This window comes from Oryza sativa, chromosome 5 (assembly GCF_034140825.1).
Source record: "Oryza sativa Japonica Group chromosome 5, ASM3414082v1".
NCBI lineage: Eukaryota > Viridiplantae > Streptophyta > Magnoliopsida > Poales > Poaceae > Oryza > Oryza sativa.
Window position 1 is genome coordinate 13742354 of NC_089039.1, and position 108316 is coordinate 13850669.

Consider the following 108316-nt stretch of genomic DNA (forward strand, 5'->3'; position numbering starts at 1 on the left):
GAAAAAAATGTAGACCCTACTCTGTGACTTATATCTGGGCTCCATAGATTCTTTTGAAATTTTTTAAACATCTAATGATATATGGGTCCCATTTAGATTTATTTTTCTTAAAGTTTTTTTGGCTGACTTTAATTCCACGTAAACATCAAGTAGAATGAAGATTAGTTCAATATGCCACATAAATGCTGCGTCAGCAATATTCACCGTTAATATTGTCGAGAGAGAATTTTATTCTCCACGTAAGAGAGAGAGAGGACTTTAATATAGAGTCATTATAACCAATTTTACGGTTGAGGACTGAGGATACGAATCATATTCAAATCAAACTTTTTTTTCCCAAGTTAAAAGAACTGGGCGGCTTGGGGTGTTGCTGCGCGTAGGAAAAGAAGGCTCCGCGGGCCAGATTATAAATTAATAATGGAAGTCGGTGTTGAGGCCCAAGGTCTCTTTTCCTCATTTTATAGTTTTCTTTTGAGCGTCAGGGATTCCATCCGTCGCTCCGCCGCCGCGCATCTGATCTTCCCTGAACCCCGCTCATCATCGCCTAGCCCTAGCCCTAGTGCCGCGAGCTTCTCCTTCTCCTCTCCTATAGTTCTAGGCTGGGAACGGTGAGGATGGCCCCGCCCAGGATTCGGGGGAAGCTGAAACGCATCAGCCAGTTCAATTCTGCAAAAACTGGGAGGAAGAAGAAGATTTCCAAGAAGCGACCTGCGCAGCAAGGTGTTTAATTCCTTCTTCTCTTGAATGAAGATTGTTTGCTTCCTTTTTGACGGATTTGCAGACCTATGCAATTACCCCTCTTGAGTATTTTTTTTCTTCCTGGGGCTGGGATGCCCAATTTCAGCACTTATTTTGGTTTTCTAGATATGAGTATTCAGTACTTTTATCTATCAAAGGAACGTGCAGTGAGTGTGCATCATGTGCATTCTGCCATCAGCATGTCTTTAGTTTTTGCAAGTTAGCATCTGCCCCTCTAATTGTTTAAATCTAGTTTGTTTTTAATTTTGGCTGTTTAGTTTATGCATGCATCTTTGAAGTTCCCAAACCCAAATCATACCACTTAGTTTTTGTTCCGTTAGTTGTTATTTCAGTGGGAAACTGCTTGTGAACCATGCAGAAAGCAATTCCATATTTGATGTAGTAGATAGGCAACACCAAGTAACCAACAACGCTACCAGAGTATGCAACAGAGTATGAAGCAATCAGAGTATACAAAGACTGAAATTTCCAGTGAGCAGAAACTTGATAGATGAGCAGAAACATAAAACTACTCGTTGCACATACTAGCAAGACATTTTAATTGTGGACAACTGCACAAGGTAATTAATTTCCTTTTAACATGTGTCCACAAGTCTAACGCATATATTTTCTTGCTGACATTAACAGAGCCAGAACGGAGGCTTGGCATGATCCGATTCAGAATCATGGCCTGCGCAAAGTCCCCAGAGCAAGACATCTGCTACATCTGCGGAGACGACGATCACATGGAGCACTTCTGCCCTTACAACTACATGTTCGGGCGATACTTCAGCGACACCTGCAGAGGAGAGTGCCCTCCCCAGGAGCACAGGATCACCTCCAGGGATCATCGAGAGTTCCTGCGGCGTTTCGTGCGCGTGACGAACCTGCCGCCGGGGTTCGGGGTGTGGGATCTCGAGGACCTCTTCAGCCCGTTCGGAGCTCTGCTCATGTGGAATGTTCCCAAGTTCAGGAACTACCTGTGTGGATGCACGACTGGAATCCACATGAGCTTCGGCTTCGTCGTCTTCAAGAGACGCGAGGATGGGGAGAGGGCCGTCGACGAGCTCAATGGCTATCAGGCCGGTGACCGGAGGCTGCGAGTTGATTGGGTTTACCCTTCTTGTGTGTAGCTCAAAGATCAAACTTTCTATTTACCCTTCTTGTCTGTAGCTCAAAGATCAAAACTTTCCATTACCCTTCTTGTTCCATTTACCCTTCTTGTGTGTAGCTAAATATCAAACTTTCCATTTACCATTCTTGTGTAGCTCAAAAATCAAACTTCCCATTTACCCTTCTTGTGTGTAGCTAAACATCAAACTTTCCACACGCACTAGCAGAGACTAAAGACTAGAGAGACATTTGCATTTTCTGTTCTCCCATATGTATAGGGGTGGCAACAGGGCAGAGCGGGGTTGGGTTGGATTGCCCCAGCCCCCGACCCCACAAAGGAAGTCGGGTGAAAAACATCACCTGTTGCAGCCCCCACAGGGGACCCGGTGGGTGACCGGGGCCCCGCATCACCCGCATACATGTATCATTTTGATTCACTCTATTGTTTATCCAGACTCTTTTAATAGCCAATATGTTTTTTTATGATGTAGCATATCCTTGTGCAAGAAAGCTTGTTGCTTTCACTATATAAGATGTTATGAGTGTGTGAGTTTGTCTTGCGTATCTGTTTGTCTCGTAACGCTGTCAGATGGGATCAACTTGTGAGTTTGTTCTTTTGAGACTGTTGCTTATTATAACTTTTTTTTATTAAAAGACAAGTTATTTCCTTGATATCCCTTGTTTATATAGTTTTAAAAAATAAGTGAACGCATAGGTTTGCAATTTTTTTCAAAGTGAAAACGGAGCTTATGAAAAGGACCAGAATGCATACATCAATAAAGTTGGACCAGAATAGTGCATACAAGCAAGAAGATATAGAAAACTTGTATGCCTCACTTCGATACTGTTCCTCATACGACAACACTGGGTCGTTTCAACTAGGAATGTATCTGGCGTACCTGGTACCGCACAAATTTACAAATGATTTTATCGTGGCTATATCGCAGTTCAGCAATGGAAAGGACAAACAATGTGGGACGGATAGAGCTCGATACAAGATAGATGCCCGTTGTGTTTTTGGCTTGATTAGGATGCTGGGCATTTATATTTTATCTAATGTATGTAACTACCCAAAATCATACTAGAGTTTCACGCAATGGGAAGACGGAATTATTGGTCTAACCAAATGCAAGGGATTTCTTTGCCAAGATTTTCATTCCTATGGTGACTTTCATATGGTGCCTCTGAATTGAAACAATTCAGCCAAAACTCCTAAGCTGTACCAAGTCAAGGCAAAACTCATACTCGTAGTTATCAAGTGAGAATGAGCCTGCACTCAACTCACTGCACCCATTCGTAATTCCACACTGAACCATTTACCAAAACCCATCACTAATTGAACTTTCAACATAGAAAAAAAAATCCAGATCATTCTACTACTACTATTTCTTAGACCTTTTTGAAGGAAACATCATTTTTGTTTTTTCGATTTTGACTGAATCGGTCGGAACATAGACGAGCGAGCAGAGCCATCAGTTTAGACAAGGGTAAGCCCAATCGACTCGCAGCTTGCGGCCACCGAATTCCCAGCAGTTGAGCGCCTCCACGGCCTCCTCCGCGTGCCGATGTCGCTGGAACACGACGCAGCCGAATCCCTTGCATGTCCCCCCGGAGCCTCGCGTCGGGACGTACCACATCCACAGCGGCCCGAACCGGCCGAACAGCTCAACGAGCTGCTCCGGTGGGCACAACTCCGACAGGTTGTTCACGCGGACGAGGCACCGCAGGAACCCGAGACGCCTCGCGTTCGCTTCGTCGTGCATCGGGGGCTCGCTTTGCTCTTCCTCTCTGTGCCGCGAGCACTTGTAACGGAGCGTGGTTGTGTAGTTGCCCCAGAGAGCGAGCCGCGCTCTGCATGGGAAGTACGCAGCCGGGGAAAGATAGTTGTAGGGGCACATCAGCTCCAGATGGTTTCCCTTGTCGTCTCCACAGATGTTGCAGAACTCAGTATCCGGATCCCTCCAAAAGCGTGTAGTGGAGCCTGCATCCAGAGATCATCTCAGTGTCCCATGCATATTTTCACAGGGCAGTATAAAACAACTATCTATTGCTCTCTCTAATCACAAACCTATCACTAAGGGAAAGAACATGGACAAACATAGTGATCTCTGACCAATATAATACTTTTGAGAATTTTGATTGTCACACAAAAATAGCATGGGGCAGAAATAGTTCACAATATTGTTCTTCATCTAAATTATTGCGTTACCTGCAGCTATATTATGTGTTAGTATCACAAGTTCACAACTAATTTGTTGCATGAGGTAGCAATAACTCGGTAATTAGTGGCGAAGCCAGGATCTGATCACAAGGGGGGCCAACCTAGATATGTGAGAAAAAATAGAGAAAAATATACACAAATTTGAAGGTTCCCATAAACAATATTTATATCATATCAACAATTCAAAAGATAGGCATATAGCTATAATGCATATATTTATTTATTTTAATTTGGCTTTATGAGTAGACATATCATAAGCAGTGATAATGGTCGAGCTAAAAGTCTAAATAAAAAGGAAAATACAATAAAGCTAGATTATGGTAAAATGAGTGATCAACTATCTACCTTTTGCAATTATTAACTACTCCCTCCATTCTAAAATATAAGACATAACCACTACTAATATAAATATCAAGAAAAAAATATTATTAACCCTTTGTTTGAATTATCCCAATAAATACGATGTATGAACCCAATAGAATTAGAGATCTTGAGAGTTAGGAACTAAAAAGAAAAACTATTTTAGAGATGGAAGATGATAATTAACTGCATGCATGCTTGCGTGCCTTGTATTGTAAAGCATTCAAGAAAAATATTTGCGCCCTATATTTTGAAATGGAGGGTGCATTTTAGAAATTGAAAGTAAAAATGTTAGCCATATGTAAACAATACATACGATTATTACATAGTCTAAAAGGAAAAATATGACTGTATGACTACGATAAAGACCTTTGGTGCTTTTGATTAAGGATTGGTGTAGCATTTTTGCTAAACATCTGTACGTACGTGCCCATGCCAGGATAATACGGTGTCATCTGAAACTAACCTACCTAATCTAATGGCAGATTATTTGGGGCGTTCGGTGGGGTGGGGGTCAGTGGCTGTTGGGGGAGGCCAGGCCTCCTCCCGCCCCTGTCGTTAATCCTGCACTCTTGCTTCCTTGAATCTAAAAAAGTGTTTTAGATATGGGTCTACTAGGCTATGTAGCTCTACTTGCCTTCCGCGCAATGGAGTCAGTCCTATAATCAGTAGTTCAGTATGAAGAGGTCGACGAACACACCTTCCTGCCTTTTTACAAAAATGGACTGAACAACAGATGTATACGGTCAGAATGACAAATCTTTGTCCAATTCCATTCAATGCGTATTTTCAGGCTCAGTCAGCAACTTAGGCCACTAAACAAAACTTTTTTTATAGAAATATGCACGCATAAACCATTGTGAGATAATTGTGCACATGTTGATATACTAGCTGCCTATTATTTACCCCAACTTTATGGTATATATAGAATCAGTATTCCGAACGATGACCATATGGCATCAGCACCCGAAAAAGAAGCTAATCTCCAGTATGTTTCTGTCACAGTATCACTGGTGTGAACATCAATCAAACAGCGGTATCTACCACGTCTAGAGTAGATGGCCATATGGCATGGCACCAAGGGATTGGCATACTGAATGAGAGCCGTATAATAACATTGAAATGAAATAACGAGAGAGATTTAAGTGAGAGCAAGTAGAAGATAGTACTTTCTTCTTCCCCGCTTAATATGTACTCACAAACTCTATCTCAGCCCATCTATGCGCCCAAGCCCAAGCATGCTCTAGGGTCCATGTGTTAGTATGGTAAGATCGATGGCAAGCGGTCACATGGTATATGCACCATGATCATTGCCACGACCGTGCAAGATTATGATACCTCTTCATCGACACCTGGATGCCTCAGCAGATAATGCAATGAATATTGAATCTGTTTCATCACACTTCTGTGGCAGCAGATAGCTACCTTGATTGCTGTTTTCTTCCACTGAGGTCATTGTTTCAGGCAGTTTTAGGAAGGGTTTTAAAAGGAAACAAAACCATGACTAGCGAAAACAAGTTGTGTTAGCATGAGCAAGCTGAGAACAGATTCAAAGACAAAAGAACTTGTGCATCACTTGTCTGAACTGCATTGTTTTCAATTCATACGTTTTCACCCTAACAGCCCAACACAGAGACTACATAAATAAGTATTTCAAATAATTAAACACAACAAAATCAATTGCTGTGTGGTCAGAGTTGAACACAACAACATTCGTTTCTACTTCCTAGGCTAGTTGCAGTGCGACCAGTTTTATGGTTACAATGTTTTATGTAACTTACTCTATTTTTAGACATGAAAATGAAAAGCGAGCACGCAATTAAGTTACTTACATTCCTCCTCTTCTGAGAACAATTCTACCTCCTCCTGTTGTTGCTCCCATTTACTCTTTCTTCGACGCAGAAAGAGCATCTCTTGGAGAGTAAAGAGCCTCATAAACTTGTGGAACTTGAAGAGTTGAGGTACAACCAAAGGCTGATTTACACCTCCTGAAATCAACACAGGCACAACTGATGTGTACTGTTAACTGGAAATTTTAGTCTTTGCATACTCTATATATGCAGAAAGCCATTCTATCAAATGTAGAGTTGCTTTCTGTAGGGTTCACAAGGAGAACTAAAATAATAACAAATGGAAAAAAAAAAGTGGAGTGATATGATTTAGGTTTACTTCAAAGATGCATACATAAATTAGACAACCAAAATTAAAAACAAAATAAATTGGAGTAGATTTAAAGAAACTAAACGAACGGGGCCATACTAGACATACTGATGTCAGAATGCACATGTTGCATTTGCACATTCGCTGCAAATAGGATTACTGAAGATGGGCACGCAAAGAAGAGTGCTGAATACTCATATGCAGAAAACCAAAATTAAGTGCTGAATTGAAGCTGGGCATCCAGGGAAAAGAAAAAAAAATTGCTGCAGAGGGGTAAGTGGGGAAGTCCGCAGATCCGCGAGAACAGTAGAAAGGAAAGCACCTTGCTGCGCAGATTGCTTCTTCGAAATCTTCTTCCTCCACGTTTTATTACAGCTGTTCTTGCCGATGCCTTCGTCTCCCCTTATCCGGGCAGGGGCCATCCTCGCTGTTCCAGCCCTCCACCCCCTCGCGGCGTAGCAAAGCAGGAGAGAGAGAAGTGGGCGACGAAGTCAGCGGCCCTAGGGCTAGGCGATGATCAGCGGGGTACAGGGAAGATCGGAAGCAAGCAAGGGCGGGATGCGGCGGCAGAGCGACGGATGGGATCCCTGATGCTCAAGAGAAAAAGAAAAAAAAAATCCACGGAGGAGGTGAGGCCGTGAGGGTCGAGAGGGAGAGAGAGAGAATAGCTTGGGCCGCCGGACTGTATGACTTCCATTATGATCGGACCCGCTGAAATTTTGATCATTTTATACCTTTTACAGCCCGAAAAACTTATTGCTCTCCGAGTTGCATCGTTTTGATAAAGACACGGAGGTGAGTAGAGATCGGGCGTCTGATCGGGGGAAAAAAAAAATCTGGCGTCCGTGCCAGCCATCTGATCGGGAAGAAAAAAATCAGAGGCCCCACAGCTACTATATGCATGCACATAAATACTATAATCTGTAGTCACTGCATGCACAGAACATGCAGCCATGCATGTGTCAAGTTTTTTAAATAAAATTTAAACTATTTTTTCTCTCAAATTACTTATCCAATTCACGATCCGATTGCACTATTGAATTTGTTGCAATTAAATCTTTAAAACAAGACCACACATTGATATAATCCGATGAAAAAAATTTAGCTTATTATTGAATTATTTTTAAATATTGCACGTTGTTCCACCAAGTATATAGGAATTGTTTCACTAAGTAGATAGTAATTATTTCACTAAGCAGATCGAAAATGTTTCAATCGTTTAAAAAGCTGAAACACAACCAAATTACCTCATGAAATATTTTGCTACAACGTTTGAAACAATGGTTTCTCAAAAAATTGAGCGTTGTTTCACCTTATATAAAAACAATATTTCAGCAAATAGCGAAAGAATGTTTAGTCACTGCAACATTTGATTCATGCACAGTGAAACATCACGGGTACACTAGGTGAAACATTTTGGTGGAACAAAAAATGAAACAGATTCCCTTAATAGAGGGTTTTCGTAATATGTGGGTGATTTGTTGCAAAAGAATATTTCAATTCAACGCAACATTAGATATATACATAGTGAAACATTGTGAGTATATTATGTAAAACATTTTTTGTGGAAAAAAAATGAAACGGATTCTCTTAATAGAGGGTTTCCGTAGTATGTGGGTAATTTGTTGTAACGGAGTATACGTAGGGACACGTGACTAGGGCGGTATGGGATAGGTGGCGGGGCGGTGCGCGCGCGTACGGTGGGAGGCGCCAGGGCGCGGGCGCCCGGCGCCCAATTTTTTGCAGCCGCGCCGGGCGCCTAACGTGGAGGATTTTCGTAAAGATACAACCTTAAAAAAAAGATAAATTTGACCACCATATTTTATTGTAATCTATATAGATATATCAACAGATATATAATTTTTATTAAAATACGTATTAATATTAATCGGCAAATATTTTCAACGTTATTTATAGTCAAAGCTTGTAATGTTTAACCATGTCCAAAACGATAGGTACTATTAGTCCGGAAAGAGTATAAGAATAAGGGTAATTTTACCATTGGTACCTCTAGATAGCAAAAATTTTAGTTCAGAATTTAAGTAGTTCAAGGTACTTTCTCAAGAACTGAAAATTCCTGTAAGAATAAACACTAAACACTGCTAATAATTTTGGGGGGTTTGGGGATTCAGAGTGGTAGCCTAGCTTGGGGAGGGGGGGGGGAGGGGGTTATGTACAATATTACCGTCACACTGTGATGCGAAGGTGGATGAATGCAAAATTATTGCTTATGTGAAGCGTCACGTCTACGGTCAGGTCTAGTAAAACAAGCTTTGGACATACTATGGTTCACTAAATCAACATCATGTATCTGAACATATAATTTTCAACTTGAGAGACCTAAGCAATAGCTCTGCTCAAGTTTAAGGATTGGTCATATATTTGTCGACGTTTGATGTCGCGATTCCGATATTTGCATAGTATGGGGATCGTTGGTACTAGGATATATGCGAGATTGAGGTAAAATAGATGGGGACGAAGATTTTTATACAGGTTCAGGCCCCTGAATTGTCAGGTAATAACCCTACTCCTATTGGCCGAAGCCGGTAGTTGCTCTTATTCACCATAATCACACCAGTACAATATTTGGGGTAGTCTATCTATCTGTTGTCGACTTGGAGGCCATAAAACCATCCCGTAGTCGACAATAGAATAGTCTTCCTCCTCGAATCCGTGTCCGGCGAGATCTCTCCTGACAGTATCCGTAGACACCGTAGGGGACTAGCCATGCTTATCTCTCAAGTCGATATCTGACGTCTTGTCTTGGCGTATGTTGGCTTGTATGTTGATCTTGTGTCTTGATCTATTGTTCCGTATCCCCTCTCCTACTAGGGGGCCTTGTATTTATACCCACAGGTGTCCCCTTGTCCAAGTAGAACTAAGGAAACCAATATGGATACAATCCGAATAGTCCTTGTCGTTTCCATGTAGAACTCTAAACTCTTCCTATATCCGAAGGTTGTTTCCATATAAGACATGGTATGTGGTGGGTCCTGCCGAGATTTAGTCAACTACTATTAGGTATGTGGTATCTATAACACTGACAGTAGCCCCCGACTTCAATGCAAATGAACGAGTTCATATTCTCAATCCGAAGACCTCGGAATAACTGTTATCGAGCTCACGTGACCGTTCTCGGTGAGTTCAGAGATAACGTTAGACTTCCCTTATCAGCCTCATGCGGGCACCTTATAGGGTTTGTCTGAGTCAATCTCCGACGTCAACCAAGAAAGTACAGAGCATACGACTAAGTCTCTCGTCTTGCTGTAATCGAGAATTTGGATTGAAGTCAAGAAATTTTATCTCGGCGAGTACACCATCTCTTCATTCCGTATTCCTTGTTGAGATCCACCAACTGTTCTCGAGTGATCGAGAAGGCGCAGAGTCTGCGACGGAGCCTTGTCAATATTTGTCGTACTCGCCTTAGTCGATCTTGGTATAGAACCATAGAGACATGGAGTCTTCGACAATGTCGAATAGAATTTTCCTGAAATCAATACTTAGAAAAGAATATTAGATAGAAATAGCCCCCGAGCGAACACTCAAAGGGTGACATGTTATAATATGTATGGAAAACTGAAAATAAACTAAATTTACAGACCAATGTTTTGTGTACGGGCGTCTTCTCTTTTACCGACTTCGATCAGTCAACTTGTTGAGTCATACACTCTCCCTTGCCCCTAGCCTTGTCGTCGGAGAATCGTTCTCGGAGGATAAGGCTCTTGGACCCTTGACCTGCCTTGGTTGAAAAAGCGCTTACCCTAGCCCCCAGCCGTGAAGTTGGAAAACCCAATTTCCGATTACACGGCTTGGTTAATACGCACGGCGAGAACTCTTACATGACCAGGTCTTACATGGTCGTTTGTCTCTACATGATCCGACAAGGCCTTATCCGCTCTGGGCATCCCCAGCCAAAGTTCCCTTAGGTTCCTCAGAGGCCTTGTCAGGACGGCGTAAAGAGACATGAGGATAGGTTTCAAATCTAGGTGTCGTCGTGGTAAGGGATCTCTGGGTAAAACACTTGGCGATATTGTGTACCTGATATCAATTTTGCTGGAGTAGAGGTAATGGGAGGATCGCTACACTGCTGATCGAAAATCAGTTGTAGCCCCAACTTGACCACTTGAAGTAAAGGTAGTGGGAGAATCGCTACACCATTGGTCGAGGACCATGTAGTAGTCATAACTCAACCACTGGAAGTGGATGTAGTGGGAAGAATTGCTACACCACTGGTGGAGAACCAGGTGTAGCCTTAACTCGACCACGAGAAGTAAAGCTAGCAGGAGTGTCGCTACACCGCTGGTCGAAAACCAGGTGTAGCTTTAACTCAACCACGAGAAGTAAAGCTAGTGGGAGTATCGCTACACCGCTGGTCGAAAACCAGGTGTAACCTTAACTCAACCATGAAAAGTAAAGCTAGTGGAAGTATCGGTACACCGCTGGTCGAAAATCAGGTGTAGCCTTAACTCGACCACGCGAAGTAGAGGTGCGAGAGATCGCTACAGCTTACTGGTCCGAGAACCAGGAGTAGCCTCATCTCTCGGCCGATTGATGTCGAGGTACGAGAGATCGCTACGGCCTACTGGTCCGAGAACCAGGAGTAGCCTTATCTCTCGCCTGATTGAAGTCGTGGTGCGAAGACCACTACACTGTTGGTTGAAGACCAGCCGTAGTCCTACCTCGACCATCTGAAGTCGTGGTGCGAGGACCGCTACGCTATTGCCGTAGTCGTACCTCGACCATCTGAAGTTAAGGCGCGAGAGATTGCTACGATTTACTGGTTCGAGAACCAGCGAGTAGAATTATCTCTCGAACGGCAATGGAAGTTACGGTGCGAGAAATTGCTACGATTTACTGGTTCGAGAACCAGCGAGTAGAATTATCTCTCGAACACCAATGGAAGTTGCGGTGTGAGAGATTGCTACGATTTACTGGTTCGAGAACCAGCGAGTAGAATTATCCCTCGAACACCAATGGAAGTTGCGGTGCGAGAGATTGCTACGATTTACTGGTTCGAGAACCAGCGAGTAGAATTATCTCTCGAACACCAATGGAAGTTGCGGTGCGAGAGATTGCTACGATTTACTGGTTCGAGAACCAGCGAGTAGAAGTATCCCTCGAACACCAATGGAAGTTGCGGTGCGAGAGATTGCTACGATTTACTGGTTCGAGAACCAGCGAGTAGAACTATCCCTCGAACACCAATGGAAGTTGCGGTGCGAGAGATTGCTACGATTTACTGGTTCGAGAACCAGCGAGTAGAATTATCCCTCAAACACCAATGGAAGTTACTAAAGTTGGTTTATTACATGTGCATCTTATGTGGCCAGGATGACTCACATACCCAACTTGTAGCATATCCGGATGTCCGTTCGCAATCATGTCAGGTGATCAAGCCGACATCGTTCGCGAGCAATTATCCGTTAACAACCCTTTTCTCAAATAGCCCAGCCATAGCCGGTGCTATGAGATAGGTCGTCGGTCTTCGTTGGTAGGTTGGGTGCGACAACTCTGCATTTGTCGAGAATGTTCTCGATAATGGGGTGTACTCGACCACAACCTACTCGAGTGCTCAATTGTCCCTGAAAAATATTTTTCTAGAAGGCAAGGCATATAGCAGAGCATATCGAGTATGTAATCAAAAAACTGCATATATCTTCTAGTATTATCAGGATATAACGAGCAGATTAAATATGAGGGATTATGTAAACCGTAAACAAGCATGATTTATACAGAATAAAATAGATCAAGCCCCCAGCGTTAGACTGTAGTTGGCCTAACATAGGAAGCACTCGCACAATAGATATTGTATTAAAAACATGCTCTAGGTAAACATAATAAATTATTGATCTGACAATATTGTATGATCTGAAAAGTATAGGTACGATAAATTGCCTATAAAATATCACGTATCTCTACGAAATTAGTAGATTAATTAAAAATCGATCTTGCTAATTACCTTGGTCTACCTGTCTCGTATAAGAATTTTGGAGGCAAGCAGATAGTTGCTTTTGGTGCTATGGGCATCCCGATGATCATATAGTGCATGTCCAGAGCAAGGCTATCCAGTTGCATGTAGCTATGCCGGCTGGTCGCATGTCCGAGTAGGTGGGAAAGGTCCAACTAGTCAGAACTTGCAGGCGCGCATTGTCCGAGTAGGACTCGTAGTATATGCAAAGAAAGGTACATATTACTCTATTACTCCCTCCATTCCAAATTGATCTATTATATATTTCATAGGTACACCAAGACCAAAAAAAGCTAATAACTCTCTCATACTATATTTACTCTAGCAACAAACTCAATGCATGTACCATCCCCACTATTTTCTAGCCAATAGCAAATCAAGGTATTGCATGTGGGTTATAAATACATATGTGCATGGATGCATGCATCAATGTCCATTTACTCCAATGCACAAATAACGAATAGACCTAATAAATGAACACAAATATGTAGATCATTTAGGAATAACCTCAAAAATACTATATGTAGATCAATTTGGAATGGAGGGAGTATTACCGATCTACAGTAAACAAGAATAATCTATTCACAGAAATTTGGGACGACGAACCTGATGTCATTGTAGATCAGTAGCGCGTTTTGTCGTGGTCGGCCGATTTGATCCGGTTAGAATTCTGGTGGTGGAAGTCCGCTCAGAGGTTGTAGGACAATCCATCTCTTGAACCCATCTCGTCGGAACCTTGAAGCACCAAAAATCCCCTATCTGACGCACCACTGTCGACGTTTGATGTCGCGATTCCAGTATTTGCATAGTATGGGGATCGTTGGTACTAGGATATATGCGAGATTGAGGTAAAAGAGATGGGGACGAGGATTTTTATACAGGTTCGGGCCCCTGAATTGTCATGTAATAACCCTACTCCTGTTGGCCGAAGCCGGTAGTTGCTCTTATTCACCATAATCACACCAGTACAATATTTGGGGTAGCCTATCTATCTGTTGTCAACTTGGTGGCCATAAAATCATCCCGTAGTCGACAACAGAGTAGTCTTTCTCCTCGAATCCGTGTCCGGCGATATCAGAGACAACGCTATGTCTCTCCTGACAGTATCCTTAGACACCGTAGGGGACTAGCCATACTTATCTCTGATGTCGATACCCGGCGTCTTGTCTTGGCGTATGTTGGCTTGTATGTTGATCTTGTGTCTTATCTATTGTTCCGTGTCCCCTCTCCTACTAGGGGGCCTTGAATTTATACCTACAAGTGTCTCCTTGTCCAAGTAGAACTAGGGAAACCAATATGGATACAATCCGAATAGTCCTTGTCGTTTTCATGTAGAACTCTATTCATCCTTTCTTATGCGGAACTCCTCCTATATCCGAAGGTTGTTTCCGTATAAGACATGGTATGTGGTGGGTCCTGCCGAGATTTAGTCAACTACTATTAGGTATGTGGTATCCATAACCCTGACAGTATTTTACTTTAATTATATTATAAGATGAAATTACAGTATTATATGTGTTGTGATATGTATAGGACTATGATAATTTTGGTTAGGTTCGCTATGTCCCAATGGAAAAAAGGAACATCTCCGTATGAGTAGACATGATTGGAAAATTCGTATCATCTTTTACTATAATTTGTGATAGTTTTGGCACATACGGTGAGTGCGGTGACACTAATAAAAAACCCTCATAGGGATCGGCTTATAAGTGCTGGTTTATTTAAAACCGGCACCTATAGACAATTTCCCACCTCCCTATGATGGAAAAATACAAAACCGATACCTTTAAACACTATAGGTGTCGGTTCTAGCGAAAAAACCGGTACATATACTATTGGTGTCGGTTTTTTAAAAGAATCGGCACCTATAATATATTATAGGTGTCGGTTAATTAAAAAACCGACACCTATAATATATTATAGGTGCCAGTTTTTTGAAAGAACCGGCACCTATAGCTTAAGCCGAGCCATCAGCGGCTCAGCAGCACCACATGGTCCACACCCACCAAACGTCCTTATCTAGTCGTCCACACCACACGGTCCTTATCTACATCGATCACATCCCTTCTCGCGTCTCTCTCCCTCCCTCTCTCTCGCGTCGCTCCCCTCCCATGGCCGGGCGCTGGCGGGCAGAGGTGGCGGCAGCGACGAGCACCCCTCCCTTGGCCAGTGGCTGGCTGGCAGAGGTGGCGGCGGCGGCTGGCTGGCAGTGGGGAGGCAGTGGGGAGGTAGTGGGAAGGCAGCGGGCTCCCCTCCCATGGTCGGCGGCTGGCTGGCAGAGGTGGTGGCGGCGGCGGTGGCCGCACTCTCCCCTCCGCCAGATCCGGCGAGAGGGGAGGCGGCGAGCTCCCCTCCGCTAGATCCGACGCCAGGGGAGCTAGTGGGGAGGTGGCGGGCTCCTGCCTGGCAGAGGCGGCGGCGGCGCAACTAGGCGGCGGCAGCGGCCGCACCCTCCCCATGCGGCGACGACGGCGAGCGTGGAGGACGGCGGTGGCGCGGGCGATGTGGCGGCCGGCGACATGTGCTCCCTTTTGAAACCCCTGTGGCATGTGTTCTTGAGTTTCTCTTTTTGATTTCTTGTTGAGTTCTAGTCCCAAACTTGAGTTCTTAATGATTTGTACTATTCGCTAGTTCTTGGTGAGCTAGTTCTTGATGAATATACTAGTTTGTTGTTGAGTTTATCTCGGATCCAAGAGGCGGTGACGAAGGGGAGTAGGGATGGGCTCGAGGGAGGAACGGCTGTGGAATGTGGATGGTGAGTTCGGCTCAATTCGAGCCAGCTCGCTCTTTTTTTTTTTGGCTCGAGCAAAGTTAAAGGTGCCGGTTCTATTTTGGCATGGGTGTCGGCTTTTCTTATTGGTGCCGACCAATAGGTAGCCGATTTCCAACCGGCACCAATGGCGGTCTCTGTACTAGTGTGAACATGCTCAAATCTGAATCCTTTTGTTGTTATGCATGAGAAAAGAGCAGATCACATCAAGTGCTACATAGCAGTATTATTTTTAATCATGTTGCTTCGAGTTTCTTTAGTTATGATTCTAAGAAACATATTGATTGCGAAATGAGTGTAGCTCAAGTGATTAGATTTATTATGGTAGAACCCACCCATTCAAGTTTAAGTTCTACACTTGATGTGGGTGTTCACATTTACGGATATATATATTCTTTCAGTGATCGTCGGTAGTGAGAAGCAAGATGAGCGTTTGTATTGTGTTTGTAAAAAGAAAAAGAAACATGTTGATTTTAAAGAATGTGAGCAATCGGATCAATCGATGTTGTCACCATACACCAAGGTAGTTGTGCCATATGAGTTCTTTCTAAAGAGGAGTAAGATGAACGTTTGTATTGTGTTTGTAAAAAAGAAAAGAAAAATGTTGATTTTAAAAATACGGGAGTGCTGGGACCAACGTTGTTGCGCTATATGAGTGTTCTTTCTAAAGAGGAGAAGCAAGAGGAACAAACAAATCCAATATCCATATCCTTTAATTTGCCGCGCATCCTAATGTTAGGTACTTGTTTCATTGGAAGATAAATTTATTTGCTAACGAAATAATGATATAGTTACATGATGGAAGTGTATTGTGTTCTTCTACACAGTTCAAATTTATGACCAAAATCATGCACTATTTGAGGTGCTACACATTTTTTTTAGATAAAGGATTATCAAACACGGCCTCTACACCTTTGTGGGGTGTACACAGCCAAAAATCCGAACACGAGTACATAAGACTCTCCATAATAAAAGGGTACAAAATGCATCAACTGACCTCTCCCATTACATAAGAGATGACAGCACAAAGGTTTTAAGAACAACAAATGAAGAAAAGACTAGGCTTCCAATCTTCTTCTCAGGTTCCAGCCATACACGGAGAAGAATTCCACCACACGCTTTCTCCAGCACTTTGCAATAGTTCTTAACTATTTCTTCATCGGTTCCCTTAAGAAGCAAAGACCAAGTCCTTGCCCAATGTGTTCCCATGAAAATGACCTGCAAGAAAGATGTAGGATTGGAGCCATTAAAGACCACAACATTCCTATATAACCAAATTGCCCAAAGAAATGCAGCTATGCCCACAAACAATATTCTCTTGAGCCTAAATTCAACACAATTCAGCCAATTCCCAAACATTTGAGACATGCTACACGGTTGCCTAATCCCAAATGTAAAAAGGAGCGCACTCCAAATATACCTAGCCATTGAGCAATCAAAGAAAAGATGTTGTATTGTTTCCTTAGAGTTACAAAAACAGCAACTTAGGCTACCCTTCCACCTTCTCTTTGCTAGATTATCCTTAGTGAGAATTACCCCTTCCTTGAGGTACCACAAGAAAATTTTGATTTTAAGTGGAATTTTGAGCTTCCAAATGAAATTCTTCCTAGGTACCAGCCCTTCATACATGAGCAACTTGTACATAGATTTTACTGTGAAAATGTCTTCTTTATTGTTTTTCCAAAAGAAGCGATCTTTCTGATCTGTCAATACAGTGTAAACAACTTTCGACACTAGCTCATACCAGGCTTCCAAGTTTCTTCCCACTATTGATCTTCTGAAAGACACATTTAATGGTATTCCACTCATTACCTTGGCCACCACCTCATTTTTATTTCTAACTAGATTGTAGAGGTTAGGATACTCCTTCTCAAAGGATTGAACTCCTATCCAACAATCCTCCCAAAATCTTATTTGTGAGCCATCTTGTAATAAGAAGGAACCAAACCTTTGAAAAGACTCTTTGGCTAACATGAGACTAGCCCAAAAATGTGAGTCCCCTAGTCTTTTTTGGACTTGCAAAATGGTTTTCTTTGTCAAATATTTTTTCCTAAGCAAACTTTGCCAAATTCCGTCTTCATTGATCAACCTGAAAATCCATTTACTAAGCATACACTTGTTCTGCATTTCTAGGTTTTGGATCCCCAACCCCCCACATTCCTTAGGTCTGCACAACACATTCCATTTAGCTAACCTATACTTCTTTTTGTGCTCATCACATTGCCAAAAAAATCTGGATCTGTAAAAATCCAGCTTCTTTAAAATTCCTTTAGGGATTTCAAAGAAAGAAAGCATGAATGTTGACAGACTACTCAACACTGAATTAATGAGCACCAGCCTTCCTCCTGACGACAAAAACTTGCCTTTCCAACAACTGGGTTTCTTCTGGAATTTATCTTCTAGATCCTTCTAATCTTTGTTTGACAATCTTTTGAAATGCATAGGAAGGCCTAGGTATCTGAATGGAAAAGTACCCATCTTACAACCAAACAAAGTGGTGTAATCCTTTTCCACCTCCTTAGCTTTCCCAAAACAAAACATCTCACTTTTATGAAAATTAATTTTCAAGCCCAATAACTTTTCAAAGGCAGCTAGTACCAATTTTAGGTTCTTGGCTTTAACCAAATCATGGTCCATAAACAAGATGGTATCATCTGCATATTGCAAGATTGAGAGACCATTGTCTACCAAGTGAGGAATTACTCCATTTAGAGTCTCAAGGTCTCGAGCCCTATTGATGAGAATGGCAAGCATATCCGCTACCAAATTAAATAAAATTGGTGAGAGGGGATCCCCCTGTCTCAAACCCTTTTTCGTCTGGAAAATGTGGCCTATCTCATCGTTAACCTTCACAGCTACACTACCCCCCGACACAACTTGATCAATCCACTTGCACCAAATGTCCGAGAAACCTTTCATTCTCAACGCTTGTTGAAGAAAATTCCAATTTACCTTATCATAAGCTTTCTCGAAATCGAGTTTCAGAATAACTCCATTTGACTTTTTCTTATGCATCTCATGCAATGTCTCATGCAGAATTATGGCCCCTTCCATAATATTTCTACCTTTTAAAAAAGCAGTTTGCGAAGGTCTTATGACTTTCTGTGCTACTAGAGCAATTCTGTTTGCCATGACCTTTGTGAATACTTGAAGCTTACATTAAGTAAGCAAATGGGCCTGTATTGTTGGATCTATTTTGCCTCTTTATTCTTCGGAAGCAAGGTAATGATACCAAAATTCAGTCTATGTAGGGGTAACTCGCCACTATGAAAATCTCTAAAGACGGACATTAAGTCTTCTTTAATTACTTCCCAGAACACTTGATAGAACTCCGCTGGGAAACCATCAGGCCCCGGAGCTTTGTTATGTTCCATTTGAAAAACAACATGTTTCACTTCTTCTTCTGTAAATTCTTTTGTTAAGAAAGTATTTTCCTCCATTGACACTTGAGGGATATCATCCTTTTGGGATTCACACATGGAGAAACAATTTCTATCCGGAGCTCCAAAAAGACCCCTATAATAATTGGTGACATATTTCTTGAGTTGTGCATCTCCCTTAATCACCCCTTCTTCTTGTTCTAATTGAAAAATCTTTGTCTTTCTGTGTTTTCCATTCGCGATCATATGGTAGTACTTGGTGTTCCTATCTCCTTCTACTATTCTTTTTGTTTTTGCTCTTTGATACCATTTAACTTCTTCTTCTCTTAACAACTGGGCTAAGGCATTTTTATAGGAATTTTTTAGAATCAGTTCTTGACTAGTCAAGATCCTGGTCTCAGCTAATTTGTCCAACTCATCTGCCTTTGCTATAAGTCGAGCTTTCTCTTTTTTATACACACCACTTAAATTCTTCGCCCATACTCTCAGGAATTGACGAAGCCTGCGTATCTTATTTTGCCATCTTTCTATATTTGTTGCCCCTTGAATATCCTTTTGAATATCCTTTGACCAAATTTCTACCAAAAGATTTTGAAAGTCATCCCTTAATAACCATCCCAATTCAAATTTAAACAAAGGTTGAGAATTTCTATGTGTCCCTTTTCCTGTGTCTAGCACCAAGGGTGTGTGATCCGAAAGGTCTCTACAAAGAGCATGAACTGTCACTAACGGATTTTTTGTTTCCCACTCGGTACTCACCAAAACTCTATCCAACTTTTCATAAGTTGGGTTCGGCATAGAGTTGGCCCAAGTAAATTTGCGTCCTGAGAGCAAGATCTCCCTCAAATTAAGACTGTCTATGACAGCATTAAATAAGAAGGGCCATCTATCATTGTATCGCTCGTTGTTCTTTTCCATTGGATTTCTAATAATATTAAAATCTCCACCAATTACCATTGGTAAAGCTTCCTTACTACAAGAATTGACCAGCTCTAAAAGGAAATCTTGCTTAAATTCATCTTGTGCAGCCCCATAAACTGCCACCAGGTTCCATAGGAACGCATCTTCTTTATTTCTTAAGTGAAACTTAATATAGAACTCTCCTTCATCGATACTAGCGACATCAAAGAGTTCTAAATTTATCCCAAGTAAGATACCTCCACTTCTCCCTTTTGGTCTAGTCCAATGCCAAAGAAAATATTTCCCTCCACAGATGTTATTTAACCATGAATCAGCAAACTTATCTTTACCTGTTTCTAGGAGAGCAATAAAGTCTAGCTTTTGCTCTTTAGATAACTCAGAAAGAAACCTATGACATGCTAAAGAACGAAGAATGATGTGAACGTTGCAATTGTAGATGGAACTCGCCCCCACATCATATATATTAGATAACAATCATGAAGCTCATATAATTATCTTTCTATATGTACTGTATATCATGCAACTATTAGAACTACGTGTTATTATACATATCAAATATTAGACTTGTGGTCGTAAAAAAAATTACTATCTCAACATCCGGGGCCCGTCCCTGATGTGTTGTCTCATATAGTTAAATCAACTAATTTTGCTCCGAGTTGAGAATGGAATACCCGATAAGCTTGGCATCACCACCATCGTGTTCCATGCCGTCCATCTGAACAGGGCTTTCCTGGTACAGCGTGAGACGCAAACGGTTATCCAGGTAAAACGCCGCGTCGCAGCTGCGGCTCTCGTCGTCTGACATGGAGGCCACCCTGTGGAGCACGGCCGCTTCCGGGTCGTAAACATGCGCCTCATGAGCCGTCGTCGCCAGCAGGACGGCCTTCCTACGCTGCCCCCCAGTTGAGGCGGGATCACCACCGACGTAAGCTAGCGGCATGACAAGCCATGGCGTGACAAGTCGCTCTGCGGCCCTGTACCCTCGGGGTAGGTCTATCCGGTAGTCCAGCGACCACTCCCCGGTCTCGTAGGTCCCGAGCTTCCATATCTCGAACATGGTGGTCTCGTTCAAGTCCATGTTGCGGCGGTGGCGGAGGTCCCGCACCATGCACAGGCAGCCGTCGAGCTCGGCCAGGACCGTGCCGGCCGGCGCAAAGATTTCCTTGTTCTTTGGAAGCAACTTGCTCGGCCGAACATGCTCAAGGTACACATTTGTCGCAACGCAGACGCTGCTGCTACACACGTCTAAGTCAGCCGATGCGAATGGTGGCAAGGGGACCGTCACGAAGGATTCGTCACCGATCGAGAATGCGAGGATGCCCTGAGGTGTGTCACACACCAGGAACTTTGGGGTGAGCGTCCAGTGGAGGCGCCCGTTCGCGAAAACCGGGTCGACATCGGCGATGCAGCCTCCTTCTTTAGCGTGGTCCTCCTGGAGGATTGTGCAGGCCTCGCCCAAGGGCTCCCGCCAGCCCAAAGGGTCGTCGCCAACGGTGAGCACACGGCATTGTGTCCCCACTACTTTCGGGGAACTTGGATCTACGAGCTGCACCACCTTGTACTTCCCGGTCGCCGAGTCGAAGCCGATCCCCGCGCTGCTCATGTACCACTCTGAGTGACACGGGGGAAGGTGTAGCACGCCGCCGGTGGAAGGGTTGCACACGGAGTAGGTCAAGGCGCACGGGCGGCAGAAGAGGACGAGTCCGCGGCACGGCCTCGCGCCAATGATCCTAGGGCAGTCTCTGCAGCACATGGGGGCGTGGAAGCTCCTGGCATGTCGTTTTGACAGGGGCGTGAGCACCAACTTAGCGGGGGCGCTGTGCCGAGCCGCCGCATTTTGCAGGTAGCGATCGACGAAGCCACCCGAGGAGATGAGCTCGTTCCAAGACCGGCAGGTGCACCGGAGCCTGGCAAGCGACCTGGACGGGAGCCACATGAGGATCTCCTCGACGAGGTCGATGGGCAGTGAGAACAATCCGGAAGATGTCGTCTCGACCGTCTTCATCTTCTTGGAGTGCCTCGTGTTGTCGCCCGAAGTCGGTGGTACATTACAGTTACTAGCCGTCAACCCGTGCCTTGCACGGGTTATTGGTATTGGTAGTATAAAGATCAAAATTTTAACCATACGTTCACTACGTTGGCCATATTCGAATTGTAGCATGTTAGATTGAAATAATAGTTAACTACTCCCTTCGTCCCAGAATATAAGCATTTTTAGAGTTAGACAACGGTTATTAAGAAAGTTGGTACAATTAAATAGGGGAGTATTGTGGCTGAAGGAGAAGTGGAGATAACTGGAAAAATTAAATGGTGGAGGATTATGATTCGTTAAGAAGAGAATGTTGGTGGTAAATTGTTATACTTTGGGACAAATTCTAAAGGCTAGAAGTTGTTATATTTTGGTACAGAATGAATACTACTTGTTAATTATTAATTTTGAATCAAACAAATGCTAAATTTGTGATACATCCAACTTTTTTATTTGATATTGTGGAATTCTGGAATTAATTAAGTATTTAGTTGTGTCTGTGGTCGAGTTTAAATTTAAGTACACCCTGTAATTTAATAATTTTTACATTAAAAAAAATAGTTATACTCAGTATGGACCCTAGAAGATATAAGATATATGTAATTAGCTTTTTTGTTTTATCATTCCCAAAACTCATAATAATAATTAGTGATCTATAGTCTCTTGTCTATTTGTACCGGTTAAGTACAAATTAAAGAGTCCACGATATTGCCAATTGCATGTTTTATTTTTTCACAAACCCTAAATAAAACCTAATGTTGTGATTTTGCGATTTTGCCACGATACATGCTATTTAACGTGAATTTGGTCACGTCTATCAGATCAAGCCTAGATTGTTTACTCTTGCTGCAAGTAATACTCATATGAACCTACGTAGTACATGATAAATATTTGTTTACATGCATGATTATTCGCTTAGTAGGTTTCTAGCTAGTTCAAATGGATAAACCGTGTGTATGATTAATTCTGAATTTCGTTCTCTTTACGTCGCATGATTTATTATCGAGAAGAATATTTATCCCAAAGAGTCAGGATTACTAAAATTATGGGGGTCTTAGTTTCAGTCACGTCATGTATCCTATATGATACTCTAGTAAGTATGCTTCTCTCTCTCTCTCATTTCCTCTTCCAAGTAGATAATAATTAAATTAATTTTACTCCTAATTTTTATAAACTGTGTACTAAAAAACAAAAGGTAAATATTAAAACTTATAATGTAATTATAGTTTATGTTTTGAAATTTAGCGTGTAATTAACTACAATGCAAGTGTATGCAATATATTGTAGTTACCCTTCGGTTTTCATAAAAGAAAATGTATCTCCAAATTAGGCTGCTAAATTATACTTGTAAATGAAGCTCTATATATTAACTGAAATACTTGTTAGGAAAAATTGATATAAGGACTAACCCAAACGAATGAACATGAACACTGAACAGTAAGCTGCAAACTACATGTACATATGCATTGCATACGGGATATACCGGGCATATGGAAAATTAAATATAGTTGATTGCATTCAGAGAATTATAGATCAATATATTTTTATCTGCTTCTACTGTCATTAAACAACTTGTCAAAATCAGAATTGACAACTTAGAACTTGCAAGTTTAATGGAATAAAAAAACACATTCAATATGTAAAAGATGATCAGCAAATAGTTGATCATCCCAATCAAAACCATAAATTGAGTGCGTCCTAATTAAATAAACTGCTAAATATGTATTGCAAATTGAACATGCAAACCATGCAAATTCAAAGGAATACGTATATATGTATATTGTAGATGCAGCAATAGATCTGTAGCAGATGCAGTGACGGATGTGCAAGTAATTTTTTATTTTGTAGCAAACTTTTTTCTCCCAAAATTCATTTGGTTAAATTTCGTTTCAGGTTAAAATTTATTCAATCTTTATGGAGTAAAAACAGTACGTCAAACCAGAGACTTAACAGGGATGAATGATACCTCTGGAGCGATCACTGATTCACTGGAAACTTTTAACTTCTCCTCATGATTGAGGCAAATTGTCGCTGATCGGGACCACAGTCTGGGATCAAGGTCGACTGCAGCCTATGCATATCTCGTCGCCCTCGCTCACGTTCTTCTCGATCGCGTTCGCCGTTTCTTTATCGCTTCTTAATTTCCAATCTGATTTCTTACGATGGAACTTGGAGATAAATTAGATGGGTTCTGTCCTTCCATCGATAACTGGATAGATAGGATTTGCAAGGAGCCCACTGAGTTTAAGATTGATTGGCTCACGATGTTAAAGTATTGCAGGATCTACGGTGTAGATTAAACGACTTATCTAATTGACGCTCAGATCTTTCTGGTTAACGTGAGAGCTCCAAAAAAGTGCCCGATTAGTATAGGTATAGATTATTGCGTTTCGCCATTAGGCTAGGATTAATAGTTTCTTTGGAAAGAAAATCGTATGGGCACTCTTCATATATATGATAGATATGACGATCGGCTGATCTCTCGACGTAAACAAGTCCAATCCTACATAGACGGGAGATATTAAATCCGATCCAACGAAGAGCGCATGCAGTTATCTATAGACATTGCCGAAGCATATTCAGATACTGATCCCATCAAATGGATGGCCCTAATCCGGTTCGGACAGGAAAAATCAGGGATCTCTTAAAACCTAAAGGGTCAAACAATTTCCAAACCAAATCTCTACCTCTACTATTATAAAAATTGAAGATGTTTTTACCGGTATTTTGATACGTCATCCGTATATGAGTCGGATTTTAAATTCGCTTGCTTTTGGAAATACATATCCGTATTTAAGTCGGTTTTAAGATCGTTCACTTTTGGTAATACATAAGGAATCATATAAGAAATCTGTTTAAAAGAAACTCACATGCTAACTTGAGACGATCGGACTCCTAACTGCAGCTCATGATTTCATCTTAACTAAATCATATAACAATAATAAGATTAAAATAAATTTTACCCGTTATAACACACGGACATTTTTTCTAGTTTAATTTAAAAATAAAGTAGTGCAAATCTAGTGGTATCTACCTATATCTCTATCTTTATCTCTACTGTTAACAAAATTAAAAATATTATTTCTGCCGAAATTTTGATACGCGTCTAGTTAAGTTCGATGCCTTTGAGCTCTACGCGTGCTTTGTTTCAAGGCATAGCCCAGACGAGGCTCACCACCAGTGTCTGAGTGTCTTCCCCCAAACCGATCACACTGCTAGATATCCATCTCGATCGGTTTCCATCTAGCCAAAATTTAAGGGAGACGACTGCGCGTCGGGTGCCCCATGGGGAGGTGGAAAACTCGTGCGCTGACATCAGCATGACGTATGCGTGCAAAACCACTTTAAACTATTTTTTTTTAATTATTTATCTAAATCATGATCCGATTGCACCATTAAATTCGCTCCAATTAAATCTTTAAAACGAGACCACACATGGATATATTCCGACGAATTTTTTTTAGCTTATTATTGAATTATTTTTAAATGTTGCACGATGTTACACTAAGTATATTGGAATTGTTTCACTAAATAGATCGAAAATGTTATTTCGTAAATAGACCCCTGAAAAAAATTGGATTTTTCACAATTTAGTCTTTTTGAAAAAATTATTTCGTAAATAGACCCCTAGAAAATCCGGGGAGTAAATAGAACCCTGAGTTCCACTCGACACTCAAGGCTGTTGTTTGGTCTGATCTTTCGGTGAGTTCAGATAACTATGATTTGGGATAAACGTTGACGACTCAACTACAACTGTACAAGACGTTATGTTGCGCCTTAGCGATCGATGCACCTCTCCGTGGGTTGTTGATCTTGCCATTGCAGATCAACTCTATTCCTGCAAGCAAATCGAAGAAACAAGTAAGAACAAGATAAAAACAATATCTAAATTGCAAATAGGAATGAATACACAAGATAAGTTGGGGATCCGAAGAACAAGCAGACGGACGGTCTAGCCGACACGCGTGCTGCAAGCAAGTAGCAATGGCTAAACTTAATATAACAAAACCCAAGAAACCATGAAGGGATACATAGCTATTTAAGGAGGTCAGAGGACGATCTAGGGGTGCCTAGGGTCGTGCTCAAACTGGTTGGGGTGCACCCCACATGGGCCCTATTTGGGCCGGAGTCCCAGACGAAGTTACAAGCCCATTGGCCCATTACAGGTGACGCATCACCTTGTTTTTGCAATTGCTGTCGACTGTGATAGAATTTTGGAACAAGGCTAGATCCGTTGGAAAGAGGACTTCGTGAGCTTTCTATCAAGTACTCATGGACCCAAAATGGAGCTCGTATGCTCATTTGGCGGCCATTTGAATTTAGCACAGTAGCAGGTGGCCGAATTGGATTCCAGAATTTGGACGGCTTGATCTTGAAGTGTTCTTCTTGATCCATGATGTGAGCAATGGTTGGTTGTATCTAAGGTAGCCATGGTCACATCACAGTCGTTAGCACCTACACCTCCCTTCACCTGAATATAGGCACATTTTGATCTGGATTGGGGGTATGGTGGTAGGTTTTGGTACTAATTAAATAGGTTTCAAATTCCTTTATTTTATTTTTTTCTAAAAAACAACAAAGATGTTATACAGTGTTAAGAATCAACGGAGCGGCTATATATTGCATGTGTACTCTCCTGGAATGCATATGTGCATTATCACCAAGGCAATTTCAGAACTTTCATTGTCTTCTTGTTGAATAATTATCGCAGCTAAAATTTGAATTTTAAAATTAGTTAAATTTTAAGTTATTCTGAAGTTTTTTCATCATAGTTCTTCTACCCATAGTTTTGAATCTCTAGTAACACGTACAAAAATTGGGATTTGCTATATCTATAAATTATTTTTTGTTTGTTTCGTTCCAGGCTTATTAGCCTATAACTGAATCTTTCGATTCCGAAAGTATGCTGAAATATGGTGCAAATGGCCATGCATTTTATGATATTACTTATTTTAGGAGATCGGTAGAATATATTCCCTCCGTTTTTAACGGATGGCGCCATTGATTCGTCTTGTCCAAATATTTTATGCAAATGTATAAGATATAAATCATGCTTAAAAATACTTTGAGTGATAAAACAACTTACAAAAAATATATTAATTTTTTTGAATAATACAAATAGTCAAACGTGTGACAAAAAATCAACGGCGTTATCTACAGAAAAACAGAGGCGATCGCAGCGGTGATGGTCCAGACCGGCGGATCCCTTGACGGAGACGAGGAGGGGAAGCAGAGTTCTCCAGTGAGGATCCGCACTACCGCCGCCCGCTCTCACCCCACGAATTTGTCGACCGGCACATCCTCCACCAGTCCACCCGCGCCTATCGACCGACGAAGGATCCAGCCCTAGTAGTGCCTTCGGATGCGGCCGACGATGAGTGCCCTCTAGCCGGTGGGCGGCACATAGATCAAGCTCCATTGACTTCGTCGTCTTCCCCTACTGCAAACAATGACCGGTTGAGATGGTGGTGGGACTGCCACACGCGCGCGCTGGGCTGGGCGTGGCTTGCGTTGCTGCTGCTCTCTCTAACTATATGCAATGGACGAGAATTAAAGGAATTGATTCGGTTGTTAAAGGATGAACGTTTCAATACTGATTTGATGAATCGTATTGATTTGGGCGTTAATCCTCAAATGGAAAGAATCCAACTCTGACTTGATTTTTCCAGAACATTACTCTCTCACGCACAATATAAATGGCACCACCAGGGGTAGACAGAGACACACCACTCTGCTCTGTTCTCCTCTCACTGTTCTTCTTCCTTGGTAGTCTCTGTTCTTCTATTATATTTTAGCACTAGCCTTTGCTTCCTCGGTTCTGAGCACCTGGTTGTTAAAGGATGAACATTCTAATACCGATTTGATGAATCATATTGATTCGGGTGTTAATCCTCTAACGGGAAAAATTCAACTCTGACTTGATTTCTTCGGAACGTTACTCTCTCGCGCACTATATAAACTTCACCACTAGGGATAGACAGAGATACACCACTCTGCTATGTTGTCCTCTCGCAGTTCTTTTTTCTTGGTAGTCTATGTTCTTCTGTTTCTGTGCCAGCCTCTGCTTCCCCGGTTCTGAGCGTGCATGGGTGCTCGGGACAAGCAGGCCTCCAGAACTCCATCCACATGTGTACCTGCATAAGTCGGCAGGCGATCAAGTTTTTGGGGAGCGCTCACTAGTGCGATTGCTCTACAACGTCTTCTTCCTCGGCATCGGTTCTACACTGCGTCATCTACTTCCACTACATCGTGATGTCTTCCACCAGCACCGGCGATACTGGAACAGGAGGGAATGACGGCACTACTGGAAAAGGAGGGAACTATGGCACTGGAGGAGGCGGAACCGAGAATGTCAACATCAACGGAGGCAATACCAATGCCTCATCATCTACTAGAGCGTTCTCTGGGTATTTTACTACTCTAATCTTGGTGTTAAACATGTTGCTAGATGCTTTTGTTCATGTTAGCATATTCATGTTTATCACCATGCTAGGATCACTGCCATTTGCAAATGTCATGTTTATTACATTAATTTTCTGGATTAAAATATACCAAATTATGACCATATTTTCAACAAATTATAGACCAAAAGGACTCTAAGGCTGTGTTCGTTTAGGATGGCTTGGAACCAAACTCCTCCGCACGAAAAACAGAGCAATCCATTAGCACGTGATTAATTAAGTATTAGCTTATTTTTTTCAAAAATGGAACAATATGATTTTTTAAACAACTTTCGTATAGAAACTTTTTGCAAAAAACGCACCAAAATAGCAGTTTGAAAAGCGTGCGCACGAAAAACGAGAAAGAGGAGTTGGGAACAGGGGGAGTGTAAGAAGATACAGAGGAACATACATTAATTTGACTCGAAATTGAATCATTTTCTACTCACTGTGAAACTTTCTGCATAAAATAATTGAAGTTTTCTACTTCTGACGAATTCTGCACAAAATAGTATGCATGTTATCCTCCGCACCTGCACTTGGAGAAGCTATGGGGACCTGTTGAAGACCAAATTTGGTAGATCATGCATCAAATTCGAAGCTGAGATCGAAGTGGATTTGGTGGAGGAAACAGAGTAAGCATTGGCTACGGAAGGCATCGGCTAGCGATTACATCGGCTGATATTGGATTGGATAGAAAATAGCCGATGTAATCGATTTCGCTAAGGTGGTTCTAAAATCATCTTCGGGATTGATCAACGTGCTGCATAAGTATTGCCATGATTAGGATAAGCTCAAGGATAGGCAATTGTATCTATTAATTAGGATATTTTGAATAAGCTCAAGGATAGGCAATTGTATCTATTAATTAGGATATTTTGAATAGTTTCCTTAGAGATATTTATCGGCAAGAGTTCGCCTAAAAGACTTGTTCGTATCTTAACGGTTGTAACAGATTTAGAGTCGTGTCCGGCAAGGATACATTATGTATTTTGGGTATAAATATGACCCAAGACCATGTATAACACTTTCGGCGCATCGCCACCTTTTCCTACTTTCATTGTTTGGACGAGTTCTTGCTTTCGAGTTGGGCTGCATCGGGTTAATTCGATCTCCGACAAGAGGTAAAACTTGTCATGACGGCTTGTGTTCTCAGGATTAGTGCTTACATCTTCATGACACTCTAATCTTGTTTATGTGAATCGTCGAGTTATCGTATGTGCTATATAATCTTTATCAATATTTCTATCTAACCTTAGATCGGTCAACATCTATCATTGGAGGATAGCTGATAGGGCTAAATATCAACGTTGATCTAGATTATATAGTATATTTACCATCTCATAGAGGTTTTCATCAATTTGCTTAGATCTTATGTTTCTCTTTATGCTTAATGCTGCATCAGTTGAGTTCGATCTATTAAGTAATATCTAGAACTATAATATCTAGCTTGTTTTGTGATTATCGATAGAGATAGCATCGGAATTTAGTTATCTGGGGGTGCCTAGTTCGTGCAGACGTGCAAGGAGGAGAAGTAGCGCACACTTTTTCCGTCTCGACTCCCCAGTGCTCAGGCACACCCACGAATTAAGTAATTAGCATTAATTGCCATCATTAGCACTATTTTAAAGAAAAACCATATATACATAATTTAGTTACAACTTTTAAAATAGTTTAGTTACAACTTTTAAAATAGTTGAAAGTTCTAAATTTGTAGTGGAAGGATTTCGAAATTTGAGTAAAAAGTTTCCAATTCAAAATTCAAGTTGAAAATTTTGAATTTTGATATGAAATTTTCCAATTTGAGATGAAAATTTTCAATTTTGAGTTGAAAGTTTTGAAATTTGATATGAAAGTTTTCAGTTTTGATATGAAAATTTTGAACTGTGAGTTGAATGTTTTTCAAATTTGAGTAGAAAGTTTTCAAAATCGAGTAGAAAGTTTTCAAAATCGAGTAGAAAGTTTTCAAATACGAGTTGAAAGTTTTTAAATCTCGAGTTGAAAGTTTTCAAATCCGAGTTGAAAGTTTTCAAATCTCAAGTTGAGAGTTTTCAAATCCGAGTTGAAAATTTTCAAGTCCGAGATGATAAGTTGAAAGTTTTCAAATTTTGACTTCAAAAAAATTCAAATTTCGAGTTGAAAGTTTTCAAATCTAGGTTGAAATTTTTCAGAATTTGACTTCACGTATAAATTTATTTTCAATCTACTACTTAAAAAAATCTTGAAAAAAACAAATCTTATCTTAATTATCATCATTATCTTGATGGATTAGTTACTCTACGTTCGTGTGCACGTGATTAAAAAAATTCACGCTGAGAAAAAAATTGTGAAAAAAAAAATCATGCGCGTGTGATTGAGAAATCCATGGAAAAAAAGTCAAAACACGTCCCGCTAGTTGCATGGGCCTTACGTAGTCACGTGGGCTTGTCGGAAGAGTGCGCACCGGCAACACGTACGCGCCAATTAGCAAAAGTGTCGTTATCTCGTTCTCTATACATTACTTTATATGCTAAATCTGCCCTCTATATTAAGATCTTAGTGCATTGTTCTCTATACATTACTTTATATCCTAAATCTGCCCTCTATATTAAGCTTATTGTTTGGTATATCTTACTTGTTTTAATATCTTAATATAGAGTAGTATCGGAGTACTAGCCGATACATATTAGATTTACTTCATCGGCTATGCTATGAATATATATAATCTTTGTCTTAACGCATCTTTGAACATAAGTGATTTATACTGTCTCGGCTTACTGTCCGATCTATCCGAATCACTTGGTTTAAGGATATTTTTAAAAATAGATTATATATCATTGATGTCTACAGCTGATCGAGTAGACCTTACTTTGTCACGCTTCACACCACATTGCCGATCTAATGTAAATACCATCAGCTTAATGATTAACGATATGTCATCGGCCCTTAGCCGATCGGCTATCGTTTATGGATTTAACTTTGTTTTCTTGTTTTCCTTCTTGTTGATTGCAGGATCAAATCAACTGGTACACCTTTAAGCCCGAAAGTAAGATTTAAGACTTACACTAGAGCTAAGCAGATCTCCCAGGCCAGTGTGTGTTTTTCACATCAACAGGACCATGACTTGCACTTGGCTACCTCCCTCCGCGACCTCGCCACTGCACTTGGTGATGAGGAATGTTAGGTCCCGATCTTCCGATAGGTATTGATAAATAGTCGATTCGGGCGGAGTCTCGACACAACTCGATCCGGCTTCTGAACGAACACGCTACTGAGCTCCGCAATCGCAGCACCACATCTCGTCTGGTTATCAACTGTGCCGAAACCTGGTTGACCTCACCGAGAAGGCTAATCCCTGCATGCGAATCAAAGAACAGAAGCAAGAACAAGATAGATTGCAACACAATTGCATATGAATGATTAAGCACTCGAATTTGGGGTTCCACAAACCGATCTAGCGGCGAAACTGTTCTTAACATATTGATCTAAGCAGAACCCGATTCTAAACGATGACGGCTACTGATTAAGTATGATTAGGGACGTCCTAGGGTTGCCCTAGGGCGCACACCCCCTTAGGCTAAGCCCACGACACAACTACAAGGCCCAAAACACAAATCAAATTCGGACTGGATGAGATACGTGGATTGTTTTGCAGATTCCAGACAGCTCGGTAGGAATTTTTACGTGGGACCAAAACCATCTGTAAGTAGACTCCATAAGCTTTCTAACAAGTATGTTGATGCTATCAGGATGCCCGAATCCGAATCCAAAACGTGTAGAACTTTCTCTATTGTCTTTTATGGATCAAAAGTAACGTAGTGAGGTAGAAGTAGACTTGGAGAAAGGTCTTGATTTGGTCCCCAATCAACTTCTTTAATCATCCATGCATACCTTACGCTCGGTCTCTTTTCTTTCGCCCAAGCAAGTACCTCTGCAAACGAAAACACACGAAACTCATTGTGTAGCAACATTTGTTCAAATATATAACAAGTAAATCTAATATAGAACATATGCACCTTTGGTTGATTAATGCATAAGATAGTTATGATTATATCCGAGCTAGTTGTGTCCTCATCACTTGGTACCCTTCCATCGTGTGCCTCACCGCACTTCGTCGCCTAACGTCCAATCCCTAGCTGATTTGGGGATTATTGGGGATTTGGGCTGCTACAGTGATACAAAGGGCCAGGGAATATGTAATAGTGCGAAACGTTGTGATGTATAGGGGGCGGGCGCAAAAATGCTACCTATGATGGCACGCCATGTTGGCGGTAAGCCACGGCAAGGGCCAATTGAACTGCCAGAGGTGCATTAAACTAGGTTTATGGACGTAAACGTGCATTTTTTAAGTTCACGGATCTGAGTGACACCACACTATAAATTTAAGGATAGACCACGTATTTTACTCATTAAATAAATAGATGAAATATTTTGACATGCCAATAGTTCTGATTTAGTTGTGCACGTTTGATGATATGATATTCATTCGCTTAGCCTGGGACGGCTTGTTTACTTTTATTCATACAAATACCCAATAATAGCAAATAGTGTACTAGATCAGTAGATGTAGGGATAAACATCGTCTGTGTTGTTGCAGAATCCTTCATGCCCTCTGATCACTTGAATTAATTTGCCATATCCACCACGAGGGATGTGTCTCCTTTGTCCACGGTGAACGTCTTGAGAGTCTTCCCCGCCGCCGTCGTCACCTGCACGACGTACGTGCCGTGGTAGCCCCTGAACCTGAAATTGCCGTCGCCGTCGACGGTCCCGCGCGCGTCCGACATCCACTCCCTCCGGAGATCAACCAGCCTCTGGCCGGCCTCGTTGATGGTGCCGTCGGCGTCGACGAGGGACGCGTCCTGGCGCCACATGCGGCCCTGCATGAAACCCCAGAGCACGACGCCGGCCACGGCCGGGTGCGCGTACGCCTCGCGGAGCACCACCTCCAGGTCGTCGGCGCGGAGGGACACGTCGGGCTCGCCCACGTCCAGCTCGGTGATCCAGACGGGAAGCCCCGTCGTGGCGAGCTTGTCGAGCGCGTCGCAGATGACCTCGCCGGATGGGTTGGAGACGTGCCCCTGGATGCCGATGCCGCCCACCGCCGCGCCGCCGCGCCGTAGCGCGTCGACCAGCTCGACGTACTTCTCGGGCGTCGCGTTGGGGTCGTTGGCGCACTCGATGTTGTAGTCGTTGACAAAGAGCTGCGCGCCCGGGTCCAGCCGCGCGGCCTCGCGGAACATGAGCGCTGCGGCGTCGTCGCCGAGCCGGTCGCGGTAGAAGCGGCCGTGCAGCATCTCGTTGTTGACGTCGTAGTGCGGGAAGCGGCCGGCGTAGCGGGACAGGAGGCCGTTCAGGCGACCCTGCACCGCGGCGGCGAGGTCATCGCGGCCGAGGTCCTTGATCCACTGCTGCACGTCTCCGTCGATGGCCCAGAAGATGCAGTGGCCGCGAGCCTGCTTGCCGTGTCGGTCGCAGAAGTCGAGCAGCGCGTCGGCGTCGCGGTAGTTGAGCTGGCCGCGCTGCGCCTCCGTCCAGTACCACTTGAGCTCGTTCTCGAAGACGGCCCAGTCGAAGTTGTTGGTGAAGAAGTCCACGAAGTTGGGGTCCTAGATCGGGAAACTGTTTTAAACACTCGGGTGGACGTCCACCCGTTTCTTGCATGTCATCTAAATGGTTATGAAAAAATTTCAAAAAAATTCACAAGATATGTTAATATCTAATATATCACTTCACAAACATGCAAGTTCAAATTCGACTTCTACAAACTGTAACAAAAATAACAAATTTGACTGTGAAAATACGTATACTAGTTAGAGTTTGATTTGTTATTTTTGTTACAGTTTGTAGAAGTCGAATTTGAACTTGCATGTTTGTGAAGTGATATATTACATATTAACCTATCTTGTGAATTTTTTTGAAATTTTTTCATAACCATTTAGATGACATGCAAGAAATGGGTGGATGTCCACCCGAGAGATTAGAATCCATCCTCGTCCTGGATCACTGAGCCGTTGATGCAGGTGCCAAGCGGGAAGACGTTGTCCATCTGCACCACGCGGACGGCCGCGCCGGCGACGATGCTCGCCGCCACTCCGGCTCCGACGCCGAACTTGAGGACGACGTCCCGCTTGCGAACCTGAAATGGTCAAACGGGTCAATGTCGTGGCCGCGATCTACATATCCGCTCGTGACAAGTATGGTCGTGGCAGAAAAAAAAATGGTCCGCGGACTTCAGTTCATGCTAGTGAAGGCATGCATGCAGTCCCAGAGAAAAATGGCCAAATAGCTTGACAATTTACCTACGGAATTGGCAAATTGCCTAGAAAATAGGAGCAGAATGTGGTCATGCAAAGCGAGTGATGCTGTGTGCGTCGCTCGATCGATACGATATCTCACCTTGTCGGTCTTGTCCTTGAGCTGCCTGAACCGCGCCTTGCGGTCCTCGGCGAACACGCGGAGGTCCATCACCTTCACGTCGACCCCGGCGGGCGCCCCGTGGACGTGCACCGCCGTCGTGCCGCGCGGGGTCTCGTTGAGCCGGAACGTGCCATTAATCTCCACCCAGCCGCCGGCCACTCCGGTGCAAACCGCGCCGCAGTCGATCCGGCGACACTCGCCTTCGACGCCGCAATCGTCCAAGCAGAGGCTGACACGCACCACGTGGCTCCGCTCGCCGTCGCCGTCACAGTCACCGCCGCCCTGCACCTGCACGGCGACCCACCCGGAGACACGGTACGTGACCCGGGGCACGAGCGCGCCTGCCGGGACCGCGAGCCGCAGCCCGTCCTCCTCACCGTCACGGCGTGCCGCGACGACGTATCGGTCGCTCGGCCTGTCCTCGCGCTCGCCGTCCACGGCAGCTGGGAGCATGGCCACGTCCTGCTCGACGACATGCTCGGACAGCATGGTGCGAGAACCGAGCGGCGCCCAGCCAGCTAGCTTGGTGTGTGGTACTGTGGTGGGCTGGCGGCTGCGGCGCGGCGCGTCGCACGGCGGCGGCGGCGCGCGGCGGTGTGAAAGGGGATCGGCGCGGCGGATCAAGTGAACGGGGATGCGTGCATGCAGCGCAGGATAAGGGAGACGGCCGATGGGGAGACCGGAAGTAGTCTAGAGTTTTTCCTCTCAGTTGGGCTTGGGCCGTTTGTGTAACTTGTGTTGTCTTGTCTGTTGGGCTTGGGCCTTTGAGTGTTGGCTCGTTAAGGCTCGCGAGCTAGCTCGTTATCTCTAACGAGCTTTAAAGCTAGCTCGGCTCGTTACGAAATTTAAACGAGCCGACCCAACCCAAGCTCGTTACGAGCCGAGCGAGCTAACGAGCCACGAGCTTCCTGTCCACCCCTAGATGTACTCCCTCCGTCCCATAATAAGTGACACTATAATCCAAGCATCTGTCCTAAAATAACTGCATTTGTATATTGCTCCAAAATAAGTATATTTGTGTAGTGTTACTTTTCTCTCCCACCATTCTACCCCTCAACTACCTTCTCACTCATAACCTCTTCCATTTTATAAAAGGTATTTAAGTTATACTCCTTTCCCACTAGTTTGTTCTTTGCGTCCTACAAATACACTTAAAAAGGAGACGGAGGCCGTACGTAATTAGGAAAAAAACAACATGAAACCAGTGTTTTGCTCCGAAGAAACTATTTGGGTTGCTCTTGAAAGGAACACACAACATTGTTCATTGCTCGGTTTTAATATACACCATTTATATTAGTAGTGCTATCTCAATTTATTTTAAGAAATACGTTGGATTGCGTAGTTTAATGAGCATGGCTTGTTTGAGCGCATCTTCATCGTATTGGTTGACCATGATAGTTCTAATTTCCATGGTTGTCAAAGTGCTGGTGGCCGTTGGTCTAACCTCAACAGGAGAATAAGTTTCAACGCATAAGATTTAGACACATTTTGCATAACATACAAAATACATGCATCGACTTGAGCAACGTGGATAGATAGCATGACACATTTGCCACTAGCCGTGCAGTGGCTATGAAACAACTTAAGAAGGATCTTTAGCTCGTCAACAGCCATCTAATTAGGCAGTATGCCTGGCAATCAAATTTTTATTGCTAGTCGAAGTCATGATCGAGGCAGATAAAATGGAGGAAAGGGAGATGTGTCCCTCGATGATGCTATCGCCGTGAGACCGCACATATGTTCACCATGTCGGTCAACTCGGGATGGACAGGAAGCCAAGGACGTGCACAAGAACGTTGTTGCAGGGGTTGATCAGGTCATCACCACTGCCATGGTCAAATGGATTTCCCGTCTTTGTATTACCTTATGATCAATCATGGTGGACTCCATGAAAAAAGCAACAAATTTGATTGACTATTTGCTAAATGCTTTCTATATACACAGTTGCAAGCATGAGGAATACATGTTAGTCAGATTTGTTCACAACATTTCCTTCACAAATGGATAACATAGTACATAAAAAGCGGAAACATGATCTAGCAACGGATGGAAAAAGAAGACGGCAACAGAAGAATTTTTTTTTATTTGTATGTAGTTATATATAAAGATTTAGCTGAGACCCAAATGTGAATCAATATTTTCTCTATTATTGTTTGTTAGGCATAACTCTTCAATCTCCTAATTAGATCCTCGTATTAGTTGGACTAAAAGAAGAAACATACAGATTATCACGTCATGTAAACAGCTAATAAAGAAACAAACACCTTCAATGCGATCGTGGCTGCTCTTGCTCCTCCTGCTCGCATCAAGACCATGATTATTATTTATGCAGATGCAACTTCCACATATATCAATATATGGATAACACACCAGTGATGATGACCGATGAGGTGCTGTTGTCATCTCAAGCCACATGTTCTCGAGAGAAAAAATCATGAGCGCATCGAATGCCATGGTGTAGGGAAGCCGGGGACATTCATTGCTTAATGATGACATCATGGTCTCTCGATCTTGTGGAGCCGGGAAGCTTATTCAAAACCATATCGTTCTTACAGTCTGTCAAAGTGATGGTGATTGTTTAACCTCAATGAGAGATTTAAGTTTCAAGGCAAAATATTTCGATAAATTTTACATGCCATACAAACCATGCATCAACTTAGCAACGTCGACAAACAATGACAATATTTATTGTTAGCCGTGCAATGGCTATGGCGGAATTCATGTGGGATCGTCAACTCTTCAATGTTTATCTTATTGGATGTCAAACCTAACAAGGACATTCTTGACAAAGGTGATGACTGCTCAAAATTGTATTGCTCATTGAAGTCACCATTGAGGCATAAGGCAAATGAAGGGCAAGAAAGGGAGACATGCGGAGTGCCCCCAGATGATGCCGCCGCCACGAGACCGCGCATGCGCTCCCCACATCGGTCAACTCGCTGTAGGCAAGAAGTCGAGGATGTTCACGAGAATGCACATCATGGATGTGGCTGGTTATTTAATTGTCGTTGTTGTGATATCATGGATTTCGTCGCCATTGTTATGCCTCATGCTTAACAATGGTGGACTCCATGAAAAAGCAACAAACTCAGTTGCCTAGTTGCTAAATCAATAAATCCATTTTATAGTTACACGAGCAATCATAATCATAGACATTTATATTTCGAAGCCAATTTCTTTCACGTTGTTTTCTTGACGACCAGATGAGAGGCTACATGAAAAACTTTGCAATGGACATAAAACGGATAACAAATGAAAACACTTTTTAAGTAGGTAAAAATTTAGTTACGACTCAGAAGTAAATCTAAATTTATGTTGTTTCCGAAGCGCATATATAACTCTTTGATCTCCTCATTTACGTATTATCATGTAACACAAATAGTTAAAAAAGAAACAAACACCTTTGAAGTGAACACGGTAGATGCTCTTGCTTATCTTGCTCATGCGGTCATGCCCACGATGTTTTAGATTGGTTGACTCCCTTGACTAAGTTAGATCCTCGATGTTCATTTGATTTGGCGGCATACCTGACAACAACATTATTGACAAAGGTGATAACCAATCAAATTTCTATTGCTTGTTGAAGTTATGAATGAAGCAACAGAAAGAAACGAGAGAATATCCATGAGAACATTGCCACAGAGGTGGTTGATAATGTAGTTGTTCTCGCAGTAAGATGGTTTTTTTTCAACTTTGTTTTATCTCATGCTCAACCATGATGGATTCTATAAAAAAAATAGTGAATTTGATCGGTTGCCCAGTTGGTAAATCATTAATGTTCCCATATATGGTTAGATCCATGACAAATCATATGTGTTTCCGTGTCTAAGTTAAATTTGTTCATATATATATATAGAATCACTTATGCTAATGTACCAACAAAGAAGGGAGAGGACACGGCCCAAAAAGGATGGTTTCTTTGCTTGATGGGTTGTTTGATGTCTTTTCTTTAATTTTTTGAATACATAGTATATATATCATTTTTTTGCCAAAATTCTTGGGTATTCATTTGAATACCCTTGAATTGTTGTAGGCCTGCCCCTGCTGTGTCAAAGACAACATCTCTTCAAATCAAGCAGTCTGACCTCTCGCCAGTGGCGTCATCATGGAGCCATGGCAGATGCTGGAAGAATTGTTCCGCGACATCTGCCGTGGCCACTTGACCAGCAGTCTCAATCTTCGATGTTTGGACACCCATCCCTACGCCTCATCGTGTTGCTTCCATATGTGAACTACGAAGGCTCGTGTTCCAGTACATCAGCGGGCTGGAGCTCTGTCTCACTAACAACAAGCTGGAATTTCTCCAATGGCAGCAACTAAGGTGGCATCTGGTGATCTCCGTGATTGGCAGCGAACATACCGACAACAATACAAGATCCAATCATTGAATTTATCCATTCGTATAAGCTATTAGCCAAAAGATTGATGCAATAAGCAGGTGTAAGCTTGATTAGCCCAAAGCTTGATGCCGACCAAGCTTTGTCGCCGTCGCCAAAAACAAGCTAATGTCGTGCCGTATGAGCAATGGTGACTGGCGAGCCAAGCCATGGGGTTGGCACGGAGGAAGGAGTTGAGGATTGACATTAATTATCAGCGCATAGGGCGAGCTCGCTACAGCACAATAATAGTGAGAGAGATCGGGCTACTCGGTCTGGACTCTGGAGTGATGGGTTCGACTGTACTCTTTGATGATGATGAGTTGAAAAATAACAGAAGTACTTAAAAATAGAAATAAAAAACTTTTAGATATTATTTAACTGAACCGATAACTTTTATTCTTCAAAAAAAAGTGGTAACTTTTAGTACTAGAAAGCTAAAAAATATAAACTTTGGATGCTTAAAGTCAATTTTACATAAATCAGTATTTCCTCTGTTCTAAAATATAGCAATCTTTAGATAAGATATGTTCCATCATTCACTTAAAAGTTATTATGTATTGGGACAGAGATTCTCCCGTACACTAGCATAGTGACTAGAAGAATGAGAAGAAAGATACTAGTAACGTTATCCCGTTGCATAAACGGCTGATAAAGAAACAAACACTTCGGACGCGAACGCGAACTTGAAACGCTCGCGTCGCGTTCCCTGAGAAGTTTGAGATTGTTTGACCACTCGACCAAGCCAGTCCTCCTCTCTCTCTCTCTCTCTCTCTCTCTCTCTCTCTTCCCCCAAATCCCGCGCCCGCCGGTACGAATCCCGCCGCCGCGCCGCGCCGCCATGTCCTCCTCCCGCGGGCCGCCATCTCCTCCGTCCCACCCGAACCCCATCGATCCCTTCGCCGCGGCGGCGGCGGCGGCGGCGGAGGCGGAAGGGGAGGCGGCGCCGCCGCCGCGAAACCCTATCATCCCCCGCGACCCCCCCTCGCCGGAGATGGAGGCCACCGCCGAGGCGCTCACCCGGGAGGAGGTTCTGCGCCGGCGGAGGCGCCGCGCCAAGCGCCTCGTCGACGTCTACCGGCGCCTCTACTGGACGCTCGGGGAGGAGCTGCGGGCGCGGCACCGGCAGTACGTCTGGGAGCTCGGCCGGAGCCCGCTCGAGGCCGAGCAGCCGCCGCCGCCGCCGCCGACCTCCGCCGCGCCCGGCCCCGGCGGGGACCTGGTGGTGGTCAGGCCGGTGTCCGCCACGGTGCCGAGGCGGAAGAAGTGCGGCTTCGCCGGCTGCAAGGTGCGGACCATGGCGATGGCCAGGTTCTGCCACTCCCACATCCTCTCCGACCCCAACCAAGTGCTCTACAAGGGCTGCGCCTATATCAGCAAGAGGCAAGTCGCTGATAACCCCTCCTCTTCTCCTCGATTCAGCGATAAAGCCTTTTGGATCTTGGGCAACTCATTGTCTGGATCTAATAATAACCTAGGGTTGAGAGACGCACGCCTTCGTCTCGTATTAGGCTATATTGGTACCGGAGAAATCTGGCATTGCCTCCGTTTGCGCTGACCGCGATACATGGACTTATGTCGTGCAGATTTCTTAAATTCTTAAATCTATGACATTAATTACATGTTTCTGCACAAAATCTTTGAGTGTGGACTGTGGGTATACAACAACCATGTGACTCAAAGCGCATTGTTGTTGACCACTCAATGCTTGAAGATGCAACAAATTTGATATTTCATCACTTAGTTACAATATGGATAGATGATCTAATTTGTTTCATTGCCTTCATTTTGTGATTATATATATGTGAGGATGACTATGTGTTGTTTGTGAAATACGATGAGAGGAGTAATGTGCTGTTCGTGAAATAGTTGCAATTGTTATTCTTAGTGACAATTGATCTGTATATGGTGGTTAAACTATATGGTATAATATATAGGATAGATGTGTATCTTGGGTTGCATCTTCCTTAACCACATAGGGAGTAAGATAAAACCTGGCATGTAGATCCAAAGAAACAAAATAGCTCCTTCATTAAGAATGGTCTCATGAAAAATAGGGATGCGGAAGATGTCTTGCTTCTATAGTCTAGTTTAATAGTATGTAATTGTATGCTTATGTGATAATGAAAATGTGAATAAGCAAAATTTCTGTTGGAAGTTTATGGTTTGCTGTAGGTAGATCCATCGATATATCAAACTTTTTAGTGGAGATGTAATATATGGATCCCTCCAATATGGTTAAATTTATCTAACACAAATTTCTTATTTATTTCATATGATCTAATATCATCCTGGTATAAACTCATCTGGGTTATCATCCTGTACTTGGTATACCTGTTAAAGTTTACGCTTTCATTCTTTATCCTATTATATTTGAATAATAGTGTTGAATTTGGACTAAGTTTTTGGAATAGGTTGTTTAACTTGTTTGATGTTAGACATCTGGTGCTATTTCTCTGTGAATTACATTTGCTGCTTGTATGTCCCGAGGAAAACTTCAGTTCAGATTTAACTTTTTGTTACTTTACATTTGTTTTATTGATTATTAACAGAGCTTCATAGTTTGCGTTCTAACAAGATTCATCATAATGTTTCAGTGGCCCACAAGTTCAAATTACTTGCGGCAGACCCATCCTTAAAGCTTCAGTTCCCTCCCTCTGCAATTCTCATTTTCAAAAATGTCAGAAGTTAATTACACAAGGTTATAAGAAGTTTGGAGTTAACCCATCACCCACAGGCAAGGTCTCTCCAAATTTTAGTTTGTTGGTTGCTGAATGTGTTCGTCAGATCCAAGCCAAGCGGAGAGAATCACCAAGTTGAATGAGCCGTGTCACAACTCACAACTTTGTTGTTGCACAAATTTTATGAAATGGCAGGTATTATGAGGCTTACCAAGGCACTGATAACTTCTTTTGCCAGAATACTGCACCCACTCTTACTTGAACGAAATAAAATGAGGAAAATTCATAGATATATGTGAGTTTGAGTTTGAAGTGCATCTCTGGCAGGATTATTTCATGGGGGAATTGGAAGACGGTTAACTGCAGATGTCAAATGTATAGTTGATTGATTAAGTCAATGGAGTATCACCATGAGGATGCACGAATGAAATTCCCTTGGATAGCACCTTATATCTAGTAAAATGCTTTATCATGAGTCCAATGGGTTGCTGTTGCTGATCACCAGGGAGGGATGCCATTTAATTTTGCTGTTTTTGCTGGGAGGTTCAATGCTGACTGTATGCATAGCTGCTTGGTTCTTCATAATGAGTTGCAACTTGCAAGGCAGTATAGCTCATCACATTCTGAACTGGATTTCACACTGAATTAAGTTCATCCAAACATGGGCCATATGTTCTTTGTAATTGTAGCCGGTGCAATTGCTGTGCTACTATTCAGCTTGGTGCCAGAAATGTTCTTTTTGTGAAGTAAATACCATTATCACTTTCCCCAAGTGGTGATTATGAACCTTGAATATATGCATGTACCTCACTTCCCCAGGTGGTGATTTCGTACATTGCTTATACGCCCATGCAGATGCAGAGGGAGCTGAAAGCCTGATGCAATTCGAAGTTTGCATGAATTCAAAGGTGCTCTGTTTTAAGAGTGATACTGCATAACATACTGTGTAGGAGCCCTACAAACAAGAGATTACGAGGAGATTCCATGTGCATTTGATGCTTGCCTGGTACAACTGTATAGCTGGAATCTTTGCATGATATGAGAGATGCTTTGCATTGGTAAATGTTTTTGCACCACCTGCTGATGGAGGAGCCCCACCAGAATAGATTTGTGAAGGTGTTGCTTGGTTGCAGGGATGCTGTGCCAATAATGGTTTTGCACCACATACTGAGCGACCCTGCTAATAACGAATTGAGGTGATATTTATTCAAGGAATGTTTACCAAGTATCACAATCGAATTCCATGGACAGAAAAATTGAATTTGGATGAACATTAATTTCTTGGCTACATATGACAGTGGATGTGCTGGATGTGGATTATTATTTTCTTGGCTACAAGACATTGTGGATGTGAAAGCGCATATCAGATATCATGGGAATAGGACAAGAATGTCGGGTGGCAGATTTCTGATGCTGGGATTTATCAGGATTGCTAGCGTAAGGTGTTGCTTTTTCACTCTACTCTGCTTGGTTTCGATGCTTAGTTTAATGTTGTAAGGTAGTTACCAGTTGTAAATGACTGTCTATCGTTTTCTCATGTTAAATGATTTTACTGTGAGAGCCCTAACCCTACGTGCTCTGTTTTTTGATATGGCTGTCAAGCAGCGATATGTCCATCAGTCCATGTTCCGGCTCAACTAACCTTGCTTTATCGGATAGAACTTGTGGAAAGGGGAGGGATTTTACTTCTTCCGTTTCATTCTAGAATTTTCTATATTCATATTGACGTTATATATATATATATATATATATATGTGTGTGTGTGTGTGTGTGTGTGTGTGTGTGTGTGTGTGTGTGTGTGTGTGTGTGTGTGTGTGTGTGTGTGTGTGTGTGTGTGTGTGTGTGTGTGTGTGTGTGTGTGTGTGTGTGTGTGTGTGTGTGTGTGTGTGTGTGTGTGTGTGTGTGTGTGTGTGTGGATTTATTAACATTAATATGAATGTGGAAAATGCTAAAATGACTCGGATACTAAAAATCATTTTTACTGCGTGAAAACATGTTCGGGCCGTCCATTGGATCCAGGGTACATTCAAGGGTTAATGTATAAAATCTGTACACAGTATATAAATGGAACGGTGTAGCAAGAAAGCCACCAGGTGAAGCAGCACCATTATCAATCCTTCTACATCGTCCGACGAACTTTTAGATGCTTCCAGTTGCTACCAATCTTGATGGCCTTATTTTCGTGATGTTTGACTAAGGTCTTGATTAGTTGGGGAAAACTTTTAGGTTTGATTGTCACATCGGATATATGGAGATACATTTGAAGTATTAAGACCCCGTTTAGTAGGACTCCAAACTCCAACTCCTAGCTCCAAACTCCCACTCCAGTGGAAGCTGGAGGTCATGTGAAAAGTGTTTGGCAAGCTTGGTCTGCTCCAGAACTACAAAAAGAGAGGATATGGGGGAGGTTGACAATAGTATCCTTGTGGTTTTTTCTGTTTTCGTGATGTATAACTGATAATTGTTTATTGAGTAAATTGCGCTTGTGGTACAAAAATTTGTATGGTGGGTGCAAATAGGTATAATAACTTGCAAATTGCTCATCTCGGTGTAGTAACTTGACTAGTCCGTGCGAATTGGGCCAAAATTGTCAATGCAAACCAAATTGTTGTAAAACATCACAAACAGATGTGGCATGATAGCTTACATGTATGACCATGTTTTGGATATCTTATTTAAAATCCAAAGAAAAAGAGAAATTAGATGTGTAAAATTACATTTTTGATGCATAGAAAAGAATTTATTTCATGTCTTGGAAAAAAATTGTCCTGTATATAAGTCGTATAATGTCGGGCCAGGAAAATTTCGTCCATGAGCCTTCTGGAAAATTCATTTTATTTCTCATTCTCAGACACTATTTCACCGAAAACTTATTTTAAAAGTTTATTTCCATGGTTGGACATTGATAATTGTTTCACTTTTGTCAATCTAAACATTGAAAATATCAAGTGAATAATAGTTACACATTTTATCAATCCAAAAATTGATGCGTAATAAAAATTACTCATTAATATGTACCATATTAGATCAATTTTGCTTGCAGAGATTGTTTTGGCCTAGGTTCGCACGGACTTGGCAAGTTGTTGTATCGAAATGAGCAATTTGCAAGTTGTTGTTCTTATTTACACCCACCACGCAAGTACCATAAGTGCAATTTACTCTTATTTATTTTTCTTTAGAATGGTTGCATCATAATTACAAGATTAAAAATTAATAGACAAAATAATTTACATAATTAGTGAAAGCACATAGTGTTTTCTTGGTTTAGATCTGAAATTTGTATAGTCTACCATTTTGTTCTCACTTCAAAGTGTATAAACACATGATAATTTTTCACAACTAAATAGTTCATATAAAAAAGGAATCACCCACAACATACATGCAAAATCACGCTGTTGTTCCTTTGGTCCAGATTTGAATTTGGAAAAAAAAATGAAAAAAAGGGTCGATGAGGGGATTAGCTCCTCGCAGTCGCAGCCCTAGCTGCCAGCCGTGCGCCGCCGTCGGCCTGCTAGCCGCGTGCGCCGAGCCGCCGCCTGTTCGCCCGCCGCCGCCGCCTGGCTCGATGGATGTTGATAGGTGGGAGGGTTACGGGAGGGAGGTGAGGAGGTGGCAGTTTCGCGTAAATACATCAAATAATTAAAGGACAGTGGGTCTTTTTGGGTGGAGTGGAGTTGTGGAGCAGCAAAAATCCAACTCCACCCCCTTAGTTCATTTTTTAGGAGCAATTCTGCAAACTCCACTCCAGAAAACATAGGATCTGGACCGTTTGGCACAACTTCAACTCCAGCTTAATTAACTAGTAGAGATCGGCACATCTATGATGATTTACTTTTGTCATGGAAGATGCGATAATCATCATAAAGTAACATCTATGACGAACTTATGACGAAATAGGATTCGTCGTAGAAGTCGCGTCACATTTGTTTCTCTATGACGAAATGGTAGATTTCATCATAGAAATTCTTCTATCCATGACGAAGGTGCTCGTCACAGAATTGCTATCCAGCTGGCTAGTGACAAGCATCATCCATGCCACGTGGCTGCCATACGTGGAATCCACGTTGGATGTGACGTGGCAGATGACGTGTACTCCACATTTGTCCAAGCCACGTGGCTGCCAGACGTGGAATCCACGTTGGATGTAACGTGGCAGATGACGTGTACTCCACATGGCGGATGACGTGTACGCCAGTATGCTAGAGCCACATGGCAGTCGTATTTAACCCCACGTGTTGGCATTTCATATGTCCACGTGGCGTTAGCGTGCAACGCCACGTGGCCAAATGTGGCAACGCCACATGTTCTCATTTTGAGGCGCCACGTGTCTTTATGACAGGTGTCCTTACCTGATACAGCCACGTGTTAATATGTTTTGATGACACGTGTCAAACACATTAAGGATTCAGGTCCACTCATTTGTTCTGGCCCAACCCATTTGGCCACACATTTTACATCTAGTTGTGGCCCAGTCCACTATTAGTTCTAGAAAATTTTTAGCATTGGCCCATTTGGAGCAACAATTAGAACTTTGCACACATTACAAATAGGACCAACATAAACATTGAACACAGATACCAACTTCATTACAAATAGCCCCAACATCAACATTAACATTGAACACAGAAACCAACTTCACCGATGATCCCAAACTTGTGAGCCAGTGTTGCCATCACCTCCACTGGCAGCAGCAGCCATGGCCCGCCGAGCTCGACATCGACGATGTTGCCGAAGTCCTTGCTAACAACATCGATCCTCTGAAACACCTGATAATCAAACGAAACCAAGTTTCAGATTATACCAACACCAAATTTCTGATTCTCCAAATCAGATTCAGCTGAATAATAATTCAGGATCAATTGTTTTTCTGACCTGCCCGAGGGTGATGGGGAGGAGCCTAGCAACCTGATAGTACATAACCATATGTTAGATTATTTTTTTTATGCGCTAGATAAACAACAAGAAACAATCTATAGATACGACATTAGTTTTTTAATGATAGGGCTACTTTGCAACACCAATCTGATGTCCCCATAATATATTGCACTAACATATCTCAATGTCCCCATCCCCAACCCACCTCATTTCATTGGCCAAGCAAACAAGCAACCGAACTAGAATGCATAGGAGTTTAGCACTAAAATTTAGACACTAAAGTTATGATACGAGTAACTTCCTATACATGCTTCATTTCTACAGACTATAGGCATATAGCATGACCGTAAAGTGTGGTGTAAAGTTATGGACACCATTTAAACATGCTTCATTTCTACAAAGTACATGCATACAACGGTTCCAAAATTTATATCACCAGTGGAACAATGTAGCAGCAACATCACTAAGTACTATAACACTAGAGTGGAACACACAGCGCGCTGCACCAGTGGCATCAGAAGACGAAAATTTGTCGTTATTTTGGTAAACAGAGTAAATACTAAATCAAAAGGTATTATAACAGATGAGTACCAATTCTACAATATACATTTTAATCTCAATGGAAAACTAAATCTCAATTTTTAATAATGCAAGCAAGGCCTGAAATCATGGGTCATCTAGGAGTATTGATTTCTATTCACTCCTGCTAGAGTGATGCTAGATTGTTAGAGTATAGTATTATTTCACTTTTGGTGTAGGATAATCCCAAATGATAGAGCTGTTTCAGCATCCTAGCTACTGTAGTGATGCTGTTTTTTTATGACAGGCAAACGGCTAGTGACATCATCAGACAATGGAATTAATTTAGTAGTACCATATACCCTTTTTTTTTCAAGCAGCAGACTGCAAACTAACCATTCAATGGCACTCATAGATTACAGACTAGCATAGTTACAGGATACAGTACTAAGTGCATAGTAATCTACCCTAGTGCTCACACGTGCAAATGGAAATCCCCTAGTGCTTTAACTTGAAAATTGCCATAATGCCCTCTGAATTGTATAACATAATTGGGTATAATTTCATATATTTATATAACTGATTTAACTACTAACTGCCAATTGTTCAACAAATAGAAAGTACTCAACTAGTATTTGACAATTGTTCAACATATAAGAGTGGCAATATGTGAAATATATAGAGGATTGAAAATTGTGCAATGTTTGAGGCAGGGGGACTCATGAATTGAGGATTTAAAATTCATGAACAATTGTTCAAGAGCAAGACCATTTTTTCTCTTCATATTTTAGACCCAAAAATCCAACAATATGGAAATGGGATAAATGCCTCTGGATTCTCATGGAAGAATTGAAGAAGAATCATGCAATGCAATGGTAGTGTAGAAGAATCATGCAATGTAATGGTAGTGTGCCGAACGCCATTGCCAATAAGTGGATACGGTAGCTCTGCTACATAAATTGATTTCCTTTCTGTAGGACAGGGGAATAATAGACTTAAGTACACATGCCAAGAATTATCATTGCTGAGAGGAGTTGCAACTGTACTCTGTACTTAGATCTGAGTAGCATCATACGCAGGTAAATGCATGCAGAACTTGCAGATCGAGGGAACAGTGCTACCGGATGAATCGCAGGATCAACCAACATTCAACAAAGACAGATAGATAGAGATTGAAGCTTACTGTTGTGGCTGGCGGATGAGTGCTCGACCCATCGGCACTCCAGGGGAATCCACTTGAGCACCCTCCCGTCCGACACGCCCGTGTACGGGCCGTCGCCGTCAAACGCCACGCAGCCACGCTCTCCGGCCCAACCGCGGACCTGCTCCTGGGGGACCCTGCAGCCCTGCGCCGACGAGTCGTGCGGCCGCGCCAGCGCCGCAGTCGCCGGCTCGGCGGCTCGCCGCCGCCGCACCCGTACGCCTCCTCTTGCTCGGCTCCCGTGTCTAGGGTTTGGGTATTAGGTGATTAGGGTTAGATGGGGAGGAGAATTGGGGAAAATGTCGAAATGGGCTGAGTTGCTCCTGGCCATCGTGTCCAGCATCGGAGCTGCTCCGGATCAAGCGCTGCACCACCATATGGAGCGCTGCTGTGGATTATGGGAGGCAACATCAGATGAAGCAGCGAGTGGACGGAGGATGTAGCGGCGGCGGGAGGCGATGCGAGGCAGCAGAAAGGCGGGAGGTGGTGCGGGAGTACCGTCGCGGCTGCTTTCGGGGTGGGGAAGCCTGCCGCCGACGCCTAGAGAGGTGCCGACGCCGATCAGGGCTACCGGCCGCGGAAGCGAGATGCCGCCGCCGCCGCCGCCGCGGGTGTGGGGAATGCAGAGGGAAAGAAATGAGAGTGGATGAGGGTTAGGGTTTGCAACCCTATTTTATACTTCATTGGTGCAATGACAGCCATTCGATCAAGAATCAATGGCCAGAAATTTATGGGCCGAGTACAGTAACGGGCCGATTTCTGGGTTTAGGCCTACTAATATATGTGGTATTTTTTTAATTTCAATTTATGAGAACTTTAAATTTAATTTTAGGCCAATTTGTGTGTGTTTTAAATGCAAAAATCATAAACAACAAAATTTTAGAACTCATCAATATCTACAACTATTGTATTGGTATTTTTACAAATAAGTTCATTTGAACAATTCAAATTTTGAATTTTCAAAATTTGACAACTTAAAAAAAATTGGGGTAAATAAATGATGTAAAATGAAAAAGTCACCAAAATCAAAGTTGTAGAACTCATAGAGATGCAAAATTTTTATTTTGGTCATTTCTCCATCTGACTCTATTTGAACAATTTGAAATTTGAAATTCAAAGTTTGAGACCTTCAAATAGAATTTTTTATTAGTGAACGACTTCAACTGAAAAAGTCATCAACAACAAAGTTGTATAATCCATCAAGATCTATAATTTTTATTTTGGTCATTTATTCATCCGATAAAGTGATAGTAACATTATTTACAAATTTTACATATCTCCCGTATGGTTTCATAAGTTATAAGAGAGATATGTAAATTTTGAGAACAACGTTACTATCACTTTGTCGAATGAATAAATGACCAAAATAAAATTTGTAGATCTCGATCAGTTCTACAACTTTTGTGTTCATGAATTTTTCAGCTGAAATCGTTTACTGCTTCAAAATGTCATTTGAAGTTGCCACTTTTTGAAATTTAAATCTTCAATTGATAAAACAAAGTCACATGAAAGTATGCCAAAAATAATAGTTGTAATAACACAATAAATTGATAGATCATGAACTTAGAAAAATTTAGAAAAAAGAATAATCAAATTTGAAGTTAGTATGAGAGAGAAAGACTACCTACAAGTTTTAGCCAAAGATTAAAAAGATAAACCACACTTTATGATGAACCCCACAAGCAGGTGATGCAGGTCCTAGCTCCTAGGTCGTCCGCATAAAACATTCAATCATTCATGCGTTCAAGAATTGTGAAAGGAAAACTAAAAGTATTCGATCCTAGCTGCAGCATATTTTTTTAGAAAAAGGTATTTCATATGGGCTGCAAGTAGACAGCATTTGCCATCTCCTGGCCCGAAAACACACCTGGGCTGCATCCGTGGGCCAAATAACTAAAACGAAAACACACCTGGGCTGCATCCGTGGGCCAAATAACTAAAACGAATGTTGGGACCCACTGTACCTCAATTATATGTGGGTCCAGTAACAACCTGGTTAGCCACATATACAATGTGGGGTCAATCTAGATAGCCACATATACAATGTGGGGTCCAGGGAAAATCTGGATAGTGCCACATATACAAGGTGGGACCAATAGGAGAATAGATATTGACTTACATCTGATGAAATATATTTCAGCATAAATTCTATTAATAAAGGAGCATCATAAGTGAGTTACATGAATGGTGCGCAACATTTGTGACGAAATTATCTATTGTTTTTTGACGCTATTTTAAATTTCGTCATGGAGTTTCGATGTCTACCCCTGCGCATGAGTGATCCGTGACGAAACATGAATTTTCGTCATAGATATGCTCTGTTCAATGACGAAATTATACAACGTCACGAGCAAAACGTCATAGATGGACGATTTCCTACTAGTTGCAGGTAAGTTGGAGCTGGGAGCTAGAGCTGTGCCAAACAGATCCTAAACGTAGTTAATAACAAAAACAAATTACAGATTCCGCCAGGAAACTGCGAGATGAATTTATTAAGCATAATTAATCTGTCATTAGCAAATGTTTACTGTAGCACAACATTATCAAATCATGGTGCAATTAGGCTTAAAAGATTCATCTCACAATTTACATGCAATCTGTGTAATTGTTTTTTTTCCTACATTTAATACTCCATGCATATATCCAAACATTCGACAGCGTGAAAAATTTTATTTTGGGAACTAAACAGGGCCTAAGAGCATCACCGAGAGACTCAAAATTTCATCCCCAAAATTTAGATTTTGGGATTATTAAACAGAATTTGAGGTTTGAATACATTGATCTCTCCTAGTGATAGCCTAAAATTAACTTCCTAAAATTTAAAAGTTCCCCATTTAAAACTACCAACAAAAAAAAATATTTTTTTCTCTCCCAGACCGATGTGATTCCGAATCCCGGTCGGCCGGCGACGATGTTGCTCGCCCCTCCACGCGACAGATCTATTTTTCCTCCCCTCATTGACATTAGCAACAACATTTAGCAGCATTAGGATGCAAGGAGCAGCTTCAGGCCTTCAGCCAAAGTAATCATCATGCGGATCATCAAACAACGACATGTATCAGCAAACATCAGTAGCAAACTAGTAGCAATTACTATGGATGTGACTAGACAGCTACCGATCGCTGTGTAATCGGATCGTAGATCGGATGAGTAGTTTAAGAGAATTTTATTTGAAGCATAGGTGGTTCCTATTTGCTTGATGAACTATTTTCAGTAGAGTAATGGTTTCAGTGGTGTCGCGCTGTAAAACTAAACCGAGAGGCTTCTCGGTTTTGATTTTGCGCTGTCGATGCATTGAGTTGGACCGCCGATATCCCTATTTTCCGTGCAGCTGACTGAAATGGCTTCACAGATCACCCGAGCACCCCCGCCTCCAGTTCGAGGTCATCCGCTGCTGGCCCCAACTCCCACGCAATCGGCCAGACATCTGTAGCTGTTGCTAATTGCTTATGTTGATTGGAGATAGTAATTCATAAAATCTAAACCGAGAAGCCTCTCGGTTTAGTTTTACAACGCGACACCACTGAAGCCATTACTCTGCTGATGCTGAAAATATAGTAGTAGTTCATCGAGCAAATAAGGTTTGTTTTTTCATGTAGCTTTTCTCGCCAAAACCCCTCATCATTCTCCAACTTCCATAGCCATTTTCCTAGGAGAGACATATTCATTGTCTCTGGATCAAGAATCCCAAGCCCACCCTGGTCTTTTGGTCTACAAGTCACTGGCCATTGCACCGAATAATACTTTCTAATCCCCTGATCTGCCACATAAATCTTGTTCTATAAAAATCCATCATCCTTTTTCACTCCTATAGCATGATGAGCAGTAGTATGTCATGGTGCTCTTTCATTCATGTTGAATAGAGTTTTTTTTATGAGCGAGTCCCAACTTAAGATTAAGAAAAGGCCATATACACTGTAGTATGTGTTATACTCCCTCTGTTTCTAAATACTTGATACTGTTAATTTTTTTTAAATATGTTTGATCGTTCGTCTTATTCTAAAAATTTAAGTAATTATTAATTCTTTTCCTATCATTTGATTCATCGTTAAATATACGTATATGTATACATATAGTTTTACATATTTCACAAAAGTTTTTGAATAAGACAACGGTCAAATATGTGCTAAAAAGTCAACGGTATCAAATATTTTAAAAGGGAGGGATTATATAAATAAACATGAGGCTATGGGTCCTATCTTATTGCTTAGCGACCTTAAACATTGATGGCCTGTTTAGTTCGCGAAAAGAAAATTTTTGGGTGTCACATTGGACGTTTGACCGGATGTCGGAAGGAGTTTTTTTTACATGAATGAAAAAACTAATTTCATGACTTGCATGGAAACCGTGAGACGAATCTTTTGAGCCTAATTAATCCGTTATTAGCACATATGTGTTACTGTAGCACTTTATGGCTAATCATGGACTAATTAGGCTCAAAAGATTCGTCTCGCAATTTCTTCTCTAACTGTGCAATTAGTTTTTTAATTTATCTATATTTTTAATGCTTCATACATGTGTTCAAAGATTCGATGTTTTTTTGAAAAAGTTTTTGGAACTGCCTGAAGATGCCCGAGTACCAAACAGAAAATTTGCTGCGTGCATATGACGTGATCGTGCGCAAATACTCCAGTTCCTAAGGACCTGTACGCCAAAGGGACGTCCCCTCCGCTCCCCTCCCCAGATCCTCTCTCTCGAATCGTCTTTGGGCGGCCAACGCATCTTCCTCTTCCTCTTCCTCCATCTCATCTCACCATCCCATCCACGCTTCTCGACTCCCAGACGACGCTGCTGCTGCCTTTCGTCAACCCCCCACTTCTCCTTCCCCGCCGCCGCTCGCCGCCATGGATGAGGAGTACGACGTGATCGTGCTGGGGACGGGCCTCAAGGAGTGCATCCTCAGCGGCCTCCTCTCCGTCGACGGCCTCAAGGTACCTCTCTCCTACCCAATCCATCCGCCGCCTCCCGTGCTCGGATCGGTGCTCCCCATCGTCGTCGATCCGTAGATCGCCCCCCACTTCATCTCATCTGGGCTTGACGCTGCCGCACTCGGATGAGCTGCTGCCATTTTGATCGCTGATTTACTTAGCTATGCGAGCGTAGCGGGATGGTAATTTGTCCGTACATCGTGGCTGGGTAGGTGGTGGCGCCATGGTTGTGGTGGTTGCTTTGCGTTTGGGGGAGGGATCGTCAGTGCGTGCCTGAGCTTACGACTTCCCTTATCCCATTTAAAAGAGTAGCGGCATAGCGATTTTGGGGGATTTCACAACAAGATCTAACTAAACAGATCGGATGCACTTTTCAATGTTTTTGCAGGTCTTGCACATGGATAGGAATGACTACTATGGAGGAGATTCCACCTCGCTCAACCTTAACCAGGTAAGCAAACTGCAATGAACTTAATTTGACCAGTACAGGGTCTATATCTTGTCGTCATATCATGTCAAGGAATGCTTATGTTATTACAGAGTACATTATTTCTTTTAATTTTTTGTCCTTGTTCACTGACATTGTTTTCCACTTCGCTTTTTGGAATAGCTGTGGAAGAGGTTTAGAGGGGAAGACAAACCCCCGGCTCATCTGGGCTCAAGCAAAGATTACAATGTAGATATGGTCCCAAAGGTGCAACTGTCACTTTCCCCCATCATAATCTATCTTGCTTCTATATTTAGTATTAGCAGCTAACGTACGTGGCAGTGAGGTACCATATAGGTGGGGAACCTCAAAAACAGAAATCCCGTGATGGTGCATAAGTTCATCTTGATGAGAACATTTAGATCCTTTTATGTTACAAATGTGGTTATTCACTGGTTTAGAAAACTATGTAATCTCATGTGTATAATACTCAAATGGAAAAAAAGGTCTGAAAAGTAATGATTGTCCTGATTTTTGTTGATTGTCAATTAGTTGGATGGTTTATTACAAGCGCTACCACTATGGTTCCTTGAGTAGTGTATTGTTGTTGCATGATTATCTAAAGTTCTCTCTTTTTTTTTATCTCGGCAGTTTATGATGGCAAATGGGACACTGGTTAGGACCCTCATTCACACTGATGTGACAAAGTATTTGTCATTCAAAGCTGTCGATGGAAGCTATGTCTTCAGCAAAGGGAAGGTAACATCTTCAGCTCATTTCCTCTGTTTTCATTAGCATCACATTTCCTCTAGTGTTTTATACTTTTATCTAAGTGGTTGTTGGATCTATATTCTGATCTTATTCCTATGCTAGCAGTGTAACATGCACTTTTCTATTTTTGCTGTCAACCAGATTCACAAGGTACCTGCTACTGACATGGAGGCTCTGAAGTCCCCTTTGATGGGTCTTTTTGAGAAGCGCAGAGCAAGGAACTTCTTCATTTACGTCCAAGATTACAATGAAGCTGATCCAAAAACACATCAAGGGTTGGATCTTACTACAATGACAACTAGAGAACTGATAGCGTGAGTACACTAGTGTTTCTTGCACTGTATTCAACCCTTTCTCAGTAGTGCATGGCTTCCTTTTCTAAATGAAACAATAGATTTGGGGCATATATACTATATTTATATGGGATATATTGTTGTAGACTTATACATGCCCTAATGCATACGTGAAATGTCAAACATAATGACAGTGTGCGGGCACCGGCGCATACATGAAACCACGTAATATGAAAAAAAGAAAATGTGCACTTCATAGCAAAGAGAACATCCATTGTATCATCTGTCCATTGTGTAGAACTTTAGAAAGGGTACGATAGACAGACTTTTGCATGGAATCCATATGTGGCACATGGCAGTCTTTACATGCGTAGCAACACCCTAAAACTTACTGGTCACTAATGATTGCTAAATTTAGGATAACTGTTGATATGACTGAAAGATTTCTCTGGATAAAATTACCTTGGTATTAGAAACCAGCGTACTTAAATTTATTTTTTCGATCTGACACGGGAGTACTTAAGATACGGATGCAGTTACATTATTGAACCAAGCAACACATTTATGTTATATGCTGCATGCTGTGGTACTGCATTACAAGCCTACTTTGTGCTGCTCATGAAATGTAGAAACCTTGATATCCCTTTTAGGGAAAATAAAGTATGAAAGCAGAGGCATCAGAGCATGGGTTGGGTATCTAGTGTGTCACATCAATGAGATTCTCACTGCAAAATTTTAATTTGCGTTATTTTTAATTTGTTGTGTCTTGACTAATGTGGACCCACTTAAATATAGATTAGCTTCTATTGTAACTTGTAAGAAGACTTACATCCTGATGGATATTCTTGTCGTCTTCTAGTAGTTGTGTTCTGACAAAAAAGTAGTACAAATAATTGCCGCCACAGAATATATCATCAATTTACCTTCAGTCTTTCACATGATGCAAAAGGATATATCTATGCTTCTTTTACCTTTTCTGCATATAAATAACTCTGTTTCCATTTGCCCTTTCTTTTCCAGAAAATATGGTTTAAGTGACGATACCGTGGATTTCATCGGTCATGCACTTGCTCTTCATAGAGATGATCGCTACCTTAATGAACCAGCAATTGATACTGTAAAAAGGATGAAAGTAAGTATTGATCAAAGCTCCTGTAGATTGTTCGTAGTCTTCTGCTACGGATATCCTGCTGTTCTCTGAATATTCATGCTTTATGAAGTTCAATTACATTTTAGTGCTTTATCTACTTGTAGCTATATGCAGAGTCCCTTGCACGTTTTCAAGGAGGCTCACCTTATATTTATCCACTCTATGGGCTGGGTGAGCTGCCACAGGTTAGTGAAATTTTAATGTTAAGTAAATACCTGTCATACTGCATGTGCATGTTTTTAAGATGGTCATATATAACGCTTTCTTATTCAAATATTTCTTATTCCACAGGGTTTTGCTCGTTTAAGTGCTGTTTATGGTGGCACTTACATGTTAAATAAGCCGGACTGCAAGGTGTGATTACCATCAACCCTGTCATTACTTGCATCTCTGGATGACCAGACAACCTAATAAAACTTTTTGGCATGCCATACATGATCTTAGGTTGAATTTGATATGGAAGGGAAAGTCTGTGGCGTTACTTCAGAAGGTGAAACTGCAAAATGCAAGAAAGTTGTTTGTGATCCTTCATACTTACCTAACAAGGTTAATTTTCTTTCCTGTATTCAATTTATTTACCACATGAATTTTCTTTCAGTATGTTCATTTAGGATTCCTAGATGATGTACTTCCATCTTAACACATTCACAGCAAATTTACTATTTTTTCTTCTTCCCTTCCATTTGTTGAGAAGTTTTATTAACTACAACCACATTTGATGTTCTGTATACATTTATTAACAGGTTAGGAAGATAGGGAAAGTTGCACGAGCAATTGCTATAATGAGCCACCCAATTGCAAGCACAAATGACTCTCACTCAGTCCAGATTATTTTGCCACAGAAACAACTTGGACGCAAGTCAGACATGTGAGGCCTTTCTCAATCACAAACAAATACTGCTCACCTTATGAATTATTACATTTGCTTGCCCATTGCTTTTAACAAAGTTTATTTATTCCCATTTTGTAACATTTTTATTGGTATTCTCCTGTTAGGTATGTCTTCTGTTGCTCATACACACACAATGTCGCTCCAAAGGGGAAGTTTATTGCATTTGTATCTACAGAAGCGGAAACTGACAATCCACAGTCCGAGCTAAAGCCTGGAATTGATCTACTTGGTCAAGTAGATGAGCTATTTTTTGATATCTATGATAGATACGAACCTGTGAATGAACCATCTCTTGATAATTGTTTTGTCTCAACTGTAAGTTTTGCAATATCTGATTTTTGAAATGAGCATTAAGTTTGATTGTCTAGACTGTAACATATTTCTGGTCCACACTCCCTGCAGAGCTATGATGCCACCACACATTTTGAGACAACGGTGACAGATGTTCTTAACATGTATACATTGATCACCGGAAAGGTAGATGTGCTTCCGCCTTTCATTTTCTTTAATCTTTAATACATGTAATGCTTCTATATTTTGTTTGAAACACCTTTTTTTGGAAAGGATGAAAATTAGCCGGGAGGCTATAGAGAGGACTAGAGTACCACATATGTTGTAATAGCTTGACTTTTGTGTCACCTTAAATTCTAAATCCAAATCCATTCTGTTGGCTATTGTTTGTTTTACAATTATGTATTCTACCCTTTTCCTAATTCTTTTCTCATTGCACTATTGCAGGCTGTTGATCTCAGTGTTGATTTGAGTGCTGCCAGTGCCGCTGAAGAATATTAGATTTCACAACCAAAGCTCAATCATTTCACAAAGATATGCTTTTTCTTGGTGGGTACCGCAGGACAGATCGTAACGAGTGACTGGTATAGTTATTCAAACTCCACGTTATACCGAGTGTTCTGGCCAATATGGCTTGTTGCTAGCAGTAATATGCACAACTGTTGGCCAAGATGACTGAAATGATGGTGGTTTAATTTGATACTTCAGTAATGCAATGGTGTAAACAGTGTACACACTACACAATGACGGTCGGGCGTTTTGTGACTGATGTATCATAACTGCTGGATAATTTTGCATGTCTACTTCTGCAGTGTTGTGTTCTTTACCTTGCATTTTCAGGTTTCAGTTGGGTGTGCCTGCCTCCGGTATCAGCCGGTAGGGTAGCATGAGTAGATTTTACCGAGTCATGCGAATGAAAATTATAATTTAACAGCTTAACCTACCCAGAATATCTTATTCCTGGTTGGATTAACCAAAACTTCAGGACAAATTTAAATGTGTTTGACGTTTCTATTTGTTCTTCCGGTTCTACCTGGGATACATTCTCACCGTTTGGTTGGTTACCGATGAAATTTGAAGGCCCATTGTCCGCTTGCAAGGACCGGGAAATTTAAACTATTTGCCACTTTTACGAATGGCAACTCTTCAAATGCTATCCTTATGGTTGTTCTTACACAATTGTCATCGGAGAGACGTTTTTAATAATTTGCTACTTTTGCTGATGTGGCATGCCACCTCATACTGCCAGCGTGGTTTTGCTGTGTAAATTTTCCGTTTTACCCCTGATGGGCCCTACAAATCGGGGAAATGGGAAAAGGAGCAAGAGAGAGAGGTTCAACTGCCGTCTCATCGTCGTCGATTCGCTCCTGTGCTCGCCGCCGTCGCAGCAGGTGGAGGGAGGAGAGCGCGGTGAGGTCGGGTGCCTGGGGATCCGTTCGTAGCCGCTCACTGCGCACCGCCGACGCGTAATAGTGGCCTAGGAAGCGGAAGAGGACGCCGTCGTTGGGGTTCAGCTTGGCCGCATCGAGGAAGTGCTCGGCCACCGCCGCACGGAGCAGCCTTTTCGTGGCATCCGTCTCATTCGGTGATGCATTGTCCGGCCGATGCGCCGGGGCTAGTCGACTCCGGCGCTGCACGGCAGTCATATATGGCGCTATATATGCAAAAAAAAAAGAAAGAAAAAAAAAGGAAGAAGTTTTTGTTTTCTCTCTGACGATGGCCGCTTTAGTCTCACAGGACATTGACGACATCGATGGATCTGATCAAATGCCTGGAGGCCATCAAAGAGCACGCATCCATGCTAAAAAACACACCTGACACCTCCATATCACTTCAACATCCAGACCAAGAACCACGACTCTGGCGAGGGCGTCTCGGGCAAGAAGATCACAGCGCCGGACCTCGCCGCTCTCTCCTCTCTCCACCTTCTGCGACGGCAGCGACAGCGAGCATAGGGGCGAGTTGATGGCGATGAGGCAGCAGTCGATCCCCTCTCTCTCCCTTTCCCGGATTTGTGGGGGCAATCAGTGGTAAAACGAAAACTTTTACACAGCAAATCCACGCTGGCGGTATGAGGTGGCATGCCACATCAGAAAAAAGGTAAATTAGAGGCTACCTATGAAAAGCGATTGCACATAAACACACGCGGCAACACTATATGTTTACTGTAAATCATAGGGCAAAATTATGCCACTATCTAACCAATGAGGACTTTACAGTGCCTGGTATCACTTATCAACGGTTGAGTTGCCAAAAAGGTAACTTAGGAATAGAAAATAGTAACACGAAAATAGGATAAAAGATAACTTAGGAATAGAAAATAGTAACACGAGAATAGGATAAAAGGTAACTTAGGAATAGAAAATAGTAACACGAGAATATGATAAAGTAACTTAGGGATAGAAAATAGTAATGGTTGAGTTACCAAAGGATAGCATAGGGATAGAAAATAATAACACAACAACCGCAATTGTATTCCAAGTTACAACAACCTTTTAACTTCTTCCTGGTTTTGTTTGCAGCCAGCCCACTCCCTCGTCCAGCCATTAGATGATCACACGAGCTAGTTCAATTATTGCTAAATACCATGAAAATCAATTGCTCGGGGTTAGATGTGTGTTTTAGTAAGTTACATCGCAGGTATAATTACATACTACTTTGCAAATTTGTTCCCAGCAAGTCATGGAATATATATGGGGCAATTGCATCCATGTCCCCACTTTGAAAGCCAATTGTTGTTTTGCCCCCATTTTTTAGGGTTTGCATTTTTACCCCCACCTTTTGAATTTGAAGCAGCCGTCTACCCCCATTTATGACAGCTATTTGGTGGGTCCCACATTATGTGTTAAAGAAATACAAAAAGAAATAAAAAAAGGTTTTAGGAATTATGTAATGACACTTCTACCCCTAAGGGAAAGTGAATGGACAGGATTCTTCTCTTCCCGTGCGTTGGGACTCCCTGAGTCGAGTCAACTCAAAACCCTAGCTAGCTAGCGCAGCAGCGGCAGCGCACGGCGGGGAGCGCGCGCGGCTGTGAGGCGGTGGCGAGGGAGCCCGCGCGGCGCGGAGGCGGCGGCCGAGGCGCGCGAGGCAGCGGCGGGGAGGCGGCGGCCGAGGCACGCGCGCGAGGGAGCTCGCGCGGTGGGGAGGCGGCGGCCGAGGCGCGTGCGCTAGGCAGCGTCGGCGGCCGTGTGAGGAGGCGGCGGCGGCCGCCGCCGCGGGTGCGCGAGGCTGCGGCCGAGGGCGTGTGCCGGCGCCCGCTCGCAGGAGGTCTACAGCCGGCGGCCAGTTCTCTTCCACGTGGAGGCGGCCTCTCACAGCCGAGGGCAAGACAAGGCAGAAAAGGGGAAGTTGTTGGCAATGGAGGAAATCATATCAATGGAGCTAATTTTGATGGAAGAGTTCAACAGATAATTTGATTCTTGTCTTGCTATCTTATGAAAATGGACATGAAAACTTAGAGCTAGCTAAATCTAGATGAAACTTAGAGTTAGATACCCAGATATACTTAGATATACTTGAACTACTAGCTAGTATGCATTTTAATCTTGGGGCTGCATTCAGTACGGTTGCTTTTTCGTCTCTCTATATAACTTTGCTATTTAGGACGATTTACCTAAATGTGCCACTTGTGTTGTGATTTGTAGGCCTACTCACAGCGATTTGCAATTAGTTGTTAGAGTTGAGTCTTTTTTAAGTTTGCCGGATGGAGGTCCAAAGCAATACCTCTAGGGTAAAACCTTGCCAACCCAAAATATTGACATGCATAAGTATGATCTGCTGCAAGTTGTTAATTTCATTGCTGAACACTACACGTGGGGATCTAAGCAATATGTGAGTTTGTGACGTTCTTTGGATGATGGTTTTGTTGAGATAAAATGATGGTTTTGTTGAGATAAAATCCGATGAACATTTGCGGGAGTGGTTTCAGCTCAATATAGATAAGGGGGTTGTGTGCATTGATGCCAAAATCAATGATTTCAATGGTCCATTGCAATTTTCACCCACAAAGCGTAGGTTTCATTCTTCAGTAAGGTCTAGAGCATGCATAAGTGAGATTGCCACAAATGAGGGAGCCAAAAAAAAAGAGAGCCACAAATGAGGAAGCTACTAATGAGGGAGCCAAAAAAAAAAAAGAGAGCCACAAATGAGAGAGCCACTAATGAGGGAGCCAAAAAAAAGAGAGCCAAGAATTCCAAAAAAAAGGGGTCAAATGATAAGGATGCAGTAGGCATTGATGATGAGGGCATATACTCTGACAATGAATTACTTGTGGTACATAGTGATAGCAGCTATGATTCTGATTTGTCCGAATCTTCCGACTCTGATTGTTCTGACCCTAAGTTTGATCCTGATCAAGAAATTATTGATGAGGGTGATGATGATGATGTACCTGTCTTTGCATATGATGTTCAGGATCCTTGTATTGATGTTGGTGTAGTGTTCCCAGATGTGGATCAATGCAAGTTAGCAGTTACCCATCATGCTATCTTGAATGATCATGCTTTTGAAACTGTCAAGAAAGACAAGAAAAGGTTTAGAGCCATTTGCAAAAGAGCAGAAGAGGGTTGCAAGTGGTGTTTTTTTTTTGCATCAACAAGCCCTAAGTACATTGGATGCAAGGTACTTTTATATGTGTATTTATGAATGGTTATTCTGTTTGGAATTTTTGTTCAAGCTGAAACATGAGCTATTAATTCTTTGCTTGTAGGTCAAGACAAGTGGACCAAAGCACACTTGTGGATCTTTCAATAAGTGTGGTGAAACAATGGTCACCACTAAGTGGGTAGCTGATCGAGTGGTGGACTTGTTGCGGGATAACTCCTCAAGGGGAGCAAAGGATTTGCAGGAGGAGTTGAATAGGAAGCATCAGATTGATATCCCATATTTCAAGGTCTTCAGAGGTAGAGAGAGCACTTGACATTATAAATGGAAAGTGGGATGACAGCTACGATCTGCTGCCTACCTATCGTGAAGAGCTATTGAGATCAGTGCTAGGCAGTGTAGTTGAGCTGGACACTAAAGAGTGCAATGGTGATGTCTGCTTTAGGAGGTTCTTTGTTGCTCTTAAACCCTGTATCGATGGGTTTTTTGGAAGGATGTAGGCCTTACATTGCTATGGACTCCACTCACTTGACTGGAAGGTCCAGAGGCCAGTTGGCTTCGGCTGTTGCAATTGATGGTCATAACAGGCTATTTCCAGTGGCATATGGGGTGATTGAGACAGAATCTAAGGAAAGCTGGACTTGGTTTGTTCAGAATGTGAAGAAAGCTATTGGTACTCCAAAAGGTATGTCTATTCTTAAAGTTGTTTCTTGCATCCTCCATCATTTCAATTCATATTTGACTAACCACCTACTATACTCGTACTGTAGGTTTGGTCATTAGTACGGATGCAGACAAAGGAATAGAAAGTGCTGTAGATGATGTTTATCCAGGAGTGGAACATAGAGAATGTATGAGGCACCTCTGGAAGAACATGGAGAAGAAGTTCCATGGCCCTCTATTTGCCCAAAATATGTGGGCGGCTGCCAAAAGCTTCACAAATGAGAAGTTCACATACCACATAGGCAAGATAGAGGAGAAGTGTCTTGAAGCACTTTCTTGGTTGGATGACAATCATCCATACATTTGGAGTAGAAGCAAGTTTTCTAACGAGTGCAAGGTAGATTACATCAATAATAATCTTTCTGAATGTTTCAATAGTTGGGTCTCAAGAACCAAGGATCGACGGATTGTGGACATGTATGATGCAATAAGATAGATGATCATAACCAAGTTTGTTGCAAGAAACAACTTTGCTGGTAAGATGGAGGGAAGAATCATTCCAGCTATTACAAAGTCTTTGAATGCTCAAAGCAAGAATATCAAGGACCATGAGGTATTGATATGTGGAGCTGGGACAGCTGAAGTAACTGTGGGCACCATTAGGCATGCCGTACATTTGGAGCAACAAACATGTTCTTGTAGGGTTTGGCAAGTGACTAGAATGCCTCGCAGTCATGCTTTAGCATTCATTGCAAAGCTTAGCACGGATGTCCATATGGATGATTTTGTGGATGATTGCTTCTCCGTTGAGAAGTTCAAGAAGGCATATGCAAGGACTTTCAATCCAATGACATCGAAGGATAGATGGGCACATGTTGATCTAGGCTACAAAATCAAGAAGCCTAGTGTAGGATCGAGATGTCGACTAGAGGGGGGGTGAATAGGAAATTTAAAACTAAATAACACCTAATCAAATCTAACCTAAGTTGCTAGGCTTGGTGAGGGAGAACTCTAACTAAGCAACTAAGTTATGTTTTGCAAACCTAGGGTGATAGTGGCTCAAATATATCTCTAGGAAAGTAAATCACGCTCTTATGTCGATGTTTTGCAATCCTAGGGTGATATGATCTCAAGTGTGTCTCTAGAAAAGTAAATCGCACAAATGTAAATGCGACAATCAAATGAGACAATGAGACAAGAGATTTTTCACCGAGGTTCGGAAACTCGCCGGTTTCCTACTCCCCGTTGAGGCGAGCCCAACTCCACCGCTCAACCACGAAGCCACCGCACGCCCCCTTCGTCAAGGGGTGGGCAAGGCGGGAGCCGGCCCACGGAGAGGACTACCCAAGCCTCGATCACTCGGGGTAGTTCTTCCTTCACTCCGAAGGTGGTGAACTCCAAACCACTCACAAACCGGCGCCGGGCCTCCTCCACAATCTTCTCGGAGAGGTCACCGGGCAACTCCTCCACAAGCCGTCTAGGAGACGGCAACCTCCAAGAGTAACAAGCAATGACCCGGTGTGGAGATGATCAAGTGCCACACTAGCTCTACAATGGAAGCAAATGCACTAGACTCTTGGCTAAACAACCCTCTAACACACTAGATAGATGAACACAAAGCTCAAGTGAGTGTGAGAGAGGTGCAAGGAGTGTATGCAATTGAATTGGGTGCCAAGAGAGCCCCCTTGCTGCTGGTGGGGGAGTATTTATACTCCCACCCACCAAAACTAGCCGTTGGGGGCGAAATTCCCCAACTCTGTGCTCTGCCGGTCTGACCGGAGGTATGCGGCCGGTCAGACCGTGCTACTCTGCAACGGCTAGAAAACTAGCCGTTGTAGCCCTGTCAGAGGGCCCCATCGGCCAGGCCGGTCAGACCGACATGGGGTGGCCGGTCAGACCGGCCTCGGCTCAGTTTGACTGCCATCGGCTCGGTCTGACCGACTTCGGCTCCGTCGGTTCTGTATCGGCCATTCCGAGCAGCATCATCTTGGCCTTCAGGAGGCCGGTTTGACCGGGAAAGTGCCGCCGGTCAGACCGCCACTATGTAGCCGGTCTGACCGGCCAGGGCACGCCGGTCAGACCGCCACTATGTGGCCGGTCTGACCGCCCCTGGTCAGGCCGAACCCAGTGAATTTGTGTAATGAAAAAGAGAGCACAAATGAAAATACAATGACCTAATGTGGCAATTAAAATCATCTCTTTGCTAGGTCATTACCCCTCTTACTAGTACGGCGAAACTAAAATTAAACTAGCAAATTTGATCGCCCTACACCTCGATCAATTCTAAATTAAAGCGCTAGTTTTACCTTCTTCTTTCCCTTTGCTTTGCGCCGTCAATTTTAATCCATCGATAATCGTCCATGCGCGCATATGACGTGGACCTAACTTAAAATGTATAGCTCAAAGACAACGGTTAGTCCACAATTAGTGCTTGTCATTAATTACCAAAATTAACACCGGGGGCCTAGATGCTTCACCTAGATCGAGAAGGAAACCTGGGAGGCCACGAGTGGCTAGGATGAAGGCAAGTGATGAGGCTGGCACTAGTAAGAGAAAGAAATGCACTGAATATAATGAGCTAGGCCACACGGCCAAGACTTGCCAAGGAGGTCCCACGGCAAGTCAAAAGAGGATGCACTCATCTTCAGAAATTGGGACAGGAGATGGGAACAACGACACAAGTGCTGCAGCCACTTCCAAGTGAGTCATGCATTGCTATTTCCTTCTATTTATCTTCAGAATTTGCTTATTTCGTTATTGCTGATTTCTTTATGTAACTATGAAGTGCAAGTGCAAGTGCAAGTGCAAGTGCAAGTGCAAGGGGGAGTGGAAGGGGAAGGGGAAGGGGAAGGGGAAGGGGAGGGGGAGGAAGAGGAGGGAGGCTAGCTTCATGGTTTGCATGATTTTGTAGCAACGACCCAAGTGCTGCAGCCATATCAAAGTGAGTAATATATTGCTATTTTCTTCTATTTATATTCATATTTTGCTTATTTTCGTTATTGCTAATTTCTTTCTTAACTATCAAGTGCAAATGGAAAGGGGGAAGGGGAAGGGGAGGAAGAGGCTTCATGGTTTGCATAATTTTGGACATCTATTTGTTGTGCACTTTTGTGCATATATGGACTGTAATATGTGGTAATGTGCCTTCTATGTTGTGGACTGTAATATGTGGTAATGTGTATTCTATGTTGTGGACATGTGATGTGTGCAATTATGTTTGTGGACACTAAGTAATGTTTGTGGTCGATGACTTATATGTATCGTGGCTTATTTCTATGGGACACTATGTAATGCTTGCTATATATGTGACTTGTGCTAATTGTGTCAAAATTCTATCGAAATGCTGTCGAAATTTTATTCAAATTTTGTAACTGCCTCATATTTGTGATTTTTAATTTTTTTTACCATGGACTGCTCATTTGTTGCTCTATGCAATGAACTGGACACAGAGTTGCTGTTGCATTTTTTTTTTGGAACAATTCACAACCCTGTTGTATTATCCATGTACAACTAAATGTGGTGTTGACCTGTAGTTTAGGGGTTCAGAGTGAATGCACGTGCTTAGGCCGTTCAAAGCCTCACATTATAACACTCACACAAGCTGAAAAAAATGGGAGGCAAAATCACACAAAGCTGAACAAAATGGGGGCAAAATTACAATAACCACCAAGGGTATATATGTCCTTTTCTCTACAACTAACACCGTTAGTTGTGGCTGTTAGGAATGGGGGTACATGGCTGCTTCAGATTCAAAAGGTGGGGGTAAAAGTGCAAACCCTAAAAAGTGGAGGTAAAACAGCAATTGGCTTCGAAAGTGAGGGCACGGATGCAATTGCCCCAATATATATACCTAAAGCAATTTGATGAGTCTTAATTATAAATGTAAATGGGAATCAAATCTCGGGATTATTTTTGATAAATTATTTGAGGCTTACTCAGTTTTGAAGGAATTTTAACGCATAGGAATAGGAAAAATGAAGAAATAGAAATACATGCACACTTTAACTCATAGGAATTTTTCAAGAAGTTTGAGGGGATGAAAAATTTCCTACGTTTACAACTTGTAGAAAAGAAATTTTTTTCCTTTGGTTTTCCTATACTTACATTCCTACAAACAGAATAATACTTATAGGAATTAATTAATCCTTCAGAATCCAAATCCGCTTCTCCCGTTCTCTGCGACTCCACCTCCCGATTACCTACCTCGCATGACAGCGGTGCGATGCGATCGATCAGAGAGGATCGTAGCAGCCGTGCCCTCCCGGGCAGCTGTCCGTTCGCTCATTTTCTGCAATGGACCAATGGCGCATCCGGCAAACACGACTCTCCCCTCCCTGTGCGTGTATGGGAGCGCAGCAGCGGCGGCACGCGGGTGCGTCGGCCGGTAGGGATGCAAGTGGGTAGTCCTGCTACCCGCTTGCTAGTTCATTTCCCACATGGTAGTACAAAATTTAGAAAAAAAAAGAATTAGAAGTGAGATAAGTGGGCTAAAATAACCCGCTTGCATCCCTATCGGCCGGCCAACAGCGCATCACGCGGGGCTACGGCCTGTTGGCAAGTTACACATAAGTATTAGCAGGGTATTTAGGTATGTTTTCAATTTTCTATTTTAACAGTAAATTGCTGTATCAGATTGTACTGTTGTATTGTAGTGAGTGAAAAGCATTGATGTTGGTTTGATCAATGAGTTAATTCCCAACAGTAGGAGATCTGACAGCTAGTAAAGAAATTTGTTTGTTTCCAACAAACAAGGAAGTATAGTGAGTGGACCATTTCAGAGTGTGGAGTGAGAAAAGGAGTAGTTCAATGAGTTCGTTGACAAGAGTAGGAGAGTGAGTTGATAGGTATACAAACTCAATACTAGCAACTTGTGTCGTATCGTTTGTTACCAAAGAGAGATTTATGTTGTGCAGTTGACTCGAGCCAATACCATACCTAGCAATAAGAAAGTCAATATACCATACCTAGCAATAAGAAAGTCAATGGCGGCCGTATTCTGAAATCGTTGGATAAGTTATTGGGCTTCCTCTTTTGTACATGGCGAAGCGGCCGTCTAATCGAATTTACTAGGAGACTTGTATCTCATGCTAATTATTCACTCTTTCAATGTTGTCTTTAAGACATTGAGCTTTCCTATGTCTGAGAAGAGATGCCATACTAATAGGCTGGCCAAGCAAAGCCTAGGTTAATTTAGGTGAAATAATTTTTACTTTGTCACTATTATTTTAGGAGATATGAATTTTAAAATTTATATTCTAGAAAGTACCATTTATTCCTTAGGTAGTCGTTTGCAATACTTTTAAGAGATAGTTTTGTCAAATTTTACTCTATAGCACTAAAGAGCATAGTTTTCTAAGATCAACCCAACTGGTCTCATAATCTTTTAGGCTTATACGAATTTCTTATGCATTGTACAAATCGTAGTGTACATCAAGTGAATGGTATGCAATACAGAATTTCAAATGTGTTTTCTGCACATAAGGTGCCAAATTTTAGTTTCTAGTAATGAAGGGGGTAATTTTCTTTGTCCATTAAAACTGCGTTCATAGTTTTTGGTACTTATGTGAATTTCCTACATATATTACAAGTTATGATCCATATTACGTTGCTACATAAAATTTTGAAATGATTTATCGTACTTCATGTTTGGCTCACCCATTTCAAGACAGGATTGAAATTCTATGAATTTTACAGCTTATGCAGTTCATTATGGTAATATCTTAATACTAAAAAAAATAGTACCATTTTCTGTGCAGAAAGTTGCATGTAAATCTACTGAAATATGGCACACGTTAGATGGATTTAATATGAATTTTCTGGAGGGAACTACAAATCGGGTGCCCAATTCCCTTAAAAAAAATATCGGGCGGTCAAATGTTTCCGTTAACTATCGAGCGAAACATTAAGTTATATAATGTGAAACAAAAAAAATCCAATTGAAACATTTGAAAAAATTTGTGGAACACAGTGAAAACACATGTTGAAAAATACTGTTATCACATATGAAACAATGAGTTTTAACACTTTGAAACAAATGTATTTCTTTCATGGGATTATAGTCATGCGATATATTTTTAATTACAATAGATACGACGGTGTGATTGGATCGTAGATCAGATAATAGTTTAGAAGAGAAGATTGCTATATGCTAATTGCATGTATGAATGGAGTAGAGAAAGCAAATAGTTTTAGTTCGTTAGTTTTATGAAACACATTGAAAACACATGCTAAAACATATCACTATAGCTTATGAAATAATGAGTTTTAACGGTTTGGAACAAATGTTTCTTTTCATCAGAACATAACCATTTGTTATCTTGTTATAAAAATTTAATTATAATGAACATAATCGTATAATCGGATTGTAATGGGATTAGTTTAAGAGAAAATATATTTTAAAGATTGTAAATGGAATGAATAAAGCAAGACGATAGCTTATTGTTAGGTTGGAGCTAGCGGCCGATAAAATTTTCTCCGTCGGTCTACTGATCCATAGCTTTCTCCTATTTTCCGCATATTTTTGAAGTTTATTCTCTTTTCAGTTGAACAAATAATGGTTTAACAATTTTCCTCGAATTTTCCAGATTTTAAATCTGCGGCAACATGTCTTCTTGCATCTAGGCCCCTGGGTTTCCAAAGAATAGATCCCACGGTCCCCACATGTGTTAAGCAAAGTTCTTGCATGATTGGCCTTGAGTAAGGCCTGAAATGGGACTTGAGTGCTTACGATTGGGCTTGCTTTCACTCCCACTTGTACATTACTAGATGTGATTAAGTTAAGCTTGAGTTTGGTCATGCCAAGTAATTCTAAATCTCGATGTTCTCTATAGAATTGCCATTAATAGTAACTTTTATTTAGCTCTAGTCATTTTCGTTTTTCTCCTGGTCAACAAGATTTTTGATCTTAACAAATAAAAATTGATAAGATTTTGGTCTTGACAGAGTGGCACCACAAAAGGAGTCCTCGCATACGTAATCTTACAAAAATGAATGAATCCAAGATTTATTACTTCTCTTCAGAACATTCATCACCGGTCTGAAAATGTGTTAGGAACTGATGAACATGCATGACTAAGGTCTGCAATTATCTTTTTTTTTTAGAGAACACAAACCAAAACTATCTCGACAATAGCTGTCAGACTCATTCTCAAACATTCAGAGTTCAGGTAGACTAAACTTGTAGGCTGATTTAACAGGAAAGTCTTTTTCTTCTCGAGGGGATGTCCCATATGCATTTCATCTTTTTTATTTTTAAAAAATATTAATATATAATATATTACTCCATAAACATATAATTTCAAATTCAATCACTACAAGTTGCTTTAAAAAATAAGACTGAACATACACGTACCAGTTATAGTTTAATTCGTCTTTTTACAACTTGTAGAGGTTGAAATTAATGTTACAAGTTTGTGAAGTGATATATTTTTCTATCTTACTATTTTTCTAAAAAAATCATATGTTATTTGAATGATATACAAGAAATGAGGGGACATTCTCTTGAGGAGAAAAGTCATCTCTGCCTGAATACTGCACCTCTTGATGTAGAGGCTAAAATAATCTCTATTATTGAAAAAAAGTAGACTGAAATTATTTTCCAGAATTTTCCAACATCACATTGATCTTATTTGTAGTCTTAAGAAAGAACATAATCTGCAGAGTACATAAATGCACATGGAGTCTATGCAGTGGACCTTGACTGGCATGGAGAGTCTTTAGGAAAATGCCAGACCACTTGAGTGACTCACTGCAGCAATACACAGGCAGTTATTTCCTCACCTGAAAGTAAGCATGTTGCCAATGCCACTATCCTCGAGATCACATTCAAGCCTAACCACTCCGCTAGAAAGACAACCTAAAAGCAAGCTAGGTAACTACTACTGTCTGCACAAATGAGAAAGATAGCTGAACCATCAGGACAGAACACACACACACAGAGACATACATGTGGTGTTTGGATCAGGGACTAAATTTTAGTCCCTATTACATCGGATGTTTGGACACTAATTAGAAGTATTAAACGTAGACTAATAATAAAACTAATTGCATAAATGAGAGATAATTCACGAAACAAATTTTTAAGTCTAATTAATCCATAATTAGTACATGTTTACTGTAGCATCACATAGGCTAATCATGGATTGATTAGGCTCAATAGATCCATCTCGCAAATTAGTCCAGAGTTATGAATGGGTTTTATCATTAGTCTACGTTTAATACTTCTAATTAGTGTTCAAACATTCGATGTGAGAGGGTCATATCTACACTACAACTTATTCCATTCTTCAATTTTGTATTTTCTCGGCTGTGTTTCAGAATATTCTCCAGTCACCATCTTGTATACATGAGGCCGGGGACTCTGTTCCAATATAGTTTTTTTTTGTCAATTCCGAACCTTATTTCTTAGCATACATGTAGTGGTCACCGAGTGAGATGGATGGATACCAGAACCGACATGCATCACTATACTACTCAAGTATGTAACTTACCATGTTTTATCTCTCATGATACATAACTGGGTAAAACACAACGTATGCTACACTAGACCTATAAGATGAATCAGGAGGGAACATTGTTCATTTGTGTTGGCGTCTTTTTCAGCCAACAAAAAGTCACCTAAAGATTTAAGGTGATCTAGATGATAGGGAATCACCAAAACTGGCTAGCGGAGCCGATTTATTGATTAAAACCGGACTCTAAGTTGATTTAGATCGATTTGAGGGTATACACCTACAAAATGAACGAATTACACCCGCAAAATGAACGAATTAAAAAGTTTACGAGATAAACATATAAAGGATGTCACACTCTCGTAAAAAAGATGAACGATCTAGGCGCAAATTAACAAAGATAAACTAGGATTAAAAAACTAGGTAAAAGGTAAAGAAAGAACGGAATTGGTGTTCACCTTTTACCAAATAATTTTTAATATTACAGAGTCATCTTGTTTCAGCCAGCAACATAAGCTGCAGAGGAGCAGGTGGGGCATGTGCAGTGTGCTGCCTAATTAAAATCACATCTTAAAGCATTGTACTACCAAGTGTCAAACACAAACATGCCGTTTATCCTAAGCGAAGCACTACTGTTCACTTTCAGGCCTCATAACTGTGCCAGTGACGACAACAGATGAATTTGAGCAGTGCTGGTTGCACCAGATCTGACCACCAGCGCCATTTGAGCCATGGAAACAACCTCATTCCTTTCAATTTGGTACACACACGCATACGCGTTCAGCGTTAGGGGCATAAGCGTAATAAGCCGATGCGCGTCATCGGGCCGAGCCTGACGCCTCTGGGAAGATAACTATTGTCAGTGACAGCTGGATCATTGCTCACTACACAAAGCTAGCCCAGATGAAAGCAGCAGCAGCAGCAGCAGCAGCAGGTAGCATATCTGCAGTGTAAAGGGGGAGACTTGACCTGAGATCAGATGAGATGAGATGAGATGATCTTTTCTCTGTGCTTAATTTATCCCCCCCTTTGGTTTGCTCTTCTGTCCTTCCCTCTCAAAGTAAGCAGCATCAGATGCAAGGGGTGACACCAAAGGCTGGCACACATTCTCTTCTCTCCCCTTTTTTTTTCCTCTCTGCTTTCTTTCTTCTAGCTTCCTTCTCCAACATTCCAAATGGTGATGCTCTGATGACCTCCTGGCTAGCTTCTACACACACTCCAAGAATCCTCTCCAGTGATGTAGTATATAAACCTCATGAGGGGCTAATCCCTTGTTTGCATCAGGGGATCCATCTGAATAATTGATACTGGCTATTAAGTCAGTGATTATTTCTGTACTGTGCTATTACTGATCGATGCAAATGCCCTTCTGCCCGAAGCTCTGGAGCTCGGCGGCGCCGGCGCCGGTGCAGCCGGGGAGCGTGGTCATCAATGGCACGGTGGTCGTCGCCAACCACTTCGGCCTCTCGGCTCCCGGCAAGTCCACCACCCTCCGCCTCTTCAGCGGCACGGAGGTCGATCACGGTGAGTAAGTGGCGTATGCAACTAATGTCTGAAACTCTGAATCCGATCAGCGCTGAAAGTCTGAAAAGAATTGCAGAGACGAGGAAGGGGAGGCTGAGCGCGGAGGCGGCGTTGAGGGGAGGGAAGAAGACGAGGCATGGGAAGGCGAGCACGACGATGTACCAGGTGACGTTCTTCGTCGACGGCGAGTTCGGGACGCCGGGCGCCGTGGCCGTCAAGAACGGGAACCGGAACGACCAGTTCTTCCTCCGGCACGTCCGGCTGGACCTCGCCGAGGACCGGAGCATCCACTTCGACTGCAACTCCTGGGTCTACCCCTATAAGAAGACCACCTCCGACCGCGTCTTCTTCATCAACACGGTAAACACAACTAATTCCCTGCAAACCGTAATACTCCATCCGTTTTATATTATAATTTATTTTGATTTTTTCTATAATCAAACTTATTTAAATTTGATTAAGTTTATAGAAAAATATAATAGTAATTTCAACATAACAAATATATTGTCAAAATATTTCAATGCTAAATTTAATAAATTAATTTGGTGTTTTAGATGCTACTAAGTTTTCTATAAGTTTTGTCAAACTTAAAAAGTTTAATTAGGAAAAAAAATAAAATAACTTATAATATGAAATGGAGCAAGTATACTACGATGACAGAGTCTAAGTTGTTTGACCGATTTTATTCCCTATAAGATATACGGCAAAACTCATGCCCTTCTGGTTTCAAAAAATACAATGAGATGTCGCGTACAGCTAAATTGATTTTTTTTTCACTGAACTGATAATGATCGAAATGTTTTTCTTTTATGATATAACGAGTTTAAGTTGAACTGACCTATCATTCTGCAGAGCTACCTGCCAGATAAGACGCCAGAGGCGCTGCGGCTGTTACGGGAGGAGGAGCTCAGAAGCCTGAGAGGGAATGGGCGCGGGGAGAGGAAGGACTGGGAGCGCATCTATGACTTCGACTACTATAACGACCTCGGCAACCCTGACAACGATGACCATGTCCGCCCCGTCCTCGGTGGCACCAAGACCCACCCCTACCCTCGCCGCTGCCGCACCGGCCGCCCCCTCAGCAAGACCGGTACTTCCACACAAAACTCATCTCCAAGTCTCCAAAATTTCTTTCTTAGCTAATAAATAGTACCCGCCGATGATAATGTTGATGAGTAGTAGAATACTATCAGTAGAGAGTACCATATCAGTAGAGAGTATCATAAAAGGTAGTCAACTAATTGAGCATATGAAAATATTTTGTGGAAGACGGGGTGACGGAGACGCGGAAGCACAAGCTGATAAACCTGGACTACTACATCCCGCCGGACGAGCGGTTCAGCCCGGGGAAGCTGGCGGAGGTGCTGGCGATGGGGGTGCAGGCGGTGACCCACTTCGTCATCCCGGAGGCCCGCTCCATCTTCCACGGCGACGTCGTCAACTTCAAGTCCACGGAGCAGCTGCGCGCCGACCTCTACGGCAAGCCGCCGCAGCCGGCGGCGGACGCCAGGGTCATGGACGAGCTCAAGTCCTCCGTGCCGTCGCACAAGACGTACAAGCAGGTTTCCAGGATTGTCAAGGACAACCCCGCCAAGTTCCCCACCCCTCAAGTCATCCACTGTACGTACTGCGTCTGTGCCAGTACGCCATGGCATTGCAGCTTCTTGATGATCTCGCGCGATTGAATTTTTTTTTTTGGGGGAATTTTGCAGATGACACTGAGGCGTGGAGGAGCGACGAGGAGTTCGCGAGGGAGATGCTGGCAGGGCTCAACCCGGTGGTGATCAAGCGGCTGGAGGTAAGAACAGCTGAAAATGTTTTGACATGTTTGATGAGCTATGTTGATGTGTGATTCGTGCTTTACAAGTGGATATATGTTTTTAATCATTTTTTCATAGTATTAAATATGGGTTCGTGTCTAACTCTTCGACTTTCACAAGGTGTTTCCTCCAAACAAGAGCAAGATAACCACGGACGATATCATGACCCAGATTGGAGGTCTGACCATTCAACAGGTATGTGCATCCACGATTCTAGATGAACCGAAGATCTACCGTTCCAAAATCATCTATAGACCGTTCTTTGTACCTTTTTTAAGATTACACCGTAGACACACGCACACACACGCAATGCCACACTCACACCTCCGCAAATGAAAGCACACCTGCATGTATGTAATATTCGTGGGCATCAGGATTTGAACCCTGGTAGAGTCATACATCCACGAGTATACCACCACACCACTAGTATGTACGTAATATTTGTGGGCATCAGGATTTGAACCCTGGTAGAGTCATACACCCACGACTCTACCACCACACCACTAATGCTTCCCCTAAAACTTAGTATCTTAACTTCTTAAGTAGTAGTTATTTTTATTAGTGTAAAATTATATTCCTCGAGATACTTTCTGTCAAGTATGTACCGTGATACCGTCAAATTTCTCTTATATTATGTTCTCTAATATGTTTGGTTTCATCTATTTTCATTTGGCAGGCGATGGAGCAGAAACGGATGTACATCCTGGACCACCACGACTACCTGATGCCATACCTCCGGCGGATAAACACGGAGGGGGTGTGCGTGTACGCGTCGCGCACGCTGCTCTTCCTCAGGGACGACGGCGCCCTCCGGCCCGTCGCCATCGAGCTCAGCTTGCCCGACGGCGGCGTCGGCGGCAGCGAGATCAGCAGGGTGTTCCTCCCGGCGAGCCAGGGCACCGATGCGCACCTTTGGCACCTCGCCAAGACTCATGTCGCCGTCAACGATTCTGGGTACCATCAGCTCATCAGCCACTGGTGAGTAGGGCACACGCCTCGATCAATCAGTTTTCAGTACTGTCGGGGTGAAATCTTTGCAACCTTATGTCTTAAAATTTCAGTTGCAAATTTGCTATGTTATATAGACTCCCTCGACTTTATACAGTTTGCAGTTGTGCCACTAACACGTGGGCCCCACTTTACAATGACCCACGTGTTAGTGGCAAAACTATAAATTGTACGAAATCAGGGGATTTATTTCCGTGGTTTATTTGGTTTTAAACCATTTTATGAGTTTTTGAGTGCTTCTGTCCAAACATCCCCTTTTGTGATCAAGTTTTGCAGTGCTCGGTCCAAGATTTCGGCCGAGTTTACTTCCAAACTTTTTTTTTTTCAAATTTTTAACTTTTTCATCATATTAAAACTTTCCTACACACACAAACTTCCAACTTTTCTTGTCACATCATTCCAATTTCAACCAAACTTCCAATTTTGGCGTGAACTAAACACACCCTTCATTGTTTCTGAAAGACTGAAACTCCGAATTCTCATCTCAAATTCTTGTTCCGAAACAAGAAATTGCTCATCTGCAATTCTTTCTGTAACAAGACATTTCTCTGAATGCTGATATGGAATTATTCTTGTTCTGAGACGAGTCATTTGTCTGAATTCTGACATGAAATTCTTCTTGTTCTGAAGCAAGGCATTTCTCTGAATTCTGATATGAAATTCTTCTTGTTCTGAAACAAGACAATTCTCTGAATGCTTGCTGACATGAAATTCTTCTTGTTCTGAAAACAAAATATTTGACTTGACCATAAAAATATGCACCGTCTTAATCCATGAATGGAACAGGCTGTTCACGCACGCGACAGTGGAGCCGTTCATCATCGCGACGAGGAGGCAGCTGAGCGCGATGCACCCGATCCACAAGCTCCTGGACCCGCACTTCAAGGACAACATGCAGATCAACACCTTGGCCAGGAGCATACTGCTCAACGCCGGTGGCCTCCTGGAGAAGACCATGTACCCGGGGAAGTACTCCATGGAGATGTCCTCCGATATCTATGCCCATTGGAGGTTCACCGAGCAGTCCCTGCCTAATGATCTCATCAAGAGGTACAAAATACAATCAATTCATCATCCCAATTCCTACATTGCCAATGAATAGAACCACAAATTCTTAATTTACTGCATGTCTGAATTTTTAGTTACTTCTCGGTGAGATCAACGGCTTTCGATCCGCCTAGCCACTTCAATTTTACAATTGCGGCGTACACATTAATGTCCCGTAGCAACACACTTGGTATCATTTGGTGCATTTTATGATAGCCAAATATTTGACAACAAGATTCAAATAAAATTTTAAAAATTCCATGAATCAACTGTATATTAATAAAAAATCTTACATAAATTCTGGGAATGTTAAAAGTTCGAATATATTGTTGTTTTAAACGTAAAATAATTTTGACTAGAGAGAGTAGAATTGATTTGAGAATTTATTGTTAACTAAAACATTTCCAACCAGGGGGATGGCGTCCAGGGACCCCAAGGCGCGCGGCGGCGTGTCCCTCCACATCGAGGACTACCCGTACGCCGTCGACGGCATCGACGTGTGGCTCGCCATCGAGGGCTGGGTGCGCAGCTACTGCGACCACTTCTACCACGCCGACGCGGCGGTGGCCGGCGACGCCGAGCTGCAGGCGTGGTGGGACGACGTCCGCCGCGTGGGCCACGGCGACCGGCAGGGCGACGCCGCGTGCTGGCTGGACCTCGACACCGTCGCGGGCCTCGTCGAGACGCTGTCGACGCTCATCTGGACCGCGTCGGCGCTGCACGCCGCCGTCAACTTCGGCCAGTACGGCTACGCCGGGTACCCGCCGAACCGGCCGACGCGGTGCCGGCGGTTCGTGCCGCTCCCGGGGTCGCCGGAGATGGCGCAGCTGGAGGCCGACCCGGGCCGGTTCTTCCTGGAGACGGTGCCCGACCGGTTCACGGCGACGCTGGGGATCGCGCTGATCGAGGTGCTGTCCAACCACACCTCCGACGAGGTGTACCTCGGGCAGCGCGCGACGTCGACGTGGACGGACGACGGCGAGGTGCTGCTGCTGCTGGACAGGTTCCGCGACGAGCTCCGGCGGGTGGAGAAGAGGGTGGAGGAGAGGAACAAGGACCCCAGGCTCGTCAACCGGAGGGGCCCCGTGAGGGTGCCGTACACGCTGCTCTACCCGGACGCCGGCGACGTCGCCGGCAAGGAGAAGGGGATCACCGGGAGAGGGATACCCAACAGCGTCTCCATCTGACACGATTCATCATCCTTCTTCTCTTATACTTCATCTATCCGACTCGACTCGACGCGTGTGGAATGTAAAGTTCTCTGCTTTTCTTTTTCTTTCTTTTCGTTTGAGAGTTTTGGTGTTGGGGATGTGAAATTGAGATTGATTGGTTGGTTTGGATTGGAGAATTGATGAGCAAACTGTGATGCAGAATTCAATACATGTAATTATTGTTCTAATCCAAAAGCCCGGTAAAGAAAACACGGTCGATGGATATAGGCCGATCTCTCTTCAGAACTGCTCAGTAAAGATTCTTTCCAAAGTGCTTGCAACACGGCTGCAAAGGGTACTCCCGATGATGATACATTTAGACCAAACGGGTTTCCTCAAAGGGAGATGCATCTATGAGAATCTTATATATGCGACGGAATTGATTCAAGCATGCTACAGAAGGAAGTGCCAAACTATTATTGTAAAGCTTGATTTCGCGAAGGCGTTTGATTCCGTCATTTGGTCAAGCCTTTTCAAGATTCTTGCTGTCAGATGTTTCCCAGAAAACTGGATTAGCTGGATTAAGGGGTTGCTTTCCTCCTCCAAGTCTGCAGTGCTTCTTAATGGAGTCCCTGGAAGATGGATTCGCTGCAAGAAGGGCCTTCGACAAGGCGACCCCCTATCTCCATATTTGTTTGTCTTAGTTGCTGATGTGCTACAAAGATTGCTTGAAAGAAATACTGAAATCAGACATGCAATCTACCAAGACAGGCTGTGTACCACCATCCAGTATGCGGATGATACATTGATTATCTGTTGTGCGGAGGAGGCTGATGTTCTTGCTCTAAAGGAGACTCTGCTGCAGTTCTCCAAGGCAACTGGACTGCAAATCAATTTTGCTAAAAGCACTATGATTACTCTAAATGTCGATCAAAGCAAGGAACTAGTTTTGTCGGATTGCTACAGTGCAAGCTGGAGAAATTTCCGATGTCTTATCTTGGACTTCCCTTATCAATTCACAAACTGTCCGCAGCTGACTTGTAGCCTCTGGTTAACAAGGTTGATGGTTTCTTATCTGGTTGGTAAGCATCTCTCCTATTGCAGGCGGAGCGTCTTGTTCTGATAAACGCAGTCCTGAGCAGCCTACCGGTGTATGCAATGTGTGCCTTCAAACTTCCACCAAAAATTATAGAAGAAATTGATAGACGAAGAAGGGCTTTTCTCTGGACAGGGGATGATGTCTGCTCGGGAGCAAAATGTCTGGTTTCTTGGGAATCAGTTTGCAAGCCAAAAGAACATGGGGGACTTGGTATTAAGAACTTAAAGATTCAGAACGAGGCACTTCTTCTCAAACGACTCCTTGCTCTTTACAACTTGAAGACCTCCTGGACTCGATGGGTCTGGGACGAAATTTCAGATTCCTCGTTACTGTGCTCAACTCGTCTAGGGCATCACTGGGCATCCTTTCAAAAGTTGTTGCCAGAACTGCGATCTTTGACGGAAGTCGTGGTAGGAAATGGTGAGCGAACCTCCTTTTGGTACGACAAATGGTTTTCGACTGAAAGCTTTTCAAGTCAGTTCAGCAATCTCTTCTCCCATGTGTGTGACAGACAAATCTAAGTAAAGGAAGCTCTTCACATAGGAATTTCTGAAAATCTTGTTCCACGTTTATCTGAAACTGCATCGGCAGAGCTGTGCTGCTTACAGGAATTGCTGCAGAACTTCTCTCCGAGCGAGGAGATGGATTTCCGCCTCAGTGCAAAGCTAGGAAAGTTGACAACTAAGAAATTCTATGAGGCAAGATTACCCCCAGGCATGCCATCTCCGAACTGGGATCTTATTTGGAAGTGCAGAGCACCTCTAAAAGTTAAACTCTTCGCATGGCTACTGGTCCGTAATCGCCTGTCCACAAAAGAAAATTTGCTGAAGAAAACCATTGTTCAGGAGGCAATCTGTGACATCTGCAATCAGGAAGATGAAACAGCTAATCATATGTGTTTCTCATGTCCGTTCGCTCAGGCTTTCTGGACGCAGATCAACGTTCGACCGCAAGCTCAAGACGTCACGCAGTTCCATCGTTCGGGTCCAACTTCGCAAGTGCCGGCGCTACACTGGCAGGTCTTCTTCCAGCTTTGCATGTGGGCTATTTGGAATCATCGACACGATGTTGTTTTCCGGGGGAAAAGCCCCTCACTAAGAGCCTGCCTACAACGATGCATCACCGAGGCAGCTCTCTGGGCAGAGAACTTAACGGAAGATGATCGATTTGTAATCTCTGTTTGGAAACAAATCTTCTCCTCCCCCTTACAATCTATCAATCTTTTGTAATGAACTTCTTACTTCTAATTGCAATGACAAATTCAGGTGGGGAATCCCCCCCCACCCCCCCCCTGATTTAGTAAAAAAAAAATACATGTAATTGATTCGTAATGTCGGTATCTGTACCAATTGAGTCTCATTGTATCATTTGATGGTTTAAACCAAAATTCGAATCACACATTTTGTCAGAATGGACACGTGTCAACTATCCGAATGGTTGGGTCTAGGAACCTCATCTGCGTTTGTATGCATGCGCAATGAACCTCCATTAGCACACGTCTCAAACCATTTGAATGGTTTGGGCCCAGGAACCTCATGCGTGTTTGTCTGCGTGCGGATGAGATCGGGATGAATGCTTATGAGAGAAAAATCCAACAACATTGAGAATCTAAATGATAAAAAATGGAATGAAAAGGAAACACATATGGATATGGACCTATGAATTGCTCACCTCTCCTTCATAGTTTGTGATGTCAAGTTGCAAAATATGTCCATGCTCCGATTCATAATTTGTACATGATTATTCTATCAACACTCCACAAGACGAAAGCCTATTCTGCGTAGTTCAACCTTCTTGTTTTTAAGCAATGCATAGTCATGCTAGATTGCAAGGGATATATATGTGAAGGGTATTTTGGTAATCTCTTCTAGTGTTGTAATCAAGTATGTGCCCCATTGGGCTAATTTCATTTGCAACAATTCATTCATATAATGTAATTGATTTGTAATATTGGTATATATTTCAATTGAATTTCTATGTATCCTTAAAATGAATAATACGATTTGTCAAAAAAGACATGTGTCGACCATCTAAAGGATTTGGGCCAGGGAACCTCACATGCGCTTGTATGCGTGCGCAAACCACCTTTGCCAACATGGTTTGTTGATGGGTCAGTAGTCAAGTATGGGCTGATAACGGGCCTTTTGGCATGTTTTGTGTTTTTACTTCTTTTGGGTTTGGTTTGTCTCTTTGTATTTCGAATTCAACAACTTTCTGTGCACAAAAACCCACAAACTTCTGTCTGTTTGCTTGGCTCTAGCCCATTTTGAAGAGTTTAAGCCCTCCAAATATGTCTAGGTTGTGTACCAAAACAAGTCCATGGACATTGTGACGAGGACATCCTCCACTATTAACTGCTAGTAAAGACGCAACAAAGGGCCAAGTGGTCCAGTTGTACTCGGGCGGCGACCGTGTGAGTCTCTGAATAATCCCACCTTGCTTAGCTTGGGAGGAGAAAGCCACCTTAAAAGGAAGAGTCACCCTTCCCCTATTGGACTAGTCTTTCAGGAAGAGATTAGGCCTTTCCCCGAGTGGGTGTTCAACTGTTGGGGTTCGGGCAACCTTAATTTTATTGGGCCTCGGCCAACCCTACCTAGGCCGGAGCGATCATTTGGTATCAGACTTAAAAGGCAACCTTAATTTTATTGGGCCTCGGCCAACCCTACCTGGGCCGGAGCGATCATTTGGTATCAGACTTAAAAGGGAGAGCCACCCTTTCTCTATTAGACTAGTCTTTCAGGGAGATTGGTTCTTTGGTTTGTCACAGCTAATATGTTATGCTTTAGCACAATAAAAAATCCTAAACTTTATCAGAAAGGAAAAGGAGATTGGGTAGATGTGTGATGTGTCTAAGAAGAGAGGGGTAGAAAGCCAACAACAAGAGCATCTAAATGGACAAGTAAAAAGGAGGACTAGAGGTGGTTCAATTATCGATTACTTAAAATATCCGTAGTGGTGATGGTGAAGCTAACATAGACACGTGATCTATTAACCGTGGATCAAAAAATCGGACGCTGCAGAGCGACGCACTCCTCCTCCGCACCACCATCGCGCGACTCCTCCGTACATGACCCCACTTTTCCGTTCCTACTGCAGCTCGTTTTTCCTATTTTATAGTTTCCAACCGACGTGGTTTATAATTTTGATCATACAACAGTGAAATTTGGTAAGCCCCGAGGAAACTGTCGGCCTAAAATAAATATCGGCTTCAGAGTTTTGGAATTGGCCGATGGGAGTTCTCAAGTCGCCAGGAGTCGGATTCTTGGAGGATTCGGTTAAGGAAGTCTATCCAGAAGAGACCGACTTCAAGAAGGATGCGGCATGGCGGTTTATGTATTAATTATGAAGAGTTTGTTAGTTTCCTTTTATCTTTAGGAAAGTGTGTTTAGTGTCCAATAAGGACTTCATGTTTTCCTTTTATCTTTATGAAAGTTTTTTTCTTGTCCAATAAGGGCTAGTATCTACTCATGGGTATAAATATATACACCCGGAGTAATTGTAAATGATCTCACAGATTAATACAACTACTCTCGGTGCATCGCCATCCTCTTTACCGAGATTTTACTTGACGCGGGGTTGCATCGGCTTTCGATCTTCGGCGAAGGGGTAAGTCCTACGTTCCGCCGGCCTTGGCAATTGTATCGGCTACATTGGTGTTGTTCAAGGCTGCATCGCTTTGGTCTCTTGGATCGCTCTGGTTCGGTTGATATTTTGGCCTACCTATTTATCATATATCTTAGTTAATCTAGTTTGGTAGCTTGATTTACTTGTATCGGCTGAGATTCACTTTAGGGTTTATGCCGGTATTGGCTAAATCGCTTTGCTAGATTAGATTAGCTAAGGTATCTACCACCCTGAAAATCAGTCAAGGGCTTGCTGGCTTGATTATCTAGATATTGTGTTTGTTTTCATACTTAGTGTTGTATCAGTACATTCGACCTACTATGTCGTGTTTAGAACCATAATCTCTAGCCTGCTTTTTTATTGCCAATAAGGATTTCATCGGGGTTTCAGCTGATGAGATATCTGGACGTTGCATCGATTTATAAGGAGTACATACAAGTTGGATTTAGCCGATCGCAACAAAGGTTATACTGTTTATCTAATCTTGCGGATTTAATGACATCGGACCTCCAGCCGATATATGCTTTAACCTTTGGATCAGTGCTTATTCTATCATATTGTTAGCCGATTGGTTTCTACTAGATTTTATTGTTGTTTCGTTACATTATCATTAGTTGATTGTCTTTATTTACATCAAGTGTCAGATTCTACATCAACCATATAGCCAATAGCTCAAAACTCTATCGCTATCGGCTAGTATCGACATCGACTGGAATTACTCTATTGGCTTGTCAGCCGATCGACTCATTGATCTACTATTTGCATATTTTGTGAGTTGTAGAATCAAACTAACTGGCACGCCCGCATCTCATCAATCTTTGGACCTGCACTGGAGCTAAGCAGATCTCCCAGGCTGTTGTGTTCGTCGACTTAATTCGCGCCAACACATACCCGACACCATCGGCCATGCGCAGATTTTTCGTCAACACTATGACATCAAATTTATTCATTTTCCGGAGATTCACATAAAAAAATAATCAAAGGAAAAGAAGGAGCGTGAAACATCCTCGCCTCCTGCCTACCCAGGCCACGTGATAAGGCCCATCAAGATTAGGTCCAATATAAGATTAGCCGATCAAGAATCACTTTCCATCCATTGCAGAACTCGTCGAATACCAAGGCTCATAAACAACGCCGACGCTGACGCCAAATTCACCGAAACCAATCTACGTGGCCACCAAACGATGTATGCATTGCCCTCAATTCCGCTTTCACTGTCACTGCCGCGGACTCCACCGCCACTGTTGCCGTCACTGACTCCGCCGTCCCCGCCATTGCCGTCGCCGCTACCACCGCCCCAACTGTCATCTTCGGCGCGGCCGCCGCCTTCATAGATAGAAGCAACACTGTCATCACAGAGATCAATCCTTTGGTAATGAAGTTAAGCACCTAGCTCAATGAGTCCATGACATCTAAGGCTCTATGCTATCTTGCAATTTGTACTACTTATTGCAGGCAGTACATTAGCTAGCTAAGGTTAATGCATGGTACTGTAGATTAATGTTTGGTACTGTAGATTAATACATGGTATTGTAGATTAAACTAGCTATTTGATCAATCTTCTTTTCAAAGCATGCATGCGATGCAAGAGGCTCTTGTGTGTGTCTTTGTCAACTGCTTGGACTTGCAATCTTTTGCTCATGATTGACCCAACATAAGTATCTATTGGTTTTTGAAAACAAAGGTTTGCCTTAAACAGAAGTAGTAACACCGAACTGATTTACGTGCTTCATAGTTCTGAAACACCATAGCTGGATTTTGCGTAATAATTCTATAACAGTTAGCAGATTTGAGACACAATTTATTGTAATAAATTCCTGAATTTCCCCAAATTTAATCACTAAGTGCATTAACTATATCTTTTCAGTGTTATATAATTTCCCTGTACAATATAGATCCTTGCTTAATTTTATGTGGTACTCAGGTCAATCAAGACGCCATTCATGCTGATATGATTACAACCCAACCCTCGAAGAAAGCAAAAGATTCGGAATGTAAGGATAATGCATCTATTTTTGTCTCAATCTATTTAATAATGCCAAATACTTATATATATATATATATATATATATATATATATATATATATATATATATATATATATATATATATATATATATATATATTATTTGAATCACTAACATTTTTGGTGTTTGAAATACTAATGTGAGCTAATGTGTAACTGATTGGCAATTTAACTTTGCTTAACAAACAAAATAACGTGACAGAAAAATAAAAATTACATTCTTTATTTTCTATCTCTGGTATCCGTTTGTGATCGACAAGCTAGGCCATGCGTGTGTGAATGAGGGTATATGCAGATACACTATATCGATATAATAACAAGCACAGTAAGATGCTATACTGATTAATTTATGTGTGCATGCTCAAAGTTTGATGTGTATGTGCATGGTATTTAGGAAATATAATTGGGTTCTGTTTTGTCAAATGCGCAGCACCACTTCAGACAATGACGCATTCGTCCACAACGCTCGCTATGCCAAGTGGTGAACAGAGTCGGAGCAACTGTCAACCAAACTCAGGAGTGGATGCAAACATAATATTCTTATCATCCGGCTCATATTGATAGTCAAATATTAATTAATTGTCTGATTATATATGTAGGAGAAATACAACTAGATAAACCATTACATGGAAGTGCCCGTCAAACTACGAATGTTTTGTAAGAACTTATTAACTCTACTTTTAGACAATATTCTATTTAATATTCTTTTAATATAATAATAACATCTAGCAGCTAACAAATATGTAATAAGGATACAATACACATATATCGGATGCATTAATTAGTGCAAAAGTGTCAGCCATACAATAATATTTACAATATTGTCATTTCCATTTATATTGTTAATTACATAATTGTCTTCATTTGTTTTTCTTTTGATGGAATTACATTTGGAGAGCTTGGTATGTAAGCAATAGTCGGTGCATCATCATCAGATGAAATATCTTCTGCCATGATTGGTAGTCCAGCCTCTGAGAGCATGTTTTATAACATACCCTCCAAGTTGAGATCCCTCAAATTCCCATGGAATGTCTTAATACAATTGTTCCTATGTTCTTGCATCCAATGGTGACAAAACTATTTTTTGAGAGAAAACGGTAACAACATATGGACCCTTTCCCCCCTCCCCCAATTCTCACTCAATCCCTGCATTAAGAAAAAAAATGGTAAGAACAGTTTATACCTAGACTATACAAAATAAATGGGAAGATCTTGGTACTACAATGTGTCCGTGCTATTTTACTAAACTAGAAGGTACCCCGCGGCGTTGCTACGGAACATTGTAGAAAAAAATTAGAAGAATAGTTTGTATTGGAAGTAAAAGGATTCTAAAGTAAGACAATATGTGAATATTAATTTGATTGTATGATAGGGTACACAAAAGTTTTGTTAGACTGAAAGGGAACTGGCATATATCAAAATTATGATTATTTGAAAGCACCTAGAGTATTTAGTTTGGACATAGTCTTGACAACGGAAACAGGATAGACCATGATTACGAAAATAGTAAACAACGGATGTGATTATTCGGAAGCATCTGCAGTCTTTAAGCTGTATATTATGTATTGACCTGCAAATTTCGCTGGACAATGTATTAGAATAAATCATAATCGGATTTGCTTGTATGATGAAGCAAGGCTTCCAAACATGGGTGATTATTAATGACTAATTTGATTTGAACTATTAGATGGATGATGGATTGATCTAAGGTGACCAAACATGGTCTACAATTTTTGCTTTTATCTCTTAAAACATCCGTTACAACACACGTGCCTTTATCTAGTTCTTGTTAATTTCAATCGATATGTATTTGTTTTTTCCATGTAAAATGTAGTGAATTGGTTTTTTTAGATAAAAAATGAGATTTTGAGGGAGAGACGTCCATCCAAAAAATTTTTAAGAAGAAATTATAAGCGTGTTGGGGATTGAACACGGGACCTCGAGTTGAAACCATACATCCCTTGCCACTGCACTATCAAGTGCATCTCTAGTAAATTGGTTTTGAGATAAAAAAATTGTAGTATAATTGTTTTTTTTTGTTTTGGAAACCAATATCACTACTGATTCACCCCTTGAATCGGCATATGATACTGACCAACATTGCCAGTTGAACAACACACAATATTAATGCCTAATTTGATTTGAGCTATTAGATGGATGATGGATTGATCTAGGGTGACCAAAATCAGGAAATGTGTATTCCACAGTCGTGCTTCGCTTAAAATTTAATCAGATAGTCATGCATTGATGACAACGTGGAAAGCTATTATGAAAGAGAATATTTAATGCTACATGGTGGGAGGCAATTGTATAGTAATGCAGGATTACAATACAAGGTAAGATAATTTAAGCCTCATTTAGATGGGCTTTATTCTCAGCACTTCGGCCCATAAAAACAATGATTTAGTGAAAAACAATATGCACCATAACACATGTAAAGTAGGAAAAGGGCTCAACATATGACATACCACGTTTGGATTGCAGCAAACAACTTTATTAGTTATGTTGTTACACAAAACAACACAAACAATCCCCTCCTCTGCTTACTTACAACTGACTATCAATTTCTCAAGCCTTCCAGAAGGCTCTTTCTAGCATGCGGCAAAATCCATCGCTTAGCATGTACCTGTACATTGATAAGCATTGAGCTAGAAGAATCATCCAAGGATGGCGTGGAGGCTTAGACCACCAAGTATGGAATGATGCATAAAATTAGTGGATCGCTTGTACATCAATTCACAAGTGTATGGACATGCAGTGGTGCAAAAGGAAAGAAGCAAGAAAGGCTAACAGAACCCCGCAACAAACCCACAAGAGAACAATTAGAGACACCTAACCTCGATGCTTTTTCATGAATCATCGTGTCTCCAGTTGGCATCCACAATATCCTTTACTACTTTGTACTCCTATATAAACTACTTTGCTTGGTTCCCATTCTCTCATCGACCACACCATAAATTGGTCACCTGCTTCAACATCTTGATATAAGAAAGGTTGTTTATTATATCATTATTATGTACTTCTACTAATTCTTGAGTGTTAGTGTAAATTGTGTTAGTGGCTATACTTCCAACGAGAAGCAATGTAGTTTCTATTCAATTTACATATTTTTACTGGGAAGATGAAATAAGTTGTTGTTTCAAGCAAGTACTTAACTGAGTTATTGTTCATGCATTACTTAAAAATGTAGGAGTAAAGAAATGGCGATTCCAACAAAGGAGGAGGTGGAGCAGAATGAGGAGGACAATACATTTTCAAGGTTGCAATTGCTTGCACAACAACGGCATGCCATGGAGGAATTCTGGAGGAGGAGCCAGGAACAAATCGAGGCATCTGCAGGCAACCATGAGCATATACTACCAATTGACTGCGTGAAGAATGTCATTCGACCAAAGAATGATGCTATGATGCTATCTGCTGACACACCAACTTTTGTGACAAAACTTTGTGAGCTCTTCGTGCAGGAGCTCACCCTCCGTGCATGGGTATGTGCCAACTCTCACAACCGTGACATCATATTAGGCACAGACATTGCTGAGGCAATCACCACCACTGAATCCTATCACTTTCTTGGTAATGTACTTCGTAGCCACAAGGCACTAGGAAGTACTGCTCCTGACATAGATACTTCTGCTAGGAAGCATATTAAGCTAGACCAAATGACCTCACTCTACCATCCTACCCAAGAAATGCAGGCCTCACGTTTAGCTGGGTATCCACCCCATGTTCCTATATATCCTCCTATAGGTCAAATGGGAACTCAACACAAGCTGTCTCCATTCACTTTTATGATGCAAGGAGAATCTCTTCTCAACATGAAAAGAGAAAAATCCCTAGTTAATGAAGTGATGGTATGCACCAACAAGATGAGCATAAACAACTTTGATGGAGCTACTAGTATTGGTGGTGGTAGTAGTAGTGATGTTGCTATTGTTGTCCAGCAAGGGGAAACTACACACCCATTCTCATCCCAGAATGCATGTCCTTCCCTAGAAGATAACTATGTTGTTCCCATGCCTACGGGACATGTTCAGAGTTTTAGCCCTCCTACTAATATCAATGTCAAGAAGCTACATCAAGAGGAGAAAAACATCTATTCACAAGATGTTGCTGAAGAGGACATGTCCAATGAGTCTTTGGAGGGAAGCCAGAAGGATGAGGACCTATTTCTTCATGAGAAATAATTTCCTCCATTTATTTAGAATATGGAAGAGGAATACAACAATGGCAACGATATTCATGATGGTAATTTCTCCAAATCAAGCAACAGTATCAAGAATTACTAAATAAACAACAAATCAAAGGAGGATGCATCTTAGCTATGTTTATCCAATGATGTTGTATAGTTTACCTTATACTTTACTCAAGATTAATAAAAAATAATTTGTGTGTGATTCCAGTGGTTTACCTTGTGTTTCCATCTACCTTTGTATGGACAATAATAAAAAGATTATTGTTTGTTTGATAATTCAATAATAAAACATTCATAAGTTGTATCATTTATTTAGCAATACTTCACAAGCTAAAAAAATAATTTGCGATTGACCATTTCTTAATGGCATTGAAAGCTTTAGGAATTTCAAAGTTAACATGGTAGTAAGGGAGCCTATTAACTATAAGATGTTGTTCCTAGAACATCATTACACCGACTTTGTAGGCCCTACCCAAGCTACCTCAACAGGCAAAACTATTATGTTCGGTCCATGGTGGAGCAGTTGTGGAGGAACCCTGGTCGAAGCCTGGAGTACTTCGACCACGACTATTGCTTGCGCTAGGAAGACATAGTTGTATTCCGGTGCAACTTCAAAATGTTTGATCACTAAGTGGTGATAGCTGAGCGCTAATAATTAGCATTCATTTTGCCATCCTTTTTGCTTCTTTGACATTAGTGACATGAAGATAGCTCAATGGACGTGACTTCTATACTAGCTTTAGTACTCCTAGTCACTCTAGGAGCTGTATTATAATTTCAGATTCTAGTTCATCTAGAGACATGGACTCTAGTTTCACCGGGCTAGCTGCCCTTCTAATGACAATGTAATATACTTGTGATCATTCTTCAGTACATGATGTCTGGTTCTTTATGGCATTTGTTTAATGCTGGTATTTCTTATAGTCAAAGAAAAATCCGCAAGCACACGGATACCACTATAGCATTTCACCCAGGAGTATTCCAAGGTTATTGCATTTATATTTTCACAGAGACGACGATAGTGTAAAGATAGAGTTCATACATTTTTATTCAAGCTATAATTATTTTACCATAGTCTAAATATGGGCTAATTGATAAATGATAATGGAGTAGTGTGACACACAGGAGATTCGTCTCTAATAGATATATACTAGGCAAGAAGAACTATAGAAAGCTTAGGTTCATATATACTTCTATATTACTAATGTTTAGTTTACACTTAACACATACATGCTTACAGAGACCACTCCCTGTTGGTTTGCCAGCGTGGCTATGGTATTTTAATTACGAACTCTTACTTCATACCCGGATGTGAAGGAATTCAAAGGACCGACATGGCTGTCACCACCTGCCACCTACCTCACTTTCCATGGGGCTTACCCGCATCCAATGGCATTTAATTAAGCTAAGCACCATACTTATGTCAATAAATAATGTCACCAATTCCCCTGGGATTCCCACCCTTCGGATTGACAAGTTAGAACTAGTGCAATCCGTTAAGATCATTGGTCCATTACCGTAGAATAAATTGACTAGCTTAATCAAGTGAAGCATATAAATGAAGTACAATCTACTCATTGAACACACAACTAGTAAACTAGTGTATGAACTATGAACACTAATAAGTAAAGATAACTCCTTTATTGCAACTATAGTGTTACAAGAAGAGTATAGTACTAAAGACATATCAAAATCTCTGAGAAGACTATAGGACCTAAAATTGTTCTAAGCCTAACTCCACTACTACTAGAGAGAAAACAATTTATGGAATGAAAGAATTGCTCCTTGAAGTGTGTGTGTTGTGAAGTGAGAAGCTCTTCTCCTTTTATAACCTCCCAATGAAGGTTGTATGGTGGTTACTGAGGTCGGTGCACTTCTAACCATCATTAGGGAGGGTTGAGATGTTGCCACTTGGAAGGTGGAGATGACGGGTGACCATAGTGGTTCAGTCGATCCAAGTGTTCGGACAATCCCTGGGCCCCACCTCTCCACCGCCTTTAACCAAAGGGTGCTAGGTGGGCCCCTATGGCAATTGAGGATGGTGTGGCCCCACTTTAGGTTAGTTTAGACTGACTTGTGGGCCTATCGTTCCGTTTACTCGCACGTGATTCGCCGGAGGTGTGTTTCTTTGCATGCCAGCTCATTTCTTTTTCACTTTATTGTGTAATCTCTGCATGTACACTGATTCATCAAGACAAGTGGAATTACATTATTTAATACTAGCATATGATAGTTGACGGCCAAAATCGGTACTTCACGACCATCAACACTTAACTACGTTGCCCATGTAAGCTCCCAATAGCCCTTTGACATTTTGCTATGTTTTATGTTCTTTGATGTGTTTGGAGGCTTCTTCGTTTCTTGAACATTCGCCTTTCTCCTATCACTAAAGCTTAGTCTTAGTCATTGCCAGGTGCTTTGTTTGATTTGGTATTACTTTGGCATTATTTTCGTTTAGTGTGATTTGCTAAAAGGGCTATTGTTTTCACCCTATGTTTCGTGTGCACTTCGACGATTTTTGCAATCTCAGCATTGATCAAGCATTGCTTCAATCGGTACACTTTGCCCCATGGCCGCTTTGGTCACACATACCGCTAAACCTTGGACGCGCATCAAACACAGACTGCCCATCGCAAACCAAAGAAAATTAATCCATACCCACCTAAAATAGAAACAAATGGGTAATATTTGTAGATATATATTTGCTCTTTTGAAATAATTATTCTCTCCAATATCGTAGTTATCTAACTCACCGAATGATCAAGCCAATCGGAGTTGTGAGCGTATCAGTTTGTCGCTGAAATTGCTCTTTTGCTCTGGATTTGTCAAGCCCTAACAAAAAAAAACTAACCCTTATGTCTTTTTTGTGTGATGGAACTCTCAAGCCGTAAGAAGCATGTTGGTTATCTAGCTTACACCACGCTTAATTAGTTAAAGTTTGAACTAACTGAGATCCATAGGGAAAAATAATCAGAACTATTATTAGTGCTTGAAAATTTGTTGTGTGTTTAATTTTTTAGAAGCATTATGTGCTTTTTTACTTTCGGTTTACAATGCATAGGTAAAATAACATAAAGAAATAACTACCATATGTGGTTCTATGCCATTTATATAACAAGCCACCTAAATGGCATATAACAAGCCACCTAAATGAGACTGAATATAGGTTTTCTTCTCTACATGTTCATGCTAGACTAATGGATTTGGTATGCAAGGAACAAGGTAAACCTCTATATGTCCTCAGGGACATTACACTATTGTTTTCTTTTTTTGCAGGCTTTTCATGGAGCTCTTGATATTAGATTTTGCATGGCAATTTATCCTATGTTTTGATTGCTAGAATCTTAGTTTGAGTTGAACCGCTAAAATAACATGTTTGGAATGTTTTATATGAGTAAGATTTTCAAATTTTGATACCTTTGATTTGGTTCTCTTTTCCTCAGAGACCTCTAGGAGTTCTTATATTGGCATGCTTTTATCTGATTGCATACAATATTTTCTCTAACAAAATGTTGTAAAGACTGTTTTTCTCTTGGAGGTTGGAGCTGCTATATTACATATTTTATAGTGCCACATTCCATCCAAGGTTTTCAAATTTGTTAGGCACACTAATATGCTATCAGCAATTATAGCATATAAGGACCAATTTTTGCGAAGCACGTGATCTGTTAGCTACATGAAACAAAGTATGGTAATTTTCATATCCTTAATTTTCTGTTAGTGTTTATGAACTCCATTTCCAGTGGCTGGGATCTTGGGGTTTCAAGATGGCGATGATACTCCCCATCCTCCCCCGGCATGACGACTATGGTGCTCTCCGTCCTCCCTCACTACGACCCCAGGCTAGAGGAGGAGCAGTAGGACACTCACCGGCGATGAGGAAACAATAGGGCAGGTGTCGAAGGAAGCAACAGAACAGGCGGCGCATGGAAAACGGTGAAGAATTGTGTGGGCAGAGAAGAGCGCAGGACACTTGTTTTTTTTTTGGCGCAATATCTCATCCCTATGGCATTCCATTGTGTAAATTTTCGGATTATTAGATGTAGTGCTTTTCCTATGGCATCCCATTGCGCAATATCTCATTCCTATGGTCTCCCATTGTGTAAACTCTTTTCCACAAATGAGTTTTTTTTTTCTAGAAGTTGTATTTTTCAATGTCTCCAGTTCACTATAGTTGTTTAGCTGTGGGCGTGGTGCCATGCTACGCCCTATGTTCTAGTGTTTACAATCGCTAGCTTATATACCTTATATACCCAAATGTGCACATGTTGTGGGCTAGTTGTTACTAATATCCTGATGATCGATGTAGCCTAACAATATAGGCAAAATGTACTGTATAGAAAACACAAACAAAACCATACTTGAAAGATATGATAGAAATCCTCAATCCTGATATAGATACAACATATATATGCCTTGTACGAACACACATTATGAATCCATTGTATCAACACAAACGTATGGAGTCTCCCTCTAATTAAGGTACACTACCAAGTTTTCATCATCACATCCTTCTATATAACACAAGAATCAATTCAATTTCAACATGATGGTGATAGACGGATGTTGATATGCTTGGTGTCGTCGCTATGGGCCAGCGAGAAGGTTCCCTCGGCAGTGAGGTTGAGATAGGTGACCGAGAGCTTGTATTCTCCCAAGAAGGCAGAAAAGTTGAAGGAGCCGCGGTCATTGGTGGTTCCCAGGGTCTCCTTGGTTTGCCACTCCCCCAGCAGCTTGTCCACCACATCTCCCGCAGGAAGGTTGGTGAAGTTCTGGTTGGTCAGGCACATCTGGTAGCAGCTAGCATTGGTGTCCATTGCCGTCCACAGCATTATGCCATCCACGGATGGATGGGCAAACCCTTCTCGGAGCACCTCTTCCAAGTATGCAGCCTGCAACATCATATCATCGTATAGTACATTAACAATGAGATATATAGGTTATATACTACCTCCTTCTCATGTAGCTACCTAGTATTGGATTTGACACTATCTACACATGTCCAGATTAGTAGTTTTAGGTAGTGTTAAATCCGGTACTAGATAGCTACGTTTTGAGATAGAGAAAGTATTTCTTATGGTCTGTCACTCGAGTTTTACATCTAGTAGATATATATTTGTGAGTATGTAACTACGTACCTGCGTTTTGGGGTCGAAGGAGCTACTGATGTCGATCTCGGTAAGCCAAATGGGGAGACGCAGGGTGCCGAGCTTATCGAGCACGGCGCGGACGTAGGGGATGTTGGGCTTGCCGAAGTGTCCCTCAAGGCCGATGCCTTCGAAGGTGACGCCGCCATCGGCGAGTTGGCGGAGGCGGGAGACGTAGGAGTCGGCACTGGAGCTGAGGTCATCGCAGACCTCGACGACGTTGAAGTCGTTGAGGAAGAGCGTGGCTAGCGGGTCGGCGCGCTTGGCTGTGTCGAAGAAGTCGACGGTGGCGTTGCCGCCAAGGCGGTTCTCATAGAAGTCGAAGTGCAGCATCTCGTTGCTGACGTCCCAATGCACAAAGTCGCCCTTGTACCGAGAGAGGAGGCTCTCGATGCGGCCAGAGACGGCAGCACGTAGCTGTGACCCCGTCAGATTCTTCACCCATGCTGGCGTGTACTTTGGGTCCTCCCAGAAGATATTATGCCCGCGCGCCACTGCGTCGTTGGCCTGCACAAACTGCAACAGCTGGTCCGCCACCGTATAGTCCTCCTTCCCCGGGTATGGCTCCGTTGCATACCACTTGAGCTCGTTCTCGAACACCGCCGCATTGAACCTCTTGTTGAACCATTCCTACAAATTCATTAATTAAGTACATTATTATTACTAAATTGTCATATATTATATATCTTAACACCAAAACAACTAAATAACATTTAATGTCTATCGCTACCGATTGGATATAGCGAGCTGTAACCTAGCAGCCGCTATATGAGCTGAGTTAGCGATCCGTGGTAGCAGTCACTGTATGATATAACAACTAAAGGCGTCGATGGTGCCAACTCCGACGCTTGCTCCACGAATTACGAATCAACACATTATAAACTCTTTAATCTATGTTATGTATCGAAATATCACTAATTTATTTCTCAGTTTCTTTGTTAATGTATTATAAAATCATTATTAATGATACACATACTCAAATTTATGTGTGATTATTAAATTTCGTTATTGGAACTTAGCTTCAGTTATCCGTGGTTCGCTACATAGACACCTGCAATCCGCTACGAACCTACTGTCCACTATTTGTTTTGTTGCTTAACACACGGTTTAATTTCATAAATCAATGCTAAAGTTCGTCATATATCTCAGAAAAAAATTAAGGAAAGAATCATGAAAACAATAACCTGATAAAGTTTGTTCCCAAGGATTGTCCTGCTGATGGCAGAGCCGAATGGGAAATCCCTGGTGATCTGATGCACCGCGACCTTGGCACCAACCACGCGACTCCCGTTGCTGTCCGCCACGTGGACATTGACAAAGCGCTTCCGGTTCTGTTCGTGAAAAAGAATTACATGCTGGCATCATCATTTGCTCCACACTTCCTCACAATTAAGTTGGATTTTTTTTAAATTATCCATCGTGTGACAGTTTTTTTATAATGGATTAAACCGGTCTCTATACCCAAAAGAGTTACACAGCCTAAGAGTCGACGAAACAGTATAAGTACATTTTATTACCAGCTGAATACGGTCCTCCCTGTGCTGATTCCATTGTTCAGGTGAAAATGGTTGCAAAGAGGCACTTCTGATCGAGATCGTTGAAGCATTTGGGCTTGCAGTCTGCAGTGAATAAATTGCAAACTGCATGACGATTAATTAATTCACCAAGTCAAGATCTAAACTAGGTTCAGCTAAATTTGTATGCCAATATATTACTGTGCTCTCTGTGACTTAACCGTGAGGAATTAAATTAAGTATATCACCTGGAAATAGAGGACGGAGGTTTCTGAAGCGGAGTTGAGGGTGAAACCACCCTTGAGGAAGGACCAACAGTCGTTTCGCACCAGAGCCGTGCCAAGGCATTGAGATGCAGCGTTTGCTAGCGTCAATATCTTGGCTTTCACATGAGCAGTTGTTGGCCCATCGATTTTCACCCAGCCTAGAGAAAATCAAGCAAGCAATTCCACAAGGTTAATTTTACTCCCAGGAAATGACAAAATTAAGCCAGTAGAATTGCAGGTCCATCAGAAATCTGAATACCAATAACAAAATCAAATTAAATGAAAAGGGAAACAATTATCTATTTCACTTGAATATTTGCTAGTCCAATAATTTTTAATTCACCTAAAAAATAACGATTGCTTGAAGAAAACTTTCAAGAAAATGCTCAACAGACCAGTACCAAATAGTAAAGTCATAAAATCAGTACCATGCCAAAAAAGCAGGGGAGCATGCATGAAAATGTGCGTGCCAAACAGTAGAAAACAGGGCAGGAAAATTCGCATCGCTGGTTCAATATGGCAGCATATATATGCACGATACGATGTTTGGGACTCCCCGTTTTCTTTCGTTTGTACGCGGGCAATCTGCACGAATCTTTGGCCGCCCCGCGCCCAACATATGCATATGCGCATGCGCGGCCAGGGTTGAGACTTGAGAGAGGACGATGCGATGCCGGCGAGATCCGGCTATATGCGTGCGGCGTGCCCATCTCATCATCATTCTCCCTAGTTTCCTCCGTGTGTCTTGTAGCTCTTCTTGGCTTGTTCTCTTCTATGGTGGGGGCCTGCTCACGCTCACGTGGTTTCTTTTTGCTCATTTCTGGCTGGGATACATTGGGTCAGGGACCCCTACTGCAGCCACAGTCCTTTTGGTTCCAAATGTTAGGGTGTGTTTGATTGGGTGGATGTGACTGGATGGGAGATGGCTGTCCGATTATATGAGTTGTTTGATTGGAGGGCAGGGTGGATGGGATGGTAAAAAAAAGTAAATATTCTCTCAATATTTTTAAATTATTTTTCGTTTTTGCTAGAATTGTGGCGTACGCCTAGGGGTCTTATGGTTAGCTCCACAAGCTAGGTGGTGTACTAGACGACCTGGATTCGAAACATCATCAATTCTAATTATTTGATATTAGGTAATTCCCAATATTTTGCGTCTTTTTTGATAAACGCCTAGGGAATTTCCGAATAGCTCCACAAGGTGGTTGGCTAAACGACTTGGATTCGAAGTCTCACCCCTTCTAATTATTTGATATTTGGTCATTCCCTAATATTCGCGCACATCGGTTGGATTACAATCCATGGCTGTTTGCATATGTCACCAAGTGACTTGACACTTTTTCCTGAGCCATTAAAAACAATCAGCCCACTTAGGATCAGTTATATTTTGCCAAAGCTAATCAACTGGAACCTACTCCTCCATTTTAAAAGAGTGTAGTTTTAGTCGAAGAATTTGTCTATAGGATGTTATATATCATAGCTATATACGCTACTACAGAATCCCATTAAGTTCTAGCTTGCTCCTTTATATTTAACCTATCTAGATGTGGGGGAAATATCCGGTGAAAACCATCAAATAAGTAAAAACCCGTGAAAACCATATCTAAAATTTTTATAAATTTATGAAAAAAAAATACTAGAGATAGGTATATGCATAAAATACATAGCTTTTTTTTTCTTCCAAATGGAGTTGATTTTGGACTCGAGATTTGGTATAAATGTATTTCATGCATATACCTATCTCTAGTAATTTTTTCATAAATTTACAAAACTTTTAGATATGGTTTTCACGGGTTTTTACTTATTCGATGGTTTTCGCCGGATACGTCCCCCTAGATGTGAACGTGTATGTATTTGTTTTCTTCATTTTTATATATTTTTTACGTTTTCAAAAGAAATTTAGAGAGGTCAAATATTTATCATGGAACTCGTCGTCTCTGACATGTATTAGGGGATTCCATTTAGGCTAGCCTGCAAGCTAATGCATAGTTCGATAACAATGCAAGCATGCATGCTTTATCCATTTTTTTCTTTTACGCGTACAATATGATCGAACGAGTGGCCGGGGAAATTTTAGCCTTTTCTACAGTTAAATTAGCAATTACTAGCTTTTATACTTTAGAATTAAATGGCGGTCTCTGAGAGAGCTAGTACAAACAAACAAAAAGAAAAGGATAACGGCTGGAAACATACCATGCTTAGAGCAGGTATAATAGGGTACAGTCAGTAGACGGTAGAACTGTTCATCTAAAAGTAAATCCTACATGGAAGAGTGAGAAAACATCAGAAAGAGAGTAGCCGGCCCTTAATCTATCGCCAGGCTAGCCATTAAAAAAACAGCACGACCAATCGGTCATCCATGCATGCTTCAGCTGCAAGATTTTTCCACTAATTACACGCTTCCCAATGGCCTCAATGAGAGAGAATAGAGATTGTAAGAGAATAATTTTTGCTGAGCTGGACTTTTTATAGCCCGCTGCTAGCTATATACTATTATGTTTTGTGTTGGTGGGGGACGGGACGTAACAATTAGTAATAAATATTTTCTATAAAAAAATATTACATTACATGATGGGTGCATCAGACATAAAGAGCATTGTGTGCGCAAATGAATGCCTAAGGCACCAAAAATATTTTGGAGCATGCACATGTGAATATTCAGTGAACTTGTCCTCATTCGTGTCATATTACGTAGAGAATCTATTCTATGTAAATGAATTTACTATAGTTAAATGACTTACCATTGACTTTGGCTCTCTTTAATATGCCACTAACTTTACTATTTTTTTCTACAATATATCATTAGGATGGAGTACTTTTAAAAATACCTAAAATACAATTCGAGTTACACAAGGGGTTAACAAATTGATTGACCCCACTACAAGTTTCGAAAAAATATAATTTTTTCATGTAGCCTCCTTCCAAAATATAGAAGTGTATGTATATTTCAAGATTTTGAATTTACATGTATTAACTGTTTTGAGAATATAAATATATTTTATATGCTAATAGAATACTCTTTTTATTGATGTTCTTTTATGTAAATTATCTTTCATATGATATAAAATATTTTTTATCCGGATACCTTTTGTGTATGTGATTCCGCTTTCATAGGCTATATAAAAGTAGTTTTCCAAACAAAAAAAAGGAAATCACAAAATATACACAAAAACTTCTATATTATATAAAAGACAACACAAAAACTTTTATATTTTTTCGAAACTTCTAGTGGATCAATCAGTTATAACCTCTTAGGACTTGAAGGGTATTTTAGACTTTTTTGAAAAATATCCATTCAATCACACAGTAGAAAAAGTTGACAAAGTTAGTAGCATATTATAGAGAGAGAAAAACGTTAATGGCAAGTCATAGTAAACTCGATGGTATATAATAATTCTCTCCATATTATAACATAAGTGTTGCATGCATGCACAACGCTAGCCATATCAAAAAGCCAACAACCCTCAAAATTATTAGAACAAGTTTTTGTCGAGTTACTAATGCTTGAAGTTTGACAAATATCTTCTTTTTTGAGTCCCATAGTTATTTTTTGGAAAAATTGGTTATATAGCATCGAAAGTTCATGTTTTTGGTTTTATAGCACCGAAAGATACCGATTCACTTTAATAGCACCCAAAGTTCACCATGTTCCCATTTTTAGCACTTCCATCAATTCTCGATCGTTTTCCGTCCGTCGTGATCCAGCCACACACACGATATGACGTTTCTACCCCTCACAACGTTTCTACCCCTCACAAGTACAAGTAGAATGCATGTCAATGAGGGGTAGAAACGTCATATCGTGTGCGTAGCTGGGTCAATAACGATCAAGACGGACGGAAAAATTGACGGAAGTGCTAAAAATGGGAACAGGGTAAACTTTGGGTGCTGTTAAAGTGAACCGGTATTTTTCGGTGCTATAAAACCAAAAACGTGAACTTTCGATGCTATATAACCAATTTTGCCTTTTTTATCATTTTATTTTAGGGTGTTGATACCTCTTTCATACAGAGTTTATGCTTCACAACCTCCTATAATATGGTTCAGGCAATTGTTCGCCAAGATACCCTTTGCCGTCATTCACTTCAACATAAAATTACTACGTACTCATTCAATTCAATTCGTTATCTCTAGAATTTGTTTTCAAGATAATCCATTTGGTAATTAATATTTAATGTTTAAGACTATCAATTGTTGTACTGAAATAAAATTATAAATAAATCTAATAAATTTGTGATAGTATTTTTCAAGGTAAATATATGTATAGCTTTTTAACTAAGCATTTTAGAAACTACTAGTCAAATTTAAAGGGTTTGATCATATCTTTTTTTCTAAACATCAAATACTTCCTACTAGAGGGAGTACAAGATAAGCAAGAAATTCTGCATTTGTGGATAGCACCAACACACTGCAAAGTTGCACCAGCTCCATGTAAAATTTTCAGATCAACTAGTCAAATACTCATTCTTTGAAAAAAAAAGAGAGAAGAAAATCAGTTTCACTAGTTTTGAAAACACGAGCACAAATTAGAAGACAGAGGAACAAAAACAGAAGTGACGAACAAAAAATGAAGTGTGATATATATACTCACAGGAGAAGCTGTATACTGTTGCCGCGGACATATTATACAGCACAAATGCCGGCGAATAGTTGCCATCGTCCTCTGTTCTGAAGTCCGTCACTTTGTTCGCCCAGCGCAGGATGCCACCGTTGTACAGTGCAGGTTCAGGATGCGATTTGCACTGAAGAAGAAGGCGGCGGTTCAGAGCTCAGACGCATACAGCCCCATAGTTTTGTTTATGCTTATACTTATAAGCTAAAATAAATTTTCGTCATATAACATTTGATTTTTAATCGTGAAGTTCGTTTATAAAAATTTTACACATAATTCTTTTTTTTACAAATGTGTAAGTATAAGTATAGGCGAAACGACGAGGCTGGTAAATCGATCAGCATAGGAGATGAGGTAGAGAGGAAGAGATCTAGACGATGCGTTGCGTACCTCAGTGTAAGCTCTGTAATCATAGCGCACTCCATCTGCAAAACAGCAAATTTGTTTTCCTTTTCTGTCAGGCGAAATCCATAAAGTCGGGTGCCAAAATGAGCAGGATTAATTCCTCCCATGGATCGATTGGTTAACTCACCGGAGGATGCAGCAGGGCGAGCTAGCAAGACGATGAGCAGCAGCAGCAGCAAGAGCAAAGCCTTCCGATCTGCAGGGAGAAGAGGCGATGATGATGACGACAGTGCAGCAGCCTCCTTGTGCTTCTTGCCAATCGCCATAGTTCCCGTCGTGAGTGAGGGTAACACGAGCACACAGAGACTAGCTCTCTCTGTTGTCTCTCGTGATTTCTTCTTGGATCGACGTGTTGATGTGTGCTCACACGGTATTTATAGGAAGCCAAGCAACTGTACAGCTAGCTCTAGCTAGTGTCTAGATAAGTTGAAAAGAAACGCAAATTTTACTACAAGATATTATGGTTTTAGTTCTGAACACGATAAAAGTTAACTTTTTTTTCAGAAAACAGTTTTAAAGTTTGTGAAAATTTGCTACTTTACATTGCACACATTAAAATATTTATTTCTAGTTAGATAGGAGAGAAAAATGATGTGAGAGGTTAAAAATACCCATTGCTTCCACATCTCAGCTCTCTTATTCCTCTTTTCGATAAGTTTGAACTTTCATATTTTGACTACCAATAATTTGTTAATGCTTACTTTTACTATGGTAACCCTATTAAATTTTATAAACTTATTGTAATTGAAGTTAAAGTTCTACAGTTTTGACCGAACGAGCAGGGCACTAAGTTTAAAATATTTTTAAAATGACTATATTTTGTAGCTTATTTCACATGGCATCAAAAGTTCAAAACCCATATAATCCCACTGATAAACGATAACCCATAAATAACATGTAGCCATGTAGGTTTGTAACGTGTCAGCCCTACATATGTTGGAGCGCGCTATCAAGCTGCATGTAGCTGCACTAAAACTTGTGCATTTTGTAAGAGGTAAAGCAGAGGAGCAACTATTTTTTTTTCTCCAAGCATGAATTTTAGATTGAACCCTCTTTTCTTACCAAAAGTTTACGTTAAACCCCTGAAACACATATTTTTGCTTTGACAACTTTGTATTTGAATCTTTTTTTTCAATACCATTCTTATCTTTGGGTAGACGCAGGCAGAGACGCCGAGGGTGTCAACGCAGACACGCAGTGGTGAAAAGATCTTAGTGGGGTACACTGAGGCCTAGTTGCCGTTCCGGCTTAACTGATCGCGTGAAAAAATCCGCTAATGATTAATTAAGTACTCCATCTATCTCTTAATATAAGAGATTTTAACATTTTACTTGTAATATTTGACCATTCGTCTTATTAAAAAACTTTAAAATTATTATTTATTTTTTATTGACTTACGTTATTATCCAAAGTACTTTAAGCACAACTTTTCGTTTTTTATGTTTGCACAAATTTTTTGAATAAGACGAGTGGTCAAAAAGTGTAAGCAAAATGTCAAAATTTCTTATATTATGGGACGGAGGGAGTATTAGGTATTATAAATTTTTAAAATAAATTTATTTAGCTTTAAAAATAATTTCATATATAAAGTATTTCACGAAATATGCTGAAATGCACCTAAGACTAAATTAGTTTGATGACAACAGTAAAAAGATGCTATAAAGTAAAAAGAAAAAGGAAAACGAAAAAAGGAGGTCCAGAGTGCAAGGGTAAAACTTTGGCAAAGAACAGGTGTCAAACTGAAATTCACTCTGAAAGCTAATGAGCATTTGACTTTCTTAAAAGTTTTATACAGCATCACTTACTACTAGGTACTATACTCCTACGTGTCATTTTTACAAAGTACTATGTGGTCATACATCACGTTAGCCTTGACAGCATTAATTCTTGGCAGTTTATGGACGTGGAAGCAGCTGCGCTGAATGGGGCCTGCAGCATGCTAGCTAGCCTTGCTAGCTTCCGGCTGGATAGAACGCAATATGCAGATAATGGTGAAAGAAAGGGAGTTTGGAACGTGAAGACTAACAACATGTGGGCGTGAGGCAACAACGAGAGACAGGTAGGGAGAAGTATACTGACTAGTGCACATGCATGATCATATATCACAGTTCACATACGACTCGCAAGTGCATGTATACCCAACTTTCGGTGTGACATATATTGCGCGTGCAGTTGTCACGCGTACATTGAAATTAAACTAGATGGGTTCTGTTGGTATGCACCAATTTCAGCTCATATACTCCCTCCGTTCCAAAATGTTTGACGCCGTTGACTTTTTTAAAAATGTTTAACCGTTCGTCTTATTCAAAAAATTTAAGTAATTATTAATTCTTTTCCTATCATTTGATTTATTATTAAATATATTTTTATGTATACATATAGTTTTACACATTTCACAAAAGTTTTTAAATAAGACGAATGGTCAAACATGTTTAAAAAAGTCAACGGCGTCAAACATTTAGAGAAGGAGTAAGTACTAAATATGGTTTATTAAATTATAAACTAATATATTACCTCAAATATGATATGTAAAAAAAATACGTAAGGATTCAGGATGTATTTGTGTCCGTCCCTCCTCACGTCGGCCCAGGTGGCGCGACTCATCCCCCTCTCCGCGTGCGCCTCTACCTCCACCTCTGTCTCCCTCCCCTGATCTTCCCTCCCTCCCGGCGGCCTCCATCTCTCCCTCGCGATCCCAAAAAATTATTTGATCCGGCCTACCTGCACGCGCCCCCTTCCCCCCACGGCCTCTCTCCTCTCCCTCACAGCCCCTCTCCTCTCTCTGGCGCCCCTCCTCCCTGTCGCTCCTTCCTCCCAGCGCCCCTCTTCTCCCTTGTGTTCCCTCCCTCGTTCAACGAGACCGGAACCCACTCGTCTAGGAATGAGTTTTGATGCACTCACCCGGCTGCGATCACCACCAGAGCTCCTCGTTGCCATTTATCTCTCTCTCGGGACCACATAGTCGTTGTTCCCGCTATTATAGTTTTCTTCATTGCCAACTGCCACCATCTATGGACGAGTCACATTGTGCGACACGTCCGGCCATCTTACTCACTATTGTTTGGTTGCAGGAGGACCGGCGCCCATCTTCCCTCCTCTTCTCTTTCTTGTTTTGACTAGGAAGACGATGAATAGTGTTAGTAATTTTTATCTCCATCTTTCGTTCTTCCAGCGTGTTCAAGGAAAATTGAACCCCTTCATCTGGAACGTATTTTGATGCACTCATCTGGTCGTGTTCACCACCAAAGCTCGCTGTTGCCGTTTCTCTCTCTATTGGTACCACATCATTCTAACCGTATTCATGTTGTTCTGATTTTCTTCGTTGCCAACCTCCACCATCTGTGGATGAAGACACAATTCCTTCCTGGTTTAGCCTGAACATGCTCCTGGATCACTCACATAATATTAAGACCATAGGAATATGAATAGAGCATGAAAATTCTAATATGTCAATGAAACGGGTACTCGTTCAGAATTAATGGATCGGATTTTCATTTATGGGCTAAAATATTTTTTTTTAATTTCTAGCTAATTTCAGTAGTTTTTCCATTTACATTATTAATTTTAGCACTATTTGATCCATTCAAAATTGTTGTAACTTATAATATTGAATTATTTATAGCTAAATGAAAAAAAGAGGATTTAGTTATATAATTTTCATTAAATATATTAAATTATCGTTCCGGCCAAAGTTATTTTTAGTTTCATGCTGTTATTTATATGATTATATTTCCTTCAATCCAATCGTGATATGCGGTTTAGGATTTTAATTTAATCATATTTCTTTCAGTTTAATTGTGATATATGGTTTAGAATTTTAATTTATGTCAATGAATGTTATTTAGAATCCGTTGCAATGCACGGGCATCATGCTAGTAATAATAATAAGAAAGAATGTTAATGCGAAAGCGGATGGTGGAATGGGGCGCAGTGCATACTAAGGTAGGAGAAGCTAAAATGCGGATAGTTGAAAGAGTAGGTAATGAGGTAAATTATGTTATACCAAAGGTTTGGGTCCATTTTGTCTTTTCCTCGATGACCCTCATTTCCACAATCATATCTATATGATGTAAATTTGCTATCAGATTCTTTTTTGTCTGTGTACCTTTTTCCTGACTTCAAAGCCCTTTTGACCTCCATGGCTATGCCAAAACATCTAAGCCTCATCTGCGACTTTTGAATTCCATTCCAACATGAGGTCCCAAACATGGCAGTGGCATATCTTCATACATAAAAACAGTAGCAAGTATGGCACTAGTGTATACGCATGATGATAAAAAAACTGAATACACAAGCATGGAGTTCTATTACAAACCTATATCCTTCCATCTTACGAGTATGATGGCCTAGACTTGATTAGCATCTGCAATCAAATGTTTTTTTTTCCATGGGAAAGGGATCGAAAAGCTTGATCAAAGGCAACCTAATATGAGGAATTGAGGAGTTTGATCAATTCTAAGAAGCCATTCATAGGGATATGGTAGAAGAGAGGTAGATAGTTAACACTAATGATCAAAGTGAACAAAAGCTCTTATTGTTTGCCGACCCTCAGAACAACAGCTGACAAGGATTTTTTTTCCCCTCCATCTGACAGGGATGGCACCCTTTTTCCCTCCAGATGACCGGGCGGTGAATGGGCGCGCGGCGGCCAGGGCGAGCACGAGGTTGTTCATGGGCTGATTTTCCTTGCATGGGCCGAGTGCGAGATCGCTCGCCTGAGTTGCTCACTGGTTCGTGCAACGCAAAAGGGATGAAGCAGCTACGATCATGCGATGCAGATCGAGCAGTCCAGCGATGTGCGACATCCCTCTGACATCAGTTGGCCAAAGTCAGACGGCCGAGTTCCGTACTATGGGACCTTAGTGTTAACGGTTTCCCTCTGTATCATATTATATTATAAGTCACTTGACTTAATTAAACTTTTTTATGTTTGGTCAAGTTTGTAAAAAATATATACTAACGCTTTCAATATAAAACAAATATATTGTCAAAATATATTCAATGTTAGATTTAATGAAACTAATTTTATATTATATATGTTATTATTTTTTTCTATAAATTTGGTCAAATCTAAATAACTTTAACTAAGAAAAAAGTCAAATGACTTGTAATGTGACATAGAAGGAGTACTAGTTAAGAAACACATATAAACATCACGAAGGATATAATTTAAAAACATTAATTTGGTAGCAAATGCAGAATCAGCAGAAACAACATTTAGTCCCAACTCCCACGAGCCGCACAAACTGAAAGAAGATCATTCGATGAGAAGGAAATAAATAGAGAAAATAAGCAAGATGTCATGGAGTGAAGAAAAATAAATTAATTGAAATCACAGAAATTGCAAGGGAAACGAAGAAGGATGATTTTTTTTTACCATCCACTTGCCCTCCTCGGGTGGAGGTTGTGGCTAAGGGAGGGGGCTGGGATCGGCAGCGGCAGTGGGGGCATAAGGTCGTTGGCTGCCTGACGATGAGGTACGGCGGAGTCAGGGTCAGTGGTGTCAGCTAAACACAGGACACGTGGCAGATACATAGGGATCATCAGTGATCTATATTCCTCATTTGCGTGACGCGCGCAGAGTGGTTGATTCAACGATGAGGTCCTGGCAATGATGGATCGAGGCGGAGGGGCTGATTCAGTGATGGGTCCCGACTGATGGATCAACGTGGAGGGGCTCGAGGCAACTACACGATGGTGATCTAGGTTGATGCATCAGTAGCACCTGAAACAACGGCGACGTGGCGCGCTTGACGACATCAACGATGATAGATTGATGGTGCCACTGTTTGAAGCGGAGTGAACTGAGGTGGCAGCACCCACGATGAGTGTATGGAGTGCTAGGGAGACCAAGATAGGGAATTGGGGGAGATGGAGGCGGAAGTGCAGGATTAAGGGTGTGGGAGGTGGGAGCGATCTAGGATGTTGGATTTGAGTGACAAGATCTTGACTGTTTCATGGTGGATTTGAAAATGTAAGAATGAAAGATAAGTATAATAAGTTGGTGAATTATAGAGGAGATAGATACATAATTAATACTTGGTCCACCTCTCTCTTTTATATAGCTTGTTGAAACCTGTGTTGTAACTAGCTATAAATTTATGGTCCGTTTTTCTTCTCCATTCTCTAACAAAGAATAAACTAATGTGGCAATTTTTATAGCCTACTTACCTCATCCTATTGTACTCAGCAAACAGAACTTAGATGAGTCATGGGAGTGCTCTAGTCATGCTTTGGGTCAGGATTCTCCGCACTGAAGAACAAACTGCAGAGTTACAGTACAGTGCATTAGGGTATGATTTTTGCTATTGGATCCACATCCAACGGTTCAAAACAAAGTGCTACAACAGATCTAAACACTAAACCTTAATCAGTAATTGCATAACAGTAAAACGGATACTGTTCATGTACTTTTGCTATAGTGCTACTGCACTTCACTGTAGCGGTAGACACAATGCACTTTTGACAAAGTGTCCCTATGAATTACAGTGGAGGATCAGGATCCATCAGTGTTACGTGCCCCCGCCCAAAGCCACGGAGACCTGCCGTTGGGTATGGTTACCCATTCCGCACACCCATACCCACTTGAAATGGTAGGGTATGGTCATGTCGAGGACAACTTATGTTGCCCATCATGAATGTGTTGGGTATGGGTAACCCGTAACCCCTAATAGAAACATTGTAAGGGAGAGGTTTGTCTTTTTTATCTAACATAAGGATGATTTTTCCCCAAATTGAATACCCAAATTGAAATGTGACATGCCGAGGGAGATATGACGGAGTACTAAGATGGCAGCGATTGTGGGGTCCAACGTTTAATAAATAGCGTATATCGCGTCGGTAGTAGATTGTTGCCTATGTAGCGGATCGTGGATAGTGGGTGCTAAGTTCCAATAGAGTATTACAAATAACGACTTTATAAAACATTAACAAAGCAGCTAAGAAATAAATTAATGATATAACCTACAAGGATAAGTAGAGATTTAGTAGCACTCAAAAAGTTGATGTATTATTTCAACCTAAACTAAATTAAGAAGCATACATGATATTCTATTCATTAGATGTTATGACTCACAGGAATATAATGTTTTGGAAGACAAAACAACTAACAAACTCGTCATTAATTTGTTATGGGTTAGTGGTTATATAAAATATGCTCACACTATAGCGGCCCGTTAAATAGAATTGCAGAAATAGTGGCTGCTATATTCCAATATGTTACTTCTAGTCCAGTGGCGAAGCTATGTATGTGTGTTTGGGGGAGGGGGGGGGGGGGCAACACCCCACTATCCGTCCCCCCTGTTGTCTAGCCTTGAAGCCCATGGACCTTACTAGGATCCAATGTTCTGTCTGCTCGAGAGAATCAACGAGCAGAGTAGCGATGTCGACGTCTCGGCTTCTTCGTTAACCCTCGTCCTATCGCTTCAGCTTCGCATTGTGCGACAGCGACTGTCGGCAACAGTGACACACTACGCACGCGGTAAGCCTCTCTCCGCAATCTGTGCCTCTGCCCTTCGATCAACGATCGCGTGCGTCTCACCGTCAAGTACGCAGCACACCTAACATGACCATCGGACGCGGCCTACAAGTGAGGTTTTGTCCATTTTCCCCAATACAGCAAAATAACCTAATCGCTTGACTTTTAGTTTTATGTTTTCTTTTACTTGTACGGTAGTCACTTGTCCATAATTTAGTATATAGACATTTAGTCCGTTGGTGAGTACTGGATTTTGTGATGTTTGAGGCTTGGAGGTAGTTGCTACTCTCTCCGTTTTAGATTATAAGTCGTTTTGACTTTGGTCCAAGTCAAACTACTTCAAACTTAACTAAATTTGTGATAATTGAATATATTTTTATAATATATTTGTCTTGGGTTGAAAAATGTTACTTTTTTTTTTTACAAACTTGGTCAAACTTGAAACAGTTTGACTTTGACAAAAGTCAAAATAACTTTTAATCTTAAATGGAAGGATTACCTAATAACTATATGAGCACTTGAACCTTCTTTTCTATCTAAAAAAATATTTTTGTTGATTATCTACCAACAATGAAGCCATGAAGGCTATAGTATGTATATGCATTGATTGTCATGGACTTTGGCCATTTTGTCTTCTGGCTCCCTCAATCTCAGATTTGGCTTCGCTCCTGTTTACAGTGCACTACATCATATAGGCACTGGTAGAGGGCCACTGTCATGATATTTATTAGCTCAAGCATCGTATAAGGGCTGAGTAGTAAAAAAATCAAAATTGAAAACAGG

At 41.6% G+C, this 108316-nt stretch overlaps 10 protein-coding genes across 17 annotated transcripts; 6 read left to right on the forward strand and 4 right to left on the reverse strand.

Moving 5' to 3' along the window:
* Positions 1 to 439: 439 nt before the first annotated feature.
* LOC107277559 (uncharacterized) lies at positions 440 to 2404 on the forward strand. Its single transcript, XM_015783403.3, has 2 exons — positions 440 to 720; positions 1387 to 2404. The coding sequence occupies exons 1-2, from the start codon at positions 615 to 617 to the stop codon at positions 1869 to 1871; spliced, it is 591 nt and encodes a 196-aa protein (XP_015638889.1). The 5' UTR covers positions 440 to 614; the 3' UTR covers positions 1872 to 2404.
* Positions 2405 to 3099: 695 nt separating this feature from the next.
* Positions 3100 to 7188, reverse strand: LOC107276785 (uncharacterized). Its single transcript, XM_015783379.3, has 3 exons — positions 6915 to 7188; positions 6265 to 6420; positions 3100 to 3832 (listed from the first exon to the last, which is right to left on the reverse strand). The coding sequence occupies exons 1-3, from the start codon at positions 7012 to 7014 to the stop codon at positions 3324 to 3326; spliced, it is 765 nt and encodes a 254-aa protein (XP_015638865.1). The 5' UTR covers positions 7015 to 7188; the 3' UTR covers positions 3100 to 3323.
* Positions 7189 to 16335: 9147 nt separating this feature from the next.
* LOC107277130 (uncharacterized) lies at positions 16336 to 21636 on the reverse strand. The gene is made up of 5 exons (XM_066310385.1): positions 20303 to 21636; positions 18639 to 20019; positions 17877 to 18465; positions 17143 to 17216; positions 16336 to 16548 (listed from the first exon to the last, which is right to left on the reverse strand). The coding sequence occupies exons 1-5, from the start codon at positions 21634 to 21636 to the stop codon at positions 16336 to 16338; spliced, it is 3591 nt and encodes a 1196-aa protein (XP_066166482.1).
* Positions 21637 to 32537: 10901 nt separating this feature from the next.
* On the reverse strand, positions 32538 to 36914 carry LOC136356638 (endo-1,4-beta-xylanase 1-like). Its single transcript, XM_066310884.1, has 4 exons — positions 36870 to 36914; positions 34479 to 35189; positions 34080 to 34218; positions 32538 to 33690 (listed from the first exon to the last, which is right to left on the reverse strand). Exons 1-4 carry the CDS (start codon positions 36912 to 36914, stop codon positions 32705 to 32707), a joined length of 1881 nt encoding a protein of 626 aa, XP_066166981.1. The 3' UTR covers positions 32538 to 32704.
* Positions 36915 to 39617: 2703 nt separating this feature from the next.
* Positions 39618 to 43123, forward strand: LOC4338355 (uncharacterized). 2 transcript variants are annotated; one of them, XR_001545976.3, is made up of 3 exons: positions 39618 to 40258; positions 41473 to 41751; positions 41884 to 43123. XR_001545976.3 is itself a non-coding variant. In XM_015783704.3 (2 exons), exons 1-2 carry the CDS (start codon positions 39717 to 39719, stop codon positions 41693 to 41695), a joined length of 765 nt encoding a protein of 254 aa, XP_015639190.1. In that variant the 5' UTR covers positions 39618 to 39716; the 3' UTR covers positions 41696 to 43123. The 2 variants fall into 2 exon arrangements, 1 of the variants encoding a protein (XP_015639190.1); XM_015783704.3 differs by having other exon boundaries at positions 41473 to 43123.
* Positions 43124 to 52833: 9710 nt separating this feature from the next.
* LOC4338357 (guanosine nucleotide diphosphate dissociation inhibitor 1) lies at positions 52834 to 57714 on the forward strand. The gene is made up of 13 exons (XM_015783702.3): positions 52834 to 53082; positions 53468 to 53530; positions 53690 to 53773; positions 54158 to 54265; positions 54419 to 54591; positions 55591 to 55702; positions 55825 to 55905; positions 56012 to 56074; positions 56165 to 56266; positions 56464 to 56588; positions 56717 to 56927; positions 57015 to 57089; positions 57351 to 57714. Exons 1-13 carry the CDS (start codon positions 52996 to 52998, stop codon positions 57402 to 57404), a joined length of 1338 nt encoding a protein of 445 aa, XP_015639188.1. The 5' UTR covers positions 52834 to 52995; the 3' UTR covers positions 57405 to 57714.
* Positions 57715 to 59870: 2156 nt separating this feature from the next.
* Positions 59871 to 63065, forward strand: LOC107281086 (protein FAR-RED IMPAIRED RESPONSE 1-like). The gene is made up of 3 exons (XM_015783705.3): positions 59871 to 61526; positions 61615 to 62193; positions 62279 to 63065. Exons 2-3 carry the CDS (start codon positions 61935 to 61937, stop codon positions 62665 to 62667), a joined length of 648 nt encoding a protein of 215 aa, XP_015639191.1. The 5' UTR covers positions 59871 to 61526; positions 61615 to 61934; the 3' UTR covers positions 62668 to 63065.
* An 8451-nt stretch (positions 63066 to 71516) lies between these two features.
* Positions 71517 to 77426, forward strand: LOC4338358 (linoleate 9S-lipoxygenase 6). Of its 2 annotated transcripts, none has more exons than XM_015783699.3 (9): positions 71517 to 72145; positions 72222 to 72505; positions 72998 to 73235; positions 73415 to 73765; positions 73858 to 73943; positions 74086 to 74160; positions 74642 to 74943; positions 75760 to 76023; positions 76433 to 77426. In XM_015783699.3, exons 1-9 carry the CDS (start codon positions 71977 to 71979, stop codon positions 77205 to 77207), a joined length of 2544 nt encoding a protein of 847 aa, XP_015639185.1. In that variant the 5' UTR covers positions 71517 to 71976; the 3' UTR covers positions 77208 to 77426. The 2 variants fall into 2 exon arrangements, with proteins under 2 accessions (XP_015639185.1, XP_066166824.1); XM_066310727.1 differs by having other exon boundaries at positions 72014 to 72145; positions 72214 to 72505.
* A 9390-nt stretch (positions 77427 to 86816) lies between these two features.
* On the forward strand, positions 86817 to 88327 carry LOC4338359 (uncharacterized). The gene is made up of 2 exons (XM_015783703.3): positions 86817 to 86913; positions 87111 to 88327. The coding sequence occupies exon 2, from the start codon at positions 87121 to 87123 to the stop codon at positions 88102 to 88104; it is 984 nt and encodes a 327-aa protein (XP_015639189.1). The 5' UTR covers positions 86817 to 86913; positions 87111 to 87120; the 3' UTR covers positions 88105 to 88327.
* Positions 88328 to 92449: 4122 nt separating this feature from the next.
* On the reverse strand, positions 92450 to 100401 carry LOC4338360 (endo-1,4-beta-xylanase 5-like). 6 transcript variants are annotated; one of them, XM_066311090.1, is made up of 9 exons: positions 100184 to 100395; positions 100042 to 100076; positions 99631 to 99781; positions 97233 to 97299; positions 95022 to 95197; positions 94777 to 94878; positions 94444 to 94590; positions 93251 to 93889; positions 92450 to 93004 (listed from the first exon to the last, which is right to left on the reverse strand). In XM_066311090.1, the coding sequence occupies exons 3-9, from the start codon at positions 99694 to 99696 to the stop codon at positions 92654 to 92656; spliced, it is 1548 nt and encodes a 515-aa protein (XP_066167187.1). In that variant the 5' UTR covers positions 99697 to 99781; positions 100042 to 100076; positions 100184 to 100395; the 3' UTR covers positions 92450 to 92653. The 6 variants fall into 6 exon arrangements, with proteins under 6 accessions (XP_066167187.1, XP_025881388.1, XP_015639187.1 ...); XM_026025603.2 differs by having other exon boundaries at positions 94777 to 94899; XM_015783701.3 differs by lacking the exon at positions 97233 to 97299 and having other exon boundaries at positions 100184 to 100401.
* Between the last annotated feature and the right edge of the window lie 7915 nt (positions 100402 to 108316).

Bases quoted from the DNA above. Each gene is read 5' to 3' on its own strand.
- LOC107277559 (XM_015783403.3), top strand. From the start codon at position 615: ATGGCCCCGCCCAGGATTCGGGGGAAGCTGAAACGCATCAGCCAGTTC. The intron at 721-1,386 runs GTGTTTAATTCC...TGACATTAACAG, and splicing joins GAAGCGACCTGCGCAGCAAG to AGCCAGAACGGAGGCTTGGC.
- LOC107276785 (XM_015783379.3), bottom strand. From the start codon at position 7,014: ATGGCCCCTGCCCGGATAAGGGGAGACGAAGGCATCGGCAAGAACAGC. The intron at 6,421-6,914 runs GTGCTTTCCTTT...TGTTGATTTCAG, and splicing joins GAAGCAATCTGCGCAGCAAG to GAGGTGTAAATCAGCCTTTG. The intron at 3,833-6,264 runs GTAAGTAACTTA...CTCTGGATGCAG, and splicing joins GTTCTCAGAAGAGGAGGAAT to GCTCCACTACACGCTTTTGG.
- LOC107277130 (XM_066310385.1), bottom strand. From the start codon at position 21,636: ATGAAGACGGTCGAGACGACATCTTCCGGATTGTTCTCACTGCCCATC. The intron at 20,020-20,302 runs GTATTCCATTCT...AGCATGTCATAG, and splicing joins GGTGATGCCAAGCTTATCGG to GTTTCTTTCTGAGTTATCTA. The intron at 16,549-17,142 runs GTAATGAGTGGA...TCTTTCTTGCAG, and splicing joins AAAATGAGGTGGTGGCCAAG to GTCATTTTCATGGGAACACA.
- LOC136356638 (XM_066310884.1), bottom strand. From the start codon at position 36,914: ATGTGGCTTGAGATGACAACAGCACCTCATCGGTCATCATCACTG. The intron at 35,190-36,869 runs GTGTGTTATCCA...GAAAAACTCTAG, and splicing joins CTCATCGGTCATCATCACTG to ACTACTTCCGGTCTCCCCAT. The intron at 33,691-34,079 runs AGGACGAGGATG...GTTTCCCGATCT, and splicing joins CATCAACGGCTCAGTGATCC to AGGACCCCAACTTCGTGGAC.
- LOC4338355 (XM_015783704.3), top strand. From the start codon at position 39,717: ATGTCCTCCTCCCGCGGGCCGCCATCTCCTCCGTCCCACCCGAACCCC. The intron at 40,259-41,472 runs GCAAGTCGCTGA...ATAATGTTTCAG, and splicing joins TGCGCCTATATCAGCAAGAG to TGGCCCACAAGTTCAAATTA.
- LOC4338357 (XM_015783702.3), top strand. From the start codon at position 52,996: ATGGATGAGGAGTACGACGTGATCGTGCTGGGGACGGGCCTCAAGGAG. The intron at 53,083-53,467 runs GTACCTCTCTCC...ATGTTTTTGCAG, and splicing joins TCTCCGTCGACGGCCTCAAG to GTCTTGCACATGGATAGGAA. The intron at 57,090-57,350 runs GTAGATGTGCTT...GCACTATTGCAG, and splicing joins ATACATTGATCACCGGAAAG to GCTGTTGATCTCAGTGTTGA.
- LOC107281086 (XM_015783705.3), top strand. From the start codon at position 61,935: ATGGTGATGTCTGCTTTAGGAGGTTCTTTGTTGCTCTTAAACCCTGTA. The intron at 62,194-62,278 runs GTATGTCTATTC...CTCGTACTGTAG, and splicing joins AGCTATTGGTACTCCAAAAG to GTTTGGTCATTAGTACGGAT.
- LOC4338358 (XM_015783699.3), top strand. From the start codon at position 71,977: ATGCAAATGCCCTTCTGCCCGAAGCTCTGGAGCTCGGCGGCGCCGGCG. The intron at 72,506-72,997 runs GTAAACACAACT...ATCATTCTGCAG, and splicing joins GCGTCTTCTTCATCAACACG to AGCTACCTGCCAGATAAGAC. The intron at 74,944-75,759 runs GTGAGTAGGGCA...TGAATGGAACAG, and splicing joins CATCAGCTCATCAGCCACTG to GCTGTTCACGCACGCGACAG.
- LOC4338359 (XM_015783703.3), top strand. From the start codon at position 87,121: ATGGCGATTCCAACAAAGGAGGAGGTGGAGCAGAATGAGGAGGACAAT.
- LOC4338360 (XM_015783700.3), bottom strand. From the start codon at position 100,322: ATGGCGATTGGCAAGAAGCACAAGGAGGCTGCTGCACTGTCGTCATCA. The intron at 93,890-94,443 runs GTTATTGTTTTC...ATGAATTTGTAG, and splicing joins TTGGGAACAAACTTTATCAG to GAATGGTTCAACAAGAGGTT. The intron at 93,005-93,250 runs GTACGTAGTTAC...ATGATGTTGCAG, and splicing joins CCTTCGACCCCAAAACGCAG to GCTGCATACTTGGAAGAGGT.